Genomic DNA, 144179 nt, shown 5'->3' with positions numbered 1-144179 from the left:
CATATGAACTGATGCATATTTAATAAATTAAAAGAAAAATAATATTAGTTCTAGATATCATGAAGCCAGTCCCATACTTCACAAGATTGACATCTGAAGATCTTTATCAACATTTTTTTAGTTTGCATTTGAGAACAAAAAATTTCTGAATAAAACAAATAGGGTATAGAACCATGTCATTTGGCACAGAAATTGAAAATAAATATCAGCAGGAATCTCATGATTATAAAGATGTTATAAAGCTGTAATGAGAAAAGAAAGTGAAGGGGAAGAGAATCAGATAAAAAAAATAAGACAAGAAAAAATGAGTTATATTTGACAGGAGAGACACTTTTATATCTGCTGGATATATTAAATTTGTATTCCAGGTTTCAGTATCATATTTATAATAAGATAAATTTTTTAATGAATTTATTTTAAAAATATACAATAAAGTACTACTCCTATAATAACATCTTCTTCTTAGTTTGTGAAAATATTCACAAAATATATGTTTTGATAAAACTTTATTGATTTGGCAAATCGATTCAATATTTCTTCGATTGACATTTATCTACTAATCTGCAAGCCATAGTATAAAAAATAGCTAACTTATATAAGTTCTCAGAAGGATATGGGGGACAACGCGAAGATGGCTTTGAGATCCAAAAAGGATAATGCTTTCAGGGACAATTAGGAGAAGGCTCTTTGATGTCGGATGTCGTCAGGGACGTCATCTGGTTGACACGGAGTATGAGGGTTCGGTACCGATAAGGAATGGGGGTATCAAATGTGGGCGGTATCATCGTCTGACGGATAAATCCTAATGGGTCGATGTAACTACAATGCGAAAATGAATGTCCTACGTGCAGGCTCCGACTCGAGGGAGGCACCGAGCTCCAAGCTTGGACAGGGTCACCGAATGACGACAACGGTGGCCTCTCAAACCTTGTCGGAGCGACAAGGACATATATGGCCAAACGGAATCTATCTATAGGGCTTGCACGTAACGGACGGTCTCGTCTGTACCGGTAAGACACTTAGTTTGTCATAGGTCTCTCAATTAGTCCTCTCTCCCCTACCTAGCCCGAGCGCAGTGGAGTCAAGATGAAAGCATATTGCAAAAGGTAATTTAAAAGAGCGACAAGAGAGGATGGCATACCTTGTCGGTGCGTGGCTCATTGTGCAAAGTCGTCAAAGGTCGATGGCGTTCAAAGCATGTGTGGCAGAGAGTCGCCGGAGAGATCATGGCGGCTCAACAAGCAAAGGGTGGTGCCGAAGCTACTGGTAAAGGTCGGAGGAAGAGGGAATACGGCAGGGCCGTGGTGAACCAGCTCAAGCGTGATCCTGATCCGGTCACGCCCTTACGGATGGATGGGCGCGTGCGGGTTCAGGACAATGATGTGAGAAATGGTCTCTGGCACGCCTGCACAAGCAAGTCGATCCAAGGCGGTGGATCGAGAATCAGTAGCGAGCCTTTAGGGTTGTATAGAGTCACTGTTCTAACAGTCACTTGTCGAACGGTTGGCACGCGGTGGTTCTCAATGTAGCCTTGGGCACGGGAAACAGTGCCGGCCGATTAGAGTGAACCAACTATTGGCACTGCGGTGTCACCGTTCAGGTTCGTAGATCCACTTCACTTAGGACGAGCTATCGCCTGTACTCCGTTCAACTCACCAGGGAGTCGGCGACCAGGTTTGATAGGATCAATGGCTGAACTGCTCGTCAACAATAGTTTCCCCAAAGGTGTGGGGTCTTAGACCAGGTTCGACAGCTCCGTCGGCACAGCAAATCTTCTCTGCCTTGACCAGGTCAATCGGCCGATCTGCCAGTGTCCGAGCGGACAAACTGTCCAGTCCATTGTAAATTTGCCAATGATGTTCATCGGACCCCCAGGGTTAGGCAGACATGGACAGATATTCAGCCCACGGAACTCGACGACATGGGGTAATTTCTGGTGTTCAAGGTGAATCGAGTGTGCCCAGAGGTGGACCTGCGCAAGGGGGCATCGAATTAGTCGTCTTGGTGGTGCGTCGTCGTGTCCAGAGGCTCAATCTTCAACTGAGTTTCACTCCTTTTTGTCCTCCTTGTAGTGGAGCGCGGAGCGTGAAGATCTGCCCCAATAGTGAGAAACCAATCACCCAGATGAGGGGTAAGGGAATTCACAATCTGAGCAGGAAATTTAGGGGAATAGGAACTCGAATTCCTCTCCCAGTTCTTCCTTATTCTCCCCCCATTCCCTCTTCCTCCTTTCCTCAGGTTCTTCTCTTGAGTGAGGAAGGAAGACCAGAATAGAACAACACAAACGGTTTCCTTTTTTGATTCTTCCTGGTCTAATCTGTTTAGGGCGTCCCCTCTTCCCTTATAAAGGGAGGAGGTCAAATGGGCCCCTAAATGGGTCAATAAGGGGGGAAATGGGTCCATTAGGGGGGCTCTTATATAAATGGGCTCCCCCATTACAAAATAAAATAAAAATAAAGACATAAAAAGAAAACAAGGGGGAGGCAAGGACTAGGGGCCCCACCCCGTGACGACGACAACGGATGTACGGGACACGTCGCCAATGTGACGAAAACACAAGGAAAACCCAAGAAAACAAAAACGTGATAATCGAGCATTTATCACCTGATCTTCGATGACGATGGCAGGCCCTTGATGGCGTGCGCCATTACTCTTTGCACCAATTGAGAGGAGGCTTTGGGGGGTGTCATGGAAGAGATGGCATTCTAATATTAATTGGATGATTTTAGGAGTCGGGGAGGTCAAAGAATTTTTTATAAGGAGGCCTCCACTAATATTTGGTTAGAGATTTCAAAACTTTGGGATGAATATTATGGGGACATGATTTTGCACTAGTTTAATCTGGACCAAAATCTCCAAGTATTCATTCCACCTACCTTTGTTAATAGATAGGAACATTTTTCAAAGTTCAGTCACCACAGACAAGACCTTAGCCAGATGAATCAATGCTACGTTTGAAAATTAGTGAAATTGATAGCTAATATTTAATAACACTAATATTATACTTAAATAATTTTTTATTTAATAAATTAAATAAATTTTCACTTAGTATGATTTCTTAATTAGATTTCCTACGAAGATAACAGGATTCGAAATTCCAGACAAAGGACTCATAATTCTCAAATAATATTCACATTACAGGCCTTTCAAGGATTTTAACATTATATTTTAAGTTTTCTAAAACATTTATTGTTAGAAATACATAATTTTCCAAATAATTTATAATTCACACATTTAGATACTTTTTATTTCCTACAAATGCTAACTTATCACAAAATATATTAAGTCATATTTAAATGTCATGGTATCATTTTTTTCTTCTAAAAATCATAATTAGCCCTTTAATGTGCATGTCTTTATTTATCCGTTTAATCCTTAAATATTATTAATAATACTCTTTGTGATTCAATTGTTTAACTCAATTGAAGATTAAAGGAGAAGATATTAAGACAGGCTACCAAAATTTAGTGTTGTAATGAATGAATTGTCGAGTAGTGCTTAATTACATAAATCATAAATGGATTGAAAAACCTTTGGCCATTGATTTTTCCCACGCTAGATTCACCTCCTAGATATTATGTTTCTTTTATCTCATATTGTTTCTTATGCAATAATATTTTTTAGATATTTTGTGGGTCACAAATGATCAGGATGATGCCAATGAATATCTCAGGAATCTACATCTGTAACAAAATATATAAAAAATTTTAATCTCTCACAGACCATACTCCCTGATAGAATCTACTCTTGAGAATATGATAAATATACCATCAATTTTACACATCAAATATTTCTTAGCCATATACTGAATTACTTTATCATGATATTAACCAAATTATTTCAATATTTAAAAATTTTCTAAATATTATTTTTTTATATGATGAAGAGTTTTAAATAACCATCTATGTAGGAAATTGAGTGGAAATATTTATCATTTCTTGTGCAGGATACCAAATGGAATGGATCTCGACAGTATTGAGTATTTGATGGAGCTTTTGCTTTAGGCAATGGGCTTAAACGAGTCAAATTTTATTTCAAGGCTGTCAAAGAAGCAATTATGGGAGTCTGAACCATGACCAAACAGAAGGAAAGTCAAATTCAGAAGGACAAGCCTAAAACCAATTAGAAAAGGAATAAAAATACCAGAAAATGATAAATTAAAATTATGAAGCATTATTTTATTAATTATTTCTGATGTACTAAACCTCTCTCTCCATCTCTTTTTCCCTTGTCCTAGACAACCTCTAGTAGTGGCTAATGTAAGTTTAACCAGGTTGATCGACCTGGTTAATGTAAGTTTCTTGATTTTTTTTCTTTGTTTAGTCTCTTCTTGTAGTGAAAAATGACTGCTCCTGGTGGAATGTAAGGTTTCATGTCGAAGGGGGACTTTGAGATCTCAGGAAAGGATCATCAACACCCTATGAAGAAAATCTGATCCATTCCCTCCTCTTCTACATCTTGTTATTTTTTTCATCTTTATCTCTTTACCCCTTCATTGATCCTCTATTAATCCATCCTTTTCTTTATCTAAATTCACCTCCCTGTCTCTAGTTTATTTTCTCAATTTTTCATATATAAAAACCTTGTTTGCAACTCCAAACTCGAACTACACCTTTGGACACCAACATAACCATGTGCTCCCACAGGGAGCATATCCTTCCTTGCCCCACATTGTTGCAAGCCCATGCATAGGCCCGTTTCCCCTTGATCCAAGCAGAAGTAGGTTCAATTCACCATTGACCCCACTAAACAGCCTAAGTCTGGAATCTGCTAAATTGTGTCAACCAACTCCACTAACTTCTCTCACAATGCCAAACTGGCAGAATAGGTTATCTTGATAACCCCATTGGAACAGACCAACAAGCACCTAACACCCACTGACCCATCTGCAGACGATGCAACACTGCTGCCACACATAAATGCAATTAAAGTAATTATTAAATTAGTAGAAATGATATAAAATTAATCATATCTTACCAGTTCTACATTAATCTAATTTTTTTTAAAAAGGTAAAAATTTATAAAATCTTAAAATTCATTTATATTATAGGTTAATGTAGTGAAAATCATATAACATTATTACCTGAGTTTAAGTCAAAGTTGGACCTATAAATTCTTCTAAAATATCTATGAAATTGGCCCATATTGTCATCCCTACCAAAGATACAATGGATATTAAATTTTCTCTTTTCAAGGCACGTCAAGTCAGGTAGGGGTAAATTTTTCATTTTTGTTATTTTAGAGATTTTTCAGTTGTACCAAGAGACACATAAATCATGTTCCCTATTTCAGTCTATTTTATATTTTTGTTAGAAATGGATAAGGTGCAACATGTTTTATCACGTCATATAATGTGTTTGTAAAATTTGAGGCCTATATAATCTCCCCATGTACTCAATGTTGATCTTTAAACACATTTTTGCTTCATTGAGAGTTTTTATCCTTCTTTCAACCCTCTTGTTCCTATGAAAATTAATCATTTCTATTTTTTGATTCAAGCGCAAATCCATAGTGGACTAAAGTGTGACATCCATGTCCTAGATGGTTCTAGGGATATAGTGGATTGTTTTGTGATTTCAGAGGCCATACATGATGTAACACGACCGGGTCAACCCATCGTGTCACACCACTGGGGTTGGTCACTATGAAAGAGGCAACAACGTAGTAAGATGCATCCAAGTTTAATGGAAATTCAACGAGTGATCTGGGGCGAGGTTCAGGTGACGACACCGGGAGGTGTCGGGCCTTGTCCAGACTCCAAATGATCCGTGAGCTCAGCTCGAGGGCCGAGGAAGTGAGGGACGAGTTACCGTACGACAGCGTCCATACCATCATCACTAACAAACTAACCCAACACTATCAAGAAGTATTCTAACACGAGATGGTGGCTAGTCCTATATCGTTGTAAAGGATATCTCAAGGCAGAGGAGCAGTCAAAGGCTGGGACTGAAAGACGTTATAATAATGTAAAGAAGGGGAAACAAATTTGACTTGCGTACCCGATCGAGGTGTTCGGGGTAAGTTGCGTCCCGATCGTCGCGTGTGGATCGCAGCGGGGGCAACCGAGAGCACTGACGTGGGCCGGTCGAGCAGACAGGAATGTAATTTGCGACCCTCCAGTGCAAACAGTGACCAACAGAGTCAGGCGCCGACCAGCCTACCGACGAGGGAAAACGGGGTGGTGTTCGATCCAACATCTAGTAAGTCGGTGGGGATTCTCCCATGAACAACTGTGTCGGTGGACCCAAAAGAAGAGGTCGAAGTGATCGAGGATTCGGGCACCGCAGAAAGAACATGCGGAATGTTCAGACAAACTCACGGTGTCGGTTGGGACTTGCGGATGGTGGTGCCGGGAAAGAAGTCAGCCGCGAGTTGACTGCATATCTGGCAGCAACAATGACCCTGTCACGATGGTTCAAACTCAAGCGGCAGCATGCGTATAGGGCTCGTACTCATTTGACTAAGGGGCTGGCAAAGATCGTCGTTTCTCAAGAGCTTCTTTACTCTAATAGAACTCGGTCAAGGCAGCTCGAGCACTAGCAGTGCACTTCGATACTCGGTGTTTAAACAGCTGCCCATCACGATCGATGTCTTTGACCTTTGGCGCAAAAGGTAGGCATCGTGGAACTCCTACGACGATAGTCAACTTTGGGAACTTCGTCGTCTGCCGATAGTCAGGGTAACAACACGGAAAGCCTTCTTCTTCCCCTCCGCTGAAAGGGATAACAAGGGGGGACTCTCAGGAATCAACTATGAGAGAACTCTTTCAACAAAAAAAAAAGTGTAACCATTCTTCGTCCTTTCTTTCTCAAAAATGACAAGTCTGATCAAAATGACACCCTCCCCCTTCCCTTTATAGTGAAAAAAAGGGGAGGGCCCATACACACGCAGGAGGGGGCCTCCCTACATTCCACGGGTGACGAAATAAAACTGGCGATGCAAAGAGAAACCTCTGTAAAACCACAAAGGACCTCCAAAAAACTGTAAAACTGCACGAATACAAAATAAAACAACAGGACGCGGATGCAATTTTAAACATGGTAGTGGAAGTTTGGATTCTTCACGTCGGCTCGGGCTCCACGATGAGGCTGATGATGAGTCGGGGAGTGTTCAATGGGATGGTCCTCCATCAATGCACTTGTCTAGATCAAGATTTTAGGCACTACATCCAAGATATAGTCATGTTTGTCATGGAAGCAGCATTCAAAATGAATTCTGATATTGGTATGCCATGTTTCCATAATAACAATGCAGACTAGACCTAGAACTTTTCAAATCAATTATTTCATAATGAAAAAGTTGTTCGGTACTATTTTCCACATTATCAATATACCTGATATTTTATATTACCATGATTGGGTAGCTATTTACCATGAAGTTTGTATCACATGAATATGTGCATGCCTTCTACGGAGTTTAAAATTTTTAGATCATTCAGATGTCATTTCCAGTCACATGATAAGGTTTGAATGTAAAACTTTTTTTTAAAATAAAACTGAAAAAAATGTGAAGTAAAACATTGGGTATGATTTCTCTGATTAATATATATTTATGTAATTGATTAATAGTTCCCTCATAATTTAATTTGAAACTTCAAAATTAAATTTTTGAGTAATTGATATGATGTAGATTTAATGAATTTTTTATTTAATTATTTACTTTAAGGTTGTATTGAAACTGATATTTTATTGTATACTCATATATATAATGTGAGTGTATTAAAAACCAAATTATAAATACTAAATATAAAGATAAACTTGCTTTTAAGATATAAAAATAAAGGGTGTCTATGATTGAATAAAATCAAAACTAGAAGGCTGGCAAGAACATAGGAAATAATTTTTATACCTAAGAGGCTGACCAATGGACATCAATTTTGGTCATAGCATATATGTTGGAGAAAGTGATGGGCTCAAAATTTAAGATATACATAATTCTAAGATGAATCACTTTATTTTTAGAAATTTTTTCATTTCTATTTTCATTGTAGCTCCATTGAAAATTTTAACAGGAAAAATTCTTATAGAATAAAAATTAACTGATATGTAACGAAAAAAAAAAATAATAAACATTAAAAGTTTGCTTATAACGAATCTGTATTTTTTTTGTAGAAACAATCTGCATCTTGTAAAAATCTGGATTCTCAGTGAGACCACTTTTAACACCAATTGAAAGTCTTGTATTTCTTTGCACTTTTAACTTCACCCATACAGTTTGGCAACATTTTTATAATGTAAAAAAATTCACCTCTTTACAATAGCTTTATATTTTATACATGTTAGAATAATCGTCAGGAAAAATAATTCAGAAACATCCATTTATGGTATATGAAGAATTAATTTACATAACTTTGGTGAAATTAAAAGTGCAAAAGAATATGAGAATAACAAATGGTGTTTAAAGGGGTCTCACAGGGAGCACTCTGCCCTAAAAAATAAGCATTCAAAATTATGATAATAATAAATAAAGGGAAGAATATAATTTTTAAATTAGTTATTATAGCAATAATTAATATTATGGATAAAGTAATAAAGTATTTGAATTAATATATGGGATTCTGATTCATATTAAGATAAGGAAAGAATAACTGATAACTTCCATGTGTATACATATTTTGAATCTATTTTTTGGTAATTTTATCTGGATTTAATAGGAAATAATGAACGTAGATTCTTAGTGGAAAAATTAGAACTAAAATTAAAGCAATAGTATATTGGACTAAGTACATATTTAGATTGGCACCTTGAACAGCGAGAAATAAATATAATAGATATAAATGCCAGTTCAGTATAAAAGTATAACAACGGATAAAAGGGAACATCAGAAAAAAAGGACATTACAATAACTTTTAGAGAACTCATTTTTGTTTCCATCAGAGATTGCTTCTTAATTTTGATATATAGCAATAGATAATAAGATATCGAAATAAAATGCTCCTTATGTTGAGTTTAATTTTGATTTAATTATATGATAGATTACAGGAACTTACCAGAGTGAACTGATTTTGGTTTGGAATAGCAGTTAAAATATATAACTCAAATCCTTCGTTAATCTTTTAGACTTGAGATTTTTTAAGGTTTTCTGATATATGATCCATTTCATAATTAAAAATTTTCATATATTATATTAATTCATAAAGAGAGAAAAGAAAAAAAAATAGATAGTGTTTTGAAATATGGATATTAAAAGAAACTAATTTATCAAAAAAGGATCACAAATTTTCAAGAAATATTTATGAAACTAAAAATAACTTAATCGGAAGAACTTGAATAAATTATGTCCAAGTAATATCTTGGTGTATAAGGTTTGTAAGTGAGTTATCCAAAGATAAAAAAAATTGGTAAAATTTAGTTTTTCCTGTAATTCCATTATTAATATGAATAAGGCATATGACATAGAGATTGTGAGGGTAGGGATAAGTGAGGTACCCAATATATTCAGTATCTAGAAACAATTTGATATATTTAATAATAACTACTTAATGTACATACATAGACTCATAAAATAGGTCTTTTAAGACACATAATTCAACCCCTAGAAATATCAGGTTTTCCTTAATAGATTTTAGTCGTCATACCTTATGAGTACTCAAGTAATATGGTTTGAAGAATCTGGGAATATAGGAGGGATGTTGTTGACCTTTTTCGTTAGACTTCTTGGATTAAGGGTTCAGATATTTTTAAATATAGATTAGGGCATCTAGTTCGGTAGATCGTACTCTTAGTCCATGATCACTTTTCTCTAATGGATCCTTCATCTCTATGGGATAAGATTATTATATTAAGGATATTATACTTGGAATATGTTAGGTAACAAGATGTTACAACTATATATTATCTTTCAATATGTCATTTAACTGTTATCTTTGTAAAAAAATTCCCTCAAAATTTTATGAAGAAAACATAATGTGATTCATTGTCAAATTAAGAAAAAAGTAAATAACATAGAGAATAAATCATACATATCACCATTAAGCTGAGGTCTATGTTATCTAAGCACAAACACAACTCAAACTAATATTAATGTCCTAAAACATTTAGCCAAATGAAGGAAACACATTTCATGGTTTATTCAAGAAAGTTTTGTCTCTGTTTATCATAATGGTAATGCTAAATCATAGCATCATCCAATATAGTTTTTTATTTATTGTGTTCATGGGATAATGTTGACACCTTCTGATCGTTGAAAATGGATCCCCTTAGCCAAAGTCCTTTGACCAAAGGTTGGCAAGGCCATTTAGGAATTTTAACATATTGAAAATCGATCAAAACACATGCATTTGAAATGAAATCACATTCCAAATCTTCATTAGTTTTCTAAACTGTAAGTGTTTCATAAAATCACTAATGTATTATAATGTGCTAAAAAGGAGACCCAGTGTTATTCAGTTTTCTCGTAATTTTTATTGGACACCTCTTGGGTTCTGGTGCTTTGATTCACGACTAGAATAACATTATTTTTCAACTAAAACTGAAATTGATTCCAAATAAATCTCTGAAATTGATTCCCAAACATGTATTGTGTCCCTTGTGGGGATCTTCATCCACCCTTGACTTGCTCCCTTGGATATTTTTTAAGTTCCTTCACATGCCCGGCCACTAGAAGTACCCACGTGATCAAGGTGCTCTTGGATCCCCAACCCCCATGTAATCTTATGCATGTGACCTTTTATACCCATGTATAATCTAGTTAAAAGCTTTACTAGCCGAATAAAAATTATTAGCCAACATTTTTTATTAACTATAACTATATCAACATATAGATTTATTAAATATGGATCAATTCGACTCAATTAATAGGTTATCTCTCCAGCCTTTGGATTTCCAAGCTACAACTTGTACTCTAGAAGATATATCATAGTATTCAAACTCCCCCTTCGAACCTTTACTGTCATCAGTTCATGTGTATATATATATAATCCTTCATCTGCATTAGATTCTTGAATGGCTTAAGATATGGTTACTATTGTAACATTCATCAAATATTAGTGCATAAGAGGGATCATTGGAGAATGCCTTCTCCAATATCCTTACTATTTGATAAGCCAAAAAGGTGTAAGTAATAAAACACAAAAAAATTATAATGTTCCCTTAAAAAGTATAGACTTGAGGTTCAAACCCCAGAGATCCACAAATAAATTATAGGATTTTTTGTATAGATTATTTTTTATAGATTAAAAACCACCTTTGAGTCAAGAAAAAGTTTTTTTAAGCAAATGGAGTGAAAGAAAACCTAAATTATGTTGAGAACAATTTTGGAGATTTTGTGAGAAACTTGTTGAATATTTTGATGTTAGGAAATCACATAATAGTCACTTCAAATTTCTCATGGAAGTTTTTGTCAGCGGGCTCCAAGGTTTGCCCACACAAGGACCTTAGACTTGGCGTGGTGATGTCGGACCTCACCGATGGCTTTGTCCGATGGGTAATTCCCTCACGGGAATGTAACTACGTAAGTTCAAATGACCTAGGTGGTGTGTACGTGCAGGTCTGACTTGCGAGAATTACCGGGTTCTGAGCTCCAAGGCAGGTGACCGATGACGATGACGGTGACCTTCTGATCCTCGTCGGAGCAACGACGACGACTACGGCAACAAACGGAATAATTCTGTAGGGGCTCGCACGTAACGGACAACTCGATTCATACCTAAGGAATCACTCGTGGTATAGTTTTTTTTCGATAATTTCTCTCACCTAAACTAACCCGAGCGCGGTGGAGTGCAGTCGAAAGTATACTGTAGAAAGTAATGTAACGTACGAATAATGGAACAGCGTACCTCATCAGTGGTTGCGTTCGTCATTGTCGTCTTCGTCGGTGTGCAGAGCAGTGCGGGCAGGTGCAATGGAGACGTGCCAAAGGCAGGCATTGTGTGGGTCGACAAGTGGCAGGAACTGGCACAAGAGTGTGTTGTTGGAGGTCGAAGGTGAGGAGTGACAGAGACGGCCGACAGTGAAAGGGGTCAAGCACTCAGCACAACACGTTGGGCAGCAGCCAATAGTGTGTCACGCGCTACGGGTGTGATGGACAATGGCCTTGGCAGCAAGAGCGGGCAGGCACAGCGACGATCAGCGATGCAACGTAGTTGTGGCACGCGAGCAGCTTGAACAATATCGGCCATGTTGGCATGACAACCAAGAGTTATCGCCGATGTTCTCTCAAGCACGGAGTTGGACTCATTCAAGCAAGTGTTGTCGGGCAGAATCGTGTCCAATCGATGGTCAGAGCTGATTTGGGGTGACTTTTTGAGCAACCCCAGCACTCAGGGGTGCAATGGCGAAAGGCATGGAGTGCAACGAGGGGGGCCAATGCAAGACCTTCACGCGCGAAAGCAGTGTGAAGAGTTGTCTCAGTCAAACTCCGCGCGCCCCAGCTGCGGACAGATAACCACGGATGCATCACGGGGGCTGCTCAATCGTGAAGTAGCACAATCCGATGACCTGACGAGTTCTAACGACCAGCGCGATCTCTCAAGTGGTCCAGGCGATCAACGGGGTTTGCAGAACGTGGACCCATGTCGGATGGCTCGGATGACAATGGATCCACACCAAACTATAGGTCACGGAGCGCTTCAGTGATTTTCCTTGCAACTCATTGATTGTGGCGCTAGAGTGCTGCTTGCGAGACTTGACTCTCCAACGATCCCAACCCAAGCCGATTGGTGCGACCATGGCGCTATAGGGGCTTGATGTGTGTTGCGGATCAAATCCATGCGGGTACCATGTTGCAAAGATCCCCAGGCAGACGTGCAGCCATGGCACAAAGATTGTTCGACGAAAGGATGTCGAGCGCGGTATGTAGTGAAATCTGTCAGGATATAGTTGCATCGCCAGACGGGTAGGGCACGAAGAAGAACGGGGGGTGTGCATAGGAATCCCTCCTCCCAACTCTTCACCCTTATTCTTCCTCCTCTTCAGCTTCTTTCTCTCCTTCTTTCATCTTCTCCTCCTTCTTGGGTGAGATCTAAAACCAGGACTAACTGCAAAATACAAGTTCCAGATCCAAAACAAATGTGGTGCCCATCATGGCCTTATATAGGGCCGTGATGGGCCCCTTACAATGGGTCCAACAAGGGGAAGTCCAATAAGAGACCCCCCTTTTACAACACAAACAAAGAAAATATGAGATTAAACAACATGAAAATAAAACGATACGAACGGATACAAAAACACAATGATTTGGACGCATCATGACGAGTAGGGTGCACTCATTGTGATGAACACAACAGAAATTAATTGAATGAAAACAGATAATTCAAACGTGAACATGTGCACAGACGTGCTCTACCCGGGCTATTTAAATCCGGGCGTCTTCACAGGTGCTTTGTCGCGTCGGTAGGGCTGCACACAGACTGGGAGTGATGCTGATGATGACGATGCTGGCTCTGGTGATGTTTTGTTGACGTCGTTTGGGCGCGCTCCATCACGTGGTAGTGCCAGAAAATGCTTGGAGGCTCTCCAGTTTTATGCTTCACTAAAAATGCAATAACTTGAGTTGTAGTTTAAATTGTTTTACACTGTTTGTGGCATTTTAAATCCTTAATCCTTGGCTATCAATTTCAATATTAATCAAGCCATAAAAATTAAGTGTGGAAGGTGAGAACTTTTGAGAATGCATAAATCTCTAGTGTCACTCCATCTCGAGCCAAGGATTCACTCTTCTTCAATTCTTCCAAATCTGATTATTTGTTTCCCTTCTTCACTCAACATGACACTAAAACAGATTGGATCCAAGAAAATATTTTGCATTCCACACTGCCAAAACAGAGTTCAAACAGAAATTCAGATATGATTACAATGATGAAGAAAAGGAGTATAAATAGATATCCCACATTCTCAATATGAGAACCTAGAGTGTGTGGCCAGTATTTGACAGTCTGGCCATTCAATTATGTGCCCCTTTTACAAGAAAGAAAAAAAAACTTCGCACTTGAAATTTCTCCTTAAGCTCATTTTGGGATCCACATTGGTCCTGCTCCATAATGGGTTTAATCGTGATTTGGTCCCCTCTCTCCTCCATCATTGATATACCATTAATAATATAATTATATATGCCATGTAACATTAATATCCATCATCATTGTAATACATGCATTTTTGTTGAGTCAATCTCCTCCAATACCATGGGAAAAAATCTTGTCTTCGCCACTCAATCACCTATGTATACTTCTAACTATATTTGAATCCCGTATTTAGAGACTCGTCAGCTGGAGTCAAGATTTAGTCATCTATCCACAAAATTTCCTTGTGTTTCAAGTCAACGGATCACTTGTACAACTGACGGAGGCAAATTGCATAATTAACTTTAATCGTGGTTGTAATTTTAATTTGCCTACAATCAAATAAAATTTATAAAAAGTAGAAACTTATTCAAATGTATAGTTGGAATAAGGTCGTCTCCACAGGGACGGGCCTTTAGGTTTAGATTTGATAATAGAGTTATTAGTTATTAAAATATAGCAATAATACCAAGGATAACAAGTACAAGATGAATTAAGTAATAAGTGGATAACATATTACTTTAATAAAATATGTATAGAAGAGAAAGATGTCTAAGATTATATATATGTTCTAGAGGTACTAAGAATAATAAATAAATAAAGAGGCTAGATATTATATTTAAGAAGAATAGAAGTATAGCTAGTGAAAATATAGTTATTTTTAAGAATAAGTATCTAGATATATATTCATATAGAATAGAAGAGCTAGAGTAGTATTTTTGAATACTAAAGATAGGTAAAGAGAAATATTAAGAAGTTGAGCGGGAGTAGCGGAATTTAATATTTATGTAGGTATACTATTTATTCTATAGTTAGAATAAAAGTTAGAATAGGTTATACCTATTCTAGCAGTTGTTTTTTTTGGTTATATATTCTTTTTTATAGTTTTTATAGAGTGTAGTATGGGCTATTTTGTCGAACACCTTAGAGGTGTTCGACCAAATGCCTTGGTCTGGGTCGAGAGAGGATTATATGTGTACTTATGTAAAGTTTATATGATTTTATAAGTTTTCTATAGTTTAAGTAGAGGAAAAATTGAAGATAAGAGGGCTTTTCATCGAACGACCCGCTGGTGTTCGACGAAATGCATCAATGAGGGTCGCTAATGAGATAGGTGTAGATTTTTTAATTTTTATGAGGTGAACTTAGGCAAATCAAATATATTTATTGATCACGCTAGGTGTTCGATGAAATTCCCCAACAAAATCTGTGAATCAAAATCGATCGCAAATGCACTATACGGTGAAATGTTTGATAAAATTTTCGCTAGGCTCAAAACGGATGAATAAGGGATCTATCAACGAAGATTAGATCTCACCGAATGCCCTGATTCGGAGAACAGGGATAGCAGCGCCGGTCGCCGTCGTGGAGTTTCCTATTAGTCGTCACCTGCTCTCCTCCTCCGTCCGGGTGCGACTCGATGAAGAACTGACCTCTGAGATCTTCTCGAGAGTCCTTTGAGCCTTTAGAGGCGTGTCATGGCACCTCACCAGCTACTAGGTCACCTGCGAGAGCCCTCAGCCGTCCCTTCTTTTCTTGCAGCCGGAGATGCTCGAATTGGGGCTCTCCGTCCCCTTTTAATGGCTTGGGAGGGGCGCCTTAGGCCGTCCGATGGAGGGGGATGGACCTGGGGGTCCTCCCACGCCATTGGATGGCCTGGCGGTCCCCCTACCGGCCATCAACCGCCGTATGGTCAGCCTCATTGACAGCCAGGGGCAACGTTGGACCAAACTGGCCCTGGCCGTTCGATGGGCCTCATTTGGGATCGACGGATGCGAGTAAATCGCAGCCATGGACCCCGATTTGGATGGTGTTTCCCATCTCCGGCCCCATCAGCGCCCCGTCAGCGGGCTCCGTCAAAGTTCCATCCACGTCGTCTTCTCTGATTTGTCGCCGATGGGTCTCACGATCCTCGTCAGCGAGCGCGGCCAATCAGAAGCCTGCAACATATAGAACAAAAATATTAGACTACAAGAGGCTGATCTCACCGTCCGATCTTCCTTGAGAAGATCGAACGGCTAAGATCTAGACCTCTTATATAAAAAGGCCCAAAATGATACGGGCTTCAAGTCGGGTCGCCTCGAAGCCCGGTATCTTTTTTCTCTTTGTTTTCCTTAAGATCGCGGCCCGTTGGGTCACGGTCCATAGATTCCACGCTGGCCCAGCCTACTGTGATTCTAATTAAAAGTGGGATTTCGCAATCCCATATTGGAAAATTATAAAATACAAAAGAGTATATAAATTTCGGTGTATGATGTTAGATGCAATAAATCGAAAGCTGTACTTCTTCCATGCGATTTGTAAGCCTGTGTTGGGCTCTTTGTGAGCTTCCATGTGAGGTGGGCTTCGCTGCCAGCCGTGCCAACTTGCCAGCCAGCCTGCTTGCTTGAGGCCCGGCGCTTTGTGTCTGCTCCTTAGTCAGCCCAATAAGGCCCCCTTTTGTTTCATTTATTTTTCCCTATTTCTTTCTTCAAATTCAATACAGATTTCACCCCTGCAATTTCATAGGCAACATACTAAATAGAACATGAGAAGATTAAAAAGGTATTAAATGTTAAGTTCAACTTAAAAAATATTTCGATTGTATAACATGCATAAAATGACATTAAAATGCAACAATTTTATCATTTTCTCTATGAAATGCAATATTTCATACAATTGGGTAAAATACACATGAAATGATCCCAAAATGCCGTTAAAATATGTATAATTACATGACTCATTTTGGACTTATCAACAACCATGACATGAATGAACATTATTAATGCTTAGATATAATACCATTCAGAGAATCATATGAATCAACTTAGTAAACTCTTTTTTCTTAAGAGCAACAACCATTTGTCCTAACAGCCACATGATCATGCATACTTATTCTAGTAGTATGATGATATAGTGATATTCTATCTGGATAATTTGATGTCCACCTCCACTATCATCAAATAGAAATACTTATAATATATCTTTAAAGAATAGTGATCACTGTGTTATGATCTCATCATAATTCACTAGCCCATTCCACATAATCAAGGACTTCATTATAAAATTGTACAGAATTAATAATGAATAAGCATATCTTTCCATGAACTCAAACAAATGGTATGGTTGGCTTGTTTCCCACATGAAAACATAAAATAATTATAATGTTATAAATATGTATATTTTTACTTATATTCAAAGTTTAAACCATTAATAGATTTGTCATTTTAATATATGTGTTTTATGGCTTGGGAATGTGTCTTTTGGAAACAGGTTAGACATCAATTTTTTTTAATAAAAATTTTTCAATGGGATTGACATAGTTACAGTTGAGTACATGTAATAAATCATTTCATATTTTGTGAAATAAATACATGTAATAAATCATTTCATAAATTAATCAACCTAAATTGTGTAAGGTATGCCTTCAAAAATCATTTCAAAAATTATATTTATTTATATCTTCAATTAAATATAAAAAAATTATTTGGTGTAGATTTTTTGAAATCGAATTGTATACTCCAATCTCAGTTCAATAGTTTATGGAGAAATGGGGAGTATGTCTCAAATGCCTATCATCATCCCATGTAACTTAAGTATTTATTTTTAAAATTATGTTAAATTATAATATTTGATAATAGGTATAATTGTTTCTCCAAGATTATTTATATTTCATCCACATTGGATTAATCATTATGATACGTGATAGACTACTCATTTTTCATTTTATGTAACTTTTTCCATTCATTGCAGTGCCCTAATATTTAGTTCTTATCATACATGATATTACTTTGTTTCCAGGAATATTTTTTACTCAAATTCATCATGAAATCATATTATGCGCATTTATGAAAAAAATTCATGCTCCAGCACTATCATGAAATATGATTGACAGAAGCTATCATGTTAATAGTTAAAAGAAAAAACGGGAGATGCAAGAGGAAAATATTTTACTTACACTTTTTTCATTTCATTGAGATGAAACTTCTATTGTGGTATATGTAAACAATGGAATGAATATAAAAAACAATTAAGCTATAATAAAATTTAATTTAAATGAAGCACCATTTATATTCAAGTTTTAAGAGTTTCCTCTTTATTTAATTTTAATTAAATTTTAGATACACAATTAAATTTTAATATTAAAATCTTAATGGCTAAAAACCCTTAATAATGTCATAGTAAACTCTATCTTCCTGAACTTTGATTCTTGTAGCAAACATTGTTAAATATGTATAAACCTATAAACTAACACTGTAATGCCTTATGAACTTAATGACGCGGTGGGCCTCTTAAAAAATATAATTATTATCACTATAATTACTTTAATTGTTTAATTTTTAAACTTAATTTATTTTATTCTCATTTTAATATATATTATAAAATTCTAGGAAATGTGGGATCACATTTCCTTAATTGGTATTTTTTAATTTCCAATAAACAACACTATGTAATATAAATTAAATTTCATGTTTTTTTCATATTCTTTCAATAAACCAATACTTGTTCTGAAATCTTACAATAGATATAATATTTTTACTAAGTCGACACATCGCAATTTTCAACCTGAAAAAAAATCCTATAAGATATAAAAGTGTACTCATTATTTTTATATAAATTATACAAAAATATCAATAAATGGAATCCACCCTATAAAAATATTATTCAATAATCTTTTTCTTCAATGTTTTAAAATTCATCTTAATATTTATTGAAAAATCATACATCTCCCAATGATAATATTCTTAATCAATGTATTCTTTTTTAAAAAGTCAAATAAAATTTTTGACTATATATATAGAAAAAAATTCAAAATTTACGACAGCTATGCCTGAGGAATATATTCAAGGAAAATTATGTTTCCTATAAATATATTAAAATAACATCGTTTCAAAAAAAAATCTTAATAAGGCCTAGCATAAAAAATTATCCATAATACCTATTTCAGGGAAATAAATCCATTCATTTCATAGACCTTTATGCTTCATGAATAAAGTTAAAATTTTAAAACAAGAAAATATTTTTAGGTTTTATGTTTAAATTTAAAAAATAATTTATAATAAAAAATATATATAACCTAATTATTAATACCCCAATGTTAACACACATAATCTTGAATCTCTTTTCTATTTATAAGTTTTCGTTAAGAAAATATTTTGTAAAATTTTCTTTGTAAGGAAAATGGGTTTTATCTTCAATTTGGGAATTTAGAATGATATTTGGCTTCTTTCAGTCTTGATGAAGGAAATTTTCTGACCTACTTAGATTTATTTTTTGAAAATTTAATTTCTAAAATATGATTAAATTACAAAGTTATAGGGTAAAAACTTTCAACAAAGAATTTTATAATAATATGATAATTCTTAAATTTTTATCCAATAATTTTTCTGCCTTATTACACAGCTTGGCCTTCTGATTGGTGTATATAATCTTGGAAAATTAAAGTTATGGAATGACAGCCAACTAATAGAGGCATAATAACACTGCTTGCAGATCTCATTAAAAATCCAAATATTTTACTTATAAAGAAAAAGATTTGTTTCTCCCTAAAATTAATTGAATCTACACAAATTTAGACTTTGAGATTGTGAAGTGCTTCCATCCATATAGGATTTTTTGGTATGGTTCCACGGGTCAATTTTAAGGACTTATATTTTTGTTATTTTTATCTACTAATGGCATTATAGAGTAAAATTTGCGATGCCTAATATTTTATCATGTTGGCTTTTTCTCACCGCAGCCACATATATCATATCATCACATGACTGAGTAGTGTAAATGTAGAATGACTGTAAATGAAAAGAGCATATGAAGCATTTAAAAAACTTTTTCACATGAATCCAAAAATACACTTGTACAGAAAACATAAGGCCAAAGAAAGTTGTAAGAAGGGATAATCGAGCTATTGATCGAGATGGACACCCCTATGTGTTTTGGAAGATCACACATGTTCTCCTCATAGAAGCCCCGAGGGATTCTGGTCTCCCTCTATATTACCCTACCTTACATCCAAGGTTCTCAAATTTAAGATGAAACATTTCTCAAATTTTTGTGTCCCATCATTGCAAAGCACTATGGTGATCATCTCTGTGCCGTTCTGATTTTACCCGATGTTCTCAAATGGACCTCCCATTCAAGACAAATTTATTACAAATATATGAAAATGGTTGACATTACCCCCACAAAGAATTGAAATTAAAATGTGAGGATTACTATTTTATGCTTTATTCATACGTTTATAACTCTTTTAAAATCAAGCTAATAAATCTATTGTGATAAATAATTCGTTTTCCAATTTTGTATGCCAACTTGTACCTTTTAAGTGAAGCATTAATATATAAATATATGTAAACATATATTTGTTATATGAAATGACAAGTGTATAAAAAATATCGAGATTACATTCAGGTGGAACTTAGAAGTATTTAAAAATTCAAAAAAAAGAAACATCATAACTACGGGATATATAATGGGAACATATTCAAAATTTTAAATTAGTACCAAATGATATTAAAAAAACCTTCAGGGTGATCTGAATGGTTTAAATCCTGTAGAAGGGGACTAAGTCAATGAAGCAAGAATTTAACAAAGAAAATTATGGAATAACTTTGATATCCCTAAATTAATGGAAGCAGAAGATTTGAAATACCCAATCAAAGTTTAGCACATAGATTCATAAGGTCAACAACCACTCAAAGAAAATCAGCATTTATCATGAACCAACAATTATCTCAAAGTTAAGGCGTCATAAGTTACATTGGAGAAGGGAGCCAATAGCTTCGTTGTTCTAATATTAAATGGTATTGACTGACGTTGAACCATGGCTCCACAAAGACGGGTTAATGAGAAGATGAGAAGGTGTGGGAAGCGTATATAATGGGAGTGAAAGATTTGGTTTGTAAGAAAAGATGTTGACGTGAAGCATTAGAAGGGTGGAGGTGAAGTGTGGAAACGAACTCACAAGGTAGATGGGATAAGGCATGAGAATGGATGAACATATGAAGAAGAGAGAAAATAAGAGGTGAGATGGAGATCACGGGGGTGAAATGAAGGTGTGTGGTCAATGAGATCATGGGTTAAATGTCAGGAAGATGATGGCGGAAGATAAGGCATGGAAGAAAGGAAGCAATGAACCCAAGAGGAGTTGATCAATGTTGAAGACGAGATGATGCAATAGGCATTTCCACTGCCATTATCACCACAGAATCACTACTCTCTAATAAACAAACCTCACAATAATTCTCAAGAAAAAGTCGTCATATAGACAAGGTCATAGCCATTTTAAAGGAGAAGAAAACATGCATTTACAAAGTAAATAAAACGTGGACAGTGTAAGAGAAAGAGGTAGAGAGAAGAGGTAGCGTTGGTGGTTTATGTGGAAGAAAATTGTGGGAGAAAGGTAAGCAATAGAGGTTGTGAGAAAAAGTCCAGATTTGTAAGTTATACATAAGAGATAAAGAAATAAATTAGTAAGGGAAGAGAGTGGAATAATAGTCAATAATAATGCGCAGTTAAGATGAAGAAAGAACTAATAGAAAGAGAGAGTAAGTGCAGGAGAAAAGTCAAAGAAAGTGGCTGAGTCAGGAGAGAGAAAAAAGAAGGTGAGAGAGGAGAAATGTCAAAGAATGGAGCTGAGTCAGGAGAGAGAAAAAGAATGTGAGAGAGAGAAGAAAAGTCAAAGAAATGAGATGAGTCAGGACAGAGAAAAAGAATGTGAGAGAGAGATAGGAGAAAAGAAAAGTCAAGGAAAAGAGGGAGAGAAAGAGAATGGAAGAGAGAGTGTGAGACGGAAATGTTAAACATTTCCCATCAAGTGAGATAGATGAAAACGAAAAGTGACGATGGATGTAGTTTATGATGAAATGGGTGAATGGATGTTAGTGGATGTGGATGGATGATGGTGAAATAGAATGGTGGAAGAACAAATGATAATGATCTAACTAATGGATGAAATAGAAGAATGGATAGGTTGTTGTGTGATGGAGAAGAGGATGTTGGACTAGATGATTTTAGGATCTTTCTATGAGACAAAGGTAAAGAGATCCAGATCGAAGATGGCTGTGATAGGGTAAGATGATGGAAGATGGTGATGAGAAGGAGATGATGAAAACAAGGATATAAATGTATTAAACGGATGTGAAGGAGAGAAATCAATGTAAGTCAAGAGACTAACCTTAGCTCCCTATGTTATGCCATTATCAAGGCATTTTTATTGATGCAAATCAGCCTCTCCACTTCTCTATTGGCCTTCCCCAAGCACACAAGACACCAAGAACACTCTTGATAGACCTTCAAGACTTCACTCTCTAGGAGGAAGTAAGCTTAAAGATGTTTTTTTTTATAAACATCAAGTGTTCAATTTATAGATTCAACTACATGAACAGATAGAGGACAAAAAGATGAAGATACCCTCAAATTTATGCTCAATTGGAGGTCTGGATCATCGTATCGAGCCGTGAAGTTGGACAGTTCCTATCCATTGGTTTAATCCAAATATCTCTATCTTCTTGCCCTTTTCAATGTTGTCATATCATTTTTTAGGGTTTTGTCTCATCATAGAATTAAACACAATCACTGGCTTGGATTGCACTGCCTCATCCTCGATACACTGCTCCCATCATGCCATGTGCCACATTTTGGACAAGACAACATAAAGACATAATCAATTAATATTATTACAATCCTATCCATGTAATAAAGTCAATATGTCTGTGACATGGTGTAGCATCAAAGCGTACCACATCAACATGTGTTTTCAGAAAGAATCAATTAAAATAAGACATGTGTGCACCACGTGCCTCGTGACACATTGGACAGCGTCATCATTGTTGACCAGTCAAAGTATTAGAAAGTCATTATTAATTATTTTTTGCCTTAATCTCAGCATCGCATTTATTGGAAAAAAAATGTTCTTATCTTTTTTCATTTGCCGACATCACACTGTGAATAAAGAAATAGGACACATTGTGATCAACAGTAAATATTGTTATGGCATCACTAATTATGATTCCATCACTGTTTGCTTTTAATGAATGGTTGATGCCCATCATTAACTATACTCATTGGTTGGTCGCCCGTTTGACAAATCAAATGCCTCTCATGGCATTTCAGAATAAATACCAAAAAAGTTTAAAATTCACATAAAATTCAATCTAACCTAGAAAATATAAGTAAATATATATTTTGACCGATCAAAATCATATTTATTATCGGTAATTCAGGGAAAATCATATTCTAACTTAAGAATTATTTTATTTTAGAATTTTTTGTCATAAAAATAACTAAAAATATTTATGAATTCATAAAATTTAAAATATCATTCTAAAAATCGATTTCATCATTTTAGGCTTGATAAAACCCGTATAGAACTAATTTATTAAGAATAAATTTTTAAATATTATCATATTAACTAATCAATTATGTGTGTTATTAGTCACTGCTCTTCGACTTCGGTAAACTCATAGAAACAGTCCCCTAGACAATGTTAGGATTTCATAGAAAAACATTTTGGTGAAAAAATAAATGGATTATCTCTTATTTATATTATTTCAATGAAATTTTTATTTTCAATTATGCTCAATGGAAAAACTTAGAGTTTGGACCTAAAGTTTTTGTCTAATTTATTATCGGTAGATAGTAAAGGGACAAGGCTGATAAGCCCATTTTTGGGGTCAAATTTATTCAACTCGATGACTAAAATGAATAGAGTTAATAATTTCTCAATCCATGTGGAGATAGGGTTTAAAATAATAAATAAAAGAGTGACTTTATCATCGATAGATCACAATAAATTTCAGAACTGACTCAAGTGGATGCAAAATCACAAGCACAATAAAGTGGAGGGTACAGGGTGGAGCTCACGGAATTCTGTATGAGTCTTATAGCATCTCCAAGTGCAGGTGCACACTGATGGGCATGGCTTGGTGTGCTCACACAATCATCCACAGGCTTGCACACAAGCTATGGAAATAGACTGGAGTGTGTGCAAGCTGTGCAAACAGCCAAGAGTCAAGGCATGCACGCTATCATAGCCACCAGCACTGGTCATGCTCATCCTTCCATGAAATCTGTGAAAGCAGGCATGTGTCCGGGCTTGTGCACTATCATGGACTGCTAGCCATGCGTAGACTTGAACGTAATACATAAGCACATGCATAAGTGTGATCTCGTGCATCGTCATGCCTATTAATGTCGGCCGTGTATAGGATTGTGCAAAACATTCGGGTGTAGGTATGAGTTCTAGCTTGTGCACTACCATGCCCCCTTGAATGGGTTCTGCACATGGGCTCATGCACGGATCAGGCATGTCTGCCAGTGCAGGCACAAGCAAAGGCTTGTGCACTCTCTTTGGGCCCTACACATGTTGTTCACAGCACATTTCATGATATCATGTGAGTCAACTGCAGGCTAGGGTGCATGATTAGATACAGAAACAAAAAAAGTACATACATGGCTTCATGTGTGGGCTTGGCTGAGGTGCTAGCACCAGGGCTCAATGATGTCTGCTGATAGTGTGTAACACGTGGATTCGGTGCTTGCCCTTAGGGATGTACTTCACAAGCTAAAAATTTGGCCTCCGGAGATAATAAGTGGCGGAAGAAAATGGCAAAAATATCAGGAAGAGCTTGATCTTGTCTCAAAGATCACGAGACATAATATCAAAGGAGAAAACGAAGATTTGGGAAGGGTTAAGAGCATACCAGCTAGAGATTACAGGAGAAAGAACCCACATCATTTCTTATAATTTTAAATGTGGCCTAAATTAGTTTCATGATGCTCTTGTTAACACGTTCCTTCTTAGAGTTTGTACATTCCACCTAGGCTAGGCGTTTTGTAACAAAACTAGTATGAATCAAATGCAGAAAAAAGTCACAAATAAATGCATGAACATTATGTTCGGCCTCTAGACTGCATGTTTCCTATGGCCAGACATTGTGACAGGCATGCTTCAAAAGAAAAGGAAAGAGAAAGAGGATAGAAGCTTTTATATGTAGGGTTCTCTATGGGTTTTTTACACAAAATACCCTCTCCCTTCCAACTTATCATAAAAACTGAAGGCATGTGGTCCAATTGCTTTGTAAGCCCAGGAGCCTAGTTTTACGCTTTATCCAGCCCATATTCCCCTTCACGCCCATATGAGTTTTCTTTTTCACTCTTTGGGGGAGGCAAATTCAGACCCGCTTTTAGGCATTTGCATAAACTTCATGATTTGAGATGAAGGACCACAATGTGTCTTTCATAAAGCCTTGATGTTTTTCCAACTCCATCGATGAATGTCCAGGGCCATCAAACTCGTAGGCTCAAGAATCTCCATCATAACATGATAAATTTACTTCTATATCCGTGAATTCAACAAGATTTTAGGCATCTAAATCATGAATATATCTAGTTATTAACCAAATTAATAAAATATTACTTAACTCAATATGAATATCATTTTTGCTGATGATATTTCATAATCCCATGTTTTTATATATGCATCGCTTACATGGGAATATTATTATAGGTATGGATCACTTAATGGGAACATCATGTCAAGTATTTGGAATATTGGGCTAAAAAGGATCATTTTAAATTTTGGGCTTCAAATGATCATTTACAGGGTTCTGGGTCACATATGACATCCATCCACTAACCTTATAACTTTCTAAAAAGGAGCATGGAATTCAAGTTATGAGACCCTTAACTAGTCTTTATTTAGGAAGAACTGGCATGGGAGAAAATGGGAACAGATAGAAGTATATTATAGTAGTCATAACTAATTATAAGTATTATATTTGTTTCTTTCTATTTCCCACACTCTCTAAGTGATCAAGCAGTTTCTAGCCACCATAAAAAATGCTCTCCTAGGATCATGGATGATCAACCTGGTTGATACAAGTGTTTTGAAGCATTCATCCTTTGTTCAGCCATTATTTTAGGGGAAAAAGTCTGATCCTGAAAAAAATATGAGGGTACAAGTTCAGGATGATGCATCAGGATGAAAAATATGAGGGTACAACTTAGATCCACATTTTCTCAATCCTCCCATTCATTTACTCCAATTGTCCTCTCATTTATCTCCACTTTCTCTATCTAACTTCTGCTTTCCACCACTTTATCTATCTAAAGCCCACTTATATATCTAGTTTCTCCATCTAATATTCATTAAAAATTACCAAATTTACACTAGAAATTTAATTTGTGCACCCTCTGCTCACAACCTGTCGCACGCAACCACTCACTCCACCTGCAACTAGAGTGCACTCCTGTCTGCAAGGGATTTTGTTAAAAATCTCCTTTTTTTCATGGGAGATCTTCAACCCGCATGATCTTCTTGACCTAGCTGCTCGCAACAGCTTGCCACTGCCATTCTCTCACTCATGTCGTCTAGATCACCATGGCTCAATGCTTATTGTGATGGCCAGTAGGGTAATTTTTATTAATTAAAGTATCATAACTGTTATGAAATAGTATGAAAACCTGTGAATATATTAATATCATTAAAATGACTAATAAAATATAAACCATTATTTTAAAACTCTAAAATATCTACTTAACTTAATATTCAACTTAATTTTATGTAATAATTCATCATATTTTTCCCTTGTATATAAAGACTATAAATGATATTAAATATTTTAATATCAATAAATATGTTAAAATATTTTTATCACTTCTAAACCTATTTCTAGTATTTGTGGGCCTACAAAAAGAAATTAATTTATTTTTTGACCCCTCATTTCTCGTATATATGTTATACAGTTAACTACCAAGGAAAATATTAAAAAATAATGTAGGATAAGGCTTAATTAGAATAGTTACTTTAAATCTCTAAATTTATACTTATCAGTCCCTCTGGAAAATATATTCAAAATGTAAATAAAACAAAACTAGTGGGGAATTTTATATTTTGATAAATATCCATTAAAACTAAATGTTTTACTATATTACTATTTTACAACAGTCATTCTTTGGGATTTACATGTTTTCACACCAAAGCACAAAATATATGTATTTGAAGATGCAACATGATTTATTCTCAATGTGTTTGCAGCAGCTGAGGCACCTGGTCAGGAGAGAAAATCTAAATAGCAAAAATTTAATAAAAAAGGGGAAGAGAAAGAGAGAGAGAGAGAGAGAGAGAGAGAGAGAGACTGATTATTTTGAAACAACCATGTATTTGGGTTTTCTTCTGATTATTAAATGATACGCTTCATATGCAGGAAAAGTTAGATGAACTAGGTGTCATTGATTGATGATCATGATAAAATTCTATCATGAAGGGTTATTAAGGATTTTTTGTCAAAGAGACAATCATCATGATATTTCTTTTATATCAATTAAGTGTAATTAATATAATTTATAAATTTTCTAATTATTAAAATAAAGTAAGTTTCTTTGCCAAGTTAAACTCCAAAATCCCCAAAGATTTTGTGCATAAACTAGAAATGGTTACACTCATACCATGCAAATGAATGAATTTCTTGAAATACTTATATATGTATAAATAGTTGAAAAATAGCTAAAATGTATCAATTATACATCTAGGTTTCTCCTTCGAATACATGAATTTATATCACTGTATTGAAGATAAAAAATACCTTATTTTATCTAAATTAAATAGTTAAATATGTATGATATCATTAGGGAACGGCACGTCCGGGACGTGACGCCCCGGACGTGACGGGACGGTGACGAACCGTGACGGACGATGACGTGACAAAATGGTCGTCACGTCACCGTCACGTCACACGTCCGAGGATTTTCAAAAAATCCGTCACCAAACCGTCACCGTCACGCGGACCCTCGTCACAGTCACGTCACCGTCACGGTGACGGGGTATTTATTCATTTTTTGTAATGTATTTTTCATCTCACGAGTCCGCCGAATCACCGATCTCCCCTTACGATCGCTGCCTCTCTCTCTCAACTCTTCCTCTTCTCTGAACTCTCAACTCTTCCCCTTCTCTGAACTCTGAAGTTCCTGCAAGCATTCCCAGGCGCAAGCTGCCGAGAAGGGGCATACATTGCTGCCCTCGACTGCTGCCTCTCCGATTTGCAGTCTTTACCAATGTAAGCAAATTTCCGGCCTCTCAAATGGGATATTATGCTTTAAAGTATTGCGTAGTCTGATCATTTTTCCTCTTCATTAAAAAAAACTAGTTCGTTGTTGGCAATGTCTTGAAAATTTTACTTCAAGTTGATGGAAAGGTTTGATTTTTACTGTGGACTCGACTCTTTGCTCCGTACGTTTATCTGATTATTTAGTGGGTGAATTCGATCCGTATTTCTTTGGAAAGTCCTTAACTGAAGTTCCGTATTTCTCAAATAGGATCCCATGTTTTAAAGTATGGCATATTCTAATCATTTTTCCTCTTCATTCTCTCCAACTAGTTCGTTGTTCGCAATGTCTTGAAACTTTTACTTCAAGTTGATCAAAATGTTTGACTTTTACTGTGGACTCGATTCGTTGCTCCATACGTCTATCTGATTATATTGTTGGACAAACTCGATCCGTATTCCTCTGGAAAATCCTAATGACTAGATGTTTTTCTTAGCGATTAATTTTTTTTAATATCATTTTTATTCACTAATTTACTATAAAATAAATGAATCAGTGCCCTGATTTAAATGCGACTTTAATGTAATAAAAAATAAAAAATACTTTTACTGACATACATCTAAGAAAAACTTCTTACCGTAATCTTTCTCAAGTATCCGTAGTTTTCAATGGGTCCTGTTTTTGTGAATAAATTGTTGAATGGGTATTGTGTTCAAGTAAAGCTAATTTCTCATCCTGTTTTCTCATCTTCCGCTCCAACTTGTTCGTTGTTGATAATGTTCTCAAAATTTTACTTCATGTTGATTTTAAAGTTTGATTTTTACCATCGGCTCAATTCTTTGCACAACGCATTATTATGAATATACTTTTTTCTAGATAAATCAAATCGTATTGTTGGATGAAATCCATCCGTTTCCTCTGAAAAATTCTTTTCTGAGGTATCTTGCCATAATCTTTCTCAAGTATCCGTATCGTTGATCTAGGGTCCCATTATTATGTAAACCTTATTTCTCATTCTGTTTCCTCTTCCTCTTCGTCCCTCACCCTCTCATGACCCCCTCTTGGTTTCTCAACCCCTCTCTCACTTTGACCTCTCTCCCACTCTCTTCTCCCCTTCCCTCTATTCTCTCTTGCTCCCTCACCCTCTCATGAACCCCTCTTGGTTTCTCAACCCCTCTCTCACTCTGACCTCTCTCCCACTCTCTTCTCTCCTTCCCTCTATTCTGTCTTGCTCCCTCACCCTCTCATGACCATGTCAAGCATGAAGCATCATACTATCTCTATTGATTTGGTCCGCACCTTTCCTACAATAAACACTATCTGATGAGACTATAATTCTGATTAAATTTGCAACCCAGACGAGAATCTAACACGGATCACACATCCAACGCTTATCAGGTTCTGATTTTGATATGTTTATATAATAATCATTATCTGATAAAAGAGCTGATTTTGATTTGAATTATCTCTCAAATGAGATTCGAATTTGTATGGCATATTGGTGCAATCACTTGAATGTTGCATCATCACTGTTGACATGTGAGATGTCCATCAGACATAAATCATGTAATGATGGATTCATGTTTTTAGAAGCAATGACCTTCACGGCATTGTATCGCTGCTCGTAATGCTAGTCTGCCAAAGAAATCAATCATGAGATCATGTTTGATGATGCCATCGTTTATTGCATTGTGTCTCTTAGAATCAACAGCTTTGAAATGTTACTTTGTCCTTGTCATTTTATCAAAATTTAATTCTTGAGTGGGTTCTTCTCAGAATGCATTTTTGGATGAAATAGACTACAATTTTCCTTGTCATGAAGTTGTTAATTGAAATGAACATTTTTTTTTAAAGTGGATATTTTCTTGCAGTTAGTTTCCATCCTCAAACAAGAATTGCTTGCAACATTTTTTGCCCATTTCCCTGTTTGATGAGAGCATGAAGTCGAAGATGCTAAAGTATGAGATGATGATTTCCACGAACCGTGCGACGATGACAGCTGCGATTCTGGACCCTTTCAACAAGGGAGCGTCGCTTGAATCCAGCAACCTTCAGGAATCACTTGCATTTGTCCGCCAACTTATGCCTCAACACAGTCAGCACGAACCTATGTACAACGACCCCGAGGATGAAGATTGGCTCACCAAACTTATTGATGGCGCACCACCAGCGAGAGGGAAGGAACGACGAGTGCCCGCGCCAGCCGCGGAATTGGAGGCGTATCTGCAATCAACGGAGAGAAAGGACAACGAGACAGCTTTGGGGTGGTGGGCCCGTATTGGTGCACGATCCTACCCACGACTTGCTACGCTAGCGCAAGAGTTCCTCTCAGTCTGCGCGACCAGTGCATCAGCGGAACGTTTATTCTCCACCGGACGTGCAGTTGTCACGTTCAAGCGAGCCCGTCTTAGTGCTGAAAGCATCGAGCTCCTAGTTACAGTGAAGTGCTGGTTACGTGCTGAGAACAGTCTATTGTGCGATGGAGATGGAGGGGAAGATTCCCCTGACGATGACGCCTAGTGTGAGTCTTTGGACTTATTTTCTTCCGGCAGTGGTCAATTTTTTCCAACGTAACCATGGTCAGTTTTTCTGCAGGATTGGCAGTCTTGGTGGTCATTTTTTTGCAGCAGTGGCAATTCTCCAACAACGGTCATTTCAAAATGTACCACGTAAGTTACTTCTAGCCGATTACTTATGGACGATCTTAGAGACCTTTATGTAGTCCAAAGAATAAAGATCTAAGAAACCTTTTTTTAGATGAAGTTTTTTTTGAAACGATAGTGACCAAGGCAAAATACGTTGTTTCGTGAAATAAATTGATTATGATATTTTAAACCAACGCAGAATACTGGATCATTTTTTAAGCCTGAAGACGTGAAACCTTTTTATTAGATGATCTTAGAAATAAACTGCTTCGCTAGATAAATTGATAATAATCTTAGAATTTTCTTTATTAGATGAAGATTTTATTTTTCAATCGATTCTGACCACGGCAGAATACACTGCTTCATGAAATAATTCGAATAAGATATTACAGTGAAGTATCTATCTCATTCATTATTTCTTGAATTAATTTTCCTCTTTAACCAAAGCAGAATACCAGATCAATTTTTAAGCTTGAAGACATAATTTTCATTGATATGGTTTATTTTTTTCTTAATATCTTATATTTGATGTGAACAGGCCTCCGGTTAGCGTAATCGAGCGCCTCTCCAGGACGGGTGCGCATTTTTGGCTCGAATCTGTACGAAATGGCATTATGTCTCTTGCCCTTGTACTGGTCAAGAGAAGGATAGGAGGAGAAAGAGGGTAAAGAAATGGAAAATTTTGTGTGAATTATCAGACGACAATGGTCATAGTTTTTCTATCTCTGTCAGAACATTTTTGTGCAGAACTTTTGACGTCACAAAAGTTTATGTTGAAACATCAAACGCTTGTTGCTTCATACTTGAATCTGAATCTTTCTACCTTTTGTAACCGATACCAACTACAAGCCAATATGCCGATAGTTCACTAGGATTGAAAGTATCTCTTAGTTCATTCCTCTACTTATTTTTAACCCATATAGATGTAGAACAAATAAATACCCGATGTATACATATTGCACAAGGGAATAACGCGGTCTGACCAAATTTTTGGAGGGGAGGATAAATCCGAGATGGTTAGTCAACTTTATGAGACAGAACAATATTTAGTTGGTATCGGATATAAGACAGAACAAGTTTTTTTCTGATCCTCGATCAAAATGTACCAGATGGTTGCTCTAGTTTTGCTTATAACTCTTCTTTCTGTCTTCTCCACGTAGTTACTAAAAATCAAGGAAAAATATATTTCCCTCTCTTAAATGTGTTCCCCATTTTGGTCCCCTCGATGATTTCTAATTCAAATATTTTCAATGAATTATAGAGATTGATTTAAATTCATTTAGTTTATTTATATAGTGATGAAACCATTCTTCCACAAAAAAAATCATTCAAAAGTTTCGATTTTCGAAATCTTTCGAAAATTGACATTTAGTGTATTTCTTAATCCTTACATAATATCAAAACTATTTGTATTCCTAAATATTTAACTTTGAACTGAATTTATCAAATTTAATATTCTACCAATCCCATAGTTATTTATCAAATTCATTCTCTCAAACCAGATTTAGAATATTAATTATTTCTGTCTCAATTTGTGCTATTTTACTTATTCCTTTCAAATTTCCATTCTAAAAAAGTTTTACTTTAAAAGTCCCATTGCATTCAAACACATATTCAAATAAAATAAGTGAATCTTCTATTATATTATTAAATTGTACAATAAAATCCATCACAGACGTCACCGTGACGGAATCATCGTCACGTCACCGTCCTGGGATACCCGTCACCGTCACCATCACGGGTTCTTCGTCACCGTCACCGTCACAGTTACGAGCCCTGAGATCAGTCACCGTCACCGTCACGTCACCATCACGGGGCCGTCACAGTGACGAGTGACGTGACGGATGACGACTGACGATCCCTAGATATCATCGCCTTTATCACTTCTCATGCATCATTCCATTTGGGGCCTGAATCCTGATTAATTTGTACTTTTTTTATATCATTTGTATTATTTTCACTAACCCCACTTGGTTTCATAAAAATCCAAGTTGTGTATTTATCATTAAAATTTGAGTTTTAATGATCTTCATCACTCATGTTGATGTGAAGGATTTTTTGATATTTTTGAAAGGATTGTACAATCAAGACAAAAATTATTGATGTTATTTCACACTTAATCAGCAAAGTTATTCTTTAATAAAAAACAACACAAGTCGAGGTATCAAAAACCCCAGTAAAGTAATCACGCATGAACCATTTACTCTGATTTGAAGATCTCTTTTTGATATGGATATTGGCAATGTATTTAAAATATGTATATTATTGTTCAGTTCAAATATTCATCAATGTGCTTCAACATATAATAATGTTCATGTCCCATATCACCGCAACCCTCTGTCTAAATATTCAGAGGATTCAAGATTCAGGATCAACAAATTGTTTTGGAAATAAAATAAAATTTTAAAATAAGTATTAAATTTCAACACCAATAAACTTTTATCCCCTAGAAGTTTCCTATAAATGTTTAGAATAGAAAATGGATTATTAGTAAACACCATATGGTTATTCACTACGTCGGTTTATATAATTCCATAGAATATTCACCACATAACATATGTGATGAGAAGATATAGTTTACTGAACATTAGGTGATATATCATCCGTGCTAATCATGATCATATATGTAGATATTGATGATGATGATGACATATATAATGATATGTAGGTCAGAAAAAAAATTAAAACAGTAAAATATCAAGATAAAAACATTAAGTTTTATAATGATTTACTTAATTTTTAGTCAAATTCAATTTTTCATAAATTTATGGATATTTAAGAATTAAATATCCATAAGGGTAAAATGCATATTAAAGTAACAATTGGCTCCTTTAAAATAATATTAGGAAATTCAAATAACATTTTTTTCATGAGGGATTCATGTGATCTACATTTTTATTGAGAATTTGGATTTTCAATAAAATATATAATGGATTAAAATATTTAAATTTGACGAAACATAGGGGATCATAAATTTAACTTAAAATTGTGGAATTTTACAATGTAATGTTAATTTAAAATTTAAAGCATTTTTTATTCAAATAATATGGGATTTAAATCAACAAGTTTTTTGGTTGAATACAATTTTGAAATTAATATAAATTATATAATAATCTAAATATATTTGAATTATATGTAACTTCAGTGGTTAAATTAGTTGTGAATTTTTTTTTACTTATTTATCATCTCAATATTGATATTTACTTTAAGGTCTACTTCAGAAATACCTTGACATTTCTAAGATCATAGGCATCAGGTCGCATTCTAGATTCAATCATGATGAATGGGATGGATAAAAAAATTTACTGTTACACTATAACATCAAATAGATTATTAAAGGTATAACATACCACCATTGATTGAATATTGTTAACCTGTGTCTTTCATTTTAGAAAAACTAACTACATAAATTTGGACATATACTTTCATAGTATATTTTAATGGGCTCCTACAAGTTTTATAGAGTTTTATCATCAATGAAAAATCCCGCTGGCCCATATGATACCAACTTTAGTCCGTAAGTTAAGACTATAGTATGTTTGCTCAGGTGTCTGGGAGAAATATACTATGAAGAGAAAAAATCATTCGTGAAGACTATCATTGGGGTTTAGCTCAAGCCTCAAAAAAATTATACTCAGACTAACTCTCATATCATTCTTTTATTAAAGCTCATTCAAGAGCTAATTTAGGTAAGTTTAAGTATTATAACTCCTCCATAGTGAATAAAAATACATCAATTAAAAGTATTCATTTAAATCATCATTTATTAAGTGAAAAAATCCCTTTTAACCTTGTAGATTATGGCATTTGACAAACTTAATGTTTTAATGAAGCTTAAATTTGAATCATATTTATTAAGTCACAAATGAAATGTTCCACCCTAGGTAAGAGATTTTGATTGTTTTATTTTCAACTCCAAAATAGAAAATGAATTAAAAATGAATAAATAAATGACTGGGAATTAATGTTTGGCACCCATGCTCTACATGCCCGAATCAGGGCGATTCAGGTAAGTCGGCATACTTATCCTTCTCATACTCATATGTTTATCCCAAAATCACCTGTGGAATTGGAATTCATACGATTTTAGTGGATTGGCCTCATTGAGAAATTTCTTCAAACATGTATTGGGCAGCAGGTGTATTTTCAATTTTATCTGATTTCCTTTTCAGCCTTATCTTATAAAATATATTAAAAATACTTATTAAATAGTATACATATATAAGACACATTCTATTATTATAATATACCTATAAATCATATAATATTATAAATGTTCACATCTTAATTACTTTTATTGATCCTAACTATCATTTCTTACCCTCTCCCTCTCTATCACATTAAATAAAGTCTTTTAAAATCAAATGAAATATATGCTCTCACTGTCTCTCTTACTCTTAAATTCTTATTATATATAAATACCTCTCCTTCACTGAGCTTTATGGAAATAGAAATCCTTTTCTAACTATCATTATAATTAGTATCATGATATATCTGAGTTGTCCTTCTCATTATAGTTTACTAAATAAGCACTCCTATTAACTAACTCCTAACATAATGATCCATCATTACTATATATATCTCCTATCTTACACATAAAGTACTATTAAATCAAAATAAATATCTGTCATATCTTCTAATAAGAATAATGGCTTATAATTCTCTGTAGGTAATTAATCTTATATAACTCTTACACTACCTATATTAACATATCCCTTCATTATAATACTATAAATAAATTTCATTGTATTACTTACCGTACTGAATATCCATAAAAATATTAATCCCAAGGAATGATATAGTTAACCTCCTATCATATAACTATCCTACCTACTCCTTTCACTACTTCTATCTATCACTAATTATCATTATTTATTATTAAATATAATCATAATCTCTCAACTTCCATAGCTACCTTAATCTAGTTACTTATATTCACCTTTCATTATCTTTTTTATAATTATTATCACTTCTCTTATCTTATAACTAATCTCTTTAATTACCCTTATTATCATCATGAATTTGTTATTACCCTGACTTAAGTTCACCACTAAAGGCCAGTCCCTGTGGGGATGACCTCACTCCTGTGGGCATATTTGAGTGAGTTTTCTATAATTATAAATTTTATTTTCTTTGGTGAAATTAAATTACAACATGTGAAATTTTCCCTTAAAAAATTGTGATACATATAATTAGAAGAATAAATAATAATTACATGAGGTAAGCCACTTTAGAGGCAATAAATTCATACACCTTGATATTAATTGCTTAAATTTTGATTTTTCAGCAGTTAATTAAATAAATTTGAGGCATGAGGTGATTATATTAATTGGGTTGAGGTGACATGTTTTTTGAGGGTGTGTGGATTTTTGGTATTTGAGGCCTTGTGTTGATTTTAAGTAGTTGTTTTGGAGAAAGAGTGACATTGAAGTAGAGTTTGGGATAGAAATAAATATAACAGTGAACTTGAATGATATAATTGTGATTATTTCTATTGTGCTTGGAAAAACCAGGAGTTTGAATGTATAATCAAAGATAAGGTATTTAAGTTCTTGAAGAATAAACAAATGAATTCCTAAGTAGCTTAAGGGAGAGAATAAGGATATGGCTCCCATTTGCAAATGCCTTAATAGCTGAGGAAAGGGAGAAATATTCTCAAATGTTTTAAATACGAGTATTATAGTTTTGGATTTTACTTTATCTGTATTTATTAATCTAAAGCATGGCCTATAATGTGATGGAGGAATTGGATGATATTGATGCTCTATTAAAAGAGGGAACCATGGAGAGGAGAAGGGATTAGGTAAAGCATATATACTTGTTTCCTCCTTATCAATTATCTTCATTCCTTATCTAGGTTGTTATTTACCTGAGCCTTACTTGATTCATGTCTTTATAGGGATTTTCTAATACATGGTCTGAAACCAACGTTTCTGCACAACAGTATTTTCATAAGTGGTAACAATATAATTGACACTTAATAGTATACATGAGAAATACTGAGATAACCTATAACTAGACACATATTTATGATCACTTATGCAGTAAACCCGACTTCTACTACACCAGATGGTAGTATATGTGATCTAAAATAGATAGTTTTACTAGAGTTTATTTGGTGATTGAATCTTGAATTATTAGTTGTAATTTTATATTTTAGTATCATTTATATACACAATGTTTTTTCCCTCCCTCTAAGATAGTTCATTAAAACATATACTAAGTACACTCATAGAAGTTATATGCAGATGGTTGACTTGTTACTAAAATAAAATTTAGATCATATAGCTACATAACTGGTAGCCAGCCATCTTAAACTAAGTTGGTTTTACTTATGCACGCATATGTATCCTTGTGAATATATTTTTTTAGAAATAATAAATGACGTGACTTCGTTCCAATTAAAAATAAATTTGAATTGTGTATGTTTTTAAAATAACTTATTAAGTCATTAGAGACATTTAAATTATAAATTTGGCTCTTCTCATCTCACTTGATTCATTATTTACAGCACGTTCACCTTCCCTGACATGGTAGAGATATCTCACTAATAGAATGGACGTAAATTTTGAAGACATGTCTTGAGAGACTTAGAAAACTATACTTCTGGTTGAAGACTCAATTATATGTTTTTATTGTTTCCATTCTATTTAGCCATACTATCATTCATAATAAAAATATAGATGTTGTAGTTTGTTTCTATCATAATAAACATGAAGTACCATTTTTAATTATCCAAAAAGCTAGGAAATTAGATATTTAATCTTAAACTCAACTAACCTCGATGGCACTTCTTAAATCTGGAAAAAATTATCAACATATTTTTCATTAATAAATTTTGAAGTAGTATTTGATTGCAACTATAGTTCAGTGCCACAGCTCAGATATAATTATGAAAATAACCACTTTGGAACTCGGATATTAAATGTGAGGTAGATCAGAATGAGAAGAAAATCTCATTGGCACAGTAATTACTTCGTAGGTTTCCATTTGGTAGATAATTCGAGTTGATAACAATTCAATAGCCACGTAATAAAATTACTTTGGTCTATAACATTGAATGACAATTTACATACTTTAGTTGGGTAAGTATTGTCACAGTTCTTGGCAGTCAAGTGCAATTTATTATCACAATTAATATTCAGACTGGCTTTTTGCAATTTATATCTCGAAAGGGCAATTACTCTGATATATCAAGCACGTTACCTAACTTATCGCCTAGAGTGAGTAAAGACGGTCTCATGGGTGTAAAGTGGCAAGTGAGGAATCTCATAACTCTAGATTGTGTTCAATGCGATGTCTTTGTGTCTTCTGCACGCAAGTCCCATCCACTTCTTTCTATCTGTTTCTTTGCTTCTCAGTTATGGTCCGCCATGTCTTTAGTTTTCGTGAGAATGCGAGCCTGGCCTTGAATAGCTTCTTCAAGTCCATGGCGATAGAATAAATTGGTCAATGATAGAGAAAGAGAGAGAAAGAGAGGGAGAGAGAGAGAGAGAGAGAGAGAGAGAGAGAGAGAGAGAGATAAATATGTATGGTCTCTGGTGAGGCATGACTTGGTTTGGACTGTTTTGTAAAACGTCCTCTTTCCTAGCTTAAACTTGGGTTATATAATAATTGACATGATAAACATGAAGAATACAGAAAGAAGGAGAGACCCAAGTGTTCATAATCTGCGATGCCTAATGAGCTGGTCTGTAATTTTTGACAAAGTTTATCCGTGGGTTATATAGTTTGATAGATGCATCGATGGGTAGATACATAGTTATGTAGTTAGATAGATAGGTGATACATATATATATGTAGATACATAGATAGGTATATACATTAATATGTCGATACATAAATAGGTAGATACATAGATATGTAGATAGAGAGATAGATAGATACATAGATATGTAGATATGGAGATAGAGAGATAGATAGGTAGATACATAGATATGTAGATAGATAGATAGATACATCAATAAATAGATACATAGATTTGTAGATAGATACAAAGGTACATCGATAGGTAGAGAGAGAGAGAGAGAGAGAGAGAGAGAGAGAGAGAGAGAGGAGTCGAGGGTGCAACTTGGAAGAGCAGCTGTAGAAAAAAGATTTAATATTTGAAAAGCTTTAAAAAACAATATCTTGTGGTCACCATCAGACGGTGACAACGAGATTCAGGAACAGGTCGGTCAGTCTGGGCTTGACAATACAGCGGGAGATGGCAGGACTCCAGGTGTGTCAGCTTCAATCTAATGGCGTCTCGGACCCAGAATAGTCAGACAGAGCTAGATACATTGAGAAAGAAAGCCTCGGGGTAAATTTGTAAATAAAAACATCGTCTTCCATGATAGGTCACATCCGGTTAGGGTTTAGTTTTCTACACCACTGCAAGTCTGCAAGGAAGTGACTAACTGACATTTAGAGCTCCTTTTAGGATGGACGAGATTGGGAGGAGGGCCTAGAGAGATAAAAAAGGTGGGAGAGGAGAAAGAGAGAGAGAGACAGTACGAGATTAGGGCTTCAGTATAACATGTCAAATCCATTTAGGGTTTTCTTTTCCAAACTGCTAGGAAGTGACTCGCAGACTGCTAGGGTTTCCTACGCTTCCCTCAAATAGCAGCAGGCAGCCAGTCCTGAGGAAGTTGGCCTCCTGAGGGACTGACTGCAGGATGTGAGGGTGAGAGAGATGGACGTAGAGAAATAAAGATGTGGGAGAGGAGATAGAGAGAGATATTAGATATGGGCGTAGAGAGTTGAAGCGGGAGAGGAGATGGAGGGATTAGAGATGCGTAGAGAGTTATAATGCCTGAGAAGAGATAGAGAGAGAAACAGATTAAAAGATTGATAAAGAGTTAAAGATGTTGGAGAGGAGATAGAGAGAGAAGAAGATTAGAGATGGGTAGAGAGTTAAAGATGCTGGAGAGAAGATATACAGAGAGAGATTAGAGATGGGTAGAAAGTTAAAGTGGGAGAGGAGACAGAGAGAGATCAGAGATGGGTAGAGAGTTAAAGATGCGGAGAGGAGATAGAGAGAGATTAGAGATGGGTAGAGGTTGAAGTGGGAGAGGAGATAGAGAGAGATTAGAGATGGACGTAGAGAATTAAAGAAGAGGGAGAGGAGATGGAGAGAGATTAGAGATGGACGTAGAGAATTAAAGAAGCGGGAGAGGAGATGGAGAGAGATTAGAGATGGACGTAGAGAATTAAAGAAGAGGGAGAGGAGATGGAGAGAGATTAGAGATGGACGTAGAGAATTAAAGAAGCGGGAGAGGAGATGGAGAGAGATTAGAGATGGACGTAGAGAATTAAAGAAGAGGGAGAGGAGATGGAGAGAGATTAGATATGGACTTGGAGAATTAAAGAAGCGGGAGAGGAGATAGAGAGAGATTAGAGATGGGCTTGGAGAGCTAAAGAAGTGGGAGAAGAGATAGAGAGGAGAGACTGGAGATGGGCTTTGAGAGTTAAAGAAGAGATAGAGATGGAGATTAGAGATGGACTTAGAGAGTGAAAGAAGCGGGAGAGGATATAGAGATTAGAGACAGACGTAGAGAGATAAGGAAGTGGTAAAGGAGATATAGAGAGAGAGATTAGAGAAGGACTTAGATTATTAGAAGAAGTAGGGGAGGAGAGACAGATGAGAGCGACTTTCTGAACAAATAAGACTAGGTATTGAATGAAACTGCTCACTCGCATTTAGGGTTTTGTTTTCCAAACTGTAAGGAAGTGGCTTTCAGATATTGAGGGTTTCATCGGGTTCCTATACTGTCAGCGGATCGAACGGCTCTCTGAGTTTACAGCAACGTTAGTTAGAGAGATAAAGAGAGAGTGAAAGCGACGTCCGGAGTAAAAACACTTGAATGCAACAGATCACACCCACATAGGGTTTCGTTTTCCGAACTGCAAAGCACACATTTAAGGTTTTATGGGGGGTTCCCTCTAATGGCAGCATTACTCAAAAAGAAATCGGCCTTTCTGAGGTTGCACGAACGCGAGAAGGAGAGATAGAGAGAGAGAGAGAGAGAGAGAGAGAGAGAGAGAGAGAGAGAGAGAGAGAGAGAGAGATCTCCAGTAAATAAGAAAAACTTCCAAGGATTAAACAGAGCAGGTTACATCCGTTCAGGGTTTCCTCTGCTTCCCTCTCTAATGTCAGCAACTCTAAAAACATGCCCTCTGAAGTTGCAGCAACAAAAAGCGGACTGAGGGATGGAGAAAACGAGATGCAGAGGCGGAGAGAGAAATAGAGAGAGAGAGAGAGAATAGACCTGAGAGAGAGTAGACCAGTTAGAGAGAGAGTAGACCAGAGCGAGAAACAGTAGACTAGTGAGAGAGAGTGTACACCAGTGAGAGAGAGAGAGAGTTGACCAGTTAGGGAGAGTAGATCAGTGAGAGAAAGAGAGAGATAGTAGACTAGTAAGACAGAGTGTAGGCCAGAGAGAGAGAGATTAGAGAGAGAATATGCGAGAGAGATAGCAGAGAGAGAGAGGACCAGAAAGAAAGCATATAGAAAGTAGAGAGAGTGGAGAGTAGAGAGAGTGGAGAGTAGAGAAGAAGTTTAGAGAGTTTCGAGAGAAGGCCAAAGAGAGTAGACAGAGAAGTTCATAGATAGAGAGTAGAGAGAAGAAGACTAGACAGTCTAGAGAGAGAAGACCAGGGAGAGCAGAAAGAGAACCACAGAGAGTAGACAGAGAAGACCACAGAGTAGAAAGAGAGTAGAGAGATGACCATAGAGTAGGAAGAGAAGACCAGATGGAGAGAGTCGACATAGAAGACCAGACAGAGGGAGAGTAGAAAGAGAAGATCAGATAGATAGGGATTAGAGAGACCGGAGAGAGGGAGACTATAAAGAGAATGGAGACCTGAGAGACTAGAGAGAGAGAGTTGACTCAGAAGACTAGAGAGACAATAGAAAGAGAGAGTAGACCAGACGGATTAGAGAGAGAGTTGACAAAGAGGACCAGACAGATTAGAGAGAGTTGACAAAGAAGACCAGACAGATTAAAGAGAGAGAGTTGACAAAGAAGACCAAAGAGATTATAGGGAGATTAGAGAGAGAGAGGAGAGCAGAGAGATTAGATAGAGAGAGTTGACAAAGAAGACCAGAGAGATTAGAGGGAGATTAGAACGAGAGAGGAGAGCAGCGAGATTAGAGATATAAAGAGTCGACAAAGAAGACGAAAAAGATTAGAGGGCGAGCAAAAAAAGAGAGGAGACCAGAGAGATTAGAGACAGTAAAAAGAAAGAAACGACCAGAAAGATCAGAGAAAGAATAGAGATATTAGAGAGACCGAAGATAGAATAGAGAGATTAGAGACAGAATAGAGATATTAGAGAGACCGTATATAGAATAGAGAGATTAGAGAATAGAGATATTAGAGAGACCGTAGATAGAATAGAGAGATTAGAGACAGAATAGAGATATTAGAGAGAGACAGAATAGAATAGAGAGAATAGAGATAGAATACAGATATTAGAGAGAGACTAGATAGAATAGAGTGATTAGAGATAGAATAGAGATATTAGAGAGAGAGTAGATAGAACAGAGAGATTAGAGCGGGAGATTAGAGAGGGAGAGAGAATCAGTAATGCGGAGAGATGAGAAAGAGGGTAGATAGAATGGAGAGATTCGAGCCAGAGATTAGAGAGAGAGAGTAGAGATAAAGAGTAGCAAAAGAAGGGATGACGAAGAGATTAGAAGAGACTAGATAAAATAGAGAGATTAGAGCGAGAGATTAGAGAGAGAGTGGAGAGAAAGAGTAGCAAAAGAAGGAATGACGAAGAGATTAGAGAGAGACTAGATAGAATAGAGAGATTAGAGCGAGAGATTAGAGAGAGAGAGAGAGAGAGTAGAGAGAAACAGTAGAAAAGAAGGGATGACGGATAGATTAGAAAGAGGGTAGATAGAATAGATAGAACAGAGAGATTAGAGAGCGAGAGACTAGAGAGAACAGAGAGATTAGAGCGAGAGATTAGAGAGAGAGAGAGTACAGAGAAATAGTTGCAAAAGAAGGGATTATAACTAATAGAGAGAGGGTAGATAGAATAGATAGAACAGAGAGATTAGAGAGCGAGAGATTAGAGCGAGAGAATCAGTAATGCGGACCAGAGGATTGCCAGGAATAAGCGTCCTGAGGCAAGTGCACCCCAGCGGGCAAGTTGGGCGGCAGGCACTGCAGCAGCGGCGAGCCGAGCTCCGCGGGCAGCGCCTGCCCGGCCCCCGCCGCCCCCGCCGGCCCCGCCTCCTCCTCCTCGAGCGGCAGCCTCTCGTACGCCGCGTTGCTGAACGACGCGGCCAACACTATCACCGGCCCCGACGCGATCAACTCCCCCACCACGCTGCCCCCCACCAGCTGCCCCTGCCCGCCCGCCAAGTACACCGTCAGCGCCGTCGCCGCCGCCGGCGCGGGCGGCGGCAGGAACGACCCCGCCAAGGAGAGAATCTCGAAGTGGCCGCGCAGTGCGACGATGGCGCCGCCGGCCGCCGCGGGCTGGCGGAGCGTGACGTTGGTGACGGCGCCGGTGCCGCTGAGCACGCACACGCCGCGGCGGCGGCGGCGGGCGAAGTCGGCGAGGCTGTCGCAGATGTCGCCGCCGTCGGCAATCTCCATGAGGTGGGTGCGGAGGAGGTTAGCGCTCTCGCCGTTGATCACGACGGGGAGTTTGGGCTTGTTGCGGGGGTTGGTGGCGGGGCGGCTGCGGGAGGAGAGGTGGGGGTCCGCCGCCGGGTAGCGGGCGGCGCCGCCGTAGTCGCTGCCGTCGCCGCCGGCGGTGGGGTCGTCGCTCTCGGCGGGCGCCGCTTGGGTTGGTATCTCTCGATGCGGGTGGAAGAAGGATGGGAAGTGCTGCGTCTCCGAGGGCGCCATGTTGCCCAGGGGGTCCATCTTCTTCTTCTTCTTCTTCTTCTTCTTCTTCTTCTTCTTCTTCTCCTTCTCCTTCTTCTCCTTCTCCTTCTCCTTCTCCTTCTCCTTCTCCTTCTCCTTCTTCTTCTTCTTCTTCTTCTTCTTCTTCTTCTTCTTCTGCTTCTTCTTCTTCTTCTCGCTTCTCGCTTCTCGCTTCTCGCTTCTCGCTTCTCGCTTCTAGCTTCTAGCTTCTAGCTTCTTCTTCTTACTCTTCTTCTCCTCCTCCTCCTCCCCCTTCTTGCTTCTTCTCGCTCCTCCTTGCTTCTTCTTCTTCTTCTTCTTCTTCTTCTTCTTCTCGCTTCTAGCTTCTTCTTGCTTCTTCTTCTTCTCGTTTCTCGCCTCTAGCTTCTTCTTGCTTCTTCTTCTTCTCGCTTCTAGCTTCTCGCTTCTTCTTGTTTCTTGCTTCTTCTTCTTCTTTTCGCTTCTCGCTTCTCGCTTCTTCTTGCTTCTTACTCTTCTTCTTGTGTGTTTCTTCTTCTTCTTCTTACTCTTGTTCTTGATTCTTGCGTCTTTCTTCTTCTTACTCTTCTTCCCGCTTCTTTCCTATTCTTCTTACCCTTATTCTCGCCTCTGTCTTCTTCTTGTTCGTCTTCCAGCTTCCTCTATGTTCTTCTTTCTTCTTCTTCTTCTTCAGCTTCTTCTTCTTCAGCTTCTTCTTCTTCAGCTTCCTCCTCTTCTTGTTCTTCTTGCTCTTCTTCTATGATCAACGAGGACGATAGGAGCAGCTCCGATAGAGAGAAAAAGCATAGAGCGAGAGAAGAGAAAAAAGGGTCGTATAGGCCGAGATCAACGGCGTTTCCGATGGGGGGACTCTCCGAAGACGAGAATTTGTAATCTTCTTCTTCGTCCTCTTCTTGTTACATCCTCCGAGGAGAAGCTCGAGAAGCGACACGAAGGAAATAAGAAGGCCGGGCTAGAGAGAGAAACTCAGACGGTGACTTCAATCCTCGCATTGACGATGCCCTTCTAGTTCAGATCTCCACCGACGAACCGCATTCAATTGGAAGACGACGTGACGACGAGCCGCCACGAGGTTTAAGCCGCAGGGCTATTTTCTCAATTATCTCCAATATTTGAACCCATTCATAATTTTCCTCTCTCACGTGGCCGGTTACCCCTGTAAATATTCTTCAAAGCAGATATAATTAATGAAGTCAGCAGGCGTTTTCTTTGCATCTGTAAAAATTAAAAAATTGTGGGGTTTTGGGGCTGGTTTGGCTGGTGAGCCAGGCCCAGTTCATTCCTGGCTCTTTTCAGAAAAAAAATTAGAATTAAAATTTTTAGGAAATTTTGGAGATTACCAAAAAAGTTATAGATGGACCCAATGGATAATGAGCTGCAATTTTTAGGGTCTAATGACCAGTAATGATTTTGGGATGGGACGTCACTGGAGAAAAAGATAGAAAATAATGCAATAATGGATATTGTACCAGGTCAGGCCAGGACCAGACCAAACTTTAGTACTTGTTGGGTTATGTAGACATAGGGTTTGCCATTTTTATTGAACTTTGGTAATACCAGACCTAATTGATACTTTCAATTCATGGTTAAAAGTGGGATTGGAAGTTAGTTTCTTAGTGCCAAATGAATGATGTTCGTCGCTGATAACATGATAAATGAACCTATATTTGTATATATTTTAGATGTTTTTAGTATTATTAATTTATAATTTATCATGTTATTATTTGAATTAACCAAATATTTATGCATTAGCTAGAAATTCCAACTTTTGCACATTATGATGATTTTTCACTAACTTCATTGACTTCTATGAAGTCAATCAGTTTGATTTCTAATGAGTATTTTATAGTTCCAAATGTGCAGAAATTTACAGGAATTAGAAGATATCATTCTGAGCAAAAATTGGAGGATTTTTTGGAGCTTAGTGATTATCAAAATGGGCTGCAAATGATGAAATGGTATTGTGGGCTTTTAAAGGAGAGATCAGAGGGGCTTGGACCACGACCTGACCTACCTATTGGGCCTGCAAACACATTACAAAAGAAACAAACTAGAAATTACAAGGCAAAGCTCTCAACCAATGGAGAAAAAGAGGCAAAATGGCAAGAAAAGAGAATAGATAATGCCCAAAGGGGTATTTTAGTAATTCACATAATATATAAATAGACTTTTCTTCCCTCATTTTCCCTCATTCTGGACGTGCTCTAGCAAGTAGCTGGCCAGCAGGACAAGGCATTTTTCAGAATCCAGGTTGTTCAATCTGCTTAATGTGAGTTTATTGAAGTTTTCTCTTAATCTCGTCTCTTGTTTGCATTGAAAAATGCCTGATCCTGGCAAAATATAAAGATCCATACTTGAGAGGAAGCATTGAGGGCTCAATAAACTTGCATTGAGGCTTTAGGATCTTAGATTTCTACTTTCTCCATCACTTCCCATCCATTTACCCTTCAAATCCATCACTTTCCCACTCTAAACACTCATTTTCTCTACTTTCTCTCTCTAAAATAGGTTTTTTCTCTCACCAGACCTTCATCTATATCCATAGTTACTCCCCCAGAAATTTCATAAAAAATCTTCTTCATTTGCACATCCAAATTCTATCTCAAACTCCTTCTATACTCTTTCTTCATTTTCTCTCTCTATCTCCTCATTTCGGCCCTTTCTCTCTCTAGACCTTAATCCACATCCATAGTTCACCCCCTAAAAATTCCATAAAAAATCTCCTTCATCTACACCTTCAAATTCCCTCTCAAACTCCCTCTACACCATCTCTACATTTTCTCTCTCTATCTCTTCATTTACTCTCTCTATCTTCTCATTTCGACATTTTATCTCTCTAGAAACGTTTTTTCTCCCTCTAAAATATTTCCCTATATCTCTCTAGATCCTCAAGCATGCCCTATTTTTAACCCCAAAAAAATATCATTTTTGGGTATCATTTTTAAAATATCATTTTTAATCATTTCAAAACTCAAAATTTCTATCTTCTAGCCACCACCGTGCGGTGCCTGTGCAGCAGGGACAGCCCTCTGTCCGCCGGTCCGCGCGCAACCAGTGCACACGACCGCAGGGCACAGGGTAGCCCTATGCAGGACTTAGCCAAATCGGCTAAGCCCTGACCATCGTGTTAAGCCCAATAAGGCTTAAGCCCAATATGGCTAAGTCTTCACTTAGCCAAATTGGGCTAACCTTAGTGGGCTGACCCACTAAGACCAGCCATATACGGGCCACACAACGCCCGCCGGCCTATCTGCCCTGCCACCGGCGCCGCCACTCCGCCGCCGCCTCAGCCGCTCTGCCGCCGCCGCCGCCACCGCCCCGGCGATCGCCGGAGTAGGTAAATACCATATTTTGAGTATTCAAAAATAATTAAAAAATAGAAAAAAGATCAGAAAAATTATTTTCTGCATTGAAAAAATCCGAAAAAAATTAGGAAAAATATATAAAATTCATATAATCTATTTAAAGTCATTTTAACACCTAAACAAATTCTAAAAAAATCTCTATCTCTCGTTTTAATATTTATAGTTGTTTTTTATGTAAATTAATTCCAGAAAATTTTAAAAATATTTATTTCTGATTAATTTTCTAAGAGAAAATAGAAAAAGTAGTTTAAAAATATGATTATGTGTTCCTCCTTGTATTTTGGCTTAACTTAAATCATAGGGAATCACGAAATTACCTTAAATCTAGAAAAATCCCAAAAAATTACATTTTTCACGTTTAAAATCATTTTATTCATCCCAAGCTTGAGAAAAAATTCTGAAATTAAATTTCTGCCTCTCTGTGGATCGACCCCTTACTTGCCCTATATTAATTATAGAGTATTTAAGTGGAAAAGTTTCATAAATATTGTTGGCTAAGTCTGAATCAAAACAACGACATAAAACCCCTAAATTTGGACTTATCAGTCGCCAAACAAACAGCCGAAAAAAGCTGTTCCTGTTAGTTCATGAACGGTCGCAAGCAAACCGCTGTCTGCCAAAATTTTTCAGAAAACCTTGAAGAAGAATAAGTATTTTTCAGTATTTTCCATATGAATAGGACAATGAAAAAGTCTCTGTTTGTGCATATGTTCTTTCATACATGAAAAAATTACAGAAATTGAACAATTGTTCAATATTTATCTTCTAGAGCACAAAGTGTAGCTTGGCACCCCTCATTCACTTAGTATAAATAGGGGAAGGCCCTGAACTAAATTCACCCATGCCACAATTTTTCAGGGGCCTTCCTCTTCTCCACTCCAGATGCAATCTGGGCGGCGTAACGACGGCGACGAAGATTGAAAGTGGCTTGTCAATGAGAAGGAAGAGATTCAACATGTTGAAGACCGCATGGATACTTCTAGAGGTTGCACATATGAGCAGCTCCACATGACACATTCGAGGATCAAAGGAATCGCAGATGAGATCCGTGTAGAGGTACTTCGTTTCATAATTTCAATGATGCCAATATGATTATATTACGAGTATTTGCTGCATGGAATCCTCATCTTTATCTAGATCAAGGTTTCTATAACCAAACAATTAAGGAGTGAACTGAGCATCTTAGTGTCAAGATTACATATGGGGATCTAATAATAGTTCACAAATCTCGGTGTGGCCAAACAGGAAGTGTGGGCCACATGTCGCACATAAGCCACTAGGTCGCATAATAGAAGAATGCCCAAGATAAAGATGCACACTCCATCTGAAATATGAACCTTCAAGTCAAATTTTTGGTAATAGTTGTGCCAAACAGCCATCTGCAGTAGTCGTTGGTACGAAGTAGCGCTTCAAGCCCTATTTCGTATGGCTGACCCCGCAACTAACACTTCCCGCTGAAGAGAGGATGGATAAAGCAGAAGGCCCAAAATCGGCAAGTTTGTTCCTAAACACTGTTATCCTAGGATTTTCATGTTCATTCAATGACATTCTCACATTCACAGACGAACAGATTTTTTTATAATCCCTACTTAGAAGGCTAACATAAATTTTGGTACTGATATCAGTAAAAATTGCAAACAGAACCAAAAACCAAACTAGTGTCTACAAGGGAAATTATATCATGTGTCAACATGTCTAGGTTGATAGGACCGAGTGAGGCAAGTGATGACTCTCAATATGTCATCAATTATTAATGAGTTTCTTGAGCATTAAGTATCCATTGCATTCATTTAATCTATATTTGTTATCATTCATATGCATTATTTTTCCAACTTACTAACCCCAAAAAAAAGAATCAAGTGGATTAGATCTCATGTATTTGATTAATGAGTTCAGATATGGATTAAGCATCCAAAGAAAGATGAAATTGATCAAGGGGAGCTGGCAAAAATCAGGAAGAAGAAAAAGCTCTAAAATCTCAAAGAAGCCATATTAAGAGAAACCTATAAATAGCCTCACAAGGGCTCATTCTAGGTTGTCCAGAATTTCTCTCCAAAGAGACAAGGGCTTGGGAGAAGAAGGATTTCTGCACCCTCCAAGAGCTGATGAGCATTGGAGTTGGGGAGGAGAAGCAAGCTGAGGAATAGCTGAGCAAGAAGATTGCATTCTCGCCGGAAGGATCGTGACACGGGGTATGTGAGATTGTGCAGTTTCAGTCTTGTGTAATCCTCCTCCAAAGACGATTGAAGTTGGGTGGGGAAGTATTGCCAAACTTCTCCACAGTTCCAATAGGAATCGTTCATCTTTTTAAGTAGTTTAAAATTTCCAGTCGTTCAAGATTGTGTGTGTGTTCCTTTCCTGTCTCTTTATTCAAATCTTCAGAATCCAAATCGACCACCAAGAATCAAGCTCAGCAGGCCAAATCGTGTGCAGAGGTTCCTTGCGCATTGCCAAGCAGCACGCAGGCATAGCCTGCGCACTGCCGTGCCACGCGTGCAGGGATCTCGCGCGCAAGAACCACGCGCAGAAGCCCCGCGCAGCAAGCAGAGCGCGGGATTCCTCTGCGCGCGCTCACACAGCGCGCAGAGCTCCGCTGTACGCGCTCACATAGCGCGCAGCAGGCAGGCAATCGGTTGCCCGCGGCTGCGTAGCACACAGGGGTGCCCGCGCGCAGCTGCTGCCGTGCGCAAGCGCTGCTGGCAGCAGCGTAGTGCGCAGGCAACCCGCGCACCAGCAGCCACCTTGCACAAGCGTCGTGCTGCTCGCACGTGAAGCTTGCCGCGCGCAGGCAGCAACCTGCGTGCGCCAGCAGCAGCGCACAGCCGTGTTCCTGCGCAAGCACACGCGCATACACAAACACCCGTTGGGTGTTTGTGAAATTGCCTCCAAAGGCAGGTGCAGATCTTCAGTAAAGGAAATCTTTACTGAAGATTGGTTGAATCAAAACTTCCAAAGAGAGCTCTGTAGTGTGTTTTTACTGAAGATCATTTAGCAGAGCTTTATACTTGAATATTGAGATTTAAAAGTACAGATTGAATAGAAAAGAAATTACTGCATTTTACCTGCTCTCTATGGATCGACACCCCACTTACCCTAAGGTTGTGAGGTTCTAAATTTTGTTGCTTAAGCTCAATCCTCACACACTTGACTGTTAAATAACCAGCAAAAAGTATCACCTAAAATTGAGTTTATCAGCAAGACACTTAGACCAAAACATCCCATACCTTCGCTCCTTGATTTCGTGAAACTAGACCCAATAAATGATGTTTCTCTGTGCTATAAGGTCATCTCCAAAAGGACTGACCTTTAGGTGTGAATTTTATAATTGGCCTATAACTAAGAGGAGGTAATGATATGAATAAAGATAGTGAAAGGTAAACAATAGTAGGAAAATATAAGTAGACTAGGAAGTAAAGATGCTAGGCTTATATATAATAGTAAGTAATACCAAGAAGTGAGAGAAAGTAATAGTAAAATGGTGAAGTCAGATAGTTATAAGTAGGATGTTAAAAAGATCACTAGATGGGATTATTAATTTTATAGACAGTGGATATAGTAAAAATGTAGTTAGTTAGTGGAGGATATATTAAATTGATGTGAGAACTGGAAATAAGAGATAAAATATCAGATATTTAATTAATTAGTGGTAATCTATATGAAAATAGGAGGTGGCTATAAGAATACTGATATTAAGATTTTCGTTAGATTGGGAATACGAGTTTATATTAATAACAGAAAAGTAAGTTTATAAATGTATTTAGCTTAGTAAGAGGTGGGAAGAAGAATAAAGAGAGAGGAGAAGTCCAGTAAAGACAAGAGGAATAAGGAATTATTTATTCATTAAGATGCAGATTAGATGGAGAGAATAATACTTTATAGATATATAATACTAAGAGTTTAAGCTCAAATTAACTTGTTAAGAGAATATGAGTCATCTAGTTTACAATATGAGTAAGTACTAGGTAGAGAGAGATGGAGAGATTAACAGAGGATAGAGGCACTACTAAGTGTGATTAAGAATGACTATATATGATTAATAAAGTTATTATAATAGTAAGATACAACTTATATAGATGTTGTAGTTACTATATTGTTATAAATGTTTATATTTATATTTTATTTTTTTATTTCAGGAAATCAGAAGAAATGGAGATAATTGATGGAGGCAAATTACGTAATAAATTTGAATTGTTGTAGTAAATTTAATTTGCCTACTATCAAAAAAATTTGATAAAAGTATAACTCACTCAATTGTATAGTTAGAATAAGGTCATATCCACCGGGACTAGCCTTTAGAGAGATATTCAAAATTTGAGTTTTTAGTTAATAAGCTATAATAATAATACTAAAGATAGTAAGTATAAAAGAAATGGAGAAGAGAGAGAGAGAGAGAGAGAGAGATACTTAATAAGAGTAATTAGTCCAATAAGAGTGAAGAACACACAGAAGAATAAGAAGCTAGATAGAGAGGGAAATATTATTTAATTAACGGTAATTAAATAAGCTAAAGAAGTATTTATTTGTACTAAGAAGATATATAGGGAGAGAATTAAGTAATTATCTAAATATAATATAACTATGTAAGTGGTTAGATAAGTATAGAGAGATATTCAAAATAAATAAAGCGAAAATGATGTAGGATGTTGTCGGGATGTCGTCCGATCGACACCGGATATGATGGTTCTGTGCCCATGTATGATAGTGGTATCGGACTACAACGTAGCGTCGTCCGATCGGAAATCCTAAACGGGAAGATATACTACGATGCAATGCAAGATGCGTCGAATGTGGTACGTGCAAGTGCCAACTAGCAAGGAATACCGACACACGGGATCAATGGAGTCACCCGATAGTGGAAGGGTAGACCTCTCGAACCTCGTCTACGGTGCCGAATGGAGAAACTCCGCCGGTCCGTGTCCGCATGTACCAAAGAAGCACTCAAGCTTGTCGTCGTTCACACTCACCCTGTCTCGCTCACCTATTCCTAACCCAAGCACGGTGGATGCAATTCGAAAAAGTAATGCAGAAAATAAGAGATGGACAGGTGGGGAAGACGTACCTCGTGGATGCCTGCAGTTCATCTTTCTGCACCGTGCGACCAAAATCGAGCGGAAGGATGATGTAGGTGGCGCGGGAAGCCGGAGAGCAGAACGGCGGGGTGGAGTAGCTGAATGGCTGGAGCGTCAAGGAGGCGGGCGGAAGACTGGTGCTGCTGGGGGTCCTTGAGCGTCGATCAGATAATCCCGGATGGAGGAGGCCTGACCAGTTAGATGTTTCCCCAAGGCAGGGGCTTCATCAGGCGGCTGTCACTCCGGGAATATTGGAATCCCGATTCAAATATTGGTCAGCACTATCTCAGCATTGACCTGGAGTGACCGTGAACAGGGCAACACAATCCCAAACGGACGGCCAAGTGTTGGTCGCCCGTTCGGTGCAGCGGTTCTCTCCTTGGTTGCGGCCGAGCCCAAGTTCCCGTCGATTGGAGACGAATGAGCGATGGCAGACCAGGAAATCCCACGGTCAACCTGTTTTGGGGTGTAGTCAGCACCCACCCCGATCAGACCCGGCATGTGCGGGTTGAGAGGGCGTGTACCCCCTCCTGGACCGGCGTCAAGGGGAGGAAATGCTATTGGGCGGTCAAGCACCGGCGGAACGCCACCACGGAGTCAGCACACCCGAAACAGCGGCAGCGCCGTCCCACGTCCTTCCCGCGGCACGTAAAGAAAACGGCGGCGGGTTGCACCTTGCGACTGTGGGAGAGGAAGAGAACCGAGCAGGGAAAGGGGAAGGGCGCGACGGCGGTCCCTCGATCGTGTTTTCTCCCTTCTCCTTCTCTGGATCTTCTCCCTTCAGGATATCACTCCCTCACGCTTCTCCTTCTTCTTCCTAGGAGTGGGCCTGTTCCTTTCTCAACAAAATGATAATTTCTGGAAACAACAAGTCGAAGTTCTAGGGCGCCCATCCAATCCCTTTTATAGGGGAAGAAAGGATGTGAATGGGCCCCCTTAGTAGAGTCATAAGAGAGGAAATAAGGGGGAGGGGGGGGGGGGCTAAGCCCACTATGGGAGGGGGAGGTCCTTATAGAGTGGACTCCCCTCTCACTACAATGCAAGAAAGGAAAAGAACAAAGAAAGAAAACGACGGAAGGGAAAACATGAATTTGAAAGATACGGACGGAAATGACAGGTAGCGAGTACGATGCACCCTCTACCTAGAGGACCTTAATCTGGGCATTCGGGCGGTCGCTTTGGCTTGTCGGGCGGCTGAACACAAGCCGGCGGCGGTGTCGTTGGCAATGGCGACGTCTCTGAAGATGTTCCTTGGGGCTTGGCCTGCGCCGCGCCATCAGGGAGCAATAGTAATTAAGAGGTAATTACATTAATATAAGATCAACTAGACTTATAGAATGCCACTTATATAGGTGAAATATTTATTATAGAACAACTATAAGTATTTTTAGACATTTTATATATATTTATATTTCTATATGTATTTTTATAATCAGTTTAGGGTCGATTTCTGGAATTAATGGGTTGATTTAGTAGAACACCTTAAAAGTGTTCAAACAAATTCCTAAGAAAGGGTCAAAATAAGAGGGTTATATAGTTTATTTATGAAATCGGCTAGAAGAGGGTGTTTTAGTCGAATGGCATGAAGTGTTTAACAGAATGCCCGATAGAAGACGGAATAAGGGGGATGAATATGTTTTTCAATTTTTATAAGATTGATAAAATAGAACTTAGGCAAACGGAAGAGTATTCATCAAACACATAGGATGTTCAATGAAATGTCACAATGAAGTCATGGTGCAAAAAAGTCCAAGAAAACTCAATCTCTAAGTAGATTTAACTAGATAAAATACATCCAGAATTTGTGATTCAACTGTAGAGCTTCATAAACCTACCTGAATTACCCTGATTCGAAGACGAGAGTAGCGGCACCGATCGTCATCACCGAGCTTCAGTTTTGGAGTTCCCTCGTTCTTCTCCTTCGTTCGGGTGCAAATGCAAGGATGTTCTGACATCTCCCAAAGCCTCCCAGAACTTCAAGAGCAGTTGGAGGAGTGTCATGCTCCTCCTATTGCTCTCGCCTCCATTGGACGAGTCTCCCGCCGCTGCTGGATTGTGGCCGAGAGATGAGGACTTCACTGGCCTTCCGGCCCCCTTTAACCGCTTGGAACAGACCTCCAAGGCTGTCCGAGGGAGAGGGATGGCCCTAGGGGTCCTTCGGGGCCGTTAGATCACCCAGTGGTCCCCCCTCGCTGACCAAAAAGGGCCTTCTGTCGACAATGTTGATGGCCAGGGGCGGGGTTGGATGAAAATGCCCCTGGCTGTTTGACCCTTCATCTGGGTCCAACAATTGGGATTAAATTGCAACCATGGATACCAATAAGTTTGATGCACCCACTTGCCATGCCGGCGTGCCTCATCAGCTGCCCGGTCAGATGCTTCGTCACCGAGCTCCCCTCTAATTCATCTACATGGGGCCCACGTCTGCGTAAACCACGCCAGCCAATAGGAACCCTGGAAAAATAAATAAAAAAACAAATTGGGAAAAGGGATAGATCTCACTGTCCAATCTTCTTTCAAAAGATTGGACAGATGTGATCATATCCGCCTCTTAAAAATAAGCCCAAAAAGCTACGTCTTCGGGTTAGGTTAACTCGAAGCCTAGTCTCAGTTTACATGTGCTTTCTTAAGATCGCGACCCATCAGGCCTCGATCGCTTGGTCACTCAGTGGCCCGGCCCGCAAAAAATCTAAAATAGATAATGGGATTCAAATTACATATAAAAAATATTTGAAATCTGGAGCGATATATATTCTTCGAAATGTATCCTCAATTGAATTAAAATCATATATCTCTTGAGTGCGCATCCTCCTCTTCAATTTGAGCCTCTATGTAGGCCTGAATGGCCCTTTGAGTTTCTTGTGCGTCCGGGTGAGCTTGCCGGCTGGGCACTGCCTTCTGAGCGCTAGCTTGAGCGCCTTGTTCTCACTTGCTTGTGGCTGGCTGGGGAGCTGAAGAGTCAGGTCGGCCCTAGTTGGCCCATAAGTCCACAATTCTTTTATAAATTCATTTTTTTCCTCCTTGAAATATAGATAATATACAACATAGAACTTTAGAAAATCACAATGTCTTAAATATATTTTATTAAGACATTCTTGAATATGTTAAACATGTATAAAAATGACATTAAAATGCATTTTTTTATCAGTTGCTCTATTTAGTGTATGAAATGCAAAATTCTTATAAAATTAAATATAATACACATGAAATGATCCCAAAATGACTTTAAAATGTGTATGATTACAAGACACATTTTGGGTCTATCAATAATTGTGTCGACACCTTGGAGGTGTTCTACAGAATGCTTCATTGAGGCTGAAACACGGGAATGCATTACTATGTTTTTTATATCAATATATACATATGTATGTGTGTATTTATGTATGTATGTATGTATTTTTATATGTTTTATAAGGATACATCAAAATGAACTTATATAAATTAATGAGAAGCTTCGATGTGCACACTAGGCACCCAACGAATTGCTTGAATGAAATCATGGTATTGAACTTTGATAAAAGAAAACTTGGTGAGTGCTTGAAATGAATTGAATCAAATCTATGATGTTTTTCTACTCAATTGCATTCGGATCCAGCTAAAAAGATTATCAGATACACCCTGAATCAAGGAATGGGGGTGGGGATGCCGATCACCACCCCCTAATGTTGGCGTGCTTCTTCCGCCGTTCCTCTCTTCATTACTGGCACAGAATCCTTACTTCATCGCCCCTTGAGCTATCTGCATACTGCCAGAGCTGTCACAATGTCGTCACAGGCTTCAAACCTCCAAATGGACCTCCGTCGTCATCGTTTCTTCCTACATCAAGAGATGGTGTTAGAGCCTTCAAATTCTCCCTTTAAGGGTTTGAGAAAAGTTCTCTCAACCCCCCAAGAGATCAGTCTTGATCCAAATGGCTCTCCATGGGCCATTGGATCAGCCTGTGGTGCCCTCATTGGTGGCCTCCCGCTGGCCAGGCAACAAGGACGATGGCCGAGGGAAAGAAAGGACGGTACTTCCCCCAGTGGTCTGATCCCCTGTTTTGATGGGTTCAACAGCTAAGATCAAATCTCAGTTGTGGACCCATTCCTACGGTGTGCTCCTTGTTTTTTCCACATCAGCACCCTGTCAACCGCCTTGCCAGCCTGACCTGTCAACATTCTTCTTCGTGATTCACCAGTAGATGGGTCCCCCCTTCCTCGTCACTCACATCAGCCAATTAGAGAACCTGAACAAGAAATAAGGCCATTGATAATAGCATAATAAATATCTATAAGTATATCAAAAATGCTATTATATGTTACAATAATCTCATAAATATTCCTCTAAGCTCATCATTTTTGCACTTTGGTATTATTATGGTATATTTCCATGAAAAGATGAACTTCTTTACATGATTCTTGAATTATTTGTTTTAGAGAAAACCTCAAATCAACAAGGAGGACCTCTTTGGAGTACAGAAGAGAAGCAGTCAAAGGACGTCAATTGAATGAAGTTAAACGTGCTTGGAGATGAAGAAGAAAAGCCCTAAAAAGAGGAAAGAGAAGAGATACTCCTCAAACTATAAATCTGTCTTCTTCCTTGCTCTCCAGCTCTTCTTTTTCTTCTGCGTTTTTCTCTCCCGATCTGTCTTCTTCCTTGCTCTCCATCTCTTCTTTTTCTTCTGCATTTTTCTCTCCAGGTTTGTCTTCTTCCTTGCTCTCCATCTCTTCTTTTTCTTCTGCATTTTTCTCCTCCTGATCTGTCTTCTTCTGTCCTCTGTTATTCTCTCTTTCCTGCGATTTTCTCTTCTCGACTTTACTCTCCTCCTCGCCTGGCTTCATTTTGCTTTCTCTCTCTCCGTTCTCCTTTTCCCTCTCGCGTTGTTTTTTGATTTGTATCATTCCTCTCTCCATCTCTCTCTTTCTCCACAGTTACGCCCAGTTCTCTCTTCCTCTCTTCCCCTCCGCAAATTTCGTCCAGCTCTTCCCCTTTTCTTCCAGTTCTCTCATTCTCTATTTCTCTCCCGATCTATTTTTATCCTCCTTAATCTGTTTTTCTCTCTCGCCCCTGCACTTTCTTCTCTGCGCTTTCATCTCTGATCTGGTCGTATCTTCTCTCTTATTGTCTTTCTGCTCTTTCTACTCCATCGATCTTCTGTTATTCTTCACCTTCACATCTAAAACATTATTATTATAATTTCTCTTAATCTTGTGTCTCTTCTCTGAAACCTCTCTTCTTGCCTCTTCTAATTACTCTTATTTTCTGTAGTATTGCTTCTCTCCCTTATAGCTCTTAATCTTATTACTCCGCTTCTTCTGAAATCTCTTTTATCTACTCTATTCCAATCTCTTCTCCTCCCTATGGTTGTGGAATCCAGTGGCTGCTATTTGTCCTCAGCAGGTCAGTGAACGAGCCCCCATCCCTTGCTGTTCAACTATGGACTCCCGTTGCTCATCAAATCTGTAATGTCATGGAACTTCTCTCTTTTGACTATTGAGTATTTTCTTTGAAAGACTGACTTTGAAAGGATAGTGAGTAATTGAATCACAATGTGCATCTCCCATCGTTTGTAAACTTGTCTCTCAATCCCTATCCTCGACTTACACCACTTTGTCTCTCGCTTGTCTCTTCTCTCATCTAATTCATCTATCTCCCCACTAAGTTGATATTACCACACCTCGAAATCCCTGAGGATCAACCTAGAAACCTATACAAACAATACACCTCACAAGAACAACAGTTTTCAAGATATAAATAACAAATTTGTGGGTTCAAGCACACAACGACATTGGGCCTATCATGTTTGTGGGTTAGATCTTACAGACGTATGTGTTTGATCTTCTTAAGAAGATCACATGGTTGAGATCATGTTCGTCTACTTAAAATGGCACAAAATGACACGGGCTTCTTGCTGGATCAGCTTGAAGCCCAATACAAATTTCTCCTTTTATCTTTTAAGATTACGGCCTGTTGGGTCGCGAAAGCTTTTGTTACTTAGCTTGGCCAGACGGAGATATGAAAGTTACAAAACGTCATTGATCCCATATTGGAGAAATAAAAATACAACATACAATATAAATTCCATGTTTCTCTTACTAGTGAAATTACTTCACCTTCCTCGCATGCATGTGCGAACTTCTCGATGGGCCTCTGTGGACCTCTATGCAGTCCCTATGTGTGGACCTCCATATGTGCTTAGTGTGCCAATGGTTGGGCTCCTTGTGCAGCGATCCTCACTGGTTGCTGGCTAGCTTGAACAATGTGCACTTGTTTGCTCGTGGCTGGTTTCAGTGCCGCCGGCTCCTACTTTAGCTGACCGCATAAACAAACCCCCCCCTTTTTGTTGATCTTCTTTTAATCTCTTCTCTCTTTTTTTAGTGAATCCACTTAAAGTGTAATGCAATACTAATTTCTAAATATTTTCTAAATGGGATAAAAAATGACCTTCAAGCACTAAATAGAATTTTAGTGAGAAGAAATGGTCATGTTAAAGATTTTCAAGAATTTAATGCATGGAAGGGGAGTTTATAGTAAAATAAAGATAAATTAACAAAATGATGCACACAATGATTCTAAATGTGCATTTTCTTAGTACTAATAATCCCTTTATCACTGCCACAATCTGCTAATGAAAATTTAATATGTGTATTTTTTTAGCACTCCTTTCTCATGAATCACTAGTATAGAAAGGTCATGCCATGTCTAAAAGGGCATCTTTACCTATACAGTAGTAATTGCCCGTCCCGATACCAGTATCGGATGACGGTATCGGGACGGATGCTGTATCGGATACCGGGAAGGGAATTTCAGGTATAGGATGACAACATCGGTTTTTGACATTGGATATCAAATTTTGATATCCAACATCTATAACATAATTACCTGTATTTTCGATTCAAAAATTTTTGGCGCCTTTGCGGATGGCGGATGGTGTGGCAGTCGGTGGATGGCGGACGACGGCATCGACGGATGGCGGCAACGGGGGCATCGGCGGATGGCGGCATCGGCGAACGGCGGCAACGGCAGCATCGGCGGACGATGGACGGTGGTAAGTTCTTCTTCCCGTTCTTCCCCTCTCCCACTCCCCATATTCTTCATTATTCACAGTTCAAACGCTTCCCTTCTTCCCCTTCTTTTCCCTGGAATTCACTTCTTCTTCTTCTTTTACTATTTCTCATCTTCTCCTTCTTTCACCAACTCTCATCTTCTTCTTGTTCGTTAGAATGTTGAAAATTCCAGCCTGATTGCATGTATTTCAAGAATTTGAGTTCAAATTAAAGTATCTGTAGCTATAATTTTTTTATCTTCGGCACTGCATTTAACCTTTGCGCTATAGTATTTTAATTTTAAATTATTTTTTATTTTGAACCTTTTCACGCATTGTATATATACTTTGTGTTGATTTTTTTTAATGTTCTTCAATGCAATAGGGAATTGTTAATTTTTTATTTTCTCCTTATTTTTTCTTCCCTTCTAAATTTTTCATCTTCTCTTGACTTCTTAATTTTTCATCTTCTGTTGTCTTCTTAATTTTTCAACTTCACTTTTCTACTCAATTTTGCTTCTTATATTCCCTTCTTAATTTTTCCCTTTTCTATTCTCGTCTTCCTGTCTGCTCTTCTAGTCTCTTTTATTGCTTTTTCTTCCCCTCTTCTACTCTTCTGCACCCTTCTCCACACCTCTTTCTTTTCTGAATTCTCTTCCCTTTTTCTCCTTTCTTTTCATGTTTTCTTAACTTTTCTTCTTCTATGTTTTTTAAAATTTTACATTGCTGCTGTTTTTTTTTCTTCTATCTTCTTCTCGTATTTCTTTTTTTCAATTCTCTTCTTCTTTCCTCTTCCTCTCTGCTCTTCTATTCTATTCAATTGTTCTTCTTCCCCTCGTCTACTCTTCTGCGCTCTTCTCCATGACTCTCTCTTTTCTCAATTCTCTTCCCTTTTTCTCCTTTCTTTCTTTACATCTTTTCTTAACTTTTCTTCTTTTATGTTTTTCAAAAAATTTCCATTGCTGCTGTTTTTTTCTTCTATCTTCTTCTCCTCTTTCATTTTTCAGTTTTCTTCTTCTTTCCTCTTCCTCTCTGCTCTTGTATTCTCTTTAATTACTTCTTCATCCCCTCTTCTACTCTTCTGCACTCTTCTCCATGCCTCTCTCTTCCCTTTTTGTCCTTCTTCTCATGTTTTCTTAACTTTTCTTCTTTTATGTTTTTCAAAAAATTTCCATTGCTGCTGTTTTTTCTTCTATCTTCTTCTCCTCTTTCATTTTTCAGTTTTCTTCTTCTTTCCTCTTCCTCTCTGCTCTTGTATTCTCTTTAATTACTTCTTATTACCCTCTTCTACTCTTCTGCCCTCTTCTCCACGACTCTCTCTTTTCTCAATTCTCTTCCCTTTTTCTCCTTCTTTCTTCTCATGTTTTCTTAACTTTTCTTCTTCTATGTCTTTAAAAGAATTTCTATTGCTGCGGTTTTTTTTCTATCCTCTTCTCCTATTTCTTTTTTTCAATTCTCTCCTTTTTTTTCTTCCTGTCTGCTGTTGTATTCTCTTTAATCGCTTCTTCTTCCCCTCTTCTACTCTTCTGCGCTCTTCTCCCCGACTCTCTCTTTTCTCAATTATCTTCCCTTTTTCTCCTTCTTACTTCTCATGTTTTCTTAACTTTTCTTCTTCTATGTCTTTAAAAGAATTTCTATTGTTGCGGTTTTTTTTCTATCCTCTTCTCCTACTTTTTTTCAATTCTCTCCTTTTTTTGCTTCCTGTCTGCTGTTGTATTCTCTTTAATTGCTTCTTCTTCCCCTCTTCTACTCTTTTGCACTCTTCTCCAGGCCTCTCTCTTTTCTCAAGTCTCTTCGCTTTTTCTCCTTCTTTCTTCTCAGGTTTATTAACTTTTCTTCTTCTACGTTTCTTAAAAAATTTCCATTGCTGCTGGTTTTTTCTTATTCTATCTTGTACTCCCTTTTCTTTCTTTCAATTATCTTCTTTACTCTTCCTGTCTGCTCTTGTATTCTCTTTAATTGCTTCTTCTTCCCCTATTCTACTCTTCTGCACTCTTCTCCACACCTCTCTCTTTTCTCAATTCTCTTTCCCTTTTTTCCTTCTTTCTTTTCATCCTTTCTCAACTTTTCTTCTTCTATGTTTTTCAAAAAAATTCTATTGCTTCTGGTTTTTTCTTCTTCTATCTTCTTCTCGTCTTTCTTTTTTTCAATTCTCTTCTTCTTTCCTCCTCCTATCTGCTCTTGTATTCTCTTTAATTGCTTCTTCTTCCCCTCTTCTACTCTTCTGCACTCTTCTCCACACCTCTCTCTTTTCTCAATTCTCTTCCCTTTTTCTCCTTCTTTCTTCTCATGTTTTTTGAACTTTTCTTCTTCTATGTTTTTTCAAAAATTTCCATTGCTGCTGTTTTTTTTCTTTTATCTTCTTCTCCTATTTCCTTTTTTCAATTCTCTGCTTCTTTCCTCTTCCTCTGTGCTTTTCTACTCTCTTTAATTGAATCCTCTTCCTCTCTTCTACTCTCATGCACTCTTCTCCACGCCTTTTTTTTCTCCTTTTTTCTTCTCATGTTTTCTTAACTTTTCTTCTTCTATGTTTTTCAAAAAATTTCCATTGCTGTTGTTTTTTTATTCTATCTTCTTCTCCTATTTATTTTATTAATTCTCTTATTCTTTCCTCTTCCTCTCAGCTCTTCTTTTCTCTTCAATTCCTTATTCTTCCCCCTCTTCGACTCTTCTGCCCCCTTGTCCGAGCCTTTTTTTACATTTCTCTTCTCTTCTTCTTCTCCCTTCTTCTCATCATTTCTTAACTTTTTCTCTCTTTCTATCTTCTTCCCCTCTTCTCTTTTTGTCCCCGGTTATCCAATCTCCTATATTGTTTGCTTCCCCTCTTCGACTCTTTTTCCCTCTTTTCCACTCAGAAATTTTTTTGATGGTGTCTTCCCTTCTTCCTCTTTCTTCCTTCAATTCTTATTAATTTTACTTTTTATAGTGTTCAATTTCTTTATTGTGTTATCTTTATTTTATCTCATATTATACGTGTACGTTGTTGCAAATCGCTATACCTTCTTTAGAATTTAAATCATAGTCTATCAACATGTGTTGATGTATGAACCAATTGTTGATAACCAAATTATGCTTCTCTGAACCATGAACCTACCTAGAGATAGTGCCCTGCCCCAAGACTGCTTTGGGGTAGAAGCCAACTGTCCTGAAGGTACCAACGCGAGAACATCTCGTGCCATACAGAGTCACCCACGTCCAAATTGTTCAGTCATCATCGACTACTTCGAACACATTGGTGATGGGTACTGCACATGCTTACTATGTCGTGAGAAGAATCTGCACAGTAAGAGAAAAGCAATCAAGCGGCAAGGTGACAAGAGCATCAACGTATTTTGGAGATATTTCCAAGCTTGTCATCCTGCTTGTCATGCAGAGGTATAGGGCTTGGTGGTGGTCGACAATGATCAGTCACGTATAACGGAGGCAATGCATGACCAACAACAAGGAGAGCCAAGCCGACGAGGACCTATAAGAGGGCATACACCTGATGAGATGAAGAATGTCATTGCACAATTCATATGTTTGACGGATTCACCATGGAGTATCGTTCAAAATGTTGCACTCAAGGAGCTTTGGGGATACGCGACACATTTGGACTTGGATCCCCCTAGTGAAAAGGTCATGAAGCAGTGGACAATATAAATGCGTGGATGCATGAAGGAAGAGGTGAAGAAGCTATGGGAGAACGGGGACCGAGTGTCCCTCAATGTAGACGAATGGACCATGGAGAACGGTACTGGACTTCTAGGCATCACCGTTCATTAGGTGGATGAGAAATGGGTGTACCGAGAGCGAGTACTTACCATTCTAGAGATCGTTTGCAAGCATGATGGGGACACCATGGTGTCCATCATTCTCCAGGTCCCGGAAGAATTCTGCCTGCGACCAAAAGACATCATTCAACATCGAACTTATCCTTGTAATTAAACATGTGATTTTATATGTGACATGTGTTTATGCAGATTTATGCTGTGACTACTAACAACGCCTCTACGAATAAGAGGATGTTGTCATTGATTGAGAAGAAGACAAAGAGCGTCAGCCCGACGTTTAGCGCTAGAAGGCACGTCCCATGTGTAGCACACATTCTGAACATTTTCTTCCAAGTGATAATTAAAAGCTTTGACATTCCTTCGACCCATGTATTAGAGCCCAATGAAGGCAATGTGAGCAGGACAGCAAAATAGTATGACAGTGACGAGAACAACGTGCGTGGAAAGATATACTCAGCGTCTCAAGACAATGACGGAGCACGTCGTCCGTTATATTTGGGTGATGCAGTTGCGAAGGTGCAGACACTAGTGCGTAGTATTTAGAGCTCTGAACAACAGAGGGAGGAGTATGCAAAGGCATGTGAAGACTACCCCGAAGTCGAAGCTTCTAACGTGGTCGTGTTGGACTGTCTGAACCGCTGGAACATCACTTATGCTATGTTATCCGTCACCGTGAAGAAACATGATGTGATTGATGAAGTGTCGAAGAATTTAGGCCAGAAGGGGAAGTCGACAAAGATGTCTAAGGACAAGTGGCAGTTTTTGAAAGAATTATGTCGCATCCTTGGGTGGTTCACTGTATACGCTGATCATGTTTGCAAGATAGTGACACTAGCCATATGGGATGTATTATTTCTCATAGATGGCCTCATGCGCCACATGGAGGAGGTGGTCTAGAAAATTGAAGAGGGCACTTTCTTCACCTGTGTACGGCGTTTGCATGAAGGAGATCGTTCTAACATGTAATGCAATGCAACGCAAGCTAGCATAGTATGCAGAAATCTTGTGGATGACTAATACAATCACCGGCATGGCATTGATGGACCCATTCCACAAAGGGTCAATGTTCCGTGAGGGTGTTAGAGCGGGAACCATTGCATATGTATGGTCTTTGTTACCATGTGACTCGATGAGACATGCAGCGTGTGGGCACTTTGAAACTGAGCACCCAAAAGGTAGAGAGTTGAACTCTTGGCTATAGAGCATTATGCAAAAAGTCCAACATGCACCTATGTTAATGAGGTAGGCACTGGACGAGTTCAACCAATATCTAACAGAGGTTGTGCCTAATGAGGGAGTGTTCACCCCACTATCTTGGTGGGCCAGCACAAGGGCAAAACGCTTCCCCTTACTTGCCTCCATCATAAGGGAGCTATTGTCTGTATGTGCAACAAGTACTCCTTCTGAGCACACGTTCTCAGTGGGCAACGCTATTGTCACGTACAAGAGAGCATGTTTGTCACCGATAAGCATTCAAACACTCATCACTGTGAAGTGTTGGCTGTGTGCGAACAACAAGCGATGGTGCACTAATGTGGAGCTAGATTCGGATGGTGAGGATGGCCAAGATGGGGTAGTCGCATCTGCTCGAGGTACACATCCCTTACATTGACTACCTTATGATGAATATTTTACATAATCATCGTGTTTTAATTGTTCTCTTTCGCTGTGCAGGAGATGACCAAATAAGCACTAACCGTTGATGGAGCTGTGGGGAAATTCTAAAGCGAAGGGCATATTTTAGCGGTCAAATATTACAAAAGTAGTCAATTTTGTTGCACAATTATTTTGTTCAAAATTTTCAACATTTCCCTATAAATTTCTAGATTTTTCCAACATTAAAAATTTACAAGTACCCATTGTAGATCCTGCAAAATCAACTAATATAAATATTTACAATTTGCAGTTAATTGACTAATATAAATATTGGGTATTTAAATCATGTTTAAGATCAAGATAGTATGGGCATCTTTTGTTAAAAATATTCAACATTTCCCTATAAATTTCTAGATTTTTCCAACATTAAAAATTTAAAATCACCCATTGTAGATCCTGCAAAATTTCTAATATAAATGTTTAAAATTTTCACTAAATTCGCTAATATAATTGGTGGCTATATTGTGTGTATGTATGTATATATTTAAATCATTTTTGAGATCAACATAGTGTGGGCATCAATAGCAGAATTTTCAAGATTTCCCTAAACATTTCTACATTTTTCCAATATAGTAAAGATTTAATTGTAGAATTTTCAACATAGTGTGGGCATTAATTGTAGAATTTTCAACATTTTCCAAAAAGTTTCTCCATTTTATCAGGGATTTATTGGTGGATAAGGAGACATCTTCCACATACATGATATAACTTTAATAAAAAAAGCTTTTAGTTTAATTTTTAATTTTGAGGAAAATATTGTGAATATTCCTTATTCCCCATAAAAAAATTGGTTACTCGTCGCACGATTATGAATCCAAATAAATTATTTATAGGGGTTTAATGAATAAATTTTGATTTTAGTATAGTTTTCCTATTCAAATTTGGAGAATATAAAGTCGGAGGGGCATTTCTCTAATAATGTCATAGGCAGCATCTGTTTGCTCATGCAACATAATACAGGGGTTTATATGAAAAATGTTTGGACAGGATTTAAACCTTAAAAAAATCTTAGAAATCTTCCATATGGGATTGCAACGGTTTCCGAAAAAATATTCAGATATCGGTTATCGATATCCAGATATCAGTTTCGATATCCGGATATCGGTTTCAATATCCGGATATCTACAACCGATATCCGATATCTGAGATCCGTCTCGTCCTTAGATAACCGGTATCCGTGATCGATATTCGTCCACACCTCAAAGACGGATATCGATCAATATCCGATATCCGATATCAGACACCGTCCTGGTTTTATTGCCGATATCGGACATCGGTTGTCCGATATCGGACGGATATCGGTTGGACAAACATAGTATTGTTCAGGTTAATTTCTAAAATATGTTACTCAATATTTTGACCTAAAATTTGATTTTGATCATTCAACTTTGCACTCGATTTTTTCTGACACTAGTGGCCAAGCTCATAGCTTTTGCTAAACCGAAAACCCTCTTATATTGAGTCTACACTGTACCTAAGTTTATTCATAGGTTTAGGTTTATGCTTAAACAATCGACAAAATAAGGAAAATAAAAGAGAATTATTTATCTCTTGAATTACTGAAGGAAATAAAGAGGTAAGACGACGGGCAAAATATTATTCTGACTTGCCCGCCGTGCCTGCCTTTTCTTCCTCAGGACTCTCTCTCTCTCTACGATCCTTGAAACCCAGAAGAGAAATCCCAGTTCAGGTTTGTATTTTTATTTTTTTTCCTTTTCAATCGATTGAGTTTCATCGTTGTCTGTGGATTTCTGCCAAAGGTTATTTCTAAGAAACTATTTCGATATCATCGGCCGCTTCCTCATGCCTATGGTCACGCAGATGATTAGAGACTATTGAAAATCGCGTTGTACTTCGTCGATTGCTCGGGCAAAAGATTGAATTGTAGATACTTATCGGTTAGAGCAGTGGATAGTTCAGCAGATAGTTCTACAGAAAGAAATGTTATGATTTATCAGCCCATTCCCGATATCATCAGTATCATTACATAATATAGCTTTCAGGGTGGAAATTGCGACCTTAGTTTCTCGTTTTTTCTCGAATCAAACTCTATGTATGACTGAAGGGTATGATATTAACTTAAGGATTCTAATGTATGGTATTTTTACCGATGTGAGTTAGATTTTTATATTATATTGGTCCTTGTCATATGATCATCTTCCCTGTCCGTACATGACTTTGGGAAATTATACGCGTGGGGATTTTGATCCGAAAACGATTAGCAACCAAGTCCAACCTGGCGATGTGTTTTTTTTCTATTTATTGAGAAGTGTGCTGCGTAGATTAGACCCCAGAGTAGGAGTGGAGGAAAAATGTGTTGTTTTCTTTGTTAATTATTGTCTTCAAAACTTATTTTACTTGTCAATGCATTGGAATTGGCATCTATTCTCCCATTTTTTTTCCCATTCTTCCACTGGAATTGGCGGATGATGATGATGAAAATGTACGTGCCATTGCCATCCTCAATGACAAGTATGGAATAGTTATTGTCATCGATAGATGGCTTCACTAACGAAATTGCGATCGACAGTTTGATGGGGCGATGGTAATGAATCTTGGAAACTTGATGAGGACAACGCTGACAAAATGTCATCCTCCACTCGTAATCTTCATCATTTAGGCCGAACTGGGTTTAACGAATGATGATTAAGTCGTCAGCATCATCATTAACCGTGCGCCATCATTATCACCATCAGCTCATCTTCGTTGTTTTCTACAAACCCTCTTTCCATCCTACCCCAGAACTAGAAATAGAGAGAGAGCGAGCTATGCTATTGGTGTTTCTGGGTGGTCGCTGATTCTCTCTTTCTCTCTCTATCCTTCATCTTGGCCAACTTAGAAGAAAACTGCGATTGAAGAAAACTGTACTCTTTAGAGTCTTTTTTTAATATTGTAATATTCTTCTCCTTGCCAAGCCCTGGGTAGTATCTCTAAAAGGTATGTTTTTTTCAAGTTCTTGCGATTCTTTCAAACCAATGCAAGCTGTCTTCCATTCTCTCTAACCAAAGCAAGCAACTTTCTCGGTATGAGGGATTCATGTCCTCTGTTTTCCAGGGTTATAGCTTTCTCTCTTTTTCTCTCTATCTTTGATCATGCCCAACTTAGAGATTAGAGGGATATTATTTAGGATAACGTGGTGTTTTGTTGTTTTAATCATATTCTTCATTATTTCATCTGATTTTCTTTGTCTGTTCCCACTTTTTCTAACACAAGCGAGCAACTTTCTGGGTCTGTTTTTTTTTATCTTAAAAAAAAGCCTCTGGGTCTGTTTATTTATGTGTGTGAGAGAGAGACAGATGAGAGCGTTCTTTTCTTGATGTTTCTGGGTCGCTGCCATCTCTTTCTTTCTGTTGCCCATCTGAAGGAGAGTCTAGAAGAAAAATGTGCGTTTATTTTTGTTATTTTTCCAATCTCCCTCTTTCTCCTCAGCGTTCAATCGCCAGTTCTGTTGGGGTTAGAAACAACCCTAAAATGTAGATGCAAAAGATACATTTCTATTTCTCTAAGCCAGTTTTATACCCACTATTACAATATGGGCCTGTGTACTTTTAACTAAAGCGTGCCTGGGCCTGTGAAATAAGTGACTCAGAAATAAAAGGATTTTAAACGTTGTGGGCCACTCTTACATCGCGGCCCAATTGCAATAGACGTACAAAAATAAGTAACACGGACTAACAATTTTATTTTAGGAAAATCTTGTTTATTTCCTCTGAGGAGTCTGCTGAGAAATAAGCATTCAGCCTGTTACCTTTTATAAAGTTATCTTTCATCATTCTTCACAAAAGATATTCTATTTTTTTCCCTATGCTAAAAGCTATAGCTGATAGCCAGGGTGCTACTTTTCACATTTAAGCGGGATGTTCTTCGACACTAATTATCAACTATTTTTAGAACTGGAAAATGACCACCTCGTCGAGTTTTAAAATTCTTGGGCACAATTGGAATATATCTTGCAAAAAGAATGAAAGAAATAAATGGAAAATGTATATTTTAAATCTATTTTTTGATAATCTTAAGATCTTCCATCCAGGCATAGGAACAGCAAAGCATGGCGAAGCATCACCCAGATCTGATCATGTGCCGGAAGCAGCCGGGTATTGCAATCGGACGGCTGTGCGAGAAGTGCGACGGCAAGTGTGTGGTCTGCGACTCGTACGTGCGGCCATGCACACTCGTGCGGGTGTGTGACGAGTGCAATTACGGATCTTTCCAGGGCCGCTGCGTAATTTGTGGTGGCGTCGGCATCTCTGATGCTTACTACTGCAAAGAGTGTACTCAACAAGAGAAGGACCGTGATGGCTGCCCCAAGATTGTCAACCTGGGTAGCGCCAAGACTGACCTCTTCTATGAGCGCAAAAAGTATGGTTTTAAGAAGAGATGATCATGATCTCTACTGAATATGTTTGGGTTAGTGTTTTTTTCCTTAGAGAAGAGTATACTTGGATGATGGCATCCTATGGATTGGAATCATATTTGTCCCATGGATTAGAACGAGTCTCTCCTCACTATGAAATGATTGTGGCTTTATACGAGCATAGTGTGCTTAGTTGCTTCATGGTTTTAAACGCCTAGTTGTCTATCTGATCATGGGCCTTAATGTGAACCCCATGAATAAAGCCTCTCGAATCACTGCCTTGTCTTTGTTCATGTTCATCATTCATTTCTTTATGCTCTTGTTCATTATCTCTTCCTCCATCTCTCTACAATGTTTCTATAATACCAGTGAGTGTTTGATAGTGGATTGAAGGGATCCTGTCTGTGGTCTAGGGTGCTACCATTGGGATACTGACTACGGAAATGGATATAGGTCAGGGACGCGGACGGGACAATTTTTTTGTTCCGGGACAAAAAAATCGTCTCATCACAGGATACGGACGAATTTCGGGACGAATTTTCGTCCCCGGGACCACCAGACGGGATGGTTTTCGTCCCATGGGACAAAAAAAACGTCCGTGCGGTGGTCGCAGACGATGGACGGATGAATCAAGACGGAAAACCGTCGGATTTACATCCGAAGGTTGAGATGTTGCCACGTGGACTTGCTATGACATTTTGCATCAAAGTCCCTGTATTTTTACGTGTGTGCAGATGGACGCTGCTCAGAATAATTGTAAATATGTCCCTTTGGATTCTCTCTCCTCTGTAATTCCCTAAAAAACTTGAAAAAATATATATTAATATATTAAAAATATAAAATAGGTTTTTTCGTCCGGAACGAAGGCCGGGATAAAAATTCGTCCCGGGAGGACTGGACGGGACAAAAATCGTCCTTGTATGATTGGACGGGATGGTTTTTTTTTTCGTTTGATGAAAAACCGTCCTGTCCTTCGTCCCTGAACTTACTCTGGACGTCCAACGGGACAAAATTCGTCCTATCCCATCCATCATCCACATCCGGGACGATCCGGAACTATAGAAAGGGATATCTGATATCAATAATGGTAAAGGTTCCATTCAAGTTTTGATCAACATTGGCTGCACTGTTATCCATATCCTATTGTCGGATAACAGATAACCAAAATTAAAGGCAACGTATCCGTTATCTCCGAGCTTTTCCAATTATGGAAGAAATTTAGATTTCAATAGCCAATATCAGATATCAGATTAATTAAAGTAACTTATTGTAATAACTTATCCAATTTTTGAACTCATTGGATGTGGGATATTGGATGTGGGATATAGTAACTTATTGTAATATTGACAGTTTTGCCTTGCTCATTCTCTCTCACTATCTCCCTCTCTCAGCCTCCTTTCTCCTCCCACTCTCGGCCTTCTCAGTATCCATTATCCATTCCATCATCGTTATCGATATCCATTATCTGTATCCAGACTCCACATGCATGCCTATAGCTGATATCCAAAATCGATATCTGAAATTGATAGCTATAGCCAAATATCGAGGAATTCGATAACAGATATCGGATAACATTAGTAGCGCCCTACTTGGGAACTGATGGATTAAGGAATGGGCTGGGATAGCTCATTATTTACTTCATCCCAAGAGTTTGAGTGTCTTTTCCATTCTTTACGAAGTAATTTATCTCTGGGATACAAAAATTGGTAGGGCTAATTATACCGAACTTAAATATGCATATTCGAACAAAATTGGGAATAATTAAATAGTACAGACCTGGGCTGGTTGATGATGCTGAAGTTTCACTGTTGATCTTGAGAGAGAGAGCTTAAAAAGAATGACTAGAGAGAGAATCATGCGGGTTCGAGACAGAATAAAAGCCTGCACCTTATTCCCCAAGAGAGCAAATCATAGAGGGCGGGGGTGGGGAACGAAAAAAGGAAGATGCAGAACTGCAAATCATACACTGACCTGAACCGAGGTCAACGCCGGGCCGGTCAAACCTGAACGCAGAGAGGGTTGACTTCATTGACTTCAGCAGGATCTGAGCAGAACCGGGCCCACGCGGGACCCAAGCATCTCCGAGAGAGCCGCTTGGATCTCGCCGGAGCCGTGCTCGCACCTGATCAGCCCTGCCAACAACGGGAAAAAGACTGCCAGATTGTTCTCAAACGAGGCGCCCGCCAGCCCGGAGACGGCGTCCAGTGCAGCCACTACCAGCGGCGCGCCCGCCGCGAGCTCCCTCCTCTTTGCTGCTCCCAACGGGATCGCCCTCGGCGACGGCGCCGCCGTCTCGAGGTACGCTTCAAGTAGCCCCTTACAGAGCTCTACAAGGCGACCCTCTGCCGCCACGCCGGCCTCGCCGAGCCTGCCGTCCGCGACGAGGTTCTGCAGTAGCGCGAGGCACATCAGGTGGGCCTCGCTCTCGAGGCGGACCAGCGGCGGGTCCTGCATCTGCGTCAGGGCCGCGCCGAGCTCTTGGAGCCTTGCCCTCAGCTCTTCGTCCCTGTTCACCCGCCGAGCGTGCACTGCCACCCCGTGAAACGCCTCGAACAGCATCATTGTGCTAGCCTCCGACAGCCGCTCCTTGTACGCATTGAACATCTCCGTCCCCGCCTGCTCAAATTCATAATTCCCACGTTAAACAAAGAACGGATGATTAGTTAATCATCAACTGATTAATTAATGACAGTTTAAATTTTTAATATCTTAGCTTGAGAAACTGATGATGATGGTAATGAGGAGACGGGAAGAGGATGATTAATTGATCATCAACCAATTGACAATGGAGATGATGATGACGATTCTTGGAAACCGGATTATGATGATAATTTTTCATCATCATCGTCATCATTGGCATCGTCCATCATTGTCATCGTGATTGACGACAAATTCACAACTCCCACGTTAACCAAAGAACGGATGGAGATGATTAATTTAATATCTTCAGTTCGAGGCGCTATGATGACATTTTAAAATTTAATATCTTAGCTCGAGAAACTAATGATGATTAATTAATCATCAACCAATTGACGATGGAGATGATGATGACGATTCTTGGAAACTGGATTATGATGATAATTTTTCATCATCATCATCCATTGTCATCGTTCATCATCGTCATCCTGATTGACGACAAATTCACAACTCCCACGTCAACCAAAGAACGGATGGAGATGACAGTGGTAAGGCCACGATGATGACATTTTAAAATTTAATATCTTAGCTTGAGAAACTAATGATGATTGATTAATCATCAACCGATAGACAATGGAGATGATGATGATGGCGACGATTCTTGGAAACCGGATTATGATAATAACTTTTCATCATCATCATCCATTGGCATCGTCCATCGTCATCATCATGATTGACGACAAATCCTGCAAAGGAATGACGGAACAAGCAATACCTGGATGAGCAAGAGCTGGACAGCGGCTCGGCATCTGACGTCGGCAATGGCGAGCTCGGGTCCCTGAGCAGTGATCCCAGAGAAGTCCGGAAGCGTGGCGGCAGCCACCTCCTGGAAGAATAGGCCAACCTCCCGCCACTTGTCCTCGGAGAAAAGAGCACCGGCGGTGGTAATGAGCCGCACAAAGGCGGCAATCCCTATGCCGGCAAGGCTCTGGTGGGGCCGCCGGATGAAGCTGGTCAACAGGGTCAACACCTTCCTCAGCAGGGGTCCCACCGTATCGTAGAAGTTGACGAAGAGGTCGACAACCAGCTGAAGTGCCAGCGTGCTTGTTTCATAGAGCCATGCGTCCTGGTCCGGTTCGTTCCATGTGTCGTCCTTCTGCTGGCCTCCACCGGAGGGTTCGATGGCATGGCGGACGTAGTCAAATATGGGGAGAAGCACAGAGTCGAAAACTCTCTCCCACAGCGCCGGCGTGAAGTGGTGACCGTGGTTCCGCAGCGTGTCGAAGAGAACTTGCAATGCAATTTTTCGTATATCCGGTCGCAAATCAAAGCTCAACTCCGACAACCCTGAAATAAATAAAAAAATTTGATAAAACCAGAGAAAATTGAACTTTTATCGGAGGTGCCCACTCACCAACAAGCAGTGGAAACCAGAAGTATTGGGTATCCTCCTTGTCGATGGAGTAATGGGCTTCATTCGGCTTTCCAGAGACGTCCTTGGTTTTTGGGCCCGTTCCAACTTCACCATGGGCGAGCTTTGAGGCGCAGACTTGGAGAAAGCCAATGGCGTTCAGGCTGATCTCCTTGTTGAATCTGCTGTTGGCGAAGGCAATAAGGCAGTTGACAAAGTCTGTGAAGGTGGTCGTCTCCGTCTCTGTTATGTAAGGGAAGTACTCTCGCACAATCTTCTCTACTATTTCAAAGGCTAGCAGCACGATGTTCTTGTGTTCATCAAAGGCTGCCGTTGAGAACACCTGGAGATTGATTTCGAAGATCATTTGAGGAAGACATTTTGTTTCTTTAAGGAAAGTTGTTTAAATTGAATTGAAGTGTACTTGGAAAACGAGCAGGAATAGGATTTCTTTGTTTCTGTAAGAACTTCCCCCGATTATAGAGATAAAAAATTAAGAAAAGCTCATCTAAAAAGATACTATCTCAAAAATATGAGGTTATTTCAGGGAATATGCTGTTTTAATTTTACTGAAATGGTGTTGTAAGGCGAGAAGGATAAATATTTTTTTAAACTGTTCAAGAATGAAATTTTTTGATAGCATGAACAAGTACTTCTACCACAATTAGATGTTTAAAAACATCAATAACAAATTCGGAGATTACAATTAAAAAATTAATGCAGTCATTTCAGTGAATTTATGCTCCAGGGTAATTGCAAATTAGAGTTGGAAGACAAGCAGAAGGATTTCTTAAATTTCTGTAACAGAAAAAAAGTACCATGAACATGCTCTTCCACGCAGACTTAACGTTGTTGACACGCGTCAGGACCATCTGAGAGATGCATCTGATGATCAGCTCCCTAATTTCGACCGCTCTGCTCTTCCTCATGACAATCACAAAGGGTTTCATGAACTCGTTCTGGAAATTGTAGTTTGCCAGTTCCTCGCGCTCCAGGAACTTCATAGACAGCTGGCGAAGAGAATCCATAGCAAATATGGCAATCGACAGGTTCTCTGAACACCCAATAGTGACAAAGAACTCAGATAGTACATGCCATATCTTTGACCAAACCAACCTTATCCGGTTCATGTTGTAGTGCCTGGAAGAACAAAAAAATGACAATATAACAGAGATTTACTAGAAATCAAACTAGGTCGATTATGTTTTCATGGTTTCGAGGATTAAGGAGGTATGAAGATCATATTGTTAACCAAAACAACCTTATACGGTTCATGTTTTAGTGGCCCAACAAAAAGAAAAGATAGAAAATCTAACATATAAAAATGACCTAAGAAAAGAAATTATCAAATCCCCAATTTTGGATTTTCACTTAAAATTTAAAATATGCTGATCAGGTTTTTAAGATTTTGAAGATTAACAAGTTGCGAAGGGCACGCCATATCTTTGACTAGAACAACCTTATACGGCTCATGTTATAATGCCTGAACAAGAAGAAAAGAAATTAACAATGACCAATAAGTATGTCAAAAGATCCTCAATTTTTACTTGAAATTCAAACTTTATGGTTTTTAAAGTTTAAAAAACTTGTGATGGACATAGCCAATATTTCAACTCAACCAAGCTTTTACCTCAAAACCATTTAAGGATCTAGAGAATGAAACACATTTAGGCTAAAATTACTTCCAGATTAATTGAACAAAAAATTACATCTTATACAATAAAATCATCGGACAGGACACCTACGAGATTTCAACGATCTTTGTTAGGCTGAAAACGCGGGGATCAGACGTTGACCGGAGTTCCTCCATTGAAACCTTGCACAGGGCCTTGACAAAGTCAACCACAGCCTCACTGTTCAGTTTCTGGCTTCTTGTGAAGATCCGGTTCATCTCAGATGGCCCAACTTGCTCCAGCATATTAAGATTAGATACTAAGTTGCTCATCTGTTCAGAAGTGACTGTCCCAGAAGAGAATCCACCTACACCGGCACTATCATAAGAACCTCTTCTGACAGCTGCGGCTGGATACTGAATTTTGCCAGCCCCCTTCTTCCGAAGCACAGGGAGAATAGAAGATTTGCCCTGTTGTTGTTTAGACTTGTCAGATTCGGTCTGAGGTAGCCCAAAGAAGGTTGCATCTGGCGGAGCCCCTTCTCCGAGGAGGTAGAGATGTTCAAACCGCGAAACGCAGGTCAAAATGTGCTCCCAGCCGTCTTGCAAGTAGTTCCCATCTTCATCTGCAATCGTTACAATCGCCTACAGAAAACCATGAATCCGCATTCTTTAATTGTTCAATATCGTAAAATTCAATGTTTGAGGATCACATCAATAACCGTTTCAGTACTAGATGAGGAAGAACCAAACTTATTTATCAATTGGGGGTAGAATCAATTAAGAGCTGACTACGGTGGGATTAAACCAATGGGATGCTTTGAAACTGAAAAGTAATATTGGGGAAATAACTGTCACAGTTCTAATTAACCCTTGATGTACATCTAACTTCGTTTACACTCAGTTGCTAGAACCACTTCAATTGACTGTTTATCATTCGGTTGATGACAGTATTATAATAGGATTTGGAACAATAACGCAAGACGGAAAAATACAAAAAATGTGATTTAACGTGTTCATGCAAAAATGCAAAAAGGGTAAATATATTAAGGATTTACTACGAATGGCTCTGAGCAGCACTGATGCCATGACTTGGTGCTCATAAACATCTTGACAAAGAGGAAGGTTTGAATAATGCAAGGAGATCCCACGTTGAGTTAATCTGGAATTTCATTGTAGTAACTCAAACATATGCTTCAAAGGAAGCCACAGCATTCCTAGAACTTCATCAAATCATAATATAATAACCAGATCAAGATGTGAATCTGAGATTAGCCTAATTCATCAGGCAGTAGACATAAACCAATCCTTGGAAAATCTCAATCGCCGCTTGAACTCACTCTTGCCTATAGGTCCTCCAAAAGAAAACTGAAAACCTTTCTCCTGAACAATTGGTTAAGCATGGATAGGAAAACTGAAAACCTTCATTCCACAAGAGACGTACTCTAGTTTTTTTCTATTATCCTAGAAAGTTAAGCAGAGTATGAACCTAACAGGCCAACTGTTATGATGCACTTAATAGGGTTAGGCCCTATCCACCGGAACATAACTGAATATTTCCTTTCCTAAAAAAGCTCTCTCACAGGATGTCGTAAATTCTCTGTCAAGTTGCCATGTAAATATTTAATAACAAATAAAACTCAGGAATTCAATTACTTCTCTGTACTCAAATGAATTAATGAAAACCTCAAAACTCCAAAAAAGCCCAAATAATATTTATAGCATTGAATAAGACGCTGAAATAATTTTGAAGTAAAACCTACAAGAGACTAGAAATTACAAATTTAAACCGCAGAAATATCTCACCACATGAATGCCCAAAAACAAGAATATGTATATGTTACGTTCAAGAACGTATCACAGAAGGCTCAAGAGGAAGCTCGCCACTTAGATACACATGCAGATAAATGTGCACGTCTGGGGAAACGAAAATTGAAGCTTGAGCGGGAGAAGAATGCATATTATATTTTTGCAAAAAGTTGTCAGAGTTGGTTCAGTGCAAGCACGGGAGCCGAGCAGCCAGAGCAGCTGCTGTCTGGAGGGAGATCTCCAGAGGGAGCTCTCATTTCTATCTTCGTTCCTCATCTATGTTCACGACCTGTACTAGCTACATTTCAATTGTACTCGATATTCCAAGATCACATTGCCCGTCCCAATTCCATAAGATCTTTAACGAATTAGACATATCAATATACCTCATTAATGATCTAAATACAACACATTAATAGGATGGCATTTAAAATTAAAGATGAGATGGATTCTGACCCAGACCTCCAAGAAAAGTTAGATAAAAATAACATAAAAAGAGAAACATTCACACAATTCGACTAAATAAGGTTAAGAGCAAAAGTTAACAATCAACTGATTTAACCAAAAATGCAAACCTTGATGGCATCAATATTTTTTTGTTTGATATCCGCAGCTGAATGAAGAGATGTAAATTTTGCTAAAGAACTGAGAAAAGCGTCTCGATGTGTCTTCATTGAAATAACAGCAGTGACATGAATCGCACAGCGGAACCCATCTAAACAAAGGGATATTATCACTTCATCTTCGCTCTGTTCAACAGGGACACTGAAGGCTGCCAGCATTGGAGCCCAACACACCTCGATCATAAATTTTAAAATGACAACATCTGCCGCTGCATAATAAGCCGACCTGGAAATTACCAAAGATAAATTCGGTAAGATTGGACGTCAAACTAATATTATTTTCTTGCATGCTTTTGGGGCGTCGTCGTCACATCTTGATGCAAAAAGTGAGAAAAAGCTACCCAGTTCCTCACTACCTATCATTACTTATTTTCATATAGCACTTAAAAGCCGACAATAAGAAACACTAATGGACTATTTTTTAAAAACCTAGATTAGTCCCATCATTACACCATAAAAGAAAAGATTTAGCAACTTATGGCGGCGCAAAGACCATCAAACAAAGTGAGACCCATGCACCTTAGTGAAGAAAATAGCATGAACATTCTGAGAATCAGATAGGTTTTAAGCATCTTGTTATTTATCTTTTGATTTGCGAACCAGTCCTATTCTGATTTTTTACGAAATTCTTCTACGTTTTTTTAGTTTGGCATCAGTTATATGAGGAATCCCTTCAGACTGATTCATCCATGTTCCAACACAATCAAACCTTGTAAAGAAATAAAATCGATCTGAAACAAGACTTAAGAAGGCTTACCCAGATTTTCGGGCTTTTTCTTTGAACTGCTCCTGCATATGCCGAATGTACTCATCACTGGTCTCTGACTTATCCTCACTCCTTTTCCGAACAACAATATTTAGGATGCTGTCCAATCCCAGAATTCTGTTCGTATTCGTAGTTTGCCTGTGCACAGCGGCTAGGTCATTCTCTTTCATCTTGATTTCATTCCGCACAATGCGCTCAAAGAGAGATCTTAAATATTCTTCACCAAGATCATTTCCATCATCAATTCCCCGGTTGTTCCTGACGAAATCATCAGCAGACATCTGCACCATCGCGTTTAAGTTTCAAAAAGATCATTACACAAGATTTGAACTGTGATCAAGACAAATAAAAGCCAAACCTTGTTCTTGACCATCGGATTGTGGGCATCCGTGTTGAGCATGATGACAGAGTATGCAAGGACATATGCTGTGTCTGCACTGCGGAACGCCGTCGGATTACATTTGCAGTAGCGTTCAGCAAACTTCTCCATTATCCGATCTATCTTTTGCGCTTCTCCAGGCAACCTAAATCCTTGTAGAAGGGCTTGTATCGCTTCATCAAAGTCCATTCCTTGGAAATCATAGGAATCCACATACGCATGCATGACCTTCAGAGGGAGATCATCCCTCTCTCCCAGGTAGTCACCAATTAGAGTCTTGTTCAAGCCAGATGCATCCTTCAGAAAAGCAGCAATGTCTTCGGGAGATTCACCAACTTTCTTCGACTTTATTAAAAATTCAATCCCTCTCTTTGGTTTCTGATTAAAGAGTGAAATGCCCTCCTGTCAAGATGGATACCGTCAATGCCTCCTATGTCACAGCCATCTTCATTGTCAATGCTTAGAATATGTGTGACGACATCACCATTGTGATCCTAGCTATGTATTTACAATGACAAGGATAAAATCGTCATCATCCTACAGTGGGAGAGGAATGACTCATCATCCGTATGAGGCAAGATATCAGGAGAGAGAGAGAGAGACTCTTATTTAGAGGGGTAAAAAATATATTTTAGATTATAAAGTCGTCCTCCCCACGTCATCATATTATCCTCATAATTTTTCTGCCTTAAGGGTGTAAATGATTAAGATGACTTGTCCTCATGACTCTGCCAAATGACGAAAGACGATGGTGAGACGTCATCGTCCTATCGTCACTTGTCGTCAAGGACAGCAATTCGCACCAAACACTGCGCTATTTTGAGAAAATGCAAGTGAAAAGAACCTGAAGCTCAAGCTTGTACGCTCGACGTTGCTCAAAGGAGACTGATTCGGGGGAGCCATTTGCAGATTCAGGATGAGAGTTGGCCACTTCCATAGGCTCTTCTGCTTTACCATCAGAAGTGCCATTGTCATTTCCGTTCTCGGCACTGCTTTCTACCACTTCGGATCTTTTGGGAGACCCGGAATCAGGTATCCGAAGTTGTTTATTAAGCCAGTCTCCCATTGATCTTAAAATGGAAACCAAACACTTCATTGCCTCAAGTTTCATAGTTGCTTCCTGAGGTGGCAAGAGAGTAGAGGTGACACCAGGCGGAATGCCTTGAGCCGTTTTTAGGAGACCATTAACAATCCTGATTCAACAATTTATCACCAAATTACTGTTACAAGGAAAAGAACGCAAAAAGTAAAAAACGATGAAGTAGAAACTAGAAGAGTCGGGTGGTAATACCTCTCGAATATATTGGACGAATTGACATCACAATCATAGTTGATGAAGATGTCGACCAAGATCTGTGAATCTACGCACAGTTTATCCAGGAACCGAAGGACAATCATTTTCTGCTGAAAGTTTGGCTGAGAAACATTTTCCAAAACTCTGAGGACGATCATTGGGAAGAACACCCCAATCTCAGCCTTGAGACCAGGTCTGAATCTCGAAACCAGGCTCATGAAAATAGAGCAAGAGAGCTGAAATACTATTACAAGAGTGGAAGCACTGTTTTTCAGAAGGGATAAACAAAGATACTGCTTGATGGCGCCCAAAAACCTGCACGCAAAGTAAGAACAATTGGACACGTTAACATGGGTCAAATCACACATATCCATAGGTGACGTCACAAAATTAAAGTTCATAATCCAAATGAGAGAGAATTTGATTTCGAATAAATAATATAACATATCATGAAAATCAGCTGAGCAAAATTATAATCCTTCTGAACTATCATGTCCAATCAAGCCTGTCCATCATTCACAGGTAACTAATCCATATCCAAACATCAGATCATAAACGAATGTACCTGGCTAATAATAGAAAGCAGAAAATACTCCTCGAAAATGGTCAAGGAGAAAAATACCATGACATTTTTCCAAAGGTTTAGCGGCAAAAACCACTGCACTGTACAAATGATCACCTCAACATTTGATGTCTGGGATGCCTACTTTGAAGCGAACCGAAATATTTTCCCAAGATAATAAAGAAAGAGAAAAGAGAGAAAAAGAAAATTCATTGAAATCAATAGCACAAGAAGTATATGGAATAAAGACTCCAAATACCCGAGTTGTTAAGTTAAGGAGAAAAATACCATGACATTTTTCCAAAGGTTTAACAGCAAAAACCACTGCACTGTACAAATTTTCATCTCAACATATGACGTCTGGGAAGCCTATCGTTGAAGCGGACCAAAATATTTTCCCAAGATAATAAAGAAAGAGGGAAGAGAGAAAAAGAAAATTCATTGAAATCAATAGCACAAATAGTCTATTTGGGGTGGAGGGAGAGGATAGCCAATTTGAGTTTGATTGTATATTGTTAGTACAAAATCTTTACCGTTAATGATAGCAGGTAGGCCACCGGTTTCGGGTGGTCTTCCTTATTGTTCAAAAAAAAAAAAATAGCACAAATAGTATATGAAATAAAGACACTATATACCCGAGTTGCAAAGTTAAGGAAGAGCGCACCTATCGCTTGTCCTGAAGATAGCTCCAGCGTTCTCGAGCAAAATCTTCAAGAGCTCGAGTGCCACAATCTTCCCACGCATGAGATTCGGATCGGCAGACGCTTCCTTGGGGGGCGATTTCATAGAAAGTTTGCACAGAGCTCGAAACACAAGAAACGCATCTCTCCTAAGCTTGTTACTGATCTGAACTTCCAAATCATCATCGCGATCTCCATCCCCTTCACCTCCCTCTTCCCCCTTCTTCCCTTCCAACGCCGTCTTGTACATGTTGATTTCCCAGTATCTCGCATCCAACATGTCCTTGTCCGTTGAATCCAGCAAATCCGCCGGATTCGTCGTCTCCCCCGCCGTCGATGCGAACGCGCCATCATGAACAATGGAAATATCAGAGATTGGGGAAGGATTCAGCACCACATCGATGTCGCTCATGATCTTGGAGATGAATCCCTGCACGAACTGTACCATGTTTGGATCGGGCACGCCTTCTGTCTTGTCCCCCGGATCCATCAGCTCGGCGACTACAATTGGCTGGATCGGCACCGTGGATGAATCCGCCTCCATTCTTCGGAACACGATCACAAGCATCTGGATCAGAGAAGCCTTGGCGGTGGTCTGATTGACGGAGTTCTTGCTTTCCAGGTAGATATCGTAGCATGTGCGGACAATTAACAGCAGGCAATCGCCATGGATGCGAAGAGAGGTGGAAGTAACGGCGGAGAGGAGAGTTTTCAGCACGAGGAGCTCGGCGGCGTCGTCTCCAAGCTCGCGGCACTTGCAAATGGCCTCGATGACTTGAAAAAGAAGTTTCGAATCCGGATTATCCGCTTCCCCCCGCAGATAACCATGCGCGATGAGCTTCTGAAAGCAATCCAGCGCGGGATCTGCGATCTTCAGGAATCCGGAAGAACAAGCCGAGATCAAAGGTCCAAGAATCGCTTCCGCATCTGACAAAGAAAACTCTCCACCGCCACTGCAAACGATCGGCGCTTCGCCAGAACCTGAAATCTGAGGATCTGGAGCTGGAAATTTCTCTATTAAGGCCTTACACAGCTGCGCGAGCTTCGAATGCTTCCGCCATGACGCGTTCTTCACGATCTTCTCGAGCGCAGGGATCACCACCTTGCTCAGCTTCGAATCTGCTTCCTCTGACGCCATTTCCGGCTATGGAGAAGCCGAAACTGCACTGTTTCCTCGTCGCCGCTACCAGATCCGCTCGCGATCTGCCATTGCCAGCTACGGAGAGGAGGTTGGGGAAGAGCGAGAGGAAGAAGAAGAAGCGACCTTCTTTCTTCCGCGCGAGCGCTGAAGAGCTCAATATATAAATACTTGTATATTGTTCTAGACTGAGCTTGTCGTCGCCGTGCTCGTCCCTTCACCGTCCGATCCTCATCCAACGATGAGACTCCCGAAGAAGCTTTTTCTTCTATTTTCAAAACTATTTGGTCCAGATTTCCGTGACGGATGACTGACCGCGTTCCCGTTCCGTTCGTCATCATTCGTCTAATCCTACCCGTTAATTTGGACGAAGTAGATGAGGATTCGTCATCCGTCTAACCCTACCCGTTAATTGAGATATATTAAGATATTTTATTTCCATCTGTATGTCATTCTCACCATCCGTCGTCTTCAACGCTGGGTAAGGGATCCGTCATCCGCCAAATCCGACCAGTTAATTCAGAGATACTAACATAGTTTATTCCCCGTCATCCGTCATCATCGGTAACTGGTGACGTACCGGGACAAAAACAGACGGTGGATCCGTCATCCATCAAATCCTACCAGTTAATTCAGAGATACTAACATAGTTTATTCCCATTCGTCCGTCATTTACGTCATCCGTCATCCTCGGTAACGGATGCCAGACCGGGACGAAACAGACGGAGGATCCGTCCAGTCATGCCAGTTAACTGGGAGATATTAACATAGTTTATTATTCCGTGCAATTCGCTCAGGTAATTTCAACGGCTATTTTAATTGCCTTCGAGCGGGAACCGTCGCTCTCAACGAAATAAAATAAAAAAAATGGGAAAAAGGGCGGTAAGAATATGGGCGGTGAAGATACCTTCCACTCCAATTTCGAAGTTAAAGAGTAGGGAGAGAGAGAGAGGCGGTGACCGTTTGTTCTTTATATCGATTATCAGTATATATCTGTGTGTTCGTTCTTCCCGAAGAGAGAGAGGGCTCGGTGCTGCTCCAATGGCGGAAACCCTCGATTTCTGCCGGCCAGTTCGAGCTATGGAGGAAGACGAAGACGAGGCCGCCGCTTGCCGGGAAGATCTCCGCGCCATGAACGCGCAGGCGATGATTCCTGATGTGATGGTGTTCCGCGACGAAGAGGAAGAAGAAGACGAAGACGAGGAAGAATCGCGCAAATCCCCCGCCGACGGCCGCGATTGGGGGATTTCCATCCGCTCCGTCGCAATCGGCGAAGCTTTTGATCGCCCCGTCGTCCCTCGACATCCCCCCCCGTTCGTCGATCCGGAGCCCCATGTTTCTTCTCAATTCTACACCTTCAATCGAGAATCCCACGCGCTGATGGTGCGGTGCATTCTCGATCGTCGGATCGCGTCTGTTGATGAGATCCGCCGCGCAACCCCGCCAGGCGTGCTCAAATCCTGGAGATCGGTCTGGAAGGATCGAAACGAGGATACCGCTTATCTCACCGCCTGGAAGCGCATCCAGGACAAGCTCAACGCCCACCATGATTCAAAGCAAGGCGAGACCTTCCTCTACTTCAAGAGCAACGCTTCCCAGTACGTCTCCCACACGGATCAATGGCAGGAGATCGTTACTTCGTTCCACGGCGACGCCGATCTCCGCCACCTCGGCCTCAAGGACACCATTGATCGGATCAAGCAGGTATGGACTGTGGGCGCGAAATTCTACGGAATTCCTGAATCTTTCATCCGTGTGTGCGTAGCTTCTTGCCCAATTTGCTCTGGCAGCGGCCCGGCTTCGAACTCCGGCAGGACGAAGCGCCGCCGCTTCGAGTACACCGAATCCTTCGACGTGCCCGCCAAGGAAGTCCCTGCCCGCCTTCAGCAACTGGCTGCTAAGCACAAGGTTGTTCTTTGCATCCGGCAGAAGTACATTCGATACAAACCCTTCATGGCAGAGGTGAAGGATTATGCCTGCCACCGCGCCGGGGAGCCTTCGTCTTCGTCCACGGCCGGGGGAAGGAAATCAAAGCTGCTGAAGAGAGAGCCCTACGCCTCGAAACGATGCGGCTGTGGGTTCAGGATACGCGCCATTGTGCCAATTTCCAATTACAATGAGAAGGACAAGACCTTTGTTTATCAAGAAGAAGGAACTGCGGTGTTCAAGCTCTATGCTATACATACTGGGCACGAGCCGGGTCCTCTCGACGGCAACGCAAGGATCATACATCGGATTATCGGCTACCGGGGTGGCGGCGCCGATCAAGATCCCATTTATGGAGTTAGTGAGGAAGCTGAGCCTGATTCATACGTCTCTCTGCTCGGCGAAGACGAGAAGGATGAGCTCCAGCTTTCTGTTCTACAGCAGGTGCAGGAATTGAAAGCCGAAGCTCGGGTTCTTGAGGGAAAGTTGATGCAGATGCCCAGGGTTTTGCTTAATTCTCTCTCCCAGGAGCTCACAGACATTATATCCAGAGTTAGAAGTGCTTGTGAGGGAAGCATCATCGATAAACAGCATCGAGCCGAGGATGTTAGCGTAGTTGGAGATGAGGAACTTGGGCATTGGGATGGTGATCCTCGAAGCGGGCATGATAGGCTGTATGGTAAACATGTGGAGCTCATAGAGGAGGAGGAGGAAGAGGACTCGATCTTCGGCCGGACTCTCCGGTCTATGGTGCCGTGGGATAGAATGAGAGATGAGTGCGAAAGCACAAAGGCGGTTATGAGAGATACTTGCAAGTCTGATAAATGGTTGTTGAAGGACTGCGAAGAATTCGATGAGAAGAGTATTCTTTGCTCGAGAGAGGTTGAAGAATCCAAGTTGATAAAGCCTGTGAGACATGATGGGGGAATGGTCACAGATCCGAATCTTGTTATACAGGTTGATGGGTTTTACACAGAGAATACGAAATGGTATGATTCGCCCTGTGGGCTGGACACCCCTGGAACTGACTGTGTGGATGGGGGTTTTCGGCATGGTGGAATTTTATGACAGTATTTGCGGAAGGTAAAAATAATTTGTAAATTCTGTATAGTATTTTGGGTTCTACAAATCATGATTTGGTGAAGTGGATATGATGGGGATTAAAGGAGTTGCATTTGTTTGTATATGCCCATGAACATTGACATCTGATGAATACTTAGGCCGACTCTTAATTATTATTCGGGCTTGATCAGCCTTTTTGTGTGTCACTCTTCTGCCTTCATTTCATTGGGCATATTTCGACGGGAAAATCATCTGGTTTGTACCTTTGTTGGATCAAAGAATGATATCATAAATATGTCATTTTAAATTGATAATTTATTTTTTTCATGAACTTTCCGTCTTGCGGATGTAGATTTTTTTTCATGAACTTTCTTTTGCCGATGTAGATTCTGTAAATGCGATCCCGAATGTTATTTTAAATTGATAATTTATTGTCTCGGATGTTTAGCACATTTTTCAATCTATGTAGGCATCGTTTTGACTGGTATATATATTTCCAGAAATGTTGCATAATCAGAATGCAGCTCTGATTCTACTTTGCTTAAATTTTGTTACAAGAACTACTATTAGCTGATTCTCTAGCTACTTGAACATGCTTAAAAAAAATTTTATTTAGCTTATACTCTACTCTACTGAAAAATGCTTATACTCTACTGAAGAATTTCAATGAATTACACTTTAAAAACCAGACGTTTCTGTCGCTTATCAGTATTTCTTTTACTGTCGCGGTTGACACAGATGGTGGAAAAACATCATGAAACGTGGTGTTCGATTGATCAAACGTAATTTCTTTGCTCATCGGTGCATTAATTCTCATTTTTAATATCTTTATTTTCATAGTAAAGATAGGGAACAAAGCGTGCGACGTAATTCTCAGGGGAAGATTGCAGACGGATAAAAGGTGACGTTTGTTTTTTAGCGTTTTCCACTCTTTATTTTGTCTCGATCCGCGAAAATTATGAATAACATTAATCACCTCGTCATCTTAGCAATTGATGACCTGTTTGACGCAATCTCCTGGAGAAACAACTCATTTAGTTGTCGTAAGAAACTCTCTATCATCTTCGCTTATTTCTTTTCCTATGATCTTTTCGGCGTTGCTTCCTCTGTCTTCCATTTATCGTTATCATGTTACTCCTCGCGAGTCACTCTCTCACTCGTCCCACAAACTCAATATTTTTTTTACCTTTCAGAATAAGTTTAAGTGTTAACTTCAGTATTTGCACACCTTGCTTAACGACTTCAGATAATGAAGAATGCATCATCTCTGACCATGGATCGACCTCGAAGTGCAAAAAATGAAATCATCATAAGTAGGAAGAAAACTTTGAGGTGCACTAATCACAAACATCTTTTTTTTTAAAAGCTGATCACAAAAATCTATGCATTCGCTTCTCTTCCACTTTGAACTTTATCGAATTAGCCAGTAATGTTTTGTATTGGCTATTAGAGGAAGCATCATTTGCGTTCGTTTTGTTTTTCTATATTTTTCTGTCTTGATCCAACTCGAAATCTATACTGACGTGCATCAATGCATGGTTGCATTTCCAATAGAATTGATGATAACACTCTAATTACTTTGCTCGGATCACCCCTTATTTATTGGAAGAGAAAATCTATGCTCTTCGTTCATTAGCTGAATGACCCAATTAAAGATAACTCAGAAAAAACTTAAAACGACTTGTCTATTGCAATTTCGTCACTTTAATTTACGTCAAAAGCTTTTTTTCAACAGACGGTAAATGTTATAGGTTTTAACAGTGGGCTCTCTAAAGATGTGCCGAGCAAACGATTGTTTTTCTTGTGAGTGTCCCTTACATTGTGCCTTTTAATCTGCATTTTGACAAATTTCTTTCAAAAAAAATCTGCATTTTGACAAATTCAATTAATGCATATTGTCGGCCATGGATAGACCACGGTTTTTGACTTATGTATGACCTTGTTAAATGTTTACAGAAATTTTCCAATGACCGAGGTTGGATTTTAAGGTTCAACTAAGATTAAAGGTCGAATTTGGAGCTTTGAGCTTTACAAAATCGCTATTTTCATTGATCGTCCTCGAATTAGTAGGTGTTTCTAATAAAATGAGATATTTATTTCGCCCTTTTCCAATGAAACTTTATGATAATGAGGTTGCCTTGTGAATCGGTGTGTATTGCCATTAGTCTTTTGACATACGATTCAATTCGTATAAGATGCAACAGAAGTCATCTTATATGAACTTGTTATCATTTGAAATTTTATACATGGTGGGGGCTTTGTTGCAATTCCAATCCTATCATTAAACTCCTCAGATATTGGTTCAAATTAGCTCATTTGGAGCCAGAACGGTGAACTTTAAATAATACAACTCTAGAAACCAGTTTATGGGAATAAGAAACTTGAAAGCTTGGCAAAGTATTGAAAAAATATATACTTGGTCTTCTATTTTCCAAATGAATGCAATTTTAACCAATATTTGTTCAGTATAGTGATTGGATTTGAATTCCAACAGGGACCCCAACATTTATAAAATTTGAAGTGATGACAAATTTAGATAATTTTTTATTCAAAATGAATGAATGTAAACCCCAAATATCAACTTTAAATGAATCCCTTCAATTATTTCATCCCCACAAGACAAAAGGGGTACTTTAGGTTTTACATAAAATTCAATTTTGGTTGCATTTTATTTTTGAACGATGTGCCAGCTTCCTTCATTTTTATTTTTATTTTTGAACGATGGTTGCATTTTACCGTCCATGATTACTTCTATTGCTGCCCAGTCACCATTATTTTTATAGCTCTCCTTAAAATTTCAATCATTGCTCTGGTGTTATGTCAATTAAGTCTTATGTATGATATTGTATTCAATTTATACATGACCTTTAACTTTATTTAGTAACAACTGAGTAGATAAATTGAGCTTCATCATCTCAGTTAATTGAGCTTCAATGGCTTCTAGAGCCACAATAAGGCTTGATTTAGGTCCACTTTTTAATGCCTCTGAATTGAAGTTAAGATCATAAAAGTGTTGGTTACAATATTGCACTATGATATTGTTTCTTATAATCTGTTCCTCTCATGTTTCTCTGTTGTCTAAATAAATTGTCATATCTGAGTCAATACTGATTTATATGCTATGTATAAATTCAGAATCTGCTCCTCTCCTCTGAATAAATTGTCAATAAATTTGCAGCTATGCATGTTTAATTTTTGAGTTTCTAGGCTTCTACCTTATACGATAATTGATATGAACTATGTTCAGAGAATGATGGATCATCAGTATGACTTAAGGATCATGAACATACTTATTTTTGTCTGAGAATGGGGCAAAAAATCATGTTATTTTATTTAACCAAATTGAGTTCCCAATTCTGATTTGTTTTTTAATGAAATCATGCACCATTTCCTATAGAGAGTACATCCTTTTATGATAGTTAATTTCTAATCAGTGAACACTAAGGTAGTTGTTCTATATGCATTTAAAACTCCCTTCCTCGAAAATTTGAAGGTGACAAATTTCATTTTCTTCTCACAATGGTTCATAAAAAATCATCCTGTTTAATAGTTGAGAATACATTTATAAATGTAAGGTTCTACTAACGAAAGCCGGAGTTTACGAGCAAGAGTAAAAAGATACAAATTCGTACTGGATGTTATGTTTACATAAAGTCAAAGTAAAGAAATCTGAAGCTTGGAAGAAAAATGATTCGCATCTTTTTACTGTGTACAAAGTGCATGTTGTTCTAGTTACTTTGAAATTTCTTAAAACCCATCATAGTGCAAAACATTTGTTAATTAAGACCTTAATTACATTTATAGGGTCTGCTCAATGCAAAACATTATGCTTCAACTATTCAATTGGTTTTCTGTATTGGAGGTCGTGTCAATTCATATGCATGTATGGTAAAAAAAGTTGTCGGACCTTACAACATACACAAAGACGACTATATTTGCTAAGAAATCATATGTATAACATTTAGAGGTTAGAATTCGATATTCAAATTTTTATTTGTCCTAAGTGATGCTTGTTTAATAATTAGCCATCTACTAAACATATATTTGATAATTTCTAAGGAATGACACAAGCACTTATATAATTTTGAGATTCCTCAATCATCCTAGCTAGGCACCTTTACCCATAATCTCACTCTCATTAGTTATTACCAATAGTTTGTGTCACTAAAAATGTATACCTATAAATAAAGAGAAATGCCAATTACTTTAACTGATGACATACCAACTCCCTACTATTTCCCCAAGGATTCCACAGCTAAGTGTAATTCCCCTCTGCTGGCCAAGCTGAGTAAAAAACTAGATGGATGGACACTTCATTTTCTATTCTCTGGAGGATGCATCTAGCTTATTTGACATATCTTTATGAGCATCCCACTACATACCCTGGCGGTTCATTCACTATCACTCATAGTCCTCCATTGTATAAAGCGATTGTGCGCACATTTCTTATGGTTTGATAACCTCGAGGGAGATAGTCACCACCACTGGGTTTCTTGGGAGAAAACTTGTCGGCCGACGGATGAGGGGAGTCTAGGGATCAGTCTCCCTCACGACGTCCAAGACATGCTTTAAAAGAAGTGTGTGCAGCGTATGCAAACCACACACTTCCCACTGGGGAGTTCATCTTAGCAAAGTACAATAAATGGGTCCGTCGAGAGTCAGACATCAAAGGACATCATAAATGGCAGATTTGACAGTGATATAGGCTAGAGATAGCCAATGTCACCCCTTGGTATGTCGGCCAGGGCGTGATTAGCGCGTGGTATGATATCTGGCTTGCTGATGAGTCTTTAGCCTGCCACCCCCACTTCACCCCTCATCGACAACGATTGATTATTGTGGCACAGTTGCTTATGGGCAACACGCGCCACCTTTGGGAGCAACATGGCCTCCCACCAGAAATTTTACCACAAGCTTTGAAAACTACCTTGGGGACCTCTCATGACTGACCTATTTGGACGCCCACTATTGATGGGTCCTTCTCATGTCGGTCCTCTTAGGAGCATTTTCGAGAGAGATCCCCCCCATCCATGGAGTCGCCTCATCTGGCATTTGGCAATCCTCACCTGCGTCTCCTTCTTCTTCTGGAAACTTATGCATCGTGGCCTCTTGACTAATGATTGGTTGACCTGTATAGGACACTCTCTCAGTTCATGTTGTCATTGCTGCCCGGATTCCTTCCAGGTTAAGACTATGAAACACATTTTCTTCCATAGTGACATTGCCCTAGACTGTTGGCATCAAATCACACACCATTGTTTACTACTATGTACCCCTCTAATTTGACACTATTAGCGTGTTTTGTTACGATTTTTCTCTCGCCAGTCTTCACGTCATCATATCTTACTTACTATATGAGATTTGGAAAGGGTAAAATTCTTCTCGTTTTGCAGGCACCCTTGTGCAATTGATATCGTAATTTAGATCAGTAAAACAATGATTTTATACTTAATTTTCACGTCATATTTTTAGATTTTTACTAGCATTATTCACCATTTAAAGATAAAAAGAGAAATTTATTATTTATTTTCCTAAGCTCTATTTTTATATATTTTATTAATTTTTGAGACTAACTCCACTTGACTCTTTGGAGTCAAGTGGATTTCTCACATCTTCTTAGAGTTTTATTTGGTAGACATGACTTAGGTTAATGTAATGGAAATTTTGAGATACAAATGGGAGGAAACTAGAAATCAAATGGATAATGAGATGAGGCCCAATACATAAGAAGCCCATTCTAGAAGTCCATTCAAACCTCCTTAAAGACAAGGTCAACTAAAGGCTAGAATTGTGGAACTAACCAATAATTTGAATTTGAATGATCTATTTTTAAATCTGAGAAGGCAGGCACATGGTTCTAGGCTGGAAATGAAGAAATGTTAACCCTCCAATCCCTTAGAATGAAATCCAATGATTGGGAGGGTTAGGTCACTTCTATTTATTCTCTTCTCCCCTCTCTTTGTATCTCATATTGAATGTATGCTCCCAACTTGTTGTTGGAGGCCTAGTGCATTAGATTTCTTTGATCCATTCTTTTGCTACAGGAGTGTGGGATAGAGAGTTCAAGGGTGATCAAGATTCTTGGAGAAAGAGCACCACTTGGCCCTTAAGGGATGTGACAATAAGGTTCGTGTGATCTCCTGAAGTCTTAATTTAAATTTTCTCACCATTTTGTTTAGGTAAAATTCCATAGGATAGCCTAGACTTCAAGCTTTCCAACACATCAAACGGCACTCAAAAATTTATTTTGCAGCAAAATTTACATCAATTTTCATCCACTACTCATTTCTGCCATAATTTCACGACGGGAAATACGTCCTAAGGTTTTATTTATCTTTAAAGTTTTTCTTAACCTAGAAAATTCTTAAAAATCATAATAAATCATTAGAAGTTATAATAAACAACATAAATACTTGTTTAAAATAGTTTTGACTAGTTTTCTATCATTTAGTTAATTTTCTCTTTACCAAATAACTAAATTCTAATAATATATAATCTCATCAAAGAAAGTTATTTTAAAATATTTTTAAATTATAATTTACTCTCTCATTACTTGCTCCTTGAGGATTTGACTCTTACTTACCCTATTCTAAGTAAGGAAAATTTTATAAATATTATTACATAAATCATCCTTATACGACTTATTTAACCTAAATTATGGTTTATCAGCGAGCACTCGATATCTTGCACCGCGTCAAGCAATGGATAAAGTGTACCCACCATCTCATAGCGCCCCTCGCCCGCAGCTCAGCCTTCACATGCGACCTCCTTCACACTTGGGGTACTTCGGTAACCCTCGCCCCATCACCATTTGGCTGCAGATTGTCCATTGGCATCCACCGCCAATTGACATCCTCAAGCTAAATGTAGATGGTTCGGCCAAAGGGAACTCGAAGCCAGTCGGAGGGGGCAATATTCTCTGTGACCATACAGGGAGCATTCTCTTTGCTTTTTCATATTTTTATGGCATTCAAACTAATACAATAGTCAAGACTATGATAATACATGATGGTTTACTCATTTGCTAGGAACAAAACCTTCACAATATCGTTGTAGATTCGGATTCACAGGCGTTGGTTGACATGCGTCGTGCATGTTTATGTGCCAGCGGCGGTAAGACATCATGCGTTGTTGCCCTCGCTTGACTAGTGTTCGTCACCATCTACGCGAGGGAAACTAGACAGTAGATGCCCTTGCTAACCGGTATGCACACAAACTCCTTCCTCTATTTTCCTCTCTAGTCAGGGACTCCCTTAGGCAGCTCGTGGATGTTATCGCGTTGAGCGCCATGGCTTGCCGGCTCTTCATATGTGTTGCACACTGTCGAAGGAGGGCCCGTGGGACTAGCGTATTGCATGGAGCACTAGAGGCGGGAGAGCTTGCCATCTCGCCTAATAGGCCTACCTACCGTGCACCACAAGTTGACATCTGCGAATGGCAGGGGGAGTGTGCACACTCCAGGCATTACCACGTTGCATGCTCTAGCACACTAACGACGACGAGCAACCTTCTCTTGGCTACTTATAGGTACCACTCATGTCTTTTCACTTTTCTGCATCAAGGGCATGGGCGAGTAGGGTTCGTGTGTAATTGGGACATATACGCTCACTCCATGCCTATAAACGTTGTTGAACACTACATTTAATAAATAAAATATCTCTGGGTGGTGTCTAAGGCACGACTAGATCGGTCTACGGGCACAACCCTAGGGGTTGGTCGTACCCGACACCGTGTTTTTTGCCAATTAAAAAAAGTGTAATTCCCTTGAATGCTTCTCTCAAACGATTTCTCATTAATGAATTTTCCACTTAATCTCACATTGAGAATCACCACCCACCTTGTTTTTATTCACATAATAGTTATACACTACAAATACTAGTGATAAAATGGCTTTACTCATTCTTAATGCAGTTTCGAGCTCTTTTATCCTTGTGACAACATCAATCTTTTGCTTTCGATTCGAATCACTCAAGATCTTAGTCTCAATTAAATTATCCCAATATTGACCTTATAACACTAATAATATTATTTTCATTCCTGTACAATATTTTTCAAATATTATTTTTACCATTTCAATTCATTTTTTGTCAATTTCTCAAGAATTCATCATAGTCCCAATCTCTGTATTGTTATCCTTTAACATAAAAATCTACTAACTCATTCGATCATTTTAGATTTTTCCAGTTCTTCTTTCTCTGATCAATCTAATTTTATTTAAGAATTTTATTACCAAGTCTGAAGCTAAATGAAGTCAATGTTTTATAGTACTTTAATGTTACATGTTTTTCTTCATTCTTCCTAAAGAGCGCCATTGGCTATATTTGAGATCAAGATCTAAATGGAATTAATGATACAAATAAGTCACTCCCAATTTTTTTTCCCAAATGGTTCCAATAATATTTTCTCATCTTATATTTTATCTTGATCTTCTCTGATTTAGCCTAATGATTTGTCAAAGACATGATCAAGACTGAACTAATACAAAATTAAAATCAACAATATTTAAATATCAATAAAATTACGGTGACATAGCTGGGTTCATTGAGCTTAAGAATATATCTCCCTCATTCTTGAACTAAGTTAAATGATTTTTTTGTGGCTCTAGAACACTTTTTTAACATGTACCGATCAGTAAAAATTCAAAGTTTCATGACATAAGAAGAAAAACAATGAAAATATTCAAATTTTGATGGAAATTAAAGATTATTCACACAATTTAAGATAATTTTTAAATATTTTTAAGATGCTTTAGAATGACATGTTACTTTTGTTGGGTTTGGTGTCTTGGTTAGGCCATCGAAAACACATTCCATGAATGAGGAAGCGTGTAAATTGATTCACAATTGATCTTTAAAACAAAACATTGAAAGTACCTTTTGGGGAACTCATTCCAACCTTGACTTTGCCGCTCCGAGATCATTCTGAAGCCGTTCACGCGTCTAGCCTCCAGAAGTATCCACACAATCACTCGGCGCTTGGATCTCCATGTCTTCCTTCTTCTTCAACTCTTCTTCAAAATCTTGACCAACCTTATTGACCCAGTAACATTTATTGACCAACCTTATTAATTAACTATATCAACATATAGATTAATAAAATAAGGATCGATCTAACCCAATCGATAGTTTAAGTTTCTAGCCCGTGGGGTGCCAAGCTACACCTCGTGCTCTAGAAGATACCGAGTAGTCTCGAACTCTCTCATGGAACCTTTATCATCATTGGTTAGCGTATATGTATAATCCATCATCCGCACGAGACTCTCAAACAACATAGGGTATGGTTTATCGTCAAACCCTAATCCGTCGTTCGATTAGTACTGATGCATAATGAGGATCATTGGAGAACGCCTTCTCCAATATACTCACTATCCTGGCCAAGGATTTTTCTACATCGTCTTCCTTGAGTCAATATCCTCTTATACCAAGGGCAGATGATCCCGTCTTGACCACTCAATCATCTTCGTAAGCTTCTTGCTACATCCGATCTGTAACTAATTTTAATCCCATAATTGGAGGCTCATAAGTCATAGTCAAAATGTAGCGTCCACTCACGAGATGTCCTTGGTGTCTCAAGCCAGTGGATCACTTATACAACCGTGACTTGAATCAACCTGATTGACATTTAGGTATAATACCATTCAGGGATTTGTACAGATCAATTCAATGAACTCTTTCTCCAAAGAGAACCCACTATTTGTCCTTAGTGTTGCCACACCAATAGCCACAGGATCAGCTATACTTATCGTATAAGTAGGATCAGCTAGTGCTATTCTATCCGGATAATTCGATATCCGTCTCGACTATCCATTGAATAGGAATATTTAGAATACATGTTTAAAGACTAGTGATCATTGTATTACAATCTCATCATAATTCACTAAGCCATTGCTCGTATTCATGGACTTCAATATAAACATCACACGGAACAATAATGAACGCAAATCTTTTATTCAATGAACTTAAATAAACATGGTAGTGTGATTGGCTTAACGACCACATAATATCCATCAACCTTTACTTTCTAGAAAAGGGAAATTTACTCCTAAGTGTGAAAACTTGCATGTCCCTTTTGGGTCAAGAAACTCAATCCATTTTAGAGGATTTAAAATTCATCTTTAAAAAATAATTACTGTGGAGAGTTTCCATGGAAATTTTGAATGGTTTCTCTAGCTTTCATTGTAAGACTTATTAATTAGACGTACATGCATGCATTTTGTCATTTCTAGTATACATCTGTCATTCTTTTCACTTGTTGAACTAATTTATCAACTTTCAAAACAAGAGATGTATGCTCATTATGTTAAAATTTGAAGCAAAATATTTTTCAAGGGAAATATATGTTATTGGAAGGAAGAATATTCATCCTTCACGAAGATTTTACTTAAAGTTTCTACCACATGTTATGCTTATTTTTTGTTATTGAAAATTTCAGAAAATTTCCCCTTATTGACAGTATAAGTGAGGATTTCAACCTGTCATAATATATGTTGACAATTTATCATTTAGAAAATCCATGTTGAGGGAATTTTCTAATGAAATCATGAATATATCCATGATCCATGAAAAAGGCTCTTGAGAATTTTTTAAGTTGCTTTTTTTGCGGTATTTTTTTTCCTTATGATAAATTACTGTTTAAAAATCTATATTGGGATATTCTAGTATTCCAGATGATCAATTATCAATAACAGTAGTTTTTTTGTTGTGTTAGATAATATTAAGGTGCATTCAATTTATACATTCTCCACAGTGGAATACTTTCTTTCATAATTATCTACAGTCTTTGAGAATTTTGAAAACATCTCTGACCTATAATTTACTAACGATGCCTCTGATTTTTAAGCTACTTGTACCAAAACATCACATGTTAGGGTAGTCAGGTAAAATTTTAAGCTGTGATTTATTTTCAAAATTGTACCAAACCGTCCCACGACCCTCTAGCCATGATTGTGTAGTTAATGAATTCAATGATCAATAACCTTTATTGGCCTTCCAAATTAATTAACTATATCATCATATAGATTAATTAATGACTGAGAATTAATTTTAATTTCTAGCCCATGAGGTGCAAAGCTAGACATCATGCTCTAGAAGATACCAAGGGAATATGTATGCCATTGCTTATTGTGTTAGTGTATTCTCACATCTGCTTGATACTCCAAGGATAACTTAGGGTACGGAGAACAATAAAATCCTAATTGTTCATCTGATTTAGTGTTGATGCATTCATAACTTATCAGAGAACTCTTCTATGATATTTAGGGAATGGCAAGCATCATCTGTCACGTCACATGTCACCGTGACAGACACGTGACGGATGACGTGACGGCGATGGTGATGGTTTTCAGGGCTGGTGACGGTGACAGTGATGGATGACGAAGACGGCGTGATGGTGACGGGGTGACCGTGGATGCGTGACATGATGGAACGGTCGTCACGGATGACAGCCATGATGTTTTTTTAATACATTTTAATAAATAATTTATTAACAGAAAATTATGAATATATTTAATTTATGAAATAATTTCTTGATGGAAAAATTAAGGATTTAGTGATGTTTGTTTTATTAAATTTTGATAATTAACTTATTGACAAAAAACTAATAATAAAATTAATTGCATATTTAATTTCTTGACGGAAAAATGAAGGATTTAGTGAAGTTTCTTTACATATAGTTTAATAATTAATTATTGATGGAATATTATGAATATAATTAAGTTTAATAATTAATCTCTTGACAGAAAAATTAAGGATTAAGTGACATTTTTTAAAATACATTTTAGTAAGTAAATGAACAAAAAAATGTGAATATAATTAATTTAATAATTAATTTCTTGATGGAAAGATTAAGGGTTTAGTGATGTATTTTTAAATACATTTTAGTAATTAAATGAATGGAAAAAAATTATGAATATAATTAATTTAATAATTAATTTCTTGACCGAAAGATTAAGGTTTTAGTGATGTATTTTTAAGTACTTTTAGTAGTTAAATGAATGACGAAAAATTATGAATATAATTAATTTAATAATTAATGGAATATGTATGCCATTATTATTGTGTTAGTATTTCCACATCTGCTCTTGATGAAAAAATTAAGGATTTAGTGATGTTTGTTTTATTAAATTTGATAAATTAACTTATTGACAAAAACTAATAATAAAATTAATTGCATATTTAATTTCTTGTTCTTGATGTTGAAAAATTAAGGATTTTCTTTTACACTTTTTATTAAATTTTGAATTATTGATGGAATATTATAAGATATAATTACAGTTTAATAATTAATTTCTTATTGGAGAAAAATGAAGGATTAGTGAAGTGACATTTTCTACTTACATATAGTTTAATAATTAATTATTGTGATGGAATATTATTATGAATATAATTAAGTTTAATAATTAATCTCTTGACTAGAAAAGATTAAAAAGTTAAGTGACATTTTTTAAAATACATTTTAGTAATAAATGAACAGGAAAAAATTATGAATATAATTAATTTAATAATTAATTTCTTGATGGATAAGATTAAGGTTTAGTGATGTATTTTTAAATACATTTTAGTAATTAAATGAATGGAAAAAATTATGAATGACGATAATTAATTTAATAATTAATTTCTTGACCGAAAGATTAAGGTTTAGTGATGTACTTTAGTAGTTTAATAATTATATTATTGATGGAATAGTTAAATGAATAATAATGGAATAATTAGTTATATGATTCAGAGTATCCTTTCATATTTGATCCTTTTGAATTCCATATTCATAGTTGTGATTGGATCTATTCATTAAAAAGAATTGGTTCGAGACATTTCTTCTGTACCCATAGGTGTTATATTGGATTTGAATCATATTTCGGATCAATCTATATTTATTGACTGCCTCCATTATGTTGTTGCTAGAAAATCCCACTATTTTGAGTTTTGGATCTTCCAAATAATTCCCGTAGTAGATCCAGACCGAGTTTTTTCTGATCCTTCGATAAAAATATTCATTCTCTTCATATAAAAGAGGAGGTAGAACCAATAAAGTTTTCTTTTTCGATTCATCTTTGGAGTTGAATACCCTATTCAATAATTTTTCTTATCTAATTCATAGGAATCAATAGAAAAGGCAAATCCCCTATGATACACCAGATCCAGCTCTGTTATTGATAGAGTGAATAGATCCGCCATTTCTTGAAATCTCTCTTCTGATTCAAAATCATGGCGTAACGTGTATCCCCCATTTTTCCGGTCATAAAATAGATGAAATAAATCCAAAATTGGATTTTTGTTCAAGAATGAAATCTTATTGGAACTGTCCATATCCGGTTCATCCTTAAAAACTACCATATCACATCCCCGATCTAATGAAATAGGATGAATTGAGATGGTATTTTGTAAATATATAATTATCTTGAATATATCAGCCATTAAGTTATTTTCTGATCGCTTGGAAGGGACAAAAGAAACATCGTGTTTTTTTCTGAAAAAATGTCTGATCTCTTGTGGACCTCTCAATAGGATTCAAACCCAGATGAAGTTCTGACCATTTGTCAGAGAAAAAAGAAAGAATTGATCCTTTAGGATTCCCAAGAAAATTTTTTATTTCTTCCAGAAGCAGATGATTATTTATCGGCTTCTCACGTTCCGTGAATAGCGGGGACATTGAGGAAGATCCAAAAAGACATTTCGGGAATTGATCTGATTCTATTTCTGTTTGTTCCGTTTGACTAAAGGAAGGATCCCAAAGAACCGATCTTTCTTTTAGTTGCAGAATCTCTGTTTGATCGATCAATTTGTGATATTCTAAATCCTCATTTCTAATGGAATCAAAACAATCTCTGGATTGATCAGAAGATCCTTTCAATTGGCTACTTAGTATATCTTGGCTAGTGATTGTGAGGCCCCAATTCTTGATTGGAAGGGATACCCAAAACTCTGCCCTTCCATCCCTTGGATAGATAGAGAGGGAGGGCAGAGTTTTTGGTTTTTTCATGTTGTCAATCAGTTGAATAATGAAAATAGATGGTGAATGCCTAATCAAATTGATCAGGTCATGGAGGAACAAGGTTCGAATCTCTCGGTCTGTTAGGATGCCTCAGCTGCATACATCACTACACTTCCTCTTGACACCTATCGTAATGATAAATGGCTCGTCTTGCCCCATTTCTTGAAATCTTTATACTTCTGTCCTCCATCCCATGGCGTAACGTGTATCCCCATTTTTCCGGCCTCATATACTACTGAGCTCTGAAGTCGAAATGAGTGCACTCATCTTCAAGAATGAAATCTTATTAGATGCATTCCATATCCGTTCATCCTTGGCTACCATTTACCGTGGGCATGATAACTGGTACACCAGAGGTGTGTCCTTCCCGGTCCTCTCGTACTAGGGAAAGGTCCTCTCAATGCTCTAACGCCCACAGCGGATATGGACCGAACTGTCTCATGACGTTCTGAACCCAGCTCACGTACCACTTTAATGGGCGAACAGCCCAACCCTTGGAACATACTACAGGCCCAGGTGGCGAAGAGCCGACATCGAGGTGCCAAACCTTCCTGTCGATATACATTAATCTCATAAATCTGATGATTTCTTATTAATGGTCTTATCCAACCTTTTCGCATAATACTTTAAAAACAATATATCATCAAATCGTCCAAAATTATGAAAATATACTGTTCTTAATCCTTGGCCAAAGTGTGACCTGTTAGCCCATAAGTCAGTACTGTGACGAAGCGGCTGTTGCTCACCTGATACAATCATACAAGGTCACAATTAACCCAACACGATCATCCAGGGTGAACAAGAATTGGGGATCGGATGTGGGCAAAATTCCCGCCAATGGCTGAGATGTTCAGTCGACTCTCTCCCCCTTTGTGGGGGTCCGGACCCTTACGAATGAGCAGAAAAGGGAGGAGGAAAGAGGCCCTTGTGAACCGTCATAATAAGTGAAGAAGTGTAAGCTTTGCTGCCCAACAGTATTCCGTACTGACCACATCGAGGGACAGGCCCTGAAGCGAAGGACGGGAACGAGCGGAATCAATGTGTTCCAATTTCTGGCCTTTCACCGACCATCCAATGGACCATGGACTAAGCAGCCACTGCCTTCAAGGACTATGTCCAGGGGACCGCCCCCCCCTCCCCTACAAGGTACATCTCGCGCCTATGGCCGTTATAACTATCCAAGAAGACACTCAAAACTGGAAGGATAAACAAACCCCCCCGGTGGACTGCCGAGCTACAATCCTACGACACAGGAGTGGGATTCTCTAAAAAGCCAAGGTTGTCTTCAGATAAGGGCCCACTTGGAGACTTGGGATCTCAGCTGGTTATACAAGAAGGTCAGCATGAACGGCCAGCCTTAGAAAGAGAATCAACTAGTTTTGTTCTGATCTGAGTAGGCTCAACATAGGGAATACCCTAACCTTGGACAAAATTGAATATTGATTAATACGTAATCTCCGAAATTGTACGAAATCTTTTTCAAGGTGCTCATGACTGGTAGGTCTCCCACTCGTAAACTCTCCCTTTCGTAACCTTCGTTAAGCTTCGTCAAAAGCGACTAGTCGTTTCCAACTCTTGTACTTTATTTATGGTCTACAAAAAGAGACTAGTCCAGCTTCTTAATTGGCATTAACCCTAGATTTAGTGACATATTTTTAAATACATTTTAGAAATTAAATGAATGACAAAAAATTATAAATATAATTAATTTCTTGACAAAAAGATTAAGGATTTAGTGACCTATTTTTAAATACATTTTAGAGATTAATTTTTTGACAGAAAATTATGAATATAATTAATTTCATAATTAGTCTCTTGATGGAAAAATTAAGGATTTAGTGACGTTTGTTTAATAATTAATTTATTGATAGAAAATTATGAATATAATTAATTTAATAATTATTTTTTTGACGAAAAACTAAGGATTTAGTGATGTATGTTTTAATACATTTTAATAATTAATTTATTGACTAAAATTTGTGAATGTAATTAAGTTGTTGTCGGCCGTTTGCTATAATTTTTCTTGTTGATTTCTTTAAGTGCTTTTCTCCAGACTCAAACTTTCAATATTTTTTTCATAGATAAAATTACCTTAAAATATATGTACACTTAAGAGGGAGAAAAGGAAATTTGTCACCTTTTATTGAGATTTTTGGGGATCACATTTCTGTCAAAAATTATTTTCCCGAACTTGAAACTATAGCAAATGAAAACTGAGAGACTTGGCGTTGGTTATGTATACAACTAGTATTTATGTGCTCAGGAGAATAAGTAATGACATCAGAAAACAACTATTATTTATGCCCACATGAGAATTACTAATGACATCGGAGTGCATGATTGATGGCTGAATCTTGGCGCCGGGGTCGCTTGCTGCGGACTCGTACTCATTGAGATTCTCCAACAGAAATTTCACCGGCTGCAAAGATCACCATAAAATAAATCAATCTATGGATTGGATAAAACCGGTGAGAATGGGGTAGAGAGAGTGTGTCAGATAAAAGTTGGGAAGGATCTTGATATAGAGATTCAGAAGGACAAGAGTAGTGTATTCATAGAGAGAGAAACAAGGTCAAACGAAAGAGAAATATGGAGAGAGTGAGAGAGAGGGATAGAAAAATTCAGGCAAGGTTGGTCTATAGAAAGTGGGAGACTTGGAAAAAATTGGTTTATAGAGAGAGAGAGAGAGGGAGTTTTAAAGTGATATATTCAGACACAAGTTGAATGGCAAATTTTGAGACAGGGATTTAAAGAAGTTAAAATAGAGGGGAAAATGAAAAATCTTTAAGAATTTAAAATAGAACAAGAACAAAATTGGTGAGATCTAAAGAATTTAGAGGAATTTTGAGAGAGATGAAAAATCTTAGATAAAATTAAGTAGAATCTGATCAAAGTAGGTGGAGAGACTCAGAAGAAAATTCACGGGATCAAAAGAGAGACAGAAAAGGACAGAGGCGTAAAGTTCCTTCAACTACTGAAATTAACAATGCACAAATCACTGCTTACACAGTATAAGACTAGAGTCATGCCCTTATCCAATCATTCTACAAACTACGTCATTTTCTTCCAAACCCTCTCGTTAAACATATAGAGATAGTTATGGAAAGAGAGATCCAAGATGATGACAGAGATAGTTATGGAAAGAGAGATTCAAGACGAAGGGTACTCAATATCAATAATAAAATTTATGAGATGAAGTGCTGGTTATGTATCCACCAATTATTTATGCAAATAGTGGAAGTATGAAGGGTGCTCAATGTTAATAAAAAAATGTAAGAGATTAATTTCCGGTTATGTATCGCACTATTATTATGCGAACAGGAGAATAACCAATCACGTTGGAAGTATGAAGGTTACTCTGATGGAGGACCATCAAGACAATCCTACTCAAGCTCACCAGCAACCACGACGAGATGCCCAAGCCAACGTGAAGGACCCGGCCTTCAAATACACGGCTTGACGGTCGACCGGATGATTTATCCAGTTTATTATATTTATCTTTTCTTTATGGTAAGACCTTTTAATGGGCCACCTGTTTAGGCCTAGTTTCATTATATGTTGTATTGTGTTTGACTTGGTCCATTAGGAGAAGGTCTCTCAAGTGGGCTTCAATCGTCTTGGACGAGAAAACTAATCTCAGTTATGTATCTCTGTGATTTCGATATTCTTACTGGCAAGGTGAATGCCGTGAGGTCTCATAAAGATCCTTTGAGAAGACAATATCTACATTTTCTTTCATCACAGGCGTCATCAATCACCTGATTCATCGCAGTCTCAAAGCCTTGTCTAAATGCAACGGGATTTCTCCACTCTGAATGAAACAGTGGTAAACAGTCCCTTGGAGACATATTGATTTGGGGCGTTCTTGGATAAATCAATTGAGCAAAATTCTCCACTTCGGGCTTTGACTCTAGTCACTGTCTAATTTGCTGTCATGTGGTATGAATCTACCACTGCCTTGGTCACCCCTCGGTGTTCTGGCAGGCCTCACCATCAGCAGTTGCTGTCTATTCTGAATTGTGCGGTGTGAATCAACCATTGCATTGGTTATTCTTCAGTGTTTTGGTCGACATCTCTTTCAACAGGTTCTGCTCTCTCGCCCACCCCTTTTTAAAAATTTTAGCTTAATTATCTTCTTCAATACTGACGACAGCGTTCCTCTGCCACATAGATTTATACATAAGATTAGCCACACACTGTCGAGAATAGGGTTCTCTTCCTTGGAATTGGACTAGAGTTAATGGCGACTGGGATTGTGGACACTTTCGAGCAGTGATTGCCTCCCCATCTTCGTTCGTGTCCGAGCTGATTTATCGGGTCATCGGGAGCATGCCCGACTCTACACTTCTCGTGGCATCCCCTATCCTTTGATCTATTCGGCGATAACTTACTACACCTTGTTGTTTTAAGTATTGCATTACATTCGTCTACTCTCTGTGACGTAATTCAATTCGACGACATTGTTGCATTGTATTACATCATACTCGATATCAATAAAAAATCTAAGAGATTAATTACCTGTTATGTATCAGGATATTCTTTATGCGAACAGGAGAATAACCACGGACATCAGAAAGATTAAGGGGACTCAAGACCAAATCAAATAATCCAACTTAGAGATTAAGTGTTGGCTATGTATCCAACTAATATTTATTCAAATAATATTCGAGATCAAATCAAAAATCAAATAGATTAAGTGCCAGTTATGTATCCAACTATTATTTACGCGAAGAGGGAATAACCAATCATAATAGAGCAATGACGGGTACTTAATATCAAATCAAAAATCAAATAAATTAAGTGACGGTTATGTATCAAACTATTATTTATGCGAACCCAAGAATAACCAATCACATCAGAACAAGGAAGGGTACTCAAGATCAAATTGAAAAATCAAATCTGTTAAACACCGGTTATGTATCAAACTATTATTTATGCGAACAGAAGAAAAACCAGTTTTATTAGAATACTGAAGGGTACTCAAGATCAAATCGAAAAAATCAAATATGTTAAGTGTCAATTATCTATCCAACTATTATTTACGTGAAGAGGAGAATAACCAAGGACATCAGAAACATGAAGGGTACTCAGTATCAAATAACAGATCAAAGAGAGACCCCGTACTTGACTTGGACCAGTGAAGCTCCAAAAATGTTGTTGGTGTAGCAAACAGGTGTAGCATGGCAGAGGACCATAGAGATCAAATCTGAACGCAGCTAGTGGGTCCTCGATGACTTTCATGGGAAGTTAAGGAGATCAATTTTTCATAGTCTATTGAGTTAAGGAGAAACTGATCAGAGGTCACATGAAGCAGTCAGAGATCTCTTTTACAAAATACGACAACAAATCTGGATATGTACGATGATAGCTTTTTTGGGCAAGTTTCATTAATACAGGAAGCTTCCAAACGAGAGGATTAAGAGGATTTTTTTCTTCTTCTTGACTTAGGTGAAAGATTTATGGTTCTGAGTTTGCATTTTTTATTATCTGGTGGGTTCTTTGTTGATCAATATACTGGTCGATTAAAAAAATGAATATCAATATACTGTTCGAGAACTCAAAGAGGATTGTAACTTAGTTCTTAAAAAAAAGGTACCTGGTCTCGGATCAAGACAAAATACATCAATCGGGCTACAAAAAAGGAGCAAACAATTTTCCCAACGATGATTGCGATAGGTGCAAAAAAATTTTCCAATTTATTTACCTTTAGAAGATTGGAACGATAGAAGTAAATAAAGATGCAAAAATTGAAGAGTAATAACTTACACTAGTCTTCGTCGTCAGAAAAGTCATTTGCACTATCTCCTTCACACAGCTGAGCATTCTGGGCATGTAACCAACACTTGATTGTGACCCAAAGCTTGATGCTTTCAGTAGTGAGATGTGTCCGCTTGAAAGTGATGAATGCACATCCTGCGGAGAATAAACGTTGTGCTGGGACACTGGTTGCACATACTGAGAGAAACTCTTGCGCAAGTGTAAAAATTTGTGAGTAGGTTCGTGCGCCTATGCTTGCCCACCATCCGAGTGGAGTCTCTGTGTCCTTCCTCTCCGTTGGCTGTAGATACATCTCCAATTCCTCGATTGGAGATGGTACTCATCGCTCTTTCTCCCTAGCTGGTGTTACGCCATCAATGAATTCTGTTAGCTAGTCATCATCCTCGTGGTCGTCACCAATTATGTCTTGGTCGCCATATAGGGGCATAAGTCGACGGACGAATGCCAATGCATCCATGCATCCTGAATGCCACTAGGATTGAGTGACGCTCCCTTGTTGAAAGGGTCAAGAATTACTGCTTTTGTCGTCGCACGGTTCTTCGAAATCATCTTATCATATTTCAACATCTTACCCATCATGCTCTCACAAGCTTTACGAATGGACGCAATTTGAGCAGTGGTCATCTTTATTCCCGATGTGAATATTATAGACATGTTAAACTTGAGCAAGATTGTGTCGATATGTCGCATCAGCGCCTTCAAGATGCGGATGACTTCCACAACTCTCATTGTCTTCGAGTCACTAACATAGTTTGTCGTCCTATAAAATGGCCCTAGAATTTTGCAAAAGTCGGCCAACACTTCCCACTCTTCACACTGAGAGTCTCATGTCTTTATCTGTTACCGACAAGATTTTTTAAGCCATAAAATCTATGACTTCTCACATCTCCAACGTCGCATGCAACATGTCATGCGTACTATTCCATCGCGTTGGACAATCTAATGGGATTTGGCTGTGATTCTTGTGCATGTCTTTGCACATCTTTACGTACTACTGTCGTCGTCGTGTCGATGCTTGGATGCTTATCACTAAGTGCCTATGATAGACAATCGCATCCCCCAAGACAAGGCCACTGTCATGAATGATCATTTCTGCATGACTTGCCGCAGCCTCCTGCATGGCGTCCAAATCATCTATATCAGTGGCGTAATCAGGATCATATGCTATGTCTGCTGCGCAGCTATTTGCAGTCCTAGGAGGAGGTGTGTTTACCAATACACATAATGATTTCAATGCAGCCTGGACGATGATGTTCAGCACGTGGGCAGCGCACGGGACATGCTGGTCCTCTGTGAAATGGTTATTCACCGGCTTGAGTTCCTTTGCAAGCAATGCTATCATCCGCCCATTACTTGACGCATTGTCCGTAGTGATAGATCCAACATGCATGCTCAAAAGGTTAGTTTTGCAATAAGGTAGTACGAACCAAAATGCAGCCAGAAGGGATGTTGTCAACCTTCGTCTTCAACCCAAAGTCTTTTAATGCTTGGAGCACCATTGTGCTCATATTCTCGCCATCATGCTTCCCCACTCAATGTACACGTTCGCATAGTTACCAACGGTTGTTCACCCAATGAACTGAGATGCCGAGAAGATCGCACGAACTTTCAGCAGTCCACGCATCCACCGTTAGTGAGACCTTGGGGACATTTGCCAATGAATCTACGAGCCTCCCCTTCATAGTCCTGTATAGCTAACGCGTCGCAGCCTTTATTGCCTTCGAACCTAGGAACTCAAATGTCGTCTCCGCAGCGTACTTCCACATAATCTTGAACCCCACATTATCCATGAAGGCCCATGGGGAGTCCGTGAGGCAAAAAAACTGCGCTATGATCTCCTTTGTCTTCTTCAGTGTCTTCATGATGACACCACCCTGTCCGTACGCCTCAGTTATTGTCTGTTGAGTGAGATTAGTGCCCTTCGACTTGTTGTATACTCTGCCATGATTGAACTCCAAGTGTCTCCAGAATATATTTGTCGACCCGTCTTTTCGCCGCTTCAACCTATTTCGTAGTGGGTTAACTTTTTGGTCGCGATATAGTAGGCGCGCCCATATGCCTGACCCAACCTCTATGAAATATCGCAATATTTCAGCCTTCCCTTTGCGTCTGGGATGTGACGGCCCTACTACCGGTAGAGGGGTTTCTTGAACATCCTCTTCCGATGACTACTGCCAAGTCAACACACATGTCGCCAATTGGGGTTTCCATCAGCGACTGTGTCGTAGAGTATAGGTGAAAAATCTCATTTAGTCAAATTAAAAAATTAACTCATTCAATGGATAAATCTCCATGAAATTAACAAGAAGATACTATGAACATTAGAGACAACATGTGCAATTATTAGAGCTACGTCATCCTCACATGAGCACAATTCTTTATGACATTTGGCATAAATATTTTTAAATATTTTCAAGAATCTGATTATATGAAGAGTGTAACCGTCACTCTAACCTCAAAAGGAATCACAAAAATGCAAATGTAAATATAATCACTAGTTACAGAACACAAAATAGACGTCATAAATGTGGAGCTATGTGTTAAATTATTGCCTTCAATCGTACCTCTTTTACGGAGCACCCAAAGTTTAACGTTAAATCTGTCGTACTACGAATGGCCAATTGAGCAAAATGTCAGAATTTTTGGTCTTCGAATGACCTCTCCTTCCTTGATGAGATTTATTGACAAATGGATATCTAATTAGCAGGAGTGAGAAATAAACGTAAATTAATTAATATTTCAGAAGTCTGAACTCTGAAGTATTAAGGAGTACATTGATAGATTGAATATAATGAATCAAGTCGGTAACAAAAAATTGCATGTCCATTATGGATATAAATATCATGTTAGATAATCAATCAATCATACAAGATGGCTAAAAAATGCACATGTTTACAATCAGGTAGACATAAAGATAGGGAGAGCAGAGATAGATAGATAAATAGGGAGATTAGAGAGGGATGGAGATAGGGAGATAGAGAATTTGAGATAGGGAGATAGAGAAATAGGGATAGCAGAGAGGGATGGAGATGGAGTGATCGACATAGGGAAATGGAGAAATAGGAAGAACAGAGAGTGATTGAGAAATAGAAAGATAGAGATTTTGAGATAGGAAGATAGATAAATATGGACATCAGAGAGGGATGGATATAGGGAGATAGAGAATTCGAGATAGGGAGAGAGATAAATAGGGACATCAAAGAGGGATGGAGATAGTAAGATAGAGAATTTGATATAGGGAGATAGAGAAATAGGGAGAGCACAGAGTGATCCAGAAATAGAAAGATAGAGAACAGGGAGATATAGAAATAGGGAGAGCAGAGAAGGATGGAAATAGGGAGATGGAATGATCGCCATGGGGAGATAGAGAAATAGGGAAAGCAGAGAGGGACGGAGATAGGGAGATGGAGTGATCGACATAGGGAGATAGAGAAATAGGGAGAGCAGAGAGGGATCAAGATAGGGAGATAGAGAATTTGAGATAGGGAGATAGAGAAATAGGGATAGCAGAGAGGGATGGAGATAGGGAGATGGAGTGATCGACATAGAGAGATAGAGATATAGGAAGAGTAGAGAGTGATCTATAAATAGAAAGATAGAGATTTTGAGATAGGGAGATAGATAAATAGGGACATCGGAGAGGGATGGAGATAGGGAGATGGAGTGATCAACATAGGGAGATAGAGAAATAGGGAGAGCAAAGAGGGATCGAGATAAGGAGATAGAGAAATTGAGATAGGGAGATAGAGAAATAGGGAGAACAGAGAGTGATCAAGAAATAGAAAGATAGAGAATTTGATATAGGAAGATAGAGAAATAGGGAGAGCAGAGAGGGATGGAGATCGGGAGATGGAGTGATCGACATAGGGAGAGCAAAGAGGGAAGGAGATAGGGAGATGGAGTGATCGACATAGGGAGATAGAGAAATAGGGAGAGCGGAGAGGGATCAAGATAGGGAGATAGAGAAATTGAGATGGGGAGAAAGAGATAGGGAGAGCAGAGAGGGATGGAGATAGGGAGATGGAGTGATCGAGATAGGGAGATAGAGAAATAGGAAGAGCAGAGAGTGATCAAGAAATAGAAAGAAAGAGATAGAGATGCAATGATCATTTCTTCAGTGAAGAATGGGATCAGATACAACATGGGCTAGAATAAAAAAATAAATTGCACAACTCACCGAGAGAATGCGGAAGAAGATCAACGTGAAGGAGAATTTTTGGAGTTCTCCTTCACGAATTGCTAGAGAAATAGGAGAGAAATGGGGCTTCCATGTTCTGACTTTGACTTCGACTTCGACCTAACAGGGCTTTGACTAAGAGAAATTAGAAGTTAGAAGTACTATGTTTCTCACCGTAGTAAAATAGTTATATTATTTCCATTACCAGTGATGGTGACGGCGTCACGGTGACGGTGAGGTGACCGAACAAGGAAAGATGGACACGTGACAAGTACTTGACAGATTTTTTCCAGACTCCTCAGACGTGTGATGAGAGGGTGACGTGACGAACTGTTTGCCATGTCACCATTCTTCACACATCATCATCCGTCCTGCCAAGTCCGGGATGTTACGTCCTGGATGTGTCGTTCCCTAATGATATTCCACTCCCTTGGCCAAGGACTTCATTGCATCATCTTCCTTATGTTTTCGCGTCTTATATCAAGGGCAGACTATCTCATATTAAAGACTAAATCATCTTCGTGAACTTTTCGATGCACCAAAACTAAGATTGTTTAAGATTTAATGATTAGGAATTCATAGGTCATAATCAAAGTACAACCATCTATCCACAATATGTCTTTGGCGTCTCAAGTTTAAGGAACACTTACATAACTGTGATGTGAACCACATTGATTGATATTTGCATATAACACCATTCAGGGATTCATACAGAAAAAATTGATGAACTCATTTTGATAAGGAGCATCCACTGTCTATCATTTGTGTATCCTGAGTTTGAATTATCAATGGGAATGTTGTCAGTCATGAGTAAAGCCTACTTCTTGCTAGGTATGATATTATACCATATGATTGTCCCGCTTGACTAATTTAAATCGTGGTCCTCACAACTTTATTAACCAATATAACTCTCTCACAAGTGGCAGCTACTAAGTGTCTGGGGTTGCCACTAACTTTCTTGCCACCAGAATATAAAAAATGTGTATTATTCTCCTAGTCCATAAGCACAGACTATCAAATGTTTATGAACCAGAATGGTGTAGCTCATTCCCAAGAATAAATGAACTGTCATAATATACCAGAATGGTGTATAAAAATATGATGATAGTAGAATATATATGCGTGTGTCCGCCTATGCAAGGAATGATAAAAACAAACGAGCAACACATCATTTAGAAGACAACTAAAATTGTTTCTAAAACAAGAATTGCATTGTTTTTTTTATTTTTTATTTTTTACTTTTTTTGTAAAATGGTGACCAAAACACATACAAAAATTGGAATATTTTATTCATAAAATCATAATTAAACATTATTGTATAATTCATCCCACGCTAGAGAGAGAGGAAAAAAAACAAAAGACGTAGACAAAAATAAAAGAGGGGGATGAGAAGTAAATGAGATCACGAGGGACTGATATCACAAAGGGGAGGAGAAAAAACTTAGGAGTAAAGCATGCCAATATGAGAGATCATGGGGAAGGGATGGGTTTATAAAGGGATAAGCAATGAGTAGATGTAATGGTGTAAGGAAAGCTAGAGAAAAAAATAATTGAAGATAATATATATTGTTTCAGATATACTTTTTGGTGGTTCAAGAAAAATGGTGATTATGTGCTTTAGGACATGAATAAGTGCAGTTAAGATATTGGGTAGCCAAGACACATAAGTACAGTTGGCTCATAGAAAATGATGCAGACGTAGGCTTTCGCACAAGTCACTCAGCACTCCATCAGGACTACAATACTTCAATACTCTGATTTTCATGCATTTTCCATCACCCTAGAAGATATCGCCATTCGTGACTTGTCTACTCATCGTCTAAAATCATATTTTGTACCATCTAAAACATGTTCATGATCCTCTCTATGAGGTTAAATTTTCAATACATACTCTTATGTTACATGATCAATGAACTTCTTAAGGTGAGGTTATAATAATACTCAAGTTCCATGATAACCCCCCCCAAATTTATGTTGATGCATAAAGTTTGAAATAAAATATGTCATTTTATATTACACTTCTCCCCTATATTTGATGCATGGACCTCGATGCATAGGAAATTACCAAATTCAAACATAAAATAATTAAAAACCATAGGAGCAGTTATTCTGATTCTTCATGCATCAAACCCTTGTCTTGATTGTCGCTCACCCTCCAAGTGATTTACTCTTATTAAAAATATATTTAAAAATATTAAATTAAAAAATTGAAAGGAAACCTAAAAACAGAGTATAACACGTGGCCTTAAAAAAATGCAATAAATGGTCAATAGACATATGAAAAAAAGATATATTTTAAAGTCGGTATGTAGTTAAAATGTATAAAGCTAGATTTGTAACCAATTTAATGAAACCATTTTATTTTTTGACACAAACCAACTTTAAAGATAAGTTTCCAAAATTAAATAGGTACCATGCTTTGAAGTATATCTTTCCTTATTCTTTTGGTGTAGTATATTTACTATTCATTAATAATCATATATGTGTTTAAATCAAATGATTGGACCAACAATTAAAGGGAAGGTTTTTAAATTCAGATTAAAGCTGGAAAATTTTTAGTTTATGTAGAAAGATGTACTTCCGATGAGCATGTAGATCTTACAGATATCATATCAATAACTAAAAATAATTATATTTGAAAATATTTTAAGAAAACATGGTTCGATAAATTCTAATTTGAAAATATTTTAAGAAAACATGGTTCAATAAATTCAATTTTGATCTTTAAGGGTGGCCCTATTACATAAGTTCATGATCTTTCAAATTTGGACATAAAGTATTCAGCTCACCATTATTCATGTGCATATGAAAATCATCATGTTTGTTTTTTGAAATATTATCTTAAAATAGTAAATGAATATCATAAATAATTTCATGTTTTTTAGAATTACTCTATGCTTATTATATCATTCACGATATCCTATCAAAATATCATTTTCATCATCCACAACAAATATGAATATCAGAAATTATTTATTCAAATGATAATATGGACTATGGTGCATACGGTTCAATATTAGAAAAGTTGTCAGGAATAATGGAAGGGATATTGCATGTTTGTCATGTGTTACATTCCTCTTTTCTTGATATTTTATGATGTTTCATTCTTCTTCAGATTGTTGATGCAATGACATTTGTTGATAATCAGCATTATAATATGGCAGGAATGGGAAATTATTGTCTTCATGAGCGTCACAAATATGTATTGATAAGTATAAACAACTAATACTTTCTTCAAAAAAAATAAACAACTAATACTACCTTGACCCCATGAATTAGTTCTATTTTTCATCATAGTGGATGTTGTTCTTTGATTGTTCAGGTTGTTAATGGCATGACATTTTTTTGGTAATCAGATTGGCAATGAGGGTCCATCTTTATCTGCATGATCATCACAACACACAGATCAATATGAACGACCAACACTGTGATGTTGAGGACTTCTCTTTTTCACACTGTTGATCATGATTTTGTTCAGAATGTATGGGATTGACCTCCTTTGATTTATAATTTTCCCCATCTTCATGATCATAATTCGAAAAAGTAGAATTAGAATATATGTTATTTTTCTTCCTCATTATTTTTAATTATATTGAATTCTGAAAATATTTCAAAAGCTTTCCTAGTTAAATTCATTATTTTTTTTTCAAAAATGAAAATTTCAGAGTTTAAACTCATCAGATAACCTAGATAGTAAATGATGAATATACTTTACTGAATCTGCAATTCCAAAACGATACACTTTTGTCATAGATAGATTATTATTTTCTATGATACTTCATACTCGAACTTTGAAGCAACTGAACTATAGTAAGACAACATACTTTAAAGTTTTTTTAATCTGGAATAATCCTTTTAATAGTTTGTACTTTTTAGGAGAACAACCGAGAAAATAACTTATATTTTGAGTTGAATCATTATGCGATTACAAAATATTAGAATGATAATGATTTTCAGATTAAAATTCTTTGAATCAGGGAAATGAACCTTGGCTAGTGACTTGATGTGTATAACAATCAAGCATAGCAATAAAATATACTTTTATTGATGAGAAGAAGCGAGGAAGAGTCCATATTCTAGCGTACCTCAAATATGGGTGGAATATTTAGTTCAGAGACCATAAAAATGGTTTTCATCCTTCAAGTAGATTCCAACATTCATAATAGTATTGTGGGGGTGGGGAGTTAAATTTAGTTACACCACATTCTCAAAGCCAATGATAATGTACTTCAAAGCTTTTTCAAAAGACAATGCCTAGAGTTTCTCATGTTCTATATGAGATAAGTGGACTATAACAAAACTTGAAGGCACAACCGCACTCTCAAAGACAATTACAATGTACTTCAAAGCTTTTACAAAAGACAATGCCTAGAGTTTCTCATGTACAATATGTGATAAATGGACTATAGACAAACTTGAAGGCACAACCACACTCTCAAAGTGAATGATAATGTACTTCGAAGCTTTAACAAAAGACGATGACAAGAGCTTCTCATACTCAATTTTAGAGTCCAGCAATCTTCTCCATCCTTAACAATTGACACAAGCCTCCAGTGGATCTAACAATTAAGAGAAGATTTGATAGGTCGAGGTATGTTTTACATCCATTTTCGTTCATGTGCGACTACCCCAGAGAAAAAAAATTGTGGTAGTCTAGAATGAGACTCCTTTTGGAAGCAACTTAATCTAAAGTCTCATCATAAATTCATTACAAAGCTATTTCCACATCACTTCCATCTAGCCCTTCTCCTCATTGCTTTATCACTTCAGAAAGCCTCAATTTTTCTCTAGGTAGATTGTCGTGTCATCTTTATTTTGTCTTACATTACAATTGGTGATTTGATATTAGTGGTTTAGAGACTTGTGTGTGGCTTGTTGATCTCCACATTTGTTACTTTTTTAAGTAATTGGAGGAACAGTAAAGAAGAGAGCATCTCCATTGAGATAAGATTGGAGAGTAATTCAAACCTACGCATATATATTTATATTTGTCAGATCTCTTTTTCTCATACCTCCTTCCATAAATAACTTTTTATGAGATTGTGATGCATCTGTGAATACTTGTAATACTTTACCTCGAATATCAAATCACTTTGAGAGTTCCCCTCTTCGTCTGTCGCCTCTCTCACTCTCTCCATCTCTCGCCTCTATCACTCTCTCCGTCTGTCGCCTCTCTCCCTCTCTCCGTCTCTCTCCTCTGTCCCTCTTCCTGGGCCTGCGCCTCTCTTCCTCTTCAGGTAAGTAATTACGCAATCAACATAACAAATTGATACATTATACCGATATAAGATTATGAAAGCAACTACGGATTTTTATTTACATGCACATTTGAATCGGTAAAAGTTTAGACAAATTTTTAAGTTTTCTAATAAATAGATTAAAAATTCGTCATCGGTATACGTCATCCGTCATTACAGTCGTTTCGTCCGTCATTTCGGTATCCATCATTCGTTGCAGATAACGGAGGACGAATGACGGAAATCCAACCGTTCAGTCACCCGTCCGTGGGTACGGGCGACGACGAAACGTCATCCGTACTCCAGCTCTATGTAAACCCAGCAGTTTTTTCTTCATAAAATTATTGGGTTCTCGAGGAACAAATTTCTCCCGTATAATCTTTCTCATTTTTAGTCTTCGATTCTCCCGTTGGTTGGTTTTCTCATCGCCGGACCAGAGAGAAAGGGGTGACATTGCAATTGCAGCGTGGATCTCAGCCATCGGATTCTTTTCAATCCAGGTGCATTCTTGCTATAGAATTCGATTTAGAACTCGATACAGAAGCCGTCGACGAAAACCCACTCGAGATTTATTCATCTTGGTTTGCCGGTTTATTTTTCTTCAAAAGTATTTTACTGGGTCTATCATATTTGTCTCAGTATGTGGTAATTGATGTCATATGAGTCACTGCCATTCATAGTTCTCTTGGGCTCGCGTTCCTTCTTTATCTGGTGATTCAATTGATCTTATTTTCTGCATTATACATTAAAAAGCGGACATTGAGTTATTTTTTTCTAAATTTCGAATGTTTATCGGGTCACATTTTGCCATGTTCGGATTTTTTTAGCTTCTTCCGTTGAAATCCTTGTAGTTCCCCTCCAAAATGGAGGATAATAACATCACCTCCAGTTCATTCTCTAGAAACTAACGTTCTCAGAACTGTGCACACCGGGGGAATCTACTTTCCCATTTTATTGTAAAATTAGGTTCATCAGTTTTACCAAAAGATTTGATGCAACAGATGAAGAACCACTTACTGAAGGAGCCTTATTTTTGGCACGGGTCATTTGAGACAAGCCCAAAGAGCAGCTGCCACAGGAGTACTCAAGTTATGGGGATCAATCGATGGCTCCAGTGTAGTAATATTAATAGATGGGGGAGCAACTCACAATTTTATAAATCCAGCCATATTGGACGCCTTAGAAATTCCTATTCTGGATGGCCTCTGTTCGATGTTATGTTGGGAGATGGTTACTTGAGGCCATGTATGTGCAGGGCATGGACATAGTACAGGATTTCTTCCCCCTGTCACTGGGCAGGTTTGACGTGGTATTGGGAGTTCAGTGGTTAAAGACCCTGGATTATTTTTATTCAAACTACAATTTGCTCACTTGAAGGTCTTATGGCAAGACCGAATATATGTACTGCAATTAGACCCAGAGTTCCGTCCATATGTTGATTCCTCTAATCTACAACCACATCAAACAGCGGTTTATCCTGATTGTATCTTGTCTTACCGATTCAATCGGGATGGTACGCACGTGCTCGTTAAATAGAAGAACTTGCCCAATTATGAAGCCACATGGGAAGACATCAATGTCATTGAACGTGAATTTCCCAGTTTTCCAAGTGGGGACCAATTGGTCTTCAGCCAGGGGAGTAATGATAAATCCTCATTGAAGACTTATCAAAGTAAAATGAGACGCGGAGCTTCAGTTACACGTGCAAATGGATGCTGCACGCATGAGTTTGAATAAAGAGCAGGAAGCTTTATATATAGAAGGCGCGAGCTCTCCATCGGACATCAAGATTTTAGTTGGGACGTGTTTGTCGATCGGGAGGAGCAGCACCTCCGAGAGAGCTGGAGTGACCGATCCGGTCTTCAGCTAGGTCTAGACCTTCACCACTGCTACGGAACTGAGGAAGCCGATTCGGTCCTCAACTCATCCATTCTCTCAGGGAGTGGCCGTACTTCATCTCCTGATCTAGTTACTCTTTTCTTCTATCATTGTTTCGCTGTTGAACTATTGGATCGAGACCAGTATTTGTCTTCAGTATATTGATTCGATTGATGTGTTTATTGAGATAAAAGTCTTGAGTGCGGTTAAGAATTGCAGTCGTTCGGCACAAAATTTTCAGTACCTTAACAATTGGGTATCAGAGCATTTTCGACTCGTCAGATTAATGGAAAATCTTGAAGAAAGGTTGGAAGCATTGGCGAATAAGGTGGAAGTGAACCAGAACAGGATGACTAATGTCCTAGAACACATCATGAAAGAAATGGAAAGCATGAATGCTCAATTGAAGAATAAGGTACATGTTGCAGGGAATACAAGTTCTTTTTCAGAAATTCCAGTTCAGATTCCAGAAAGGAGAACGGACTTTGACTGCAGATTCAAACGAGGTGATCTCCCTGTTTTTGGTGGTTATCAACCTGAAGCATGGTTAAAGAGCGTGAAAAGGTTTTTTCGTCTTCACCCCATGGCTGAACACAATAAACTTCATCTTGTTGCTTTGCACATGGATGATTCTGCACTCACCTGGTTTATCCACACTGAGGAGAATTTTGGCATGATTACTTGGTTGGACTTCAAAAAACATTTCGAAGGAAGATATGCATTAGCCGTTCACGTCTTACATCAGCAGCTCTTCGAGATTCTACAGAGGAATTCTGTTGGTGAATATCGCACATAACTTGAGGCCATTATTACACAACTACCCATTGTAGCCCCCGAGATCAAGGAAAGTGCTTACCTTAGAGGTCTAAGGCCTGAAATCAGAACAGAAGTGCTTCGTTACAGACCATTTGGGTTAAGAGAGATTATGGATTTGTCTCTCCGTGCTGAAGCAGATCTTGGTATACTCTACAGCGCTTGGCAGACTGTACCTCCATATGCCAAAATTTCGCAAAATCCAGTTTCGAATTTTAAATCAGTGCCAGTTGACACATCAAAGTCCAGCAATAATATCTCTAGTCAGTACTAGCCAGTTAACTCAAACTCGTTTCAACCTAAAGTGAACACTTAAACCAGCTGCAACAACCTCTTATGATAGGTCTAGCAGAAGAAGGAACCTAAGAATTACTGATTCTGAATACCAGCAAAGGAAGGACAAGGGACTTTGCTACTACTGCAACGTCAAATTTACTTATCCCTTGGGTTCACCAGTTATTTATCACTTGGGTTTTATACCTTGAGAACATTAGTGTTCTTTGAGAAAACATTGTCAGGGTTATATCCATCATTTTGTCTTCAGTAGCTTTGAATCCTAAAAACTGTATACTTTTTATATTTCGTGTCTTTAGATAAAACATTGAATTGAGTAACGAAACCAACTTTCAATACTTTGTAGATTTGATGTTTTGATCTGTTTTTTTTTGAAGAAATGTTTTGATCTGTTTTATCATGGAGTCATTTTTTTGGTGCTAGGATTCAGTTGAAAAGTAATGTTACAAAACAAATCTATGCCTTTATCAGAAAAACCTTAATCTCTTTTTTTTTAAGTTATTTTCTAGTGAAGTGTTATTTACTGTTTTCTTTCAGGTTGTCCCTGAAGAGCAAGATGGTTAATGCCATCAAAGGCGTGTTCATCTCCTGGTAAAGATTGTAATTTCCTGATAGCTTCTTTTGTATATTCTGAAATTATTATTTTAGGTGATGACAATTGCACTGAGTGCGGAAGTTTGACAGTTTAGGATAAAGTCCACTTTCTTTTAGTCAATTGAAAAGTTAATCTGCGAGAAAATAGATGGGTATATAAAGAAAAGTTCCATGTCTTTATCTCCGCAGTGACATCCCCATGACACAGTTCGTCATCAACTACAACGCTTCTCTTCCCCCCTCTCAAAAGTTCATACTTCAAATTTTCGATGACAGCCACATGTTTGTGCAACCACATGCAGCAGAGATGATAAAGACTCGAATTTCAGAGTTCAGAGAACAAAACACTTACGAGAAGCCAACTTGAGGCAGTCTGATAGGACTTAAAGCAATGAAAGGTAAATAGATGGGTTTTGATTTCCTTTTAAATGAAATTAATCTTGCTGATTTGGTGTGCTGGTCTGAGATTTTAATCCTATGATGAAGAAGAAAGGCTCTATTATCTTCAATGTGCTGAAACTTTTACTGAGTGCTGAAGTTTGACAGGTTAGGAGAAAGTTCATTTTCTTTTAGTCATTCAAAAGTTAAAATGCAAGAAAATAGATGGGTGTATAGATGGGTCGTGATTTCGTTTTTGAATGAGATTAAGCTTGCTTATGTGCATGATATTAAGCTTTTGAGCGAGTCCATAGTCCCCTGATGAAGAAGGCGCTATAATATTCCATGTGATGGGAAATTATACTGAGTACGGAGTTTTGACATTTTTTGGAGAAACTTTACTTCCTTTTAATCAATTGAAAATATAAAATGTGAGAAAAAATTATAAACAAGGCTGAAACTGAGTCTAAAAATTTAACCCGTTTAAATGGATTGCTTTTTTGTAACATGAAAAAAAATCCTGTTATTCAAATAATTAGAAGCTAATCCCTTGCTCTTTAGGTCCAATAACTCTACTTAAGGTTTTTATCAACATTTTATTTCTCAGATGAGCCCTTCTGTACCAAATAATCAATAAGCAGACAATGGATCCTTTAAAACTCGAGTCTATAGTAGTTATCAGTAAAAACTTGAAAGAATGAAGTTTAGGTCGTGTAAAAATATTTTTTATTTCGAAGATCTGACTCTTACTGAAGAACCTTACTGAAGATTTTAAGAGATATTTTATTCAGGGGCCCCATATTTTAAGGGAATCCTTACTGAAGAACCTCACACCATACAGAGGAAACGTATACAGGGCGGATATCACTCTAAAATATTACATCAGGAAACATTTTTCTTCTGATGGGGAAGAAAGATCTTTTTGTAATGGGTCGTGTGTTCTACACTCAGTTGGAAAGGATATCTTGTTTAGTTTGATTTATATTAGGGTTAATAGCACGAAATGTCCCAAATTTTTTCAAAAATCTGACATATAACCTAAACTTTTTTTTTGGTGCGGTGTATCCCAAACTCTCTAAGTCGACGCCAACATATCCCGGTGATAACGTGGAATCCATCGTGGCTGCCAGGTGGATTTCGGGCCAGATTTTGACCTGGCGGAATCCACCTGGCAGCCACGATGGATTCCACGTCATAACGGGAATTCCCCCTGCCAGGTGTTTTCCAATAAGAGAGAGAGAGAGGCATTCTAGAGAGAGAAAGAGATGCATTCTAGAGAGAGAGGCATTCTATAGAGCTAAAGAGAGGCGTTCTAGAGAGAGAGAGAGAGAAAGGGAGAGTGAGGCATTCTAGAGAGACCTGACCGAATTGAATCGCGCGGGAGAGAGAGGAGGCGCAGAAACAGAGACATAGACAGAGAGAGAGGGGAAGGTTATCGGCGATTGTCTTAATATTGGAGAGAGAAAAAGAGAGTGAGATTTATCAAGGGTTCAAGAGAGAGAGAGAGAGAGGGAGGGGAGGGGGGAGGGAGAGATTTTCTGCTTGGGGATTTTCAAGGGTTCAATTAGAACATATTCTAGATTCGTCGGCAAATCATGCAAGGGACGTCAACCTCCCAATCGTTCAGAAGCATCGCGACGCGTTTGCATTGCACACCGAGTACAACGGTGTAAACAGATGCTTGATTCTTTCTATTACAGACGTTGCTGCCTCCTGTGAACGGTGATTTCTTCATAGAATAAAATATCTGACGAGGATTGAAGGGAATCACAAACTCCAAATTGATTGACTGGATTGAATGGATCTGATCGGCCTTGCGCTCCGTAATCGCCGACCCGTGCCCTTGAGCAAGCCAAGAATCATCATGCCGTCAAACTTGCCATCCCCCGGCCAATCGGGGCTCTTCCCCCCATCTCTCTACGTGGCCATCTCTCTCAGACGAGTCGCTTCGGGGCGACTGGACGACGTTCTATCCAACGGATGGCTCGGCGCCATGGCCGCTTCCCCTCAGAAGAAGGCTTTGCAAGGATGCCTTCGCCGACTCTCTACAAGAGGATCCATAAACTTCCTACCGTCTTTGGATGGTAACTTGTCTCGATCCTCTTTAATCTCTGAAGAATCTCTCGTTTCTTGCGTCTTAGTGGGGGTGATTCTCTTCGCAGCTCAAGTATCCTTCTGCATTGTCGGCCTTCGAGCAAATCGCGGAGAAAGCCAAGGGGAAAAGAGTGGCCTTGTTCCTTGACTACGACAGCACGCTCTCGGCCATCATCGACGACCCCGACCGCGCTTTCATGTCCAATTCTGTGAGTTTTCTCTCACTTCCCTGCTCGTTCCCTTCTTCTCTTCTCTCTCTCTCTCTAGAACGCCTCTCTCTCCCTTTATCTCTCTCTAGAATGCCTCTCTCTCCCTTTATCTCTCTCTAGAATGCCTCTCTCTCCCTTTCTCTCTCTCTCTAGAATGCCTCTCTCTCCCTTTCTCTCTCTCTAGAATGCCTCTCTCTCCCTTTATCTCTCTCTAGAATGCCTCTCTCTCCCTTTAATGCCTCTCTTTCTCTCTCTAGAATGCCTCTCTCTCTCTCTCTCTTATCGGAAAACACCTGGCAGGTGGAATCCCCGTTATGACGTGGAATCCATCGTGGCTGCCAGGTGGATTCCATGAGTCAAATCTGGCGGAAAATCACCTGGCAGCCACGATGGATTCCACGTCATCTGAACTATGTCGGCGTCGACTTAGAGAGTTTGGGATACACCACACCAAAAAAAAAGTTTAGGTTATATCTCAGATTTTTGAAAAAGTTTGGGACATTTCGTGCTATTAACTGAATATTAATTGATGAATGTACACCTCCACAAGCGAGTTTTCACACTCATTTGTATATTCTTAAGCGTGAGGTGTTGTTTGTCACCCTTGGGACCAGCTAATCAATTATTGATTAGGTTAAATTGATCATTGATTATAATGGTTGTACAATAAAATTGATCACACCATTACAGGTTTTTAGCTAGGATAATACATGGTTGCAGAGATCATGCTCATAATATGTTTAAACAATGGTGGACATACTCAAAGTTAAGCGACTTAATGATTTTTTTCCTTGGTGTGAGGACTTTTATGAAATTATCCCAAAGTGTATAAATAGAGGGGGATGCCCATATTGTTGCACTGTGCGTGCCATTCTTGAATACCCTCTCCTTTATTCTGTTCATCTTCCAATGTATTATTATTATCATTGAAGATGAAATCTGATTTCTGGCAACACAACTTGAGGAGGAAAGGATGATGATGAGATCCAATGCTCGATGATGATGTGGATGCATCTAGAGCTCGAACATATTAATGGATTTGATCCATGCAACGACGATGAGATTATTTATGTTTTCAGTTTGAAGGTTCTTTTATCTTTTCAATTTTTATCTTGGACAAACCCAATGTGGTGGCAACAACGTCAACGCATCAACACCGGAAGCGCCACCACTGTCATCCAAAGTCAACGCCACTACCAAGGACACGCCGCCATCATCACCGGATCAAGTCCACCGCCATCATCAGGCACGTCTCCACCCCTGCACGGCCCTTCACGCGTCTTGACACATCGCCAAAGGCAGATCCAGAACTGCCCCCTGACGTGACACAAAACCATGTCGCTCATCACGTCGCTCGTCACGTCGCTCGTCTTTATTTTTATTAACTGTATTTTCTCTTTCCTCCAAGGCCTATATGTATAGGCCAATGTTCCAAGAAACAGTTAGGCAAGTCATAATTCAGGAATTGAGTTTTTGTTAACTCTTCTTGGAGGACTTGCCCTAGCCTCCACTATCCTCCATCTGCCGCCGCCGTCGACGTTGCCCATGCATCGCCGGCAACCGCTTCCGCTCCTCTCCCTCCCTCCCCTTCTCTCTTTATTTCTTTCTATCACTCTCTCTCTCTCCCTCTCTCTCTCTCTCTCTCTCTCTCTCTCTCTCTCCCTCTCTCTCTCTCTCTCTCTCTCTCTCTCTCTCTCTCTCTCTCTCTCTCTCTCTCTCTCTCTCTCTCTCTCTCTCTCTCTCTCTCTCTCTCTCTCTCTCTCTCTCTCTCTCTTTCTCTCTCTCTCTCTCTCTCTCTCTCTCTCTCTCTCTCTCTCTCTCTCTCTCTCTCTCTCTCTCTCTCTCTCTCTCTCTCTCTCTCTCTCTCTCTCTCTCTCTCTCTCTCTCTCTCTCTCTCTCTCTCTCTCTCTCTCTCTCTCTCTCTCTCTCTCTCTCTCTCTCTCTCTCTCTCTCTCTCTCTCTCTCTCTCTCTCTCTCTCTCTCTCTCTCTCTCTCTCTCTCTCTCTCTCTCTCTCTCTCTCTCTCTCTCTCTCTCTCTCTCTCTCTCTCTCTCTCTCTCTCTCTCTCTCTCTCTCTCTCTCTCTCTCTCTCTCTCTCTCTCTCTCTCTCTCTCTCTCTCTCTCTCTCTCTCTCTCTCTCTCTCTCTCTCTCTCTCTCTCTCTCTCTCTCTCTCTCTCTCTCTCTCTCTCTCTCTCTCTCTCTCGTCTTCTTGATCTGTTCGCCAAAAGGCCTTGGCGCAGTCGCCCGACCAACGTCGGCACCCCGTTTAGGGCCGCCAGCGCCCGGACACACATCGCCGGCCGCCCGCACAGGTGCGCGTGCCGGGACATCAGCGCCGGCGCCCCACTCGAGCCGCCAACGCGGGCGCTAGCGCCGGCGCCCGCCAAGGTCTTCTGGCGGCGCGCCTCAAGGCCGCCAGCCCGGCGCCCACCGGGCGACCGCCCTGCTCAAGGCCGTTCACGCCCTGGACGCCCTCACCACCATAGGTCGTCATGCATACCGTTTTGGTGTTGGGGCGTTGTCCCGCACCCCGCAAGGGGACGACTCCCCTCTTGACCCCCCACCAACTGACCATGCAGTTGGATCCGCGACCCCGCATCGAAGCGCACGTCAATCGTCCCGCCAACGACGCCCCACGCCCAAGCACTTTGGTCACCGAGCAACCAGGCTTAGTCCCGCCGTCCTATTTCCAGGGCCGCTCAACGCCCGGAACGCCCAGCTATTTCATCCAGTGGGCCGCACAACGCCCGGAACGCCGAGCCAAATTACAACCAGAATTTCCCACAGCCTCCTCACGCACTCCGGTGCCGAGGTACGCCTGAACTCTTTGGTGTCGTGTGTTCTTCGTCCAGTATTCCACGAGAATTCTTCCACCGCCCTCGAATTTGTTTTTGAATTTCTTGGAATTTCAACAAATTAGTGGATTAGGTCTTCTCATGAGTTTTCCCGCGAATGCGAATTCGAAGTTATTGGATTTGGTGCTTCGGCATCGTCGCGGTGGTTGAAGACAGTACTCCCGCCCTCGACGAGGAAAGGGGCTGCACCACCATTATTTCATCGGATTTAAGTTTTCGAAATCGATTGTGTGGGTTTGTGGTCTGATTTATCCCTCCTACCCTCAACCAATCCCTGCACCCCATATCCATTGTCGTCCATCCCGTCTCCTTTAGTCGTCAGCATCCATCCCTCTAGTTGTCCCGCATCACAATCTTTTGGGATCAATTTTAGAATCAATTAGATTAAAGCCAGAAAACCTATTTGCATAATTGTATCAAGATGTCATAATTTCAAAGAAAAAGTTGGTAGACAATTGCCATAAAGAGAACATCATATTATGTTAGGATGACTATGTAACATCCACTTTCTCTAATGGATTCTGAATAAGAACCTCAACAAAGAGAAATGGAATTCAATGTGGGGGATAGATCTATCTAAAAATTAGATTGTGCAAGATGCATTCAGTAGAAAAGGGATAAACGGAAGAATCAGGTTGGCCACTTGAAAACTTGAGGAAAAATTTGGCAGAGAAATATGTGATGTCTTCCATATTCCTCACATCTGATATGTTTGAAACATGAATATATTAATCAAGATCCCCTTCTATTACATTTAGGGGAGTTCAAATGGATCTGACCCATCAAAGATGTTTTGGGTACCAAAGCTTTCCACATGGTCAGCAGAGTCTCATTAAGTGGAAATAGAAGTAGAAAATTTAATATAAAACTCATGAGAGTCAATTCTCACAATTTTACATCTTACCATCGATCTTTACACATGCTCAACAGACACTATTTGCTTTTCTTTTAGTCATCATATCATGGAATTCTTCACTATTAAACAGGTGCACAATGCGTATATTCTAGAAGGGCAGCAACACAAATCTTATAGAGTATATCCAGGAGGAGCTGTGTGTAATGATAATTAGAGGAGAGGATTTATCAATAGAGAAAGTACCGAGACAAAACAAAAAACCTTTATCAAAATATTGAGGCTGCTCATTGCTCATGCTAAAACTAAGAAATGTTTTTTTTTGTAATTTAAACACCTTTGCTGTTTGATCTATGAGTACTCACATTACCAAAAAGGTATGTAAGACTTAAAATTTTTGAGCTTATTAATTTAGAAAAGTTTTGTAGCAGAAAACTTTATGATTTTTTTTATTTACCGGGCTTACTTCGCATGAATGTTTTTTTGTAATTTACAAATGCTGTCACATCGTTCCATAAGATTATGTAGCTTCAGATTAGAAATAAAAGGATAATCCTTGGAATTCAAATAACATGAGATGCTTGAAGAAAATGTGTGTGCCCATTAGAGCAGAGTTGGCATGTTGAAAAAAAAGAGTAAAAAAATTATCTGCTAATCTAACTCCTCAGAATATGTGACAGTCATTGCTGTAATTGATAGTCTTGAGGAGATATTTGTTGCAAACGATTGTTGGGATGCTTTCCCTAGAGGCAGCGAGAGGAAAGTGGTTGATGATGGAGCTGTGAAGGCAAATTAAAAAACTCAAATATTTTATTATGAGGCCAAGAAGAGGGGAATCCTCCAAAGTAAAACAATGTCAAGGGAGAGTCAGCAATGGATTATTTTTGATTTCTTTGGAGCGTACATCATTAAAGTTTTTTGAAAACCAATCAAACACCCTTCAGGTTGAAACTCTTAAATTATTATGACAAGCTAAGATAAAAATTCAGTGAAACAAACTTCTGTATTTTTTTACATCCATCCTTTAGCGTCCCCAAAAAATATAAGCTGAACGATGAATAATTCTCAATAGCAAGGTGGCAAAGGATAATACGAGGCATTAAGCTAGGTATGCTTGAAAAAGATGTGAAAAAATTGACAGCAAGTTCCACAATGCTTATTGAAAGAGTACCATATCCAGAAGGTTTGCCCCTATTATGATGAATTTCAGCCATCAACGAAGCAGCCAAAGTGAGAAGAGGAGAATAATATAAAGGGTTAATAGCACGAAATGTCCCAAACTTTTTCAAAAATCTGAGATATAACCTAAACTTTTTTTTTGGTGTGGTGTATCCCAAACTCTCTAAGTCGACGCCGACATATCCCGGTGATGACGTGGAATCCATCGTGGCTGCCAGGTGGATTTCCGGCCAGATTTTGACCTGGCGGAATCCACCTGGCAGCCACGATGGATTCCACGTCATAACGGGGATTCCACCTGCCAGGTGTTTTCCGATAAGAGAGAGAGAGAGGCATTATAGAGAGAGAAAGAGAGGCATTAAAGGGAGAGAGAGGCATTCTAGAGAGAGAGATAAAGGGAGAGAGAGGCATTCTAGAGAGAGAGAAAGGGAGAGAGAGGCGTTCTAGAGAGAGAGAGAAAGGGAGAGAGAGGCATTCTAGAGAGAGATAAAGGGAGAGAGAGGCATTCTAGAGAGAGATAAAGGGAGAGAGAGGCGTTCTAGAGAGAGAGAGAAGAGAAGAAGGGAACGAGCAGGGAAGTGAGAGAAAACTCACAGAATTGGACATGAAAGCGCGGTCGGGGTCGTCGATGATGGCCGAGAGCGTGCTGTCGTAGTCAAGGAACAAGGCCACTCTTTTCCCCTTGGCTTTCTCCGCGATTTGCTCGAAGGCCGACAATGCAGAAGGGTACTTGAGCTGCGAAGAGAATCACCCCCACTAAGACGCAAGAAACGAGAGATTCTTCAGAGATTAAAGAGGATCGAGACAAGTTACCATCCAAAGACGGTAGGAAGTTTATGGATCCTCTTGTAGAGAGTCGGCGAAGGCGTCCTTGCAAAGCCTTCTTCTTGGAGGGGACGAAGCGGCCATGGCGTCGAGCCATCCGTTGGATAGAACGTCGTCCAGTAGCCCCGAAGCGACTCGTCTGAGAGAGATGGCCACGTAGAGAGATGGGGGGAAGAGCCCCGATTGGCCGGGGGATGGCAAGTTTGACGGCATGATGATTCTTGGCTTGCTCAAGGGCACGGGTCGGCGATTACGGGAGCGTGCGTCGGGATCAGATCCATTCAATCCAGTCAATCAATTTGGAGTTTGTGATTCCCTTCAATCCTCGTCAGATATTTTATTCTATGAAGAAATCACCGTTCACAGGAGGCAGCAACGTCTGTAATAGAAAGAATCAAGCATCTGTTTACACCGTTGTACTCGGTGTGCAATGCAAACGCGTCGCGATGCTTCTGAACGATTGGGAGGTTGACGTCCCTTGCATGATTTGCCGACGAATCTAGAATATGTTCTAATTGAACCCTTGAAAATCCCCAAGCAGAAAATCTCTCCCTCCCCCCTCCCCTCCCTCTCTCTCTCTCTCTTGAACCCTTGATAAATCTCACTCTCTTTCTCTCTCCAATATTAAGACGATCGCCGATAACCTTCCCCTCTCTCTCTGTCTATGTCTCTGTTTCTGCACCTCCTCTCTCTCCCGCGCGATTCGATTCGGTCAGGTCTCTCTAGAATGCCTCACTCTCCCTTTCTCTCTCTCTCTCTAGAATGCCTCTCTTTTCTCTCTCTAGAATGCCTCTCTCTCTCTCTAGAATGCCTCTCTCTCTCTCTTATTCTCTCTCTCTTATCGGAAAACACCTGGCGGGGGGAATCCCCGTTATGACGTGGAATCCATCGTGGCTGCCAGGTGGATTCCGCCAGGTCAAAATCTGGCCCGAAATCCACCTGGCAGCCACGATGGTTTCCATGTCATCACCGGGATATCTCGGTGTCGACTTAGAGAATTTGGGATATACCGTGCCAAAAAAAAAGTTTAGGTTATATCTCAGATTTTTGAAAAAGTTTGGGACATTTTGTGCTATTAACCCATTAATATTTATGCACAATCTTTCTACTGTGTGAGGCTCTTGAATGGAGTAATACCTTCTATATTATTTCCACTACCAGGGCCACATATTTTAATGCATCTTATAAGTTGAGTCAATCTCCTCTTTTATTGAGGGTATATGATTTCATCTTGACGCTAACTGATTTGAATCTCGCGATCGGAGACTTATAGGTCAATCTGATTGATATTAGGCATAACACAGATCAGTTTAATGGACTCTACCTCTACAGGGACCCACTATTTGTCCTTATCAACTAATGGCTATGGTATCAGTCATACTCGTAGTATGGTTTTTTATTAGACTTACAATGGCCTGCTTGAGTATCATTTGAATAATAATATTTATAACATTTATTACAAGACTATCTGAGCTCCTTCAAGATGTGCATATCTTTCTTTGGAGATAGTATCACCTAAGACCTACACAGAAAGTTTTAAGCACACTAACACAAAAATGTCTAGAAAATAAATGTGCTCGGTCATAACATGATAGTAGTTTGAATGCATATAACTAGAGAAATTCTAAAGATACACCAATAAACATAACAAATACATGGTTCCAACCTCTTAACCAAAGGCTCGGATTTGGAGACACTTATAATCCAGGATATATATTTTTTAAAAATCTGGTTTTTGTGGGGAGTAAACTGAAGAAGCTTGCAATGTCAACAAACACATACAACAGATAAAAAAATTGTTGAGATAATGGAATTATTGTTTGTGCTGAAAAAATTAAGGGAATATAGTAGAGAAATATATTGTTGTAATGCCGAAATTTAAAATGCCAGAAGAAGATAATTAATTAAGAATAAATATCGCGCCTATTGGAAAGGAGAGACAACCAGAATGTTAATAAGAACTTAAAAAGAATGGGATAACCCAGCTCCACAAACTCCATTGATGCAATAAGTTTTTCGCTGTATACAAATTTTTTTTCCAAAATATATTAAAGTGAATGATCTAAAGTAGATTTTGAGAAAAAAATGATACAAACGACAGTTTTGGAAAATACTAAATGCTTAAATATACATTTTCAATAATACCTAGGCTAGTTTTCTTAGCATTTGATCACTTTTGAATCATCAACTTTAGCAAGGAAAAACTTGCTAATACAAACACGCTTCTCAAAATATCTTTTAGATATTTTGAATCCAAATCTAAAAGCATAAATTTAGAGTAATTTACTCCTGAAATATTACGAAGATCATTATCGTGATAAATAATAGGGAATGCCTTAAGACGTGTTATTTATTGGCAGTGGACACGTAGGTGGAAAAACCTTCTAGCACGCGCCATTTAAATATAAAATTGTGAAAATATCAGCCGTCAATAAAAGCGAAAATTATTTCTCTGATGGAGACACGATGACTTCATCTTACTATTTTTTTTATAAAAATAGTACAAACAGTAATTCCAATCATAATAGAACTATTAAATGGACTCGCAAGGCACGCCGGAAAAACAAAAAAATAATCTGATGAAATATTTAAACGCCTTTATTGGTAGGTCAATATACTGTTGACTAAAGATTGCCACGCGTCGGCAGATCCTTTCATCGGTGAGGTCGCAATCTAGGTCCCAGGCGGAAATCTGACCGACAAAAAAGGTGGACTGGGGGAATCCAACGGCCAGTATTGGCTGTTCTGTGGGTGCGACTAAGACCTAACCCCTACCGCTCTCTCTCTCTGCCATCTGGCTCGCTATAAATAGATGGTTTTGGGCATATTCCGAGGTCACTGCGAAGATTTCCTTGCTCGGATTGCTCTCCAGAAGGTGTTAGTTCTTCCTCGATTGTCGATTCCATGGCTGCCGTGATCGAGCGCGTCGTTGCGCGGCAGATTTTCGACAGCCGCGGTAACCCTACCGTCGAGGTGAGCCTTTGATTTTTCCGGATAATCGTTCTTCGGCTCGATTTTCCGCTGACTCGCTCTTTGATTCTGCCTTTTATTCGTGTTATTTTTCGGTTATTTTTTCTGCGTCTATCTGTTTTTCTTTTTCGATGTAATCGATCTGTAACGTTTCCTTGGAATACACTTCGGTGGTATGTGTTTGCTTTTGTTTTTTGAACTTGATTTTCGGCAGCCGCATTGCGGTAAGCCTACCGTCGAGGGGAGCCTTTTGATTTTCCAGAAAATTGTTCTTCTGCGTGATCTTCCACTTTCTCATTCGTTCTCTACCCATCTATGAATGTACGACTTTACCTTTTATTCGTCTTATTTTATTAAGTTACTTTTTCAGCCTCGATCTTTTTTTTCTTCAATTTAATCGATCTGTGACTTTTCCTTGAAATAAATTCCGGTTTTGTGTGTTTGCTCTCGTTATTTGAACTTGATTTTCGACAGTCGCATTGCGGTAATCCTACCATCGCATTGTTCGTCGGCTTGAACTTCCACTTCCTCGCTCTTCCCTTTGCTGTCGTACAATGCATCTGTTTGGCTGCTCTTCGTCATATTTCGGCATCTGCCTCCATATGCTTTTTACTCCGATCTGTTCGATATGCGTCGTTTCTTTGAAATAATCTTCGCTTATGTGTTTGCTTGCGTTATTTGTAATTCATTTTTGTCATTAGCTGTGCGGTAACTTCACAGTCAAGGTTTTCGCCTTTTGATTTTTCCGGAAATTGTTCTTCGGCTCGATCTTCCGTTGGTTTGCTATTTCCTTTGTTGCCGTGCAGTGTATGCACTTTGCCTTTATTCGTCTTTTCTGTCAGCTATTTTTTCGACAGAAAAACATGAACTTTCTGGCTAACTCTTCGTCGGTTTGATCTTCCGCTGGCTCGCTGTTTCCTTTGCTATCGTACAATCCATCACTTTTCTTTTCATTCGTCTGATTTTTTGGTAATTTTTAATGTCTCGATTGGTAAATTTTTCTCCGATCGATCGATTTGTAGCGTTTCGATGGTATAAATTCCTCTTTTTTTTGTTTGCTTGCGTTCTTTGAAATAACTTTCCGCTGGCGCTGAGTGGTACACTTACCGTCGAGTTGAGCCTTTGAAATAATTTTTCCTACAAATTGTTCCTCGGCTTGATCTCCAACTGGCACCTGCCTCGATCTGTTTTTATTTTCCTCCTATGTAATCGATTTGCAACGTTTCTTTAAAATAAGCTTCTTTTTTGTTTGTTTTCTTGCGTTATTTGAAATTAATTTTCGACAGTAGCGGTGCAGTACCTTTACCGTCGGGGTAAGGCTTTGGTTTTTCCAGCGAAATTTTCCTCAGCTTAAGCTTCCACTGGCCCGCTCTTTCTTTAGCCATAGTACGATGTATAATTTTGCCTTTTATTCTTCCTATTTTTAGTTAGTTTTTCTTTTATCGGCATCTGCTCGACCTTTTTTTTTCCTTTCTCCGATCTAATCGTTTCTCTGAAATATAATTCGTTGTTACATGTTTCTTACGTTATTGGAATTAGATTTTCTCTCTAAGAGCCTTCTCGTGAAATTTTCGGCCTTTCCTCAATAGTTTAATTATTCTTCACCCAACGAATGGGATTTTTTATCATAAATCGTGCTTAATCCAACCTCTGTAACGCCTACTGCTTGCGTGGTTACTTTAATGTTTATTTTGATTTTTTTTTGAAGAAATGTTTATTTTGATTTTATCATAATGATATATTGAAGTTTGCTTTGTAGGTTGATGTCATATATGGTGGGGGGAAGCTTGCCCGGGCCGCAGTGCCTAGCGGAGCCTCTACAGGTGTGCCTAGCGAATCTCTGATTTCGTCTCAATTGCTTTTCCGAACAATAAATTAAATAAAAACTAGTTCTTTGTTTATTGGGGTCAATGAAAAAAGTGTTAAAATTTTTTGTAATTTCTGTAAGTTTTAGATTATTCTGTGCTTATGTTCAGGTGTTTACGAGGCTTTGGAGCTTAGAGATGGGGGGTCTGACTATCTCGGAAAGGGTGTCTTGAAGGTAAGTGTGTTATGATTTTGAAACCCACAATCGCCACCATTTAATAAGGGTGTCTAGAAAAATTTACTCTTTCGTTTTATAATTTCTGAAGATTTCGTCATGAGATTTTAAAACTCTCTTTTTCTATTTTCATATCCTAAAATATTGATAAAAAATGGGCATGGGGCCATCGGAGGTAAGCAGTCAGCATAGATGATGGATGCCAAATTATGTAATCGGGGATTGATTATTCTTGATTCAAGTGAGAGACGCTTGTCGCAATCATTTATTGAAGCTATTAAAAGAACGCAATTCTCTGTTTCTGACAATTTATTATTATTTTTTCATTCTAGGCTGTTTCAAATGTGAACACTATTATTGGCCCTGCGTTGATCGGAAAGGTATTTATCTTTCATAATTTAATTCTTTTATTAACATGAATAAGTTTGTGAAAGTTCTTTCTTTTCCCGTGCCCATTGGATAATGAATATGAAAATTTATTTTTAGGACCCGACGGAACAAACTCAAATTGATGACTTCATGGTGCAACAACTCGATGGAACATCCAACGAATGGGGGTGGTGCAAACAGAAGGTGCGACTTAAAATCATTGAAAAATCATCTCGGCCTGTGAATTAATTGAATTACTTACTGGATTTATTTTATATTTCAATCAGCTCGGCGCCAATGCCATCTTGGCTGTCTCCTTGGCGGTTTGCAAGGCTGGAGCGGACATTAAAAAAATTCCTCTTTACCTAGTTCGATCTTAATACACTAATTTCGACTTGAAATCTTCTCAGATAATAATCTATTATTAATTGATTATTTGTTTTTTGTACGCAGCACATTGCCAATCTTGCTGGGAACAAGCACCTGGTTCTGCCGGTGCCTGCTTTCAACGTTATCAACGGTGGGTCCCACGCAGGCAACAAGCTGGCCATGCAGGTAACATTTATTCGGGAAATTTAACGATTTTTTTGTTCATCTGGAATTTCTACTTATTATTTTTTCCATTTTTCTAGGAATTCATGATTCTCCCAGTGGGCGCCTCATCTTTCAGAGAGGCCATGAAGATGGGAGTCGAAGTATATCATAACTTGAAGGTAACAACTATACTCAATTTGATTGTTCTCGCTCGAAACAAATCAAAAACCTCGTTCTTCCTGCAGAGCGTAATCAAGAAGAAGTACGGTCAGGATGCTACCAACGTCGGTGACGAGGGTGGATTTGCTCCTAACATTCAGGTTATTTGAATTTTCATACCCTTCTTATTCTTTTGATAAACTAATATTTTTGTGAATTTTCTTATTCATACCTTGTCAATAGCTTTTGTGATCATCACTCGTCTGTGGTTTTTGCTCATCGTCATCATCATCCTTGTGCGGACCAAGTGCAAGGAAGATGACCTGTTGTCGCCCTCATCATTTGTCCGCAACTAGGATGACGAAAGCACAGCTCGTCATTCTTCGCGGCGCACCCATGACAATGAACATCAAGGATTGTCGATATTGTCCTAGAGAAGACGAAAGACGAGGAAGATGAGGACCTGAAATTATAGTTCTGGATCGTCCTGGACGTGGACGATGGACTGGACAGGACAAATTTTGTCCCGTCCGACGTCCAGAGAAAGATCAGGGACGAAGGACGAGACGGTTTTTTGTCCCGTCCAGTCCTCCCGGGACGAATTTTCGTCCCGTCCGACGTGCAGAGTAAGATCAGGGACGAAGGACGGGACGGTTTTTTGTCCCGTTCAGTCCTCCCGGGACGAATTTTCGTCCCGTCCGACGTCCAGAGTAAGATCAGGGAGGAAGGACGGGACGGTTTTTTGTCCCGTCCAGTCCTCCCGGGATGAATTTTCGTCCCGAAATTCGTTCACATCCTCGGACAGGACGATTTTCTTGCCTGTCGGATGTGAATCCGGCGGTTTTTCGTACATATCTGTCCGTCCATTGTCCGAGACCTCCGGACGGACTGTTTATTCGTCCCACAGGACGAAAACTGTCCCGTCCGGTGGTCCCCAGGACGAATTTCATCTTGAAATTCGTCCGTATCCTCGGATGGGACGAAAAAACCATCCCGTCCGCGTCCCTGAACTATACCTGTCATTCTCATCGTTATTGGCAGGCTGGATGCCAAAAGAGAGTATAATTTAGAGGAAAAATTATATAAATGACAGTCATCATCACGAAATTGTTATACTCGTCGTCGTCGAAAAGAACTCTACCCTCATTTGATGAAAACATCCCTCCACAGGAGAACGAGGAGGGTCTTGAGCTGCTGAACACCGCTATCGCTAAGGCCGGATACACTGGCAAGGTGCGAAAAAATTTCCTTTTTTCCCTTCAAATAATAATAAGAAGACTTTGGGGGATTAATATTCCATTTATTCTTTATTCCACGTGGGCAGGTGGTCATCGGCATGGACGTTGCCGCGTCGGAGTTTTACACCGAGAAGGATCAGACTTACGATCTCAACTTCAAGGAAGAGGTAATTTTGATTGATTTCAGTAGTTTTTTTGGACTTGTTAATCATTGTATAAATGTCCTGCAGAACAACGACGGATCTCAGAAAATATCTGGGGACAGTCTGAAGGAATTGTACAAGTCATTTGCTTCAAAGTATCCCATCGTCTCGATCGAGGACCCGTTTGACCAGGACGACTGGACCCACTACTCGAAGATGACCGACGAAGTCGGGGCCAAAGTTCAGATCGTCGGAGACGATCTCCTTGTCACTAACCCGACCGTAATTATCTCACTAATCACCATCAAACAGGGTAATTAAACTTTATTTACTCACCTCTTTTTTCTTCTTCTCCCTCTACAGCGTGTCGCCAAGGCTATCAATGAGAAGTCTTGCAACGCCCTTTTGCTCAAGGTGGGCGCCTCGAAACTAACTAAGTTGATTGTATATGATTATCGGTCTTAATTTTATTTATTTCGTGATTAGGTGAATCAAATCGGGTCGGTTACTGAGAGCATAGAGGCAGTGAGAATGGCCAAAAAGGCCGGGTGGGGTGTGATGGCCAGCCACAGGAGGTTCGAACTCGATTAAAAATCCTTTGGTTTTTTACTTTTATTTATAACCGTTGATTGACCTTGATGATCGTCTCTCTGACTCGATCCAGCGGTGAAACCGAGGACACGTTCATTGCTGATCTGTCTGTTGGCCTTGCCACGGTGGGTGCTCTTCTTCTTCTTCTTCTTCTCTGTCTTCATGCGCTGGATCTCATCCAGGTGTTCGTCTCTCTCATCCAGGGTCAAATCAAGACTGGCGCTCCGTGCCGATCAGAGCGCCTCGCTAAGTATAACCAGGTTGATCCTCTCTCTCTCTCTCTTTCTCTCTGTGTTAGAAATTCAGCCAAGAAACATATATATATAATAATAATAATAATAAATATTTCCAAGGTTTGAGTTGCTGAATTTGAGGATTCTAGAAGGTTCATTATCCACTGTGATCTATCAATTTCTGGTTATATTAATGATTGAAATGTTATGAATTTACAGCTGCTGAGGATTGAGGAGGAGCTGGGGGCGACGGCGGTGTACGCCGGAGACAAGTTCCGGGCGCCGGTGGAACCCTACTGAAAGAGGTAAGTCCATAATTATGCCACGTGGCGGCGCCACAACCCTCGCAGAGCCGTGTTGACCGTTGCTCTGCGGGTGTCTTCTCAATAAGCCTCCGAAGCGCAGAGTTTTGCTGGACTTTTTCTATGTAAGACTGTCGCTCACTCTTCTTTTTTTGAAAGCCGGTGCTTTGGACCCCCCCCTTTTTTTAAAAATCTTTTCGTGAAATCGTATTTAAAATTCAAGAAAATTCCCATTTAGACTAATTAATTCACGCTTTTGTGTTACGTTCGAGGTAATTATTCGCTTAATATCCTCTAGAGAATTCAGGTAATTGCTCTGGTGGAATAATGTTTGAAATTCAAGAGATTTTTTTTGAATACCTTTTAATATGTTCGTTAAAGTTTTCTCCGCATTACGCACGATGGAATTATTATCTTAAATTCCTCTAAATGGGATTAAAATACAAGAAACCGCTTTTCAGATCTCTTCGTGAAAACTGTTTTCCTGAAATCAAAATTAAATCCAAGAAAATTCTATGTAGGCTTATACTATTTCTTTACTTAATGCTGTTGTATTATCTTAAAATTCTCTCGAAAATTAAGGTGATCGCTTAGTAGAACTCTTCGTGAAAATTGCTCTGGCGAAATAATATTTAAAATTCAGGAAAAAATCCGTTTTGTACTTATTAATCTGTTCGTCGAAAATTTTCCTTATGACGCTCGAGGGAATGATCATCTAAAATTCCTCTAAAAAATAAAGACACCGATTCTTCTTAGTTAAAGCCGTCTTGACATCTTTGAGGTAATTATTCAAGAAATCAAGAATTCGAACCATTTATTCAAGATTATTCATTTGAATTCGAGAAAAGTTCAAATCGTGCAAATATTCTATTTAAATGCCTTTAATGAAATAATTCTTTTAAAATTCAGTTAACCATTTGTATCTCATATTGGAAATTATAATCCCCAAATCCCACACTCTAAGGACATGCGAAAATCATTCAGATTTCTTTTTAATAGGTTTATATAAAATTTCCCCTTCATGCCTTCTCATAAAAGCCTCTCGAAAAATACTGGAATCTGCTTTTTAGATCTCTTCGTAGAAATTACTCTTATGAAATCCCACTCATAATTCTAGAAAATTCCTTCAAGAGTTCTTTTTAACGTGCCCAACTTTCTTTTAAGTTCAAGGAAATCAGCCTCTTGCAATCCTCTCGAAAATTCAAGAAGTTGATTTTTAGGTCTCCGAAAGATAACTACCAGCCCCTTGCTTATTTTTAAATCCATTTGACTGCCAGCTATATTTCATAAGTTGAAAGATAACTATTATTTTGAAATCCATTTGAAATTAGAGCTAGCCCCACGCTTTGAATATGAACATTTATCAATTACCTGAATAAAATTTATCTTTAAAAAACCTTCCGAAAATAGCGCTCGCCCATGATCACAATGTTTTATTCTTACTAAACCAACGGTCACATAGGTAAAAGTTGAAAGAAAAATAGCAGGAAAAATTGTACCCGGGTCAGTGGCCGTTGGCAATTGCGAGTGGCTTCCTGTCGTAGAATCTCCGGTACAAGTCGTCGACATGGGTGAGATAGAAGGAGCCCTGCGGAAGCAGAGACGCGTCACCGCCGGTCACGAAGTCCTTCGCTCCGTAGCGGTGCTCCATCAGCTTCAGTGTCTCCACAAACTTCTCTGGTGCCACCTGACCATCACCGAACCATCAAATCTTCTCGTGATAGACAGATAGATGGATAGATAGATAGATTGATGGATGGATAGGTGCATTTAAATGTAGAGGTAGTTGATAGATATTAGCTTGATTTGCCAAAGTGGATGCCATGCAATCGAACTCTATAGTTAAGCGTGCTGTGGCGGGAGCAATTCAGGATTGGTGACCATGTGGGAAGGCAGACCATGTAAGAGATAGATTGATAGACAGATAGATATAATGATAGATAGATAGCAGACTGGCTGAGAGATTGATTTACGGATTGAAGGTAGACTGAGAGATATATTGATTGATCGGTATACATATGAAAAACTAATGATATACAAGTAGACAGACAGAATAATAGATTGACAGAATTTGAGAAATGAGGGGTAGATGACAAGTTTGGAAAATGGGTAGATGTTAGAGGTGAAGAAGATATAACCAGGCAGTTTTTTTTGGCTGCGTCAATAAATACAAGAAGAGAGATGTATGGATAGATATATGGCTGGTTGGCAGGCTGAGTAGATAGACACAATAATACATATAAAGGTAGACAGCTATCTTGATAGATAGATAGATAGATAGATATTTAGATATATATATATATATATATATATATATATATAGAGAGAGAGAGAGAGAGAGAGAGAGAGAGAGAGCTTACCACGTGTCTGGACTCGAGCTTGTGCTGGATGTCAAGGACGGTGACGATATTGAGGAGGCTGAAAGGGTGTTGACGATCGTTGACTTTGAGGGAGAACATTGAGGAGGTCAGCCCACTTCCGTACGAGAACATCAATATACGTTGACCATTCTGCAATGCCAGAATATTATCCCATCAAAATTCTATCCCATCATATGCCAGTGATCGGCGATCATCGAGGGAGATACGAGTACACTCACCAGAGACACGTGCTTGTTGTGGAGAACGGATATCAGGGCGGCGTAGATAGAGGCCGTGTACATGTTCCCCACTTGCTTGGGTAGCAGAGTAGATGGTTGTACCTTTTCCTCGTACAAATTCTTGGCTACCAGCTGGGAGACCTTTATTTTTCAAAAAAAAGAAAAAAAAAAGGTTATTATCTCGTCTTTGTCTAAATCTTGTTTGGAGATAAAAGCATTCCAATCAGACTGAGAAGGTAGATCTGATCGATAAATCGATTGGCCGATAGATTGACCCACCTTATCAAGAATCAGACTGACCCTTGATCAGATAGTCGATTTGTTTAATGGGCCAGCTTGTTGATTTTGACGGGTTGATCCAAATCGGATCTGACCGACCATCGGTTAGATTTGTTCATTTTAGTCACGATTGTGAAGAACCCTTAAGTCGATTCAATGTTTTCAATTTACTTAATATGTTGAAGAATATTGAGGATTAAATCCGAAACCCGTGGTGAACTAGAGATTAATTCGATGAAAAGAGACCCAAGTATTTATTTCGTCTAAAGCAAGGATAGAAATTTGATTTTTTTTTCTGACAGACCTATCAATTGTAAAAAGCAGCGTTTTTTACTCTACTAATTTGAAAACATGAATGTGATAAAAAATATATGGTAGGGGTATAAGTAAAGAATCTATTCTTATTAGATTTGTGCATGTTCTGAAAGAATTGAGACGACTCATAAGCATAAAAGGGAAGGCTGTTAATATATATGTACCATGATAAAGGGTTTTAAAGAAAGATGAAGATTCAAGCTCTTACCTTCTCAAGGTCACGGCTGTGGTAGGACTCGTCGGCGGAGAGAGAAGAGAAGGGCTCGAGCTTGACTTTTGCTTCCTCATTGACAGAACTTTGGAAGTGTAACAAAAATTATTTTAAATGGATTTCAATGAATCTAATGTCAGATTGAGAGAGCAAGAGGAGTTTAGATGAAAACCTGCAGTTCCGGATGAAATCGTTGAAGTAGAGACGGGCGAAGCTTTTCTGAACGAGCTGTTAGCGAGAATTAAATGAATTAAAATAAAAACATACAAGAATCGTGCGAATAACCGAAATTATAAAAAAATAAGAAGTGAGATTCACCTTGTTATATGGGGAATGGAAGACAACGTAGTCAGCTGCAGACAGTGAGAACTCCTTCCCTTCAAATTTCTCAAACCTACAGGGTAAAATTTGAAATATAGATTCATTAGAAATGCAGCGGTAACAGGCTGAAGGAATTTCAGAGGGATTAAAGGGACAACTTACTTGCTACAGAAACGCTTATAGCATAAATCAAGTGCCATAAGGTAGCATGTCTGCGACAGCTTCCCATCAACGACCTAAGGATGATCAACCAAAGATATGAATTAAAAAGTGGGCAAACTGTTGGAGAACGAGACCTTTTCAGTGGAACTTGAAATAGGTTAATGCCCTTGAAATCTTAAACTATCATAAAAACAATGACAAGAAGTTGCAACTCGATAATGGAAATGTTGCTGCATAGCTTTTAAGATTGTCATTTACATCCCTAAGTTTTGTCATCTTCGTTGTTATCCATGTGTCTTGGCCCAATGACAAAAATAATGACGATGATAAATTCAAATGTATGACGCCAATTGACTCAACAGATGTCTGACAATGACAAATGCAATAGATGTATGACGATGACGATGATAGCCTCGAAAAACTGGATGTGTGAATGCTCCATCTTACTTCCGAAACAAGATGGATGACAATGGCGTCTCTTGGAAACTGGATGACAACCATATGAAGATGGTGCCAAAGATGATGATGTCCCGTGGAAACAATAACGATAAAGTAGGTGGCTAAGTTTGTAACCGTGTATGCAGCACTATGATGGAATTAAGTATGAGAAAATAAATAAGCTTTTGACAGGAACAGTTTGAGATGTGGCTGAACAAGGTATGCATTAATTATTTATCACCTGCAGAAGGAAATCAAAATTTCTGAATGCAAGTATGGATTGAGGCAGACCAACCGGGTATTCACTGGCCAGATCAGGTTTGTAAAAGTCGTAGACATGGCTCATGTGCGTCCCTCTATATTTACTCTCAAAGACAATTGGTGCCTTGGGACCAATCAGCATGGCCACCGCAGCCGCACCGCCAGTGGGCCGGGCTGGCCCTTCGGCATAGACCTGAAAGGAAAAAAAATTAGGTAACCCCTTTCCTCTTCGATATCTGTTATCAACCACCAAATTATTCGTGATAAATAAAAAATAGAGAAGATGCAAATGAGGTTTTTAGGGGGAAGTAGAGAACAATATAAAAATAAGATAGAAAGATTTGACAGAGGTGCACAACGAGTAATGGCCTAGAGAAATCAACTCTCTAAACTTCTTGACTGGCCTTAGAAGGGATGGAGTTCAGACATTTAAAGGGAAACTAACCCCACAAAAAACATATCGGAATATCCCTAGTGGGCTTAAATGACAGAAACACCCAATATCAGAATTACGGTTTAAAAACATGGTTTAATTACCGCACTGTCAGTACAAACAACAAGTCCATAGCGCCCGTCCCAGGAGCTGCTCTCAACCCAATTCACACAGTTGAACAAAGCAGCCGTTCCTCCATAGCAAGCGTTTGTCGAGTCGACGCCCTCAATGTCAGTGTTGCCACATTCCTGAGCCATTCTTGTCAGAACAATGGATGAAATTTTGATCTAAAAAATAAGTTCAAGATCGTTTTCAAACCTCAAAAATACGCATCAAGAAACTCTTTATAGACTTGCTCTTGTCAATCACTGTCTCGCTTCCAACCTCCAGACGTCCAATTTGCTTTGGATCGACATTATATTTCTCAAGAAGGGAAGATACGACTGTCAAGCTACGCAAAAAACATTGCTTGTTAAATCCTGGATTAAAGATAAATCCTCTGACTGAAAGAAATTCGGAGAAAAAAATGGTCCAAAAGTCTGAATATGTTTTAACATTTTATGCAATTATTTTAGTTCGCACAACAAAATTTGAAATCACAATGAAATCGAGAGTAAACCAGGGAAATAAATCATATTTCTTAAAAGTGATATTTAAAAAAAAAATAGTTCTTAAAAGTGGAAAAGCGTATAAATATGAAGTACAGTTTATAAGGCACAGAGAATTTACACACGAAGCTTTCCTTCTTAGTCATCAACAATTAGAGCCCACACCTACCCTTAATAATTTATCCACAACTGAATGTTCTAAAAGTTCATAAAAAACAGACAGTCATCAAAAGAAATTTCCATAGGAAGGCAAAGCGAGGATGAGAGAGCGAGAAAAAAAATCTCAAGCACCTCATAGAGATGACATCTTCCACTTCGGAGCAGAAGCTCATGCAGTCTTGACCAAGGCCAATTGTATATTTTCCTTTGCTGGCGCCATCATACGTTTCCAGGGACTCCTGCGCAAGGAAATCAACGACTGAAGTCAACATACATACTTGAAACGACACTTCCATTTCCCCAGGAAAAGAGCCCATTCTCAACAAATATCATCCGACTCAACCACTAACATACGAGCAAAACGATTCTCTCCTTCCACATGTTCTACATCACCAACGAAAACTAATAAAAGAAGCTTCAGAAACAATGATCCACACCAAATACTACAAAAGAAAGTAGAAAATCATCCCTCCAGAAAATTGTAGACAGCCAACACGAATGAAAAAATATTCATAGCGATTCAAACCTGCCGGACGGCCCTTCAATTTCAATGTTTCCAAGCCAAAAACGCATTCTCTATAAAACGAAAACGTCCAAATCACACAGGAGCAAAACGATCTACTTCACCGACCAAACAAAAAAGCTTAAAAAACAATGATCCACACCAGATATTACAAAAAAAAAAATCATGCTTCATTAGACAGCCAATGCGCAGGATAAAACATTCATAGCGATTCAGATCTGCTGCGCGCAAGTAGGAGAGACGTAGATGTCAACTGCACTTTAATTTTACCAAGCGAAGAACACATTCTCACAAAAAAAAATCCAAATCAACCATTAAATCACACACGAGCAAAACGTTTAACATCACCAACCGAAACTAATAAAAAAAGCTTAAAAAACAATGATCCACACCAAAAATTACGAAATAAAGAAAAAAATCATCTCTCCCGAAAATTCCCTCATTAGACATCCATTGCGCAGGAAAAACATCAATATTGATTCAAACCTGCTGCACGGAAGTAGGAGAAACATACAGGTCAACGGCACTTCAATATCTTCAAGCCGGTAACGCACTCTCAATAAAAGAAAACATCCAACTCAACCATTAAATCACATACGAGCACAAAACGTTCGACATCACCAACCAGAACTAAAAAAAAAGCTCAAGAAACAATGATCCACACCAAAAATTAACAAAAAAAAGGAAAAAAATAATAATCCCACTCGAGAATTCCCTCGTTATACAGTCAATGCGCTGGTAAAAACATCGATAGCGATTCAAACCTGCTGCACGCAAGTAGGAGGAACGTAGATGTCAACGGCGAGAATTCCAACATCACTACTCTTCAACGCCATTTCCAGCTCAAAATCTCTGCGAACTTTCCAATCAGAGCTAAAAAGGCGGTTCTAACTGTTTATATAGGCCCTCGCTAAATCCCCTTTATCACCTAATTAATTCCTTCTTAATTACCAATGAACACAATTACAAACTGACAGCCGATCCAAGATCTTGGCGAAAATGAAAACCGTCAGATCCCCATCCAACGGCTGTGATCAACGAATCTTTCCACGTGGATACGACTGTGCCCCTCGGTGATACCGCCGTTTTGTGGGCCCCACCACGGCCCATTGGGAATTAATTTATTGGGCCGGCTGGACTTGAGACGCGTTAAAGTCCGACGGCTTCATTTTCCAAGTACTTTGAATAAAGTTCAAGAAAAATAAAAACCTAGGCAAAACTTAGGGTCAACGCAGCAATAATTGATCTAAAAACTTATCTGTGAATAAATTCTCTTAATTATATCACTTAGATTCATCTAACCTGGGCATCGCTGGAAATTACATCTCTTAAATTTTTTTCTTTATTTCACTTTATTGACTTACTCTCAGGATTTTATGAAAAAGCTTAAGATTAACTGGATCTGCCCAGGGTTGAGAATAATTCGGGCTCAGATCCCCCATCTCCTTCTGAGAACAGAATAATTTATTTGATTTAGTTGGATGCAATTAATAGTGATATTATATCATGTTCCTGGTACAAGATTCATTCATGAAATGATGTAAACCCTTTTTGTTACCTCAAATGAATCACTGCATATCTCCGTTAAAGATGACTAACCCATTCAAACTAATTTGAGTGATATACTTGAGTCTACTTCCTAAAGATATGAGTCTTGTTATGGTAAATTCATGAACATAATAAAATTAGATTTTTGGTGAAAGAGCCCTGCCAGTTCATAGCTTTGATATCATTCATTTGCATGTACTAAGTTGCGCTTAGAAGGTATTCATACTCCATTTCTCAAATTCTTCAAAAGGGCTGATATGTGAATATTCTTCTATTGCTATTGAAAGTATCCGATGTCGAAATGGCGACTACACTTAGTATCTCCCTTCGATACTTGCGGGGGCTCGACTCAAAATAATATAGTTCTCTAGTAGGGAGAAGTAAGATTGGCCTTAAAATATGAGGAGAGGTTAAATTTTGACAATTTGTGTCTTGTAACAAAAAAATGATTTGGTAGATAACAAATCACAAATTTTTACTTTAATATTAGTATTAAAAGGATCTGTCTCCAATAACTGAACAATTTACTTATCTTCTGAGTTTTTTTGTATAGGTGGTGGGAACATTTGACATCTAAAAACTAAAGGTATATGGAAAAAATCTCACTGGGTTCCTAAGAATTCAATAAATTTAATTGCTGAACTTCAGATTCAAACCATGTTAGAATTGAAATTCTTTCAGATGAATGGATTTCAAATGTATAGTCAGGGAACTTCTAAATAAACACTAAGGTGATGGTTATTTGAGGGAGTAACTTTGATGTTTTAACAATGATATCAAATCCTCCTTATTCTCTCCCTTATCTCTGACTATCTGACCCACCCTCCCTGGAGGTCTACATCTATTCCTCCTCCCTTCTTTTTATCTCTCCTTTTCTCCCCTCACTCCATTTTTTCTATCCAAATCTCTTTCCCTAGAGTTCTATACCTCTCGCTCCTCCTCTCTCTTTATATCTCCCTTTTTCCTTCCCTCCCTCGTCTATCTCATTCTACCTCCTTGGAGATCTGTGTATCCCCCCTTTCTATTTATCTTATCCTTAATCTTTCTTTCCCTCCTCCCCTGCCTCCATCTTTATATGCATCTCACTCTCTCCACTTCGTCCCTCTACCCCTCTCTCTGTGTCATTCTTTTTCCTTCCCTCACTATTTCTCTAGATCTCCCCTTATATATATATATATATATATATATATATCTCCCTCCCCCCTTCCTTCATCATCCCTTAACATCCATTTCTATCATCCTCTCCTCATTCTCCTCCAAACTATCTCATTCCATCGTTCCCCCTCTCTCCGCTTGGGCTCAATTTATGTGTGTGCAGAGGATTATCATTATTTTTTTTAGTATCCATTGATGCAAGTGTGATGCTTATAATTGAAAATCCGCAAATACATAAATGTGGAGAAACCTATGCCATATATTGGGTGCTATTCGGGGAAAGAATTCTATGAATTTATATGTATGAATATCCTAATGACATTATACATAATGTCTATTAGTTTCATTAATGTCACAGTTGTATAAATAATCCTTGTTGAGACACCAAAGACACCATCTCATATATGGAAAGTTGTATTTTGCCTGTGGTCTATGACTTGCTAACCATGAGATTCCTAATCGTCACTACTCTGATGCATCAAGAAGACCATGAAGGTGCTTGTGTGGTCAAGATATGGACATATGTTATTGATCTATGATGAAATTGACTAGAGGAACATGATATAGTTAAATTCCAACCCAATGCAATTAAAACACAATAGAGGATGGTTATTTTAAATTTTCCACGCATATGTACCAACTACAGTGACTAATTGAGGTTTGACAATTAAGCATACCATAAATCATATGATGAGTTCCTAATACACAATAACCAATTGTCGTAAATTCCATCAGAGAGTTCATATGATTCTTTATATTTTATATATAACAATGTGTAGCTTGGCA

The 144179-nt window shown here is 38.7% G+C and overlaps 6 protein-coding genes, 2 long non-coding RNA genes and 1 pseudogene across 12 annotated transcripts; 6 read left to right on the top strand and 3 right to left on the bottom strand.

Annotated features, from left to right (window-relative positions):
- The first annotated feature begins 27846 nt into the window (after nt 1–27846).
- On the top strand, nt 27847–31404 carry LOC144710473 (uncharacterized). Its single transcript, XR_013583297.1, has 4 exons — nt 27847–28029; nt 29890–30539; nt 30614–30687; nt 31202–31404. It is a non-coding gene; the product is annotated as an uncharacterized LOC144710473 (long non-coding RNA).
- A 9311-nt stretch (nt 31405–40715) lies between these two features.
- LOC144710122 (AT-hook motif nuclear-localized protein 26 pseudogene) lies at nt 40716–44526 on the bottom strand (annotated as a pseudogene).
- Nucleotides 44527–56392: 11866 nt separating this feature from the next.
- Nucleotides 56393–64596, top strand: LOC144710571 (uncharacterized). Of its 5 annotated transcripts, none has more exons than XR_013583327.1 (4): nt 56393–57383; nt 58861–58969; nt 62929–64331; nt 64414–64596. It is a non-coding gene; the product is annotated as an uncharacterized LOC144710571 (long non-coding RNA). The 5 variants fall into 5 exon arrangements; XR_013583326.1 differs by having other exon boundaries at nt 62065–64331; XR_013583325.1 differs by having other exon boundaries at nt 58861–64331.
- A 1369-nt stretch (nt 64597–65965) lies between these two features.
- On the top strand, nt 65966–68960 carry LOC144710547 (PHD finger-like domain-containing protein 5A). Its single transcript, XM_078584355.1, has 2 exons — nt 65966–66085; nt 68426–68960. Exon 2 carries the CDS (start codon nt 68444–68446, stop codon nt 68774–68776), a length of 333 nt encoding a protein of 110 aa, XP_078440481.1. The 5' UTR covers nt 65966–66085; nt 68426–68443; the 3' UTR covers nt 68777–68960.
- A 1611-nt stretch (nt 68961–70571) lies between these two features.
- LOC144710033 (brefeldin A-inhibited guanine nucleotide-exchange protein 2-like) lies at nt 70572–81796 on the bottom strand. The gene is made up of 11 exons (XM_078583695.1): nt 80507–81796; nt 79278–79595; nt 78831–79179; nt 77966–78388; nt 77599–77888; nt 76794–77067; nt 74543–75054; nt 73616–73937; nt 72801–73140; nt 72162–72733; nt 70572–71365 (listed from the first exon to the last, which is right to left on the bottom strand). The coding sequence occupies exons 1-11, from the start codon at nt 81658–81660 to the stop codon at nt 70784–70786; spliced, it is 5136 nt and encodes a 1711-aa protein (XP_078439821.1). The 5' UTR covers nt 81661–81796; the 3' UTR covers nt 70572–70783.
- An 805-nt stretch (nt 81797–82601) lies between these two features.
- On the top strand, nt 82602–84854 carry LOC144710034 (uncharacterized). Its single transcript, XM_078583696.1, has one exon. The coding sequence runs from the start codon at nt 82702–82704 to the stop codon at nt 84652–84654; it is 1953 nt and encodes a 650-aa protein (XP_078439822.1). The 5' UTR covers nt 82602–82701; the 3' UTR covers nt 84655–84854.
- A 29312-nt stretch (nt 84855–114166) lies between these two features.
- LOC144710624 (Nucleotide excision repair, TFIIH, subunit TTDA) lies at nt 114167–117917 on the top strand. The gene is made up of 3 exons (XM_078584437.1): nt 114167–114329; nt 117352–117405; nt 117598–117917. The coding sequence occupies exons 2-3, from the start codon at nt 117371–117373 to the stop codon at nt 117773–117775; spliced, it is 213 nt and encodes a 70-aa protein (XP_078440563.1). The 5' UTR covers nt 114167–114329; nt 117352–117370; the 3' UTR covers nt 117776–117917.
- A 10702-nt stretch (nt 117918–128619) lies between these two features.
- Nucleotides 128620–134573, top strand: LOS2 (Enolase). Its single transcript, XM_078584390.1, has 17 exons — nt 128620–128774; nt 130531–130594; nt 130748–130812; nt 131145–131192; nt 131299–131385; nt 131469–131549; nt 131635–131736; nt 131814–131894; nt 131961–132035; nt 133045–133107; nt 133199–133279; nt 133343–133537; nt 133619–133669; nt 133742–133830; nt 133920–133971; nt 134050–134106; nt 134299–134573. The coding sequence occupies exons 1-17, from the start codon at nt 128706–128708 to the stop codon at nt 134377–134379; spliced, it is 1341 nt and encodes a 446-aa protein (XP_078440516.1). The 5' UTR covers nt 128620–128705; the 3' UTR covers nt 134380–134573.
- Nucleotides 134574–135801: 1228 nt separating this feature from the next.
- Nucleotides 135802–141578, bottom strand: HMGS (hydroxymethylglutaryl-CoA synthase / HMG-CoA synthase / 3-hydroxy-3-methylglutaryl coenzyme A synthase). The gene is made up of 12 exons (XM_078584389.1): nt 141455–141578; nt 140300–140406; nt 139719–139851; nt 139505–139648; nt 139002–139160; nt 138269–138342; nt 138104–138179; nt 137958–138013; nt 137783–137870; nt 136981–137121; nt 136742–136891; nt 135802–136068 (listed from the first exon to the last, which is right to left on the bottom strand). The coding sequence occupies exons 1-12, from the start codon at nt 141524–141526 to the stop codon at nt 135886–135888; spliced, it is 1383 nt and encodes a 460-aa protein (XP_078440515.1). The 5' UTR covers nt 141527–141578; the 3' UTR covers nt 135802–135885.
- Between the last annotated feature and the right edge of the window lie 2601 nt (nt 141579–144179).

The sequence above is a fragment of the Wolffia australiana genome, chromosome 12 (assembly GCF_029677425.1).
Source record: "Wolffia australiana isolate 7733 chromosome 12, ASM2967742v1".
Taxonomy (NCBI): domain Eukaryota; kingdom Viridiplantae; phylum Streptophyta; class Magnoliopsida; order Alismatales; family Araceae; genus Wolffia; species Wolffia australiana.
This window is presented reverse-complemented; position numbering and strand designations above follow the sequence as displayed.

Bases quoted from the DNA above. Each gene is read 5' to 3' on its own strand.
- LOC144710547 (XM_078584355.1), top strand. From the start codon at position 68,444: ATGGCGAAGCATCACCCAGATCTGATCATGTGCCGGAAGCAGCCGGGT.
- LOC144710033 (XM_078583695.1), bottom strand. From the start codon at position 81,660: ATGGCGTCAGAGGAAGCAGATTCGAAGCTGAGCAAGGTGGTGATCCCT. The intron at 79,180-79,277 runs GTATTACCACCC...TTGTTGAATCAG, and splicing joins TCGTCCAATATATTCGAGAG to GATTGTTAATGGTCTCCTAA. The intron at 78,389-78,830 runs GTTCTTTTCACT...CCATCTTGACAG, and splicing joins CGTACAAGCTTGAGCTTCAG to GAGGGCATTTCACTCTTTAA.
- LOC144710034 (XM_078583696.1), top strand. From the start codon at position 82,702: ATGGCGGAAACCCTCGATTTCTGCCGGCCAGTTCGAGCTATGGAGGAA.
- LOC144710624 (XM_078584437.1), top strand. From the start codon at position 117,371: ATGGTTAATGCCATCAAAGGCGTGTTCATCTCCTG. The intron at 117,406-117,597 runs GTAAAGATTGTA...TTATCTCCGCAG, and splicing joins AAAGGCGTGTTCATCTCCTG to TGACATCCCCATGACACAGT.
- LOS2 (XM_078584390.1), top strand. From the start codon at position 128,706: ATGGCTGCCGTGATCGAGCGCGTCGTTGCGCGGCAGATTTTCGACAGC. The intron at 132,036-133,044 runs GTTATTTGAATT...ATCCCTCCACAG, and splicing joins GATTTGCTCCTAACATTCAG to GAGAACGAGGAGGGTCTTGA. The intron at 133,972-134,049 runs GTGGGTGCTCTT...TCTCTCATCCAG, and splicing joins TGTCTGTTGGCCTTGCCACG to GGTCAAATCAAGACTGGCGC.
- HMGS (XM_078584389.1), bottom strand. From the start codon at position 141,526: ATGGCGTTGAAGAGTAGTGATGTTGGAATTCTCGCCGTTGACATCTAC. The intron at 139,852-140,299 runs GTGCTTGAGATT...TTTTTTGCGTAG, and splicing joins GAAGATGTCATCTCTATGAG to CTTGACAGTCGTATCTTCCC. The intron at 138,180-138,268 runs GTAAGTTGTCCC...TTTACCCTGTAG, and splicing joins TATAAGCGTTTCTGTAGCAA to GTTTGAGAAATTTGAAGGGA.